At 42.3% G+C, this 127,899-nt stretch overlaps 7 protein-coding genes across 8 annotated transcripts; all 7 read left to right on the forward strand.

Moving 5' to 3' along the window:
- Positions 1 to 623: 623 nt before the first annotated feature.
- LOC104637028 (nucleolar RNA helicase 2) lies at positions 624 to 15,355 on the forward strand. Its single transcript, XM_075758909.1, has 15 exons — positions 624 to 807; positions 1,474 to 1,740; positions 3,034 to 3,109; positions 3,824 to 4,002; positions 5,528 to 5,645; positions 6,474 to 6,659; positions 7,162 to 7,307; positions 8,313 to 8,462; positions 9,967 to 10,128; positions 10,891 to 11,010; positions 11,808 to 11,881; positions 12,093 to 12,252; positions 12,557 to 12,691; positions 13,921 to 13,965; positions 14,796 to 15,355. Exons 1-15 carry the CDS (start codon positions 703 to 705, stop codon positions 15,000 to 15,002), a joined length of 2,130 nt encoding a protein of 709 aa, XP_075615024.1. The 5' UTR covers positions 624 to 702; the 3' UTR covers positions 15,003 to 15,355.
- Positions 15,356 to 15,670: 315 nt separating this feature from the next.
- On the forward strand, positions 15,671 to 29,072 carry LOC104631453 (nucleolar RNA helicase 2). Its single transcript, XM_075758911.1, has 15 exons — positions 15,671 to 16,066; positions 16,281 to 16,532; positions 17,984 to 18,059; positions 19,024 to 19,202; positions 19,985 to 20,102; positions 20,757 to 20,942; positions 22,290 to 22,435; positions 22,690 to 22,839; positions 24,054 to 24,215; positions 24,802 to 24,921; positions 25,427 to 25,500; positions 26,630 to 26,789; positions 27,589 to 27,723; positions 28,431 to 28,475; positions 28,814 to 29,072. The coding sequence occupies exons 1-15, from the start codon at positions 15,686 to 15,688 to the stop codon at positions 29,006 to 29,008; spliced, it is 2,379 nt and encodes a 792-aa protein (XP_075615026.1). The 5' UTR covers positions 15,671 to 15,685; the 3' UTR covers positions 29,009 to 29,072.
- Positions 29,073 to 29,657: 585 nt separating this feature from the next.
- KIFBP (kinesin family binding protein) lies at positions 29,658 to 42,038 on the forward strand. The gene is made up of 7 exons (XM_075758912.1): positions 29,658 to 30,058; positions 32,339 to 32,437; positions 35,802 to 35,881; positions 35,992 to 36,175; positions 37,296 to 37,380; positions 39,782 to 39,891; positions 40,608 to 42,038. Exons 1-7 carry the CDS (start codon positions 29,711 to 29,713, stop codon positions 41,484 to 41,486), a joined length of 1,785 nt encoding a protein of 594 aa, XP_075615027.1. The 5' UTR covers positions 29,658 to 29,710; the 3' UTR covers positions 41,487 to 42,038.
- A 9,743-nt stretch (positions 42,039 to 51,781) lies between these two features.
- SRGN (serglycin) lies at positions 51,782 to 54,289 on the forward strand. The gene is made up of 3 exons (XM_010298127.2): positions 51,782 to 51,938; positions 53,603 to 53,750; positions 53,939 to 54,289. The coding sequence occupies exons 1-3, from the start codon at positions 51,848 to 51,850 to the stop codon at positions 54,150 to 54,152; spliced, it is 453 nt and encodes a 150-aa protein (XP_010296429.1). The 5' UTR covers positions 51,782 to 51,847; the 3' UTR covers positions 54,153 to 54,289.
- A 516-nt stretch (positions 54,290 to 54,805) lies between these two features.
- Positions 54,806 to 67,732, forward strand: VPS26A (VPS26 retromer complex component A). Its single transcript, XM_075758913.1, has 9 exons — positions 54,806 to 54,883; positions 58,091 to 58,240; positions 59,937 to 60,012; positions 62,229 to 62,385; positions 62,847 to 63,011; positions 63,483 to 63,589; positions 64,467 to 64,535; positions 65,100 to 65,242; positions 65,958 to 67,732. The coding sequence occupies exons 1-9, from the start codon at positions 54,881 to 54,883 to the stop codon at positions 66,069 to 66,071; spliced, it is 984 nt and encodes a 327-aa protein (XP_075615028.1). The 5' UTR covers positions 54,806 to 54,880; the 3' UTR covers positions 66,072 to 67,732.
- A 94-nt stretch (positions 67,733 to 67,826) lies between these two features.
- SUPV3L1 (Suv3 like RNA helicase) lies at positions 67,827 to 87,474 on the forward strand. 2 transcript variants are annotated; one of them, XR_012836411.1, is made up of 15 exons: positions 67,827 to 68,130; positions 73,836 to 73,913; positions 74,191 to 74,298; positions 75,918 to 76,032; positions 76,887 to 77,055; positions 78,304 to 78,415; positions 78,701 to 78,778; positions 79,916 to 80,007; positions 80,929 to 81,109; positions 81,524 to 81,617; positions 82,264 to 82,483; positions 82,852 to 82,932; positions 84,441 to 84,617; positions 86,138 to 86,562; positions 86,659 to 87,209. XR_012836411.1 is itself a non-coding variant. In XM_075758914.1 (15 exons), exons 1-15 carry the CDS (start codon positions 67,890 to 67,892, stop codon positions 87,152 to 87,154), a joined length of 2,391 nt encoding a protein of 796 aa, XP_075615029.1. In that variant the 5' UTR covers positions 67,827 to 67,889; the 3' UTR covers positions 87,155 to 87,474. The 2 variants fall into 2 exon arrangements, 1 of the variants encoding a protein (XP_075615029.1); XM_075758914.1 differs by having other exon boundaries at positions 86,138 to 86,286; positions 86,659 to 87,474.
- A 5,622-nt stretch (positions 87,475 to 93,096) lies between these two features.
- On the forward strand, positions 93,097 to 112,353 carry LOC104643053 (hexokinase HKDC1). The gene is made up of 18 exons (XM_010312246.2): positions 93,097 to 93,388; positions 96,878 to 97,040; positions 99,560 to 99,708; positions 99,803 to 99,922; positions 100,721 to 100,816; positions 102,167 to 102,266; positions 102,918 to 103,101; positions 103,666 to 103,821; positions 104,603 to 104,836; positions 105,047 to 105,351; positions 105,651 to 105,799; positions 105,888 to 106,007; positions 107,721 to 107,816; positions 107,908 to 108,007; positions 109,042 to 109,225; positions 109,936 to 110,091; positions 110,835 to 111,068; positions 111,557 to 112,353. The coding sequence occupies exons 1-18, from the start codon at positions 93,326 to 93,328 to the stop codon at positions 111,699 to 111,701; spliced, it is 2,754 nt and encodes a 917-aa protein (XP_010310548.1). The 5' UTR covers positions 93,097 to 93,325; the 3' UTR covers positions 111,702 to 112,353.
- The last annotated feature ends 15,546 nt before the right edge of the window (positions 112,354 to 127,899 follow it).

The raw sequence follows: 127,899 nt of genomic DNA on the forward strand, positions 1-127,899 counted from the left end.
TAGGCTCTTTCACTATTGAAAGTTTGTCTCCAGTAGTTCTGAAGACAGAAGGCTAAAGTTGTAGTGATCAGTTTTTAAAGCTATTGAAGATTTCTTTTAGGGAAAGTCGCTGGCTGTGAATAAGTGGAAGAAACTGCATGTGCTGGCTGGGGCTGAGCAGAGCCCTGCTCTCTCCCGCCCGCCTCAGTCCACGGCCGATTTCAGTCACGCTGCTACCGGGATTTCCCCCTCAGATTTCTAAACCTCTCTGCTCCCAGCGTCTCACGCTGTCACTGCCGCCCGCAGCTTTTCCGCTTCCTTCAAAACCCCTCCCAGAGGCTTACACGCGCAATGGGGGGTATGGCACAACGCAAGCCCTGGCAGAAAGCCGGTGGATGAGGAGCAAGTCGCCATTTCCCCACCAGCCCAGCCCAGCCCAGCCCGCCCCACCCGTTCATCATGGCGGACGCCTCACGGTGAAGGCACGAAACTCGCCACGAGCCCCACCACCTCGCAGCGCGCGGGGCAGGCTAGGCCTTGTAGTTCGGGGGAGGCCCGAGGCATGCTGGGCCTTGTAGTCCGGTGGCGGGGGCGGCAGGCTATTGGCTGCCGGGCGACTGTTGCGCGATACGGCCCCGCCCCGCGTTGCCAGGACAGTGGGTGGGATCTGTTTCTGTCACACAGCGGCCGGCGGCGGCGTGGCGCGGTTGCCGGCGAGCGGAGATGCCTGAAGCCACCCGGTTTAGCGCGAGCAGTGGGGCCGAGTCGGATCCCGAGTGCCCTATGGAGACCGAGTCGGCTCTGGAGACTAGCCGGCGGCGGCGCAAGGTACCGGGGAGGGTACCGGGGGAGGGCTCCGGGTCCATTCGCCACCGGGTACGGCCTGGCCGCGCCACGCCGCCTCGCCTGCACGCTGGGGCTCGTGTCCGGCGGGTCTTGCTTTGGGTCGCTCCTTCCCACACACACGCGGTGGCGTGGACCGGGGCGGATCTGCGCGGCCACGGGGCGTGCCGGGCCGTGCCGTACCGTACCGTGCCTTGCCGGCCGGCCACGTGCGCGGCGGCGGCAGGGCCTGCCGGGAGGGCGGCGGGCTGCACGGCCTGTGGCACCGGGCCACGGCCCCCGCCTGGCGTCGGGGCGGCCCTGCCGGGGGTGGCGGGCCTGCTGTGGGGCAGGCGTCCGGCCGTCCTCGTCGCGTCAGCGGCCCGGGGAGCGCTTTCGGGTGCGCTCTGTGCGGGGAAGAGTCCCGAAAACGAAGGCCCGGTGTCTCGTGGTCAGGGAAGTGCCTCCTGGCGGCACCTGCGCCGCGGCGGGGAGGGATCTGTTGCTTTGCACGGGTGTGTGTGTGTGCCTGTGTGTGTGTGTCCCGCCTCGTCGGTAAGTGGAACGCGGGCTTTTAGTTTTAACTCTTCCGCAACGTCTTGTCTGTTTCGTGTCGCTTGGATCACGTGCGCGTATTTTCATTTACCGCCGTGTTGCTCTCTGCCTTACCAGAAGGAGAAAAAAGAGAAGAAATCTAAACATCGTGACAAATCTCAGAGGAGAAGGACTCAGACGGATGAAAGTGAGCCGTCGGAGGATGATGTTGAGCACCCGAAACTCAAGAAATTAAGGAGTGCAGTTAAACAGAACGGTGATGTGAAAGGAGAAAGCCCGGAGAACACAAGATTATCTTCCTTAAAAATTAAATCCACCCACAACAAACAGCACAGTAATTCTAGTGAAACGTCAAGTGGTGATGGTGACAGCGAGCAAGAGCAGGTAAAACTAATGATTGATTTAGTTGTAGTGATGTGTTAACTTTCAGCTGCTGCATCGTAACAAGGTTAAACTTATGTTATTTTTCCTTTTTTTTTTTTTTTTTTCCAATCAACGGAAAGACTGCTGTAAGTTTTCAGGGTTTAAAGTTACTTGAACTGTTCCTTCTGTCGATTGTTTCTAAAAATTTTAAATTATAAAGGTCCTGAAGTTCTAGATCAGCGCACCACGGTTTCCTCACTTCAGCAGTCCGGTACTGTGGTAGCTGTTGGCAGATGGACAAGCTGCAGTGAGATGGGGCTTTGATATGATTCAGCATCATTAGATATGATTGTAATTGCCACAGATATAGTTTGATTGACTTCTTTTTGGTGTTGTGAGTACGTCTCTAATTACTTGGTTTTAGCTAGTAGAAAAAGTTACATATTAATATGTTCTTGTATCATCTTATTAAATAGTAGTTGTTAATGTGATAAGATAGTCCTTAATCTAATAAAATGTCATGTTGTAACAGTTTTGTAAGTCTTTTTAAGCCTTTCTGTAAGAAAGTTTTTATTTTGTCTAATTCTTTTTGCTTTAGGTTCCTTTAAAATTGCTTTATTTGAGTCACTTTTTTTTTTTTTCAAGGGAAATATATTTTGTTGTACCTAGGATTTGTTTTGGAAAGGCTTTATACCTGTGTGTTCCGCTGTTGCTTGGTTTTGATTCTGGTTCCAATTGATGCTTCACAAAGCATCCGGGGTTTCCATGGTTTCCAGGGTTCGCATTCTTTCCTCACGCTTAGCATTTTAATCACTGTGCTGTTAAATGGTGTATGGAAGTGATGCATTACTAAGTAGGTGTGTTTGATGCTCTATCTTGTAATGCTGTTCTTCTGGGGATCGATTTCTGTATCTGTAAATCACTGGGCTGTATTAGTTGGGAAGTAGGAAACAGGCTAGATATCAAGCTTGATTCTTGCATATTACAACATAATCTGTTAGGGCATTGGTAGTTTTTTAAAATAAAATGTTAAAATTTAATTAAGAGTTTGCAGAGTTAATTTGGGTGTTTTGCATTTATAGGTTATGCCATTAGATATGAAACAGTCTTAACTTAAATTACAGATCACTTTTGTCTAACTTTGAAATATTATAGTAAGTAAAACAAAGAAGGCTCTTTAGCTGCAGCTGTGATACTATTACTGAAAATTTGACCCTTGGGCATGGCATCAGTGCCTGTGTCATTACCTTGAATTTTCTGATGGTCATATGATACGCACATGGAATGTTATCTGATTTATTGTTTACCTAACAGGAGATGACTGAAGAACAGAAAGAGGGAGCGTTCTCCAATTTTTCTATTTCCAAAAGGACTGTTCAACTTCTTCAAGGTAAATTTCTTGGCATGATGCGGCTACGGAAAGTAAATGATCTCTGTCATATGTTTTTATGCTCAGCTTAATCAGTGAGCTTTGACACGTGCTCCACTTGTGCGTATGCAAGCGCAGATGCTATACAGAAGGCATATTAATTGCCTGCTCTGAATACATCTTTGAACATAGACTTTCTGTTTGCAGTATTGCCCGTTTTGGCTTTTACAGTAGAATTTTAAATTACATAAGCAAAAAAAAAAAAGGTAATTCTGTGCAAGAATTTTTCAATTTTAAAAGTTATTTCAGTGTGAGTAAAGGAGAACCAGTTACATATTTAGTATCTTTGACGTTAGTTTGTGCATGACTTAGTATGAATTGAGAGAAGTGCCTTTGACATATGTTTTATTTGAAAGGAAGAGATTTTCATAGATAGGTGGGGACTATTACATAAATAAAGCCACAGTACTTAAAGGCTTTTAATTAAAGGCTAGTAACTTTGTCCCAGCTAGCACTATGTCTGGTGGTATGAAGTGGGACAATAAAATGGACGGTCCCAGGACACTCTTTACAGATGACATCTGTGATGAAATAAATCAGTGGAGGTGATGATATAATCCTGACTGACTTGAGAGTTGATTGAAGGAAGTTCTGTTTGGGATAACTTCCTCTGAAGAGTATGCAAGAACACTTGTAAAACGATCGTATTAAGGAAATCTGTTGAAATTGTCACAGCTCGAGGAGTGACGTACCTGTTCCCCGTGCAAGTGAAGACCTTCAACCCAGTGTATTCTGGCAAAGATGTAATTGCTCAAGCACGAACTGGAACAGGGAAAACATTCTCTTTCGCTATTCCTTTAATTGAAAAGCTTCAGGAAGACTCACAGGAAAGAAGAAGAGGCCGTTCACCAAAGGTAACTCTGCTTAGTTAGAATGCTGAATTTTGCTTTGTCGTAGGTCAGAGCGATTCAGAGTTTTAACCTGCTGGAAAAGTTCTTCAAGTTTGTGCATGGATAAGCTAACCCACATTAAAGATTCTTTGAAAGTTGTGTATGTTGGGCTTCGCCTGCATCCTGTGCTGCCTCATACTCTCTGATCAAGGATAAAGAGCAAAATAGCTCTATCCACTTGCCAATTCCTTTTTCTGCTTCCAGGGAGACTGAAACTGCGGGTGTTCAATGTGTTCCTATTTAACTGTGTTCAGTCACCTTACCTGTTCAGGTCCAGTGTTTACTGAGTGTTTTTCTCCCAAATTAGCAACAGATTAGTGACTTTTTCTGACTGATAAAAGCTGTCTACTTAAACATGTTTGTAGTGGGATGTTTTAAAAATAGACTTGGTGATGGTGGTCTTAGTGAAAACCTATTGAAGTTTCTGCTCCAAAGAAAGCAGATTGATTATGAGCTCTCTGCATCCTGCTAGGGAACACCATGTATGTTTTTTCACCAAATTCTTATGATGCCCTTCAAAACTAGATAGGCTTATCGTATCCACAATAATAGTGGAAATTTTTTTTGTCACTTTATTTCATCTTGTCACTCATCTCATAGACTACTTGAAACTCATTTCGAAACTACTACTAGCTGTTTTATTAGCATCTGCCCGTAACGTTGGCTATCCGATTGACAATGCTGGGTCTAGATTTGGCAGAGTGGAGGAGGGAAAGCTTTCTTTGAAGGAGTTACAAATCTTAAAATAAAAGAGATTTCAGGCTTTGCTCTACCATGCTACACTACTATTTTCTTTTTTATAGTATGTTTCAATGTTGAAAGAAGTAACAGGATAAGGATTTTAAGGTTCCTTTTGTCAAGCCAGTGATGCCAGGTTTGAGAGCAGTACTGCAATCACATGTTAAACTAAATTAGTTCAAACTCCTAGCTAGTAGCTTGTCTATCACCTGCAGTGAAACCTGTGTATTGGAAGAGAGGATGGTTCCTTGGTTGCTTCTGCAGGGATATCAGCACAGGCTCCTGAATCATGGTGAACACCAGCTTTGCAGACTGAACATATGTTTGCCTGAGTCACAGGGAAGCTGACAGACAGTTGATGGCTCTTACACTTTCTCGCAGGACTGTGAAGCAAAACCCTTTTATTATCCAAATCCTTCAGTCTTGTAATCAAACAGCATATCCGCATGTAGAAGTAAACTTGTAGCTGAACTGTTCAAGCTAAAGTTAAATAAGATTTAAGTACCTCCTGTCTGTCTCATTTAAGAAGAAGTTGGCCTGTCCTAAATGAGTATGTGCTGAAGGAGATTAATGATGTTACGAGAGCCTTAAGCAGTCTGTTTCTCTAATCTTTGCTTAGATAACTACTTAAACCAGATTTTTTTTTTTAATTATATAAATGGTCAGACCTGAGCTAATGATTAGAAGTCTAGTGGTTTCTTGGCAGAAGCCACATTGAGAGAACACACCTGTTTGTCTGTCTTCTATCCAGGTACTAGTTCTTTGTCCAACAAGAGAGCTGGCAAACCAGGTTGCCAAAGATTTCAAGGACATCACAAGAAAACTAACAGTAGCTTGTTTTTACGGAGGAACTCCATATAATGGACAAAGTAAGTGACACATCACTAATAATTGAGACGTCAACTGACTGACATATTTGAGAAATTTTAACTCAAGAACTGGAGATTATTCATGGGGAATTCAGTAGCTCAGAATATATTTTCTTATGGTGAGACATAACCGTGTTCTTCGTGTTGTCTACTCGTGTACTTTAAAGTGAAAGAGATACACTGTGTGAATACAGAGTATTTGGGTTTAGGTTCTTGTAAACATTTATATTTTCTTTAAAAAATGTTTGGTCTTAGAGTGGTGAGTGGGTGTAGGGTTTTTTGGTGTGGTAGGGGATATCTAGAGAATTTGTAAAGTGAGGAAGAATTTCTATAGTGTGATGGCAAAATTTACCATCTTGGTGGTTGTAAACAAGGCAGATCAGAGCAGGAATGAGAATAAGGTCTTTCATCGTAATACATCTTGAGACATTAGGGATGAATTTTTTTTCTCTGCGGAACTTCAGGAAGGAGGGGATTTCAGTAATTTGGATTGTCAAATAAAGGTTTGGTGTTTTTTTTTAAACTTTCTAATTAAGGTAGACAATTTTGAGAAGAGCTGTCTATTTCCAAAGTATGTTAAAAGAAGCACTTCACCACTTTATTTAGAGAGGGAAGGGAGATGGGAAATGTTTTTTTCCTTCAGGAAGAATAGTGGAACTTACTAGTGTTTTCTCCTCCTGTTCATCATTTGTTGTCACATTTGTAAGGAGAGTACTTATGGTTTAAGAAGCCATTGTTTCATTATTACTTGGCTACCATGTGTTTCTAATGTAGAGTGCGCTCCCTAGTTCACTGCTAACTCCTCTTCTGCTCTTTCCTGTTTATCAGTTGATCTCATGAGAAGTGGCATTGACATTTTGGTTGGGACACCTGGTCGAATCAAAGACCATCTTCAGAACGGCAAACTGGACCTTACCAAGGTGAAACATGTTGTACTTGATGAAGTCGACCAGATGCTGGACATGGGATTTGCTGAGCAAGTGGAAGACATTTTACGAGTTGCATACAAGAAAGGTAATCTCAATATTTAAAGAAATAGTAGGAAATACTAGTAATAATTTAGTCTGCTAAAATTCAGGTACATTGTTCTGCAAGTTGTGAGGTGGCTTTGTTTAGAAATTACTCACTACTATATATTGTAGGAAACACGCTGTGAACACAGTACGTGAGGAGGTGTTGCTAAAGTGGGAATCATTCTTAGGACCTTTGCAAAGCTTAAAATCCACTACCTAGGGATCTGTAAATAACTTTCTTTGACATCTTTCTATAAGTTGTACTTCTTTCATTGCTTGAAAATAGACTGGATTTTTGTGCATAGTAACTTTTTTCCATAATCTTGAAAATATTTAGACTTTCTAGAGTATTTTTTTTTCAGATGTTGGTAATAAATTTAAAAAGCAGAATTGCCTTCTTTATTTTACATACTGATATTTGACCTCATATTTTTAATAACTCAAATAATCACTTGTATGCTTCTGTAACATGAAATTTGTGAAACATTGTTCTGTGTTTTAAGATTCTGAAGACAATCCCCAGACACTACTGTTTTCTGCAACTTGCCCACACTGGGTATATGATGTGGCTAAGAAATACATGAAGTCTAGATATGAACAGATTGACCTGATTGGGAAAAGAACTCAAAAGGCTGCTACAACAGTAGAAGTGAGTAATCTATCCAATGTGGAATGTTTTCAGGCCTTTTCCCTTTTCCTTTATGCAACAAATGGTCATCTCATCCTAAGGAACGTTATCAGAGTGATGTTGAAAATGGTTTTGAGAATTATTTTTTAAGCATAAGGTACATTACAGCTACTCAGATTGTTTCTAGGTTTAGGATCTGTCTCTCGTCTCATAGCATCCAGTAATCTTAGAGACGTCTCAGGCAGAGTGAGGATTCAGTCATCAGTTTTGTTGGTTTTCTGAGAAAAGTGGTATCTGAATTTATCTGAGTTGGAAGCAAAAGGCACATGTTAATGTTAACCAGGCTCTCTTAAATCACCACAGACATCAGTCAAATTCTGCTATTCTGTTCACAGAAGGTTTTTTCAAACCTCCAGAGTTACCTCGCCTCCCTAGGCCTTTGCTTGCTACGCAGTAAATACCATAGCAAGGAATACAATACAATGCGCATATGCTAGAAGCCTGAATTAATTACCTTTACTTGATAAAATATTGTTTCCGCTTAAGTACCGCTTAGCGGTTACTTTACAGATCAGTTGGACACATAATTGTATCATTGGGATTGAAAAAATGTTAATCTTCTGCTTGAAAAAAGCTTTTAACACACTGTATTTATTTGTTTTACTTTATCTGACATAAAGCTTTAGTTGATAGAACTGTGATAAAATCTTGTGCCCCTGACTGTCCTCCAGAGAAATGGTATAACATCTCCTTTTTTTTTTTTTTTTTATCCTTGCTTTAAAAAAGTGATTTGTAGGCTGTAATCTTTTTTTCTATTTCTGTAATTATTTTGCTTGATGTTAGAATAATCATAGCGGACATAAGAGCCTTATGGATTTTGCGTGTTCCAGGAACATGAGTTAGCATATTTTGCCCACCAGGAAACAGTATTAACTCTTTAGTATTTCTGGACTTTACAGTTTCAAATGTATTAAAAAAGAATCTTGTTTTTTTATGTAAGCTAAACGCTGGCATTCTTTTCCATAGCATTTGGCAATAGAGTGTCACTGGTCTCAGAGAGCTGCGGTTATTGGAGATGTCATTCAGGTCTACAGTGGCAGCCATGGGAGGACCATTGTCTTTTGTGAGACCAAAAAAGAGGCAAATGAACTGGCTATGAATGCTTCAATCAAACAGGTATTTTATCATCTGTATTAAGTAACAAAACCCGTCAGAGATGTTGATACCAGACCTATGCTGAGGAAGTTTTAAAGAGAGAGAGTTTCAAAACTGCCAAAAAGAACCTTAACCCCCCCCCCCCCAACTAGTTGAAAGCTTACAGCATTGTAGTCGTTAGGATTAGGCTGCAGTAGCAGATACTGGGCTACAAAGCATTTTTTTTTCTTAAAAGAAGAGTTTTCATTGACATTAAATAAAACAGTTGTGAATTGTTTTCTTGGTAGAGAAATATGTTATGAAGAGTTCAAAAATGTATACACAGAAAGGATTTAATCTGTCATCTCTTGTGAGCTAGCGTATTCCTGAGATTTGTGGTACAGCACACTCTAGCACTGGTGGAAAATAACTCATTGATGTAGTGGTGCAATATTTATGATGTGTAGCGATACTGGCACTGCATGGTTGGTTTTGGTGGTGGTATCACAGCAATTATTTCTGAATGTGTTTTCATTGAGGAGATGAGTTAAGATCTATCTAGAAAGCAGTATAGCATTATGTTCTTAGGGAAAGGAGAAGCTTTTTCATCTGCCACAACTGTGTTCAGGAGTGTTTCTCCCACACTCCTAGATGGCCTCACTAACAGCTAAACCGGAGTGTGGAGCCTTATCCTGCGTTACTGGTGGTGTTAGTGGTATCAGATCTTGCATAGGCAATGCAGAGCTCTGATCTTGGCAGGTAAGAGAAGGAAATTACTTAGATGTTTCTGTTTTAGCATATTAATATGCGCTAACAGAATATATGCCTTACCAGCTGGCATTAATCCAAAACTGTCTGAAAAAAGAGTTTTTTAATTCTGTGCTCACCCTAGCATTGTCTTAGTATTTTTTCAAATCATTCTGTGTTTACATGTGGAAAACATGGTGGCCATGTACAGGCAAGCTGTGAAATGTGAAGTAGAGGAAAGAACAATTTTTGTATGTTTGGTCTTCATACTTGTTATTGCTGTGATACAGGACTTTCAGAATGTTCTGAATGTAGTTCTTTTTTTTTTTTTTTTTTTTTAGGAGCGCTTATATTTTAATCCTTTAATTGGTAGTGGGAGAAATTAATATATTAAGGGGAACTAAGAAGCAACACTATTTTGGGAATGATGTCTAAATGAATACTAAGAAGGCCTGAGAATAGTGTTGATGATTATCTGGGAAAGCTAAGCCTTGCATAGATGGGGTCAATGGCAAGTTAGGGCATAGTTGTTTCCATAGGTCACAGTAATTAGAGGTTGAGAGAAGATACACGTTGCGATTCTGTTTTCCTACCTTTGTTAAAAGTCTTTGAGGTATATGAATGAGAAGTACTGAGCAAATATTGTAAGACACCTAAAATACAAACTCTGGTAATTCAGTTCTTCTGTATCTTGCAATATGGTATCTATCAAATGCCAAGATATAGTACCCAAAGCTGACCATAAAACGGAGCACTGTCTTGGATTTTGGTACAGTCCTATAATAATACTATTTTTCAGGATTGCCAGTCATTGCATGGTGACATTCCTCAGAAGCAAAGAGAGATCACACTGAAAGGTTTTAGAAATGGTACATTTAAAGTTCTGGTTGCCACCAACGTAGCTGCCCGTGGTTTAGATATCCCTGAAGTTGACCTGGTTGTACAAAGTTCACCACCAAAGGTAGGAGATGGTTATGTTGGGTATCTTGTAACAATTTATAGTTTTGTTTTAAAGTAGTAAATGGTATCAGGTGATGGTATACACTGCATAGAGTGTGTCAGTGTTGCATTTAAGGGTAAGAAATGTCCTGATATATAGAAGTAGTTGCTTAGAGGATTTTTTCAAAGTGTGTCAATCCCTGGTATGTTTAAAGATGGTCTCCTCAAAATGCCTTCTTTTAAGGCTGTTCAAAGTCTCTCCTTTGAAGGCCATGTATGGCGATTGGAAGTCTGGAAACAGTGGGAAGTGAAGACAGACTGATTTTCTTGCAAGGACGATTAACTAAGTAGGGCCACATTTGAGGAGGGGACCCCAACAGTGAGAACACTGGCTGAGTTACGAGGGTTTAAAAGAAACAAGATAATTTGTCAGTGAATTAGCTATTACTATCTCGGTAACCATGCTCAAGTTGATATGCAGAAGGGTAGGTGGGTTTGTTACAGAGGTGAACACACTCAAAATGTTTTCTCATATTCTCTGTGGTGATGCCAAAACAAGACTTAGTTGATCCATGCTCATGGTTCTGGCTTTCAAACCATGGTTTTTGAGGGTTATGGAAAAGCTTATTCGTTTGACTTCAGTGAAACAATGGTTTTTAATTTAATTTTCTGATGCAGTTGTTCTTCAAGCTTAACTGTAATAGCTTCTACTAAGTTATGTGACTGCAATGAATTGATTAAATGACAATAAATCAGATAAGTGATAAGGCTATTTATTTTGAAGGATGTGGAGTCCTATATCCATCGTTCTGGACGCACAGGTCGAGCTGGACGGACTGGGATCTGTATCTGTTTTTATCAGCGAAAGGAAGAACATCAGTTAAGATATGTGGAACAAAAAGCGGTAAAGTATAGTTTTCTTTTAATCACAAGCACTCAAATGTAATGTGTTAGGGTAGCATGTAAAATCTTCAGGTTTTGTTTAATAATTCAATTTCAGAATGTGGCTTAAAGTATCCAGTTGAGGTTCAGTTTCCCTGCAGAGTTTGGGTACACTGTCAATTACGGTAGAGCAGGGAGCATGCTGCAGATTCTTGTGCCCACGTTTTTTCAGCAAATGCCATTAAGATCGTACCTGTGGAAGTGAGAAGAATCTAGCAGGACTGCAGTTTAGTGTTCACTCTGGTTTATCTTCTGATCAGTGATTTGCATATGTGTAGCTTTAGCGAGAACTGTCGCTTCCATTTTTTGCACTTTGCACAGTGTTCTATATGGTAGTTTTCTTGCCAATTAAGTATTCAGTTGGGATGAGATGGTTTAGTCTCGACACATAAAACTCAGATTTACATTTAGAAAGGCTGTGTAACTTGTACTGAAATCTCAAGTAAATGAGACTAAAAATAATAATTTAGAATTTCCCCTCCCCCCGGAATATGCCAAAATAGTCTGTATTTATTTCAGTTTAATGTCACTGGATCATGTAAACTGACCTGGTACATAAAAGGCTTTTAAGTGGTACCGATTTCCCTGTAAGCTTAACCTTGTAGTTTTCACTAGCAAAAGTTGGGAGTTAAAAGATGAAAAAAAGAAGAAAAATTGTAGATTTAAATGCTTCTTTCTTTGGAGTCCAATACTGTTTCTGTAGAACTGAATTATTTATGGTCTGCAACTTTCATCTGTATTTTGCTTTTTAAATTTCAGGGCATTACATTCAAGCGTGTTGGTGTTCCTACTGCAACAGATATCATAAAGGCTTCCAGCAAAGATGCCATCAGGTGTGTTGGGTGACTCAAGCCCCCTTGTATCTTCCTATCTTCCTAGTTCAGAAGGTCTGTTTGAATTGCCTGTTGCTGTCTTGCTGAGCTCTCCGAACTTATTGCTATTAAAGTCTTGGACTGCTGTTTTTCTTCTATTCCAGAGCCTAGTAAATAATAGTGTATACATTTTTGGGTGTTTTGTTTTTTTTTTTTTTCTTTAATTACTTAGGTGTTTGGATTCTGTTCCTCAAACTGCTATTGACTATTTCAAAGATTCTGCTCAGTTGCTAATACAAGAAAAGGGACCAGTTAATGCTCTGGCTGCAGCTCTAGCCCATATTTCAGGTGCTACTTCCATTGAACAGCGCTCCCTGCTGAACTCGGATGTGGTAAGGGTGTATGGCTTAGCATTTGTCTTGACCATGGAAAAAAACCCAAGCAACGCACCTCTGTGGTGTTTAAATAATTATGTCTCCTTTTGATTTTTTTTTTAAATGGGAACTATACTTAAGCCACTAGGAACTACTGATATAGTAAAAAGCAAGAATGTAGTGGCTATAAATATACTTGCTCTCCATAACAGTATCCACTTGAAACACAGTTTATAAACTGTAAAATAGCAGATTTCTTGTGTCTGATAGATGTGGAAGCTTATTCCTCTGAATGGAGCATGCCCCATTTCTTACTCTTTAGGGATTTGTTACAATGATACTACACTGCTCTGAAGAAATTAACAATATGAGCTATGCTTGGCGAAGACTGCGAGAACTGTTGGGTGATGATGTTGGTAGGAAGGTGAACAGAATGTGTTTCCTCAAGGGAAAAATGGTAAGCTTTTTGTTTGGTTGGTTTTTTTGTATCTTTGCTACCCAGTTCTTCAGGTTGTAGCCTTTTCTTGGCTACAAGGAATTGTTGATAAGGACATGACTGGTAGAAGGATGGGCCTCAATCTGTTTTATTAGGGCTTAGGGCTCTGCTCCGCTGACTTGCTGAGGAGGAAGTATGATGCAGTATATAGCATGGCTATAGGGATAGCAGAACAGGTAAAAGGTACGAACTGTGCCTTAATGACAAAACACAGAACAGGGTTGGTAAACTGGAAAGCCTAAAACAAGGGGCAACCTACACTTGAACAACAGTTTAAAGATTTAAAAGAAATATCTTGTCTTTGGTGCTGTGCGTATTCTGGTTTTTGGTATATCTTTGTGTAAAAGTTAACCTGCATGTCTTGCTGTATGAATTTCACACATAGTTCACAAGGTTTCTTGGCCAGACACTTCTCATTTTAAATTTGACTCGAGGACACTTTTTTTATGTCAGTGAACTATTTTTACTATTTCCATCTCTGAAATTTTTTCTTAATGCATCCTTCATTCATGATATTTAATATTGCATTAATGGTAAGATTTGTTTTATTGTCCTTGCCTGTCTCTCTAATCACAGCATTGTTCTGTATTTGATATGCGGAACGCTATCTATGGATGGTTTTCCCTACATCAGATCTGTAATTCTCAATATCCAGATTGCTCATTCGGACAAAGAATAGCATTTTAACGTGCAAATTATGTATTGTACTTAATCATTCCAGTAGCTTAACTTCAGATTTTCAGTCTGAACCTAAATATTCAGTTTACCAGATGTATACATTTCTTAGGATAGATTAAAACTTCTGATTTGAAGGAATTTACAACATGAGTAATGCAGAAGCCAACAGACCATGGTTTAGGATGGAGAGGGTTATAAGCTTATTGTTAAAGAACAACAAAAAGTGAATTGGAAATAGTGGCTGTGCAGAGGAAAGAGAAAATGTATGTATCTTGAGGAAAACATTAAGAAAGTGCAAGCATTGGCATTTTGAGAAATATTGATGTAACCCTCAATGTTCGAAGATTTTGAAGTATCGTAATCTTTTAAATGTAAAACTCTTTGTTCTAGTACATAGATTTGTAGGCTCTATTGGGGTTTTTGTTTGGTTGGTTTTTGTTTTTGTTTTTTTTTTACTTGCAGTCAATTAAAAGGCTAGACTTGTATCCATTAAAATTATTCTCTCTTTTTAGGGCGTGTGCTTTGATGTTCCTGCAGCAGACCAAAAGGAAATAGAGGTACGTTCATTGACATTTCTGGTTACAGCAGATTGTCGATAAAAGTGCCTGGACCGGGTTAGGCAGAAAACATTGTGTAGCCTATATTCTGCCTTTTCTAGTGGCAAAGGGATGGCTTTGAAGGAGTTGAAGAACAGGACAAGCATACACTGTTCCTTTCCTAAAGAATTCCCATCTCTCAAAATCTGTAGCTTGAGACTTTTGCACTGAGAAGGGAGGTAGTTTGAACAACCCACCCTTGTTACTGCTGCTGGATTAATCTTTGTAGGCAACGAGTCTCGTTATGCTATAAAATACCCTTTTTTTCCATTTCCCCCCTTCCTTTTCACCCATAATTCTGTCCACAGTAAAGTGAATTCCAGGTTTTTGCTTGGCAGAATTAGTATTCCCATGCCAAAATTCCCTAGACTTCCAATCTTTCCTTCAGGTATTTCTTCCTTAGTGCATCTCCGTACCCTCATGCCCTGGCATTCATTCACTCCTAAAACAATTTTTGGTTCTGGATTAGAGGGGAATTGAGGGGAGGGTATGGGTTTGTGATCAGCACTAATTATAGTGGTATTCTTAATGAATGAAAGGTGGGGAAAGAGTTTACTGGTGAGGCTGCTCTGTAAAGCTGTAAGGTGGGTTTCAGTTCTGTAATATCTGAGGTGTACTCAGTCAGATGTAGCTCTTTCGCTTAAAATTTTGAAACCAATATTGACCGTGCTTGAAACCCCTATGTTAGCTCACAATTTTTCCTTTTCAATTGAGCAAATGTAGTAATTATGAAATACCCTGTATATGGATTCCTAGAATGTAACTTAATATGTCTGACTTTATTTCAATAGGCAAGATGGGAAGATTCAAAACAATGGCGTTTGTGCGTGGCGACTAAATTACCTGAGTTAGTAGAATCACAACGAGGAGGCAGTGGTGGCGGAGGAAATGGCCGAAGCTTCTCAAGCTCCAGGAATGGGCGGCGCAGTAGCTCTGGTAGAACCAGATTCAGAAGCAGAGGCCAGAAACGAAGCTTTGACAGAGCATTTGACCGTTAACTTCAACAATCTGGAAGTGGAAAAAAATAGGACTGCAGTATTTTATGTTACATAAAAAGAGGCTGTTCCTGTGTGTTTGTACCACTGGGAAAAAACTGTTATTCCGATTTTTTTTCCTCAGTACTGCTTTGGTCATAAACAAGATCCTTTTCACTTAAAAAAAGACAACAAAAAACCACAAGAAAAATAAAACTTGCTCTTTCATTTCTTTCTCGTGTCGCTGTTTCAACTGTAAGACTTAAATCTTTATTTCAACATATGGCTGTCGCATTCAAAACTGTACCCTGGCTCACTCTATAATATATAGACCCTAATTGTTGGTCAAACCTGTACATTTTCCAAAAAAATAAAAATACTATTTTACAAGTTCATATCCTACGTTAGAAGGTTTTAAAAGTGCATGTGTTGGGCAAAGGTGAGTAACATAGTTTGAGTGTACGCAGTTGAAGTATGTTTCTTAAACGCCTCCTGTGTAATATGTCCATTATTACATACGGTAAGGACTGTTTTGCAGGTATAGAAGAGTAGGATGCAGCAACGTGGTTGCTGGCTCTCGAAGCGTGGTGGCGGGAGCTCCGTGAGGGGAGGAGGGCCCGGTGCTCGGGGGAAGCCGGCGGAAGGGACCGGCCGGGCACCGCCGGCGGAAGGGGAGGGCCGCGGCAGGCCGGCGGCGCAGCGGCTGCATGGGCGGCGTGTGGGGCCGCGCAGCGCGGCTCGGCTTCCCCGCGGCCCGGGCAGCGGCGGCGGCGGCCCCGGTCGGCGATCGGCGGCGGCTGGGCTGGCTGTCCGGTGCCGGGGCGGGCCTGCTGCTGGCGGCGACGCTGCCCCGCGGTCCGGTCCGCCCGCAGGCCTCCCTCGGCGCCGCGCCTCACTTCCTGCGCGCCGGGGCGGGGCGCGACGCCTGGGGCCGCCGCTGCGAGACGAGCAGCAGCAGTGTGGCCGCGCATCTCCCGGAGGAGCAGCCGGCAGCCATGCCCGCCGCCGGTCCCGCCGTCAGCCCCGCCGAGCCGCAGGCTCCGGCGAACGGCGAGACCCTCCGCCGCGGCCGTCGTAGGAAGGTCAAGGTGGGAGCGGCCGGGGGCGGCCGTGCGCCACGTGCAGCCGCGGGGGCGGCCATTTTGTGTGGCGCGGCCCGGCCCGGCCCCGCCGCGGGTTGGGGGGGACCAGGGACACACACCGGGCGTTCAGGCGTTTGAAGCGAATAGTGGCGCGTTGTCGGAGCGGGCGGGCGGGCGAGCGAGGCGGTTTCTCCGTGTAACGCTTGCTTTCCCTTGGCAGGAGGAGACCGAGGAGAAGAAGCTGAAGCGGCGGGAGAAGCTGAAGCGGCGCAGTAAGGCCGAGGGGGAGCAGGCTCAGCCCGAGGAGAGCGGGCTGGGCGGTGGTGACCTTGAGCCCCCACTGCCCAAGAAGACAAAAAAAATCAAGAGCAACGGTCCGGCTGCAGAGAGCGACAGCTCCGAGCATACGGTGAAACCATCCGCTGCCGTAAGCAACGGCACGGCCGCTGGAGAGCAGGACAGCGACGCAGAGGTAGTAATGCTGTCCCCGCGGAGCCCTTGTCTTGCTTAATTAAGTCCCGCTTATAGTGAGCAGGCTTAATAACGCATCCTGGGTGCTGCGCGGAGACTTGGCCTGTGAGGGCTGTGGGGCTGTTAGGCTGCTGTCATAGGCAGCGCTCGCCGCTGTTCGCTGTAGATTTGTGGCACCCGGTCCCGTGTGCCTGGCGTCACACTCGTTTCTGCCCAAGTTGCGGGTGGGTGGGTGGGTGAAGCGCAGAGGTACATGCACCAGACATCTCTCCTTGTCACGCTTTTCCCCTCGTGGTAAATGCCAAGCCGTGTGGAGTAGTTTATCCTGCAGTGGAGGGGGCTAGCTAGCAGGGAGCAGTTTCTGTGTGCTAGCTCGTCTTCTTGTAGCAACTCGTTTTGTGTTCTGCAGTGCGAGGGTTTCTCCCGGCTGTGCAGGCAGTCACTGTCCCACAAATGTGTGCTGCTTTGTTGCTGTGACGGCACTTTCTCTCCTGGCAGGCCCTTAGAAGAAGTATTTGGCAACGTGTCCTGTAAGGGAAGGTCACAGTTATCCTCCTTAATTCCCGCTTCTGCAGTTCTCCCTGTTCAGATTTCACTTGCATGTGAGGGGGCCCTGCAGCTGCCCTGCCCCTGTGTAGGGCTTTCTGCGAGTTGTTTCTCTCTTGTGTTTAAGATGGGAGTGTGAGTCAAGAGAGTGCTTTTTTGTACCTTGGGTGTAATGATGTGATCTCATGGATCTTTGAAGTAGAGGCTAAATAGTGAGTTTCAAGTAAGCGTCTGCTGGTGTGCAAAGTTAAGCTGTTTGCATGGTGTACCGAGTAGGTGTGATTTAGAGGAAAATTCCTGCTTCATGCCGTGGATTGTGACACCAAATATGTTTTGTTGTTAAAAATGGTTTTCTAATCGTTTCAGTGGACTCCAGTTAAGATTTTTAACAACTAGTTTCGCTTTTCTGACTTGCCAAGCATATGTTCACGATGTGGTAAGATTACATGGAAGAGGGCAGTTGTTCCCTTTTGTTTGCCAGGGGTCTTAAAAGGTGGTGCAGGTGTATCTGAATTAGGGATGAGATAGCAGTAGCTGTGGTTTTGAACAAGTTATTGAAGGTAACAAGAGCAGGAAGACCTTTGGCAGGAAATTTTTACTTAAGACTGCTGTAAAACCAGAATTTGCTTGTAGGAATTCTGTCTCACTGAGTGGTGCAGCCTGTGTCAGTGCGTCCTGTCTTCTAATACAGGGTGGCTGGATTCAAATTTCCCACTTTACAGTGTGATGGTGTTTTCCTTTGTGGAATACTTGCATCACAAGGATTTTCTTTCTCTTTAAACAGAAGGGATGTAGCTGGTGAAACTGCAGTGATAAAGTAAATGCGCAGTTTTTCATAGGGTATGTTATTTGCTCATCTCTTAAGAGAAATAAGTTGTTTTGGTTTTTTTCCTTTTATCCTGTTAGGAGCTGACAGAAGAAGCAAAAGAAGGCGCCTTCTCCAATTTTCCTCTCTCCCAAAACACCATCAACCTTCTCAAAGGTTAGTTAATGTGGCAAAAGAAATTTCTGTAAATGTTTGTCCAGAATTGCATTCGGTTACCCATGCAAGCAGAGACAGAAGCCAAGGGTAAATTGTCCTAAATTCTTACATTTATTGTGGAGTAAAAATGCGCACGAGTGGTCACTGTAGATTCAAAGAATCTATTGTTAGTAGGAACCGAGTTTCTGTTTTGTTCCATGTCAAGTTCTGGCATTTTAAGGCAAGTTTGTTCTTTCATGGTGCGGTTATTCCTACCTATATGTTTTAGAGACACTGTCTTCTCACCAGCATCATTTTACTTGCTATGTATCTTTATTCTGGTATCTGCTGTCTAGAATATCCATTCTTAAAAAGGTTAATGGTGTTTCCTATATGAGGACTGTTTGGCTCCTGTGAATAGATTGTCTCTGATTATTCTCATATTTTGGGCATTTTCATATCTATTCTAGATTAGTTTTGCTGTGAACATAACCACTGTAGAGTTCTTGTTGTTCTCTGTGTTGGGAAACTGCAATTCTTGTTTTCCAGACAAAATTCTAGTTGCTTTACATTTTCCTTGCTCGGAAGTTTCTCTAGGATGGATTGTTTGATGTCCACTGTGCAAAATCTCTCTAAAGTTTTAGAATATTTTAAACACCCTCACCTCCTCCCCTGCCCTCAAACTCAAGCTACCACAAAATCATCTCCTTTCCCTCTGATTATCTTATGCCAAACATCATAAAGAAGGCTTTATTTCTTGGTGAGTACTCAGCTGCGTGCGTAAGGGGGAATACTTTATGATCTAGAGTAGGAGAGAAAACACAGAGATGTATATTTCTTCTAACTTGCACTTTCTATTGTGTACAGGATTTGACATGATGTGTCCTATGTATTCGGGGTAGTTAGATATGAGGGCTTCTAGTTGTTTGTTCAGCTTGTGGTAGAATCAGCACCTTTTAATAAAACCTCTTTGGATTATTTACAGCTCGAGGTGTAAAATACCTGTTCCCTGTGCAAGTGAAGACTTTTCAGCCCATATATGATGGCAAAGACCTAATTGCTCAAGCTCGAACAGGAACTGGGAAAACCTATTCTTTTGCTGTTCCGCTGACAGAAAAACTTCAGAGTGTCTCGCAAGATGGGAGAAGAGGCCGTTCACCAAAGGTAACTTACTACTTAAGTTAGAATATGGAAGTTTTCAAAAGTGATTTTGTAATTGAAAAGCGATTTTTGTAATTGCTTTGGAGATTTTGGGGACTTCTTTCTCCTTTGTTGATGTTTGTAATACTGAAGACTTTCATCAGATAAGGAGCTACCATGTGACAGGTTTTGCAGCATCACACGTTTCACTTTTAGGGTTCCTTGTGACCTTATTTGGGAGGCTGCTATCCTCAGGAAGTTAGCCTGCGGCTTTGGGGTTGAATCCCCTGCCTCTTCTCAGGTAGTGGTCGAGTCAGCTGGACTTGTCTGCATTCACTGAGGTTGTTTCTCACTATAAATTCCATAGTGATAACTGAAGGCTTTTGGTTTTTTTTTTTAATTTTTCCTTCATGTCTGGAGACTCGACTTAATGGATGCAAGTGGTGTTTACATTTCTACTTAAGCATGAGATGGAATTAGTAACCAGATACCTGTGATCAGATACCATATTCCCATGCAAATGAAGTGCAAATGAAGTGTGTATATTTACCATTAGACTGAAAAACTGTTAACAGTCTGCAGATTTGTTGCCTACTTCATCCTTCTATTTTGTTAACTTTAAAAGTGATGTAAGTTTTAAAATTTTATTGTCTGAAAGATTTCTAGAGAAGAATTCAGCTCTTTGTTTTATTATTCAATTGTTAAAAGAAAATGGGGGGGGAGGGATAGACACTGAAGGAAGGTGGGTAGGTGGAGGAGGATATATGGCTAGAGTATGTATTTTTGTCTCTTTTCACTCCCTCCAGGTGCTGGTTCTTGTTCCAACTAGGGAATTGGCCACTCAGGTAGCCAAAGACTTCAAGAATCTCACCAGGAAACTGTCAGTGGCTTGTTTTTATGGAGGAACTCCATATAAAGAACAGCGTAAGTAAACACTAAGGTGTTATTACTGGATTGGAGTTGACGTTCTCCAAATGCATTCCGTGAATAAAACTGGCTTTTCTCCCCCTCAGTTTCACTGCAGTCAGGATCCATTACATTGTTTTCAAAGGAAACCTGGGTTGAATTATTTTAGTTCCAATAAATCTTTATTTAAAAGAATGGTTGTAGGTGTGAAAGTGACTAGTCCTTTCAGTTTCTTCTTTATTGTGTGTTTGCGTGTGGACATATACTGGGACTAGACAACTGTCCAAGGAAAAAAAGAACTGTGTATGTGCATGTGGCTCTGTCTCTCTTCAGAGGTAGCTGTGAGGAAGAATTTAGCTGGAAAACAAGCGTATTTCTATGATAAAGCTCTGAAGGTTTCTAATGCTGGTTCATTGGTGCTAGGAAGTTGGAGTATCTTGCTGTAACTCTGCTTGTGGTTTAGCTAGTATTCCTGACAGAGCAACTTGGGCTGCTGTTAAACGTACTTGTTTGTTATCTGGACTGGACATAGTGCTTTATTCAGAGATTAGGAGTGAAGGGCAGTAGCTTTTTGGTTCTAAAATTAGAAGTGTTGCTATGTACTGGTAGCTTTTTACCTTGTTGTCTCTTAGCATTCTGACACTGTCCTTGTTTTTCTGTCTTTTCTTCCAGTTGATCTCCTTAAAAGTGGCATTGATATTCTAGTAGGAACTCCTGGACGGATCAAAGACCACATTCAGAATAGCAAGCTGGAACTTTCTGGTGTGAAGCATGTTGTGTTGGACGAAGTTGATCACATGTTAGACATGGGCTTTGCTGAACAAGTGGAAGAAATCTTAGGATTTGCTTATAAAAAAGGTAAATTCTGACATCAGGAGAGGAAGAGGGGACAATGCAGAAAATGCAATTATACTATGAAAACTGCTGGTGCACCCCCAGCTTGAATCCTTTGTGCAATGCTAGTGTTGAACCTCAGAGAAAACAGCAAGGTAGAACTGGAAAAAGTTCAAAGCAAGGTGACAGATGGCTGAAGGGCTGGAATGGCATCTCTGGAAGTGGAGGGGAAGCAAAAAAGCAACAAACCCAACTCCCTGAGCCCTAGTATTCTTCATCCTGAGAGGTGACTGAGCATAGGGTTAGGGTTATGGCATGTTTGTACACGTGTCATCACACAAAGTTGACGACTAGGGAATATTTGCTCTTTTCTGATGTTACGGGCATTCAGCGAAGCCACCAGGTAGCAGGTACAGAGCAGAAGAAGGTTATTTTAATAGTGCGAAATTCCTTGCTGCGTTGTACTAATGCCAGAAGTTTTGCAAAGTGACTTGATGAATTACCGAAAGTAGAAATACCAAGCATTACTGAAAACAAGGGTATCACTTCTGGGTCTGGAACCCACAAAAAGCTGGTTGCTGTCAGAGTTTCTTCATATCTTTGTTAACTGCACGTGACTGCTATTGGAGAGAGTATATGAGCTTCATGGATCTTAGGTTTGACCCAATACAGCCACTGTCATTTTTCCTTGATTGTTGCATTCTCCCCATTTCTGCAGAATTGGTCTTAGCCCTGACAGCCAAAAAGTACAGATAATCTTCTAAAAAAGGAAATCTATATAGGTTTTGAAAGAGTTGTCATAATTACTCAATCTTAAAAATTTTCTTCATAACTGGGAAATAGATTGTAGGGAATATTAGTGTTCTTTTGCAATATGTCTTTGTTTCTGTATGATCCTGTGGAGATCTGGAGGTAGGTTAAACTTTTACAAGATACTGTTTGTTAAACTGTTCTTACCTGGGGCAATCTATCTTGTTTTAGAATTCTTCCCCCCAGTCTGCAGAGTGTCCTTTTCAGCCTGCCTTTTTCCTTTGCATGTAGCCGTACTGTTCACAGCTAGTTAGTATTGGAATACCAGGCAAGGAGGGATTGTGACGAGTTCTTTAAGGTATGTGGGAAGGGCTTTGAGCATGGTCTAAATAATTTTTAGCAAATGATCTAGAAATGTGTCTTGTATTTCTTTTCGGGCAGGATGAAGGATTCGGTTTGGTCCATTAAAAATGTTTTCACTGCTTCTAAGTTTTCTTCTTGTAGCTGACTTATTGCACATGTAAACCTCTCAATTTCAGAGTAACTCTGTTGCTTTTTTATATCAGTTCTCAAGTTTCAGAGTCTGCTGTGATGACTGAAATTGATGGCTTTTCCTTCCAGGTTCTGAGAACAACCCCCAGACACTGCTGTTTTCCGCAACTTGTCCGCGATGGGTATATGATGTGGCAAAAAAATACATGAAAGATGAATATGTACAGATTGACCTGATCGGAAAGAAGACTCAAAGGACTGCCACAACTGTGGAAGTGAGTAATTCTGCTGCAGAGCAGCGGCAGGTCCTGAGAGCATGTGGCCTGGAGGAGATGGGTTCTGCATTGGCTTTACAAATGGGGATGTGGAATGACGTTTCACACAATTGATGCAAGTATTTTAAGCAAAGCTTTCCTATGGGGGCAGTAGTTTGCAAGCTTAAAAAAAAAAAAAAATCTTTTTGCATTCATTTTGTCTGCACGTGGGTTAGATTTAACATAGGTGCTTACCATGTTTCTTTCCCAAACAGCACTTGGCTATACAATGTCGGTCATCTCAGAGAGCAGGAGTTCTTGGGGATATCATTCAGGTCTACAGTGGCAGCCAGGGGCGGACCATTGTCTTTTGTGAGACCAAAAAGGAAGCAAATGAACTGGCTATGAATGCTTCGCTCAAACAGGTACTGAGGTCTGAAGAGTTGTGGGTGTTTAGGGGTTGAATGCATTGAAATAAATATGAGATTGCAACTGTGTGAATGAAGTTGTTTCTGCGGGTGGTTTTAAGGCTTATGAAAGCTGTTTCTAAAAGTAGAGCTTTGCAATTAAAATTGCTGGGATTATGAAATTATTTCTTTGGCTCTAAAATCATACAGGACAGAATTGATGGATTCAGCTTATGCTGAACAACCAGCAGATAGTAATAACGGTAATAAACGGGAGCTAGTCTAGTGCACGTATTCCATCTCATGTCAGTATTCTGGAAAACCTAACTGATATGGTAGAATGGAATGTCCTGTTGCCCTTGGAATGTCATTAAATAGTTTGTTCAGATCTCAGGTGATATATTGAGCGGGTTTTCTATGCTTGCTTGAATTATCAACCTTTTCTTGATGGTGGGGAAAGGTGCTGGATTTTTTCTCAGAGAAAATCTTGTTTGATACTAAATACTAATTTACGGAAAAAAAGCGGAAGTGGGAATACATGATTTTCCCAGTGTTTGATGTGTGTCATATACCATCCATATTAAAACCTTGCAAGAACAATTTTGGTCTGTTGGCCCTGCTGCTTTCACAGTAAATCCAATGAGTTTGTTCTTGTGTCAGTATGTGATGCGTTTTTCTCTTATGCTAGTAAGTTCTGCTTTAGCGTGTTACTCGTTTGAATTCTGAGCTGTGACTCTGCTCTTTCTCCTTGTCAAACACTTGGATCTGTCTTGTCTCATTAAAAGTGGAGGTTGCTGAGATCACCTGTAGGGTTTGCGAATGCCCTGAAAACCTCATTTCACCTTCTGTGTGTTTTGGGATGGTTTCCTGGGGAAGGTAGCAAAGTCTCCTGCTAGCTTTTTACAAGCAGCAAGTACTTCTGTTGCTTCTGTTTGTTCGAGTGGAAGTGAAAGCTGAAGTGGGCCCTTATTGGTGTGGCAGGCTGCAAATTGTACAGTCTGCTGTTGATATGCTATAAATAATAACGTTATGATAAAACTGCTTATGAGTATTATTGTCCCAGAGAAGGATCAAACCACAAAGTAGGATGCTTTATATTCCTTTGGTATCAGCTGTGTAATTATTTTATGTTGCTGTGCACAATATTTTGGGTTTTGTCATTAAATGTCTTTACATGCTGCAGCTTAGACTGCTGTATTAAATAACATGTTAATGGTTTGTTTCACTGACAGGATGCCCAGTCTTTGCATGGTGACATTCCGCAAAAACAGAGAGAAATTACATTAAAAGGCTTTAGAAGTGGTGTGTTTGAAGTTCTGATTGCAACAAACGTAGCTGCCCGTGGTTTGGATATCCCTGAGGTTGACCTTGTCATACAGTGTTCACCACCAAAAGTAAGTCATGAGAGAAAACTAAAATTGTAATTTATCCTTTTGTGACAGAACAGTGGGTTATTCCTTTGTTTCACCAGAATTATTATTCTGATTCACAAATGCAATGGATTTTTTGTAAATACAGGCCTAGAATTTCCTAGTTAAGCTTTTATGTTTTGAGCTTTGATTAAAGTAAAATTGATGGGGTTTGGTTACTCTGGAAAGTTGTAAGATAGCTCTTGATATTGTTTCAGTATTTCTGAATCCCTTCCGAACACTGTTATGTTGAGTTTCATAACAGTTCTAAAATGCCTTTTTCTTCTTTTGAAACTCCAGTGGAGCTTTTTACTTTAAAGAACTTATGTCAATAGTGTTTGCTAAACCCGAGGCAGCATTTGTTAAAACGTGTGTTTAAACCCTTGGGTAAGGTAGTGTACACAAACCCGAGTGGTTTGTGTGTAGTTACAAGTTTGGGTATAGAACCATAATATATCAATTCTTGGGCTTCTGAGTTAGAATTTAGCTTGCATTTTCTCTCTCTTACAATGTATAAATGTCAACGTTTAAATGACATAAGGTTTTCTTATGTTAATCTGAATTTCTGAAGGATGTTGATTCCTACATCCATCGTTCTGGACGTACGGGTCGAGCTGGCCGGACTGGGATCTGCATTTGTTTATTTCAGAGAAGAGAAGAAGATCTTCTGAAGCAGGTTGAGCACAAAGCGGTGAGTTCAACTTCAGACTTCTGCTTCATGAAATCATCCTGCTCCTAAAGGACTCTGGCACTGTTAGACCTTGTGACCCTGGGCTGCTTAGGGCTGTATGAGTCCAGTATGGGCCTGATGTTCCATAGTCCAGTAGGCTAGGCCTAAAATGTTGATAGTTGGTAAATGTTTGTAAATGATTTTGTATTGACCTGTTCTAATGTCTCATGAGTTTCTCCATGTTGGCAGTACTCTGTTGCTGTCAGCAGGCAGACTGTGACAGGAATACATGAAGGAGACTGTGCCTCATGTTACAATCTGCATGTAAATTGGTATAAAGTAGCTCCAGATTAACAAAGATGGGAAATTAAAGAAAAGCTTTATTCTAGCTTTAGAAGTAACTTAATTTGAGTAAAGACTGTTAATATTCTGAACAGTAAGTGACTAGAGGTCTCAGTAGTGTGACTTAGGTAGGGTTGCGTTGTAGAGTGCTGAAAATAACTGTAACTTCTTGTCTTGATTTCAGGGGATTACATTTAAGCGTATAGGTGTTCCTTCTGCTACAGACGTGATTAAAGCTTCAAGTAATGATGCCAAAAAGTAAGTTTATTTGCCTGTTCTTAAAAGATGTCTAGAGTTCTTACCAACAACAACGTTGCTGATGCAAAACTTTAAGGGATCAAACCTGTATGTGAGCATGTCTTTGCCTATGTCATAAGAGTCAGCTGCTTTGCTTGTAGACACTGACTAGTTTTCGTAAGATGGTATCAGTAAACCTCTGTGCGATTGAACATACACCTTTTCACAGAACATAATGTGCTCAAAAGTTCTCGCAAAAAATCACCTTTGGTTATATCATCAGAAATCAATAGCAGAACAGGGAATTACTGTCATGTGGGGAAACTGATTTTGTCTGCTCAGATGATACAGTAGCAGTGTGTAAAGAGCAATACTTAGTATACTGAGGAGATACTCTGCAGTAGTAAGGATGTTGTAGCCACATCTTGTGTTTCTTTGTATCGTTTTATTCTGAAAGATTGTGGGGTTTTTTCTGTGCAGCTCTGTTAACATTTGCTGCCCCATTGGTGGCAATTGCATGACAGAGATGATTATAATTAGCGAGGATTTCAGCATTGTAAAGGAGATCATGGGTGTGGTGTTGGGTTCACTGCTTACTGAAAAATGGGAGTTGCTGGCATACCAAAAATAGCATTAGAGAAGTAGCTGTTCTTGGTTTCACAGCTTGTTCTCACTGTCTCTCCCAGAGATAACCAATTTAATCAGCTTTCACTGAGAGTGACAAGTGCCTTGCCCCAGCCCAGCAGTGGCATTGCTGTGGTTTGCTTCTCTTCCTTGTGAAGTAAAAGCAAGGGATTCTTGGGTTTGCTGGCAGCACTTTATTGTGGATTCTTGGGTATGGCCCTAAGAATGCTGATAATTTTAGAGCCTTCCCTTGATGTTTTTATCAATGCTTTCAAACATGCCTCGTGTACATCCCCAGTTTTGAACACTTCTGTCAAGAGGCTTGGCTTAATGCACAGAGAAGGTGGAATTCACCTGGAAGTGTTGAGTTAAATGAGTGGTAATGAAGAGTGAGCGTTACATCTGAGGCTTTTAGAGATAATTTGTTAACCTTGAAAGCTGTCTGTAATTTGATGTCTTGAATGTGACTGTACTTCACACTGGCCTTTGCTGATGGAACTCTTAAGCTCTTGTTGTCACCTTGTAGGTTGTTGGAGGCCATTCCTCCTTCTGCAGTAGACTACTTCAGAAAATCTGCTCAAGAGCTCATAGACGAAAAAGGGGCGGTTGCTGCCCTGGCTGCAGCGCTGGCCCATATTTCTGGGGCATCCTACATACAGCAGCGCTCCTTACTCAACTCGACTGCGGTAAATAACATTATACCTGTGTTAACAAGAAGGGATAAATGAATTGCTTGTGTCTAGTCCGAGTGTGGCATCTTCTCAGGCTCCTTCTGAATAGCTCTTGTCTTTCTCTTCTGGTTTGCTGCTTGTTCCTTTACTGAAATGAGCTCTTACCAGAGAAACTCAAAATCAGTTGCAAAGTTTTCTTGTAATGAGAGTTAAAAGAATTTCTCCAGAGATCTAAGTGACAGAAGACTTTGATGCTCTGAGAGAGTTTAATAATGACATTTTACAAGCTAATAGATTGGTTTGTGCTGTTGTAGTTTTCCCTTCCCAGGAAGCTTTTACATATCTATAATATTTCAAGTAAGTCTTGAAATGTGATTACCTGATTTCAAAGAGATCTTGACAGAAGAGAAGGACAGTCCTTCCTTTCTGATACATTTAGGGAGAACTTGGCCCAGTTCGTTATGGGGTAACACAGTTTTGGAATTAGCACGTGACTGGACTGTGCTTCTTGTATCAGTTTGGGGGGTTTTTTTACCCCTTTTCTAGCGGTAACTTTATGTATTGAATAAATGTGTCTCTGCTGCTGGCTAAAATACAGAAATGCTATTGACCTTTATATCAATGGACAATCCTAGGTTAGATGGATGCCTTCAGCTTCTTAGAGGCTTTTAATTGCTTCACTTTTGGATAGTTGATTTCTTAGGATTAAATACTACATTACAATAACAAGTTATTGCATAGTTCATTAGTTAGTAAGTTACAGGCTGTCCAGCCAAGTTTAGTCTTGTAAATGTTTTTTCTCTGTTTCCTGAAGGGCTTCGTGACCATGGTGTTGAAGTGTTCAATAGAAATGCGTAGTATGAGCTATGCCTGGCGAGGACTAAAAGAACAGCTTGGTGAGGAGGTAGATGCCAAAATATCCGCAATGCGCTTCCTCAAGGGGAAGATGGTAAGACTCTGTGTGTGTGTGTGTGTGTACATGTATGGCCAGTTTTAGTAGTGATTGAGGCAGGTGTCCTGAAGTACTAGTGTAGAAATGTCGATACCTCACTCTATCCCTGCTCAATCTCATTTATCAGAAAATTGTAACCTATCACGAGAGCCCCTGAAACCGTTTATATGTACACTGTTAAAAAACCCACAACCTTGAAGCTAGTTGAGTGTTTAAAAGATGCTTACTTGAAGGGATGCATTGCTCCTAAATGATAGTACAGGAATTGTCTCCTTAAAAACAAACAAAAAACCCCCATCAGAAATATGTATATACTGGGAGTGGTTGTTGTGACCTCTATTTTTTCATTATAAACTTGTGCTAACACTATATACCATCTCCTGTGCAAGTGTGTTCTCGGAGAGCTTGTCGTGCCAGATGACACCCTTGTCTTTTAAACAGACAAGCTGATTGCAAGCAGTGCTGCTGTCAGCACAGAGCATTTGAATCTACATTTTGTTTTGAGCTTTTGAGTTTTACCTGCTTTTTTCTTCAGCTTATAAAAAGCTTCCCCCAAAAGACCATGCTTTCTGCCATTTCTGGTTTCTACACTTAGCATGTATGAGTGTTTGCGGGTGCTGCCTGTCTGGAGTTGTGTGCCTCCATTCTTGGATATATCTTTGAAAAGCAAATGCCTTTTTTTTTTTTTTCCCCTTCTGTTACAGGGGGTGTGCTTTGATATCCCTGTTGGCGAACTCAGTAACATACAGGTATGTTTTTGTAGCAAAAATTGGCTCTGGAACCTGAAATTTGGTGATTGCTATATGTAGGATTGAATATAGGGTGGTTTGGGAGGATAAGGTTTGTGTTTTAATAAGGATGTTGCATAGACAACAGTCATTAGAAAGAGCACAGCAGTCAGAAAATACCCTGTCATGCCTCTTTCTCATTTCAGTTCTCATTATATTATCTGATTTTATTAAACAAAATCCCGTGTTCTTTGGCTACTACGGAACACCTTTGCATTCTAATGTTGCTTTTAATGCTATAGGGTACCTTGAACACAGCTGCAGGCACATGAAGTCTCGTCACATTGGTTTTGTTTCAGGAACAGTGGAAGGACACCAGGCGCTGGCAACTGTCGGTGGCAAAGGAATTGCCTGAGCTGGAAGAGTACCCCCAGGAGGCGGGACGAGGGTTCTCGAGGTTTGGAAACGGGAGGCAAGGTGACGGTGGCTTCAAGAGAAACAGCTGGTTTAAGAATGGAAACCAGGGACGTGATTTTAACAGGTCACTTGATTAACCCTCCAGTACAGATATGGGACTGAGCTTATTTTTCTCAAAAAGTAAAAGCCTATTAGACATTCCTCTTTGTCTTTATTCCTTGATAAAGCAGCCTTTCTTTGAGGATGGCTAAAAATCATGTTTGCTGAAATGACTGCGTTTTTTGGAAGAATTTTCTTTTTGCCCAGCAAACCAGCTGCTGCCATTTTCTTGCCATTAAATGCCATACACGTCCCTAGGGGTGAGTGTTTCACCTGAAATTCGACGCTGTGGGAGATCAATGCTCTTCTGAACACGTAGTTACTGCACCCTGCCTGTTCAGCAGCCCTCACGTAAAAAGTCGGGTTCTAAAAAAAGTCTTTTTGCAGAAAAATTTGAGATCAAGTCCCTCAGTACCTTTCCTCGAGACTGTCCCACGGGCACGGGGGTTCGCTGTGGGGGTGCTCCCGCTTGCCTGTTGCTGTCTGCTGATTCTGCACACTTGGCACCGTTTGCCCTGAACCTCGTCACAGAGGCTGTGAGGAAAAACGCTCAGAATTTGAAAAAAGCAGGCGAGGGGCGCGTGGGGACCCGCTGTGGCAGCGGGAAGCGGGGGCACCGCTGCGGTCGCCATGACGGCGGGGCGGGAGGAGGAGGAGGCGGGGCTGCCCCCGCCGCGGTGATTGGCCGGCGGCGCGTCAGGTGGCGGCGTGAGTGACGCTGGTCGGCCGGCGGAGGGAAGATGGCGGCGGCGGGCAGCGGTTGGGCCGCGGTGTGCGAGAAGTTCCGCACCGCACGGACGCTCTCGGCGGTGGAGTCTCGCAAGGACCCGGAGACCGAGCCCTACCGCTCCAAGTACAGCGCCCGGGCGCTGCTCCAGGAGGTCAAGCAGCTGTTGAGCGCCGCCGAGGAGGGCGGCGAGGCGCGGCTGCTGGCCGTGCGGCGGGCCGTACTGGAGTACGAGCTGGGTGTCAACCACACCGACACCGAGGAGCTGTCGGCCGGTGAGGAACACCTGCAGCGCTGCACGCAGCTCCTGGAGCCCCACCGCCTCTCCCCCGACTGCGTCTCCCTCTACATACAGGCCCAGGTGGGCTGGGGCTGTGAAGGCCGAGTGGGGTGTCTGGTGTGGGGCTGTGAGGCGGCGCGGGTGGCAGGGGCGGGTTTGGGTGGGGGGTGTGTGTGGGGGTGCTGTGTCTGTGGGCCGTGCTGCGTGGTCTTTGCAACCGGCTGGAAAGGGGGTAACGGGGATTCACGGCACTTCGATCCATGTGGCTTGTTTAATAATAAACATGAGGGCTACTGGTGTTTATTTCATGCTCGAAGAAATAATTCACAGGTGAGGGCTGCGGAGGGACGCTGTTCTCTTTCAAGCTTGCTGCTGATGCCTCTGGGCATGCCAAGCACCTAACAGTGTGTTCTCTTAATAGAAGCTGGGTGTTGACAAAGCAGTGTACTCTTCAGGATAGATTGAGGCAGAACTTGTAAGCAATGAACAAGAATAAATTAGTAGAAGACCTCAGTATGTCCAGAACTGATTTGAGATTCCTTAACTGGCATTTGTTGTCAAAGTTGGGAGGTGTTTTTCTTTGTGCGGTATCCTGAAAAGGTAAATTGTTCTCAAAAGCTGTCACTTGCTTGCTTTTCAGCAATTTATGTTTAGGGCTAGAAGTAATAATATTCACCTCTTTATTCTGAAGACAGTAATACCGTTAACAAAATTAGTTCTTATCATATGAGGATTCACAAAAGGGCCTTTGCTCGACCACTCCATCATGGTTAGCTTGTATATAGTTAGATATCTATCTCTAGACTTTAAATTAAATAGAGCAGTTATTTAGATGTTTCTGTCAAAAATGGCTGCTCTAATTAGAAAAGGTGCAGTACTTAGTACTTCCTTGTCAAACATTGCAAAACTGTCAAGGAATTGTGTGTTCATGTGGAATGGCGCTAGTTAAACAGTGACTTGTCTTACATTGATCGACCAAACCGAGTGCTCTGGAATTCATGAGGTTATATCTGCTTGTTGTCTTTCAGCGTGAGGTTTGGGTACGCCTAATAATCTATTACCCGTTATAAGATTGGAGATTTCTTGAGAAGCCAGTCAAAATAAGGTAACATCTTCCCAGTGTGTGTTGCTGGGGAGTTGTTGCTTTTGTGGCTGAGGACCAGAGATTCCTCTGTGCTTTTGAACTGTTGCATGTCTATGGGACAAATGCTGTCCTTTGCACGGGTTTTCCTCTTTTGGGGCCTTTAGGAAACAGCGGGATAAAGTTTCAGTGTTACGCTTGTGAAGTGCTGTGGCCCAATGGAAGACAGGTCTGCTATCATCCGGCATGCAGCTGAGAGCAATGATAAATGAGCGTACCCTCAGCTTTCTGTCCCAAGGGCTGCAAAAAGACTTGAGTATTTAATAAAAAACCCTCTGATATAAAAGCAGTAATTGTCAACAGCGGTCATACTTCTCTATCAGCACGCTCTAGGCTGTATAGAGTATGTTGTCACGGCACTGACTTCTATTTTGAAGAAAGGAGCATTCCTTTTTCCTGCTGGGCCTGTTTCTGTAGCCCTACTTCTGATTCCTGAGCTTCTGCATAAGGATAAGTATCACAGTTTATGTCTAATCAAATTTGATCCCTTCCACTGCTTGACCATGGGCAAAGTATTTCTGTTCATAAACATCATGCTATATGGTGTTTTCTTTTAAAAATAATAAATAAGGTGGAATTGAAAGGGACCCGGGTCTGGCACACAACTACACATTCTAACTCGTTTTAAGTTTGGGGGTTTTTAGCCCTGTTGGATTTTGTAACAACACTGCCTAGGAATTAAATTAGCACATCAGACACGGATTGTTATTAATGCCTTCATCTTTATTAATAAGGCAATAATCCATAGCTTTTGCATCTTAACAGTTCTTTTAATCTCTTTTCATTGTTGAAAATGTACAAGCATTTATTCCTAGCATGTCTTTTTCCTGTTAAATTTTTCTAGAGAGTCATGATGACAAATTTCTAATTCCTTGGCTCTTTTAATGATATTTGTATGTGGCATAAAAGCTGCCTGAATCAGATGCAGAACATACTGCGTGGAAACAGCTTGTTGTTTGAAAGCACGTGTCCTGTTTTAGAGAGTAAACACAGAAAACTGCAGTTTGTTAGGTGACTTTTGTATGTATTTGTCACTGTGCGAGAACCTTCCTTTTTGAGCAACTCATGAAAAAATGAGTGGGCACAATTTTTGCTTTTTGAAATCCATTGTATTAGAACATATATAAGGATGAAGACTGATAAATTGTTTGGAGAAAATGTGTGATGTAAATGGAACATAATGGGAAAATAACTATTTTGTTTTTCCTTTTTACCTTTAGAACAATCTAGGTATCCTGTGGTCTGAAAGGGATGAAATTAAAACTGCACAGACTTACTTGGAATCTGCAGAAGCCTTGTATAACCAATACATGAAAGAGGTACTGTGTTTATTAATATTGTGGCAGGTCTTACTTTGATGTGCCACTTATAGTTCTAGTAATCTGTGAAAAAACATACGGTGGAATTTGAGTTTCTGAGCTTTATACTGGCTGCCGTGATATTTCGAAAAGCGATATGATTTGTACTGCTAACATAGGAAGAGGCAAACTAGAGGATCACTTGCTAATTTCAAGATGGACTTGTTCAGGAAAGTAATTTTGCTCAAAAATAATGGCCTTTTTTGAAAGCTCTTTGAGTTGATAATCCAGAATTGAAGCCAGATAGAATTTGGCTTTTAATTAAGACTGTTCTTAATCTTATCTTGGAAATGCTGTAAAATGCCAATCCATTGCTTTCAGTAGGAAAAGGAAATAAAACTAATATTTGCATGGTTTGCTCTGTGCACAATATTTCGTAGAGGCAAGTGGTTTAGTTCCATTCTAAGAGGACAATCTTATAAACAGCTAAACCCTTCATGCATATTAAACAACCTTTTGAGTTGTGGATTCTGCTGTGTATCAACAAAGACTCCCTTGTGCTATTTTTAAGCTCTTTGCAAAGCTCTTTCTACACTGACTTGCCTCAGGGACAGTTTTTGAGTGAGCTAAAAACATTTGTGGCCTTAAAGGAGCAGTGTTTCAGGACAGCTATAAAGAACTTAGTTTAATGAAATTGCAGTTCAAGTTTTACCGGAACTTACTTGATAGCATGGATTACTCTTGTGGAAATTTTAGCATGGGTTAGTCTTTATTGGTTGGTTCCTGCTGTATTGTCACCTCTGTAGACGTGCCAGTCTGCAGTGATGGGAGAAGTAGGTAATCCAAAAAAAGCCCCCACTTGTGCTGAAAAGTTTGTTTATTTTTCGCCCTCTGGATCAGTTGGTCTAACTAGAATCAAACATAGCTATGCCTAAAGACTTTTTTTTAAAAGGAGCTACAGCAAAAGACTGTTTTTGTGGTACTTTATTGGACTTATGTTTCCCTGAAAATACTGAACTGTATTTGACATAATCTGCAAAGAATTAACAAAAAAACCCAAAAAACCACAGGGCATGGGTGAGCTTCTCTAACTGCTTTTTGATTTATAAAGAGGACTTGAGTTCCTTGCAGTGGTGTTCGATCTTTAGGATTTATACGACCATGTCAGCATTCATCATTCACAAATTATAAAAATGTGAATATACTTTTCCTAATGTTCTCTATTTGTAGGCTATCAGGAAGCCTTCCTGTTTGGGAATCTTCGTTAAACTGTTGATGATTAAGGCGTTTTCCTGAACTAGTGGATTTAGTTGTTTACTAACTGGGTCTAGTTAACTTACAAATTGGATGGGCAGGTTGTTTTTTTTTCCCTAAAGCCACTACAGCAAAACCAAGGCAAATGCAAGAATAAAATTATTTTGGTAGAGATAAAAGATCCTTTTACTTTCTGCTCCTGAATGCTTTGAGTTTACATATATTTTAGATTTTTCCCCAAGAAAATAATTAGCTATTGTCACAACATTTTGCTAGTGGGAAAGCTGTTTGATTGTTTAATGCATTACACTGAAAATCTGAGGGTGCTAAACTTTATGGGCAGGAGCTTGGGCTAATAAAGTCCACCTGGAAGAGGACAGTTGCAGAGCTCTCCCTGAAGATAATTAAAGCTATAAGGCTTGACATCAGAGGATAAATTGTAGATACAGGAAGGAGGCAACGGTCTCGCTTACCATGTCATTTCAATCGCTTTCTTTGCAGGAATAGCTGTAGTCTTGCCAGAATATACTCCAAATCTTGTCAGAAGGTTTGGGAGCCGTTGTAAACCTTTGTATCTAAAGAAAACAAGATGGAGGGTTATAAATGTGCATCTTAAAAACTAATGAGGTATAAACAGAAAATGCTAAAGATTAAAAGATCATATAAGAAATCAACACCTCTTGGTAGGTTAAGCACACTTTTATTTATTTGTCACTATCTGTTTCATACCCATTTGTTGATCTTTGAAAATGAATAAAACATTTCCATTAAAAGCAAACAGTTCAGGATTTTTCAATGAGAAAAAGTACAAACATAAGAATATATTTTTTTCCCTATAAAGTAAATGTATTCTCTGTCCTTGCTCCTGTTCCTGCCTGAGTCTGTATTATCTTATGAAAAGTATTTCTCTGGACTGCTTTTTATTTGTTGCCTTGCTTGCTTCTGAGCTAAGAAATAAATGGAGTTAGGCAAGAGCTAGGAAAGTTGCACGCTAAACTGGGTTCTGTTGCTAGCAAACGTGCTGAACATCCTTCAGGATGCATTGTGTAATGGAAAAAAAAGTCACCTTTAGAAAGACATCTTTTTAGAATTGGTGTCTGAAGTTATTCACAATTACAAAGGAAATTAGATAAGCACAGACTAATAAAACTTTGCCATAAACAACGTTAATCTGTTGGGCTTGCCAGTTATGCTGACTCTTAACTTTATTGACAGTTGTTTTAAGGCAAGGTTGAACAGAGGGCTGCTGAAAGATGTGTAGTTGTCACCGTTCTGCATTCATCTCAGAAACTAATGTCACAGAATGCATAAAAATAAGTTTTAAATCAGAATTACTTCTATGTGCACAGCAATATCTTACTTTCTGTTCTTGATCAAGGAAAATAAACTATTTTGTATGTGTCGTGAGATCTCTCTCTGTATAAGGATTCTGACAGAACTCATGGTTTAAAAAACAAAAAAGCACTTCTAAATGAAGTAGTTCACATCATTAATAACTTGCATGTAGGTCATGCCTTATATCGAGGTTTAGCAGCTTCATCCTCCAAAGACGTTGCCTGTTGTCTCATTTATATTTTTGAGTAAATGTCTTACCAGCTTGTGAATAAAAGGAGTCATTTCACAGTGGTAAGTCTTTACAGCAGGTCTGCTGAGCACTCTCTGCACATAATGTTCTTTGCAGTACTTCCTGCAGGATGTTTTCTTGTTACTGATTAGTGCAGCTAGGCAAGCGAATATTTCATGCTTGAAGGCATGCTTAGTATTAAATTGATGCTTTAAAACTCATTATGTTATTGTACAAACCAAAACCCCAATTATAGTCCTGTAGAATCCAGGTTATTTCTGGTGCTGCAGAGAGCATGCATCGCTTTATAAAGTATGTAACCAGAAGTCTTCTACAAGCTGAAAACCTTGTAATTCCATGTGGAATTGTGGCTTTCTTCGTCTAAATATTCTTATTTTTGTGGAATTGCTCCAGATATGTGACATTCAGATACGTGTGGATGCATTTAGTGAAATTTTACTGAATTTGGGATTGAAAACTGGTAAATTGCCTGCAGCCAGAAGAGGGAGCACTATGTTACAAAGTAAGAGAAATGTAGTTTACTGAATGTATCCCGTACCCTTGCAGGATGGAAATCCTCCCCTGGATCCCAGTGAGCATTTCATGGCAGAAGAAGAAAAACTCACAGATCAAGAAAGATCCAAAAGGTGAGTGCGTAACAGCATACCTAGATTATTATTACTTTTTTAATTTATGAGGGTGTATTTAAGGAGGGGAAAAAAAAAAAGAAATCTAAAGAGACTGTTGTCTTTTCCAGATTTGAAAAAGCCTATACACATACTCTGTATTATCTGGCACAAGTCTACCAACACCTGGAGATGATTGAGAAGGCTGCTCAGTATTGCCACACTACTCTTAAACGACAGCTTGAGTACTGTGGCTACTACCCAGTAGAATGGGCACTCAATGCTGCTACTTTGTCACAGTACTATCTCTCTAAGGTAATATATCTAATGGTTCTTCTGCTGTAATTATATCATAAATGTAATTTTCAAGTAAGATAGTTGTTTAAACAGCTGTTGGAAACAGGGCTCCATGTTGAATTGAAAATGTGCTTCTAAAAAACCACAAGTTGTCTTCTGACATGACGCATGTGTTATTTTTTTCTGAAGAGGACATAGTGGCTTTCCTGTGGTGGTGTGATGGCAATGGGAAAAATGAGCAGAGGTGTAGACATAAGAAAAGCTCTATAGTTTACGAAGTATCCGCAGTGATGCGACACGATGCTCATAAGTAAAACTTGAGGGTTATAATCACTTAATTTTAAATCGTTTCATATATTGTTCTCTTACAATAGAGAGTTTAAAACCAAAAACATTGGAGGGCCAACGTATTGCACATCATATGTTTCCTCTAAATTATTGTTCTTTGTACCTTAGCACGTGCTTAAGACTTGGACCTATGTGAACATTAAAGTGAATATGTGAGATGGTAGCTGTTTGCTTCCACACATCTGTGTTGAAATGCTTCAGTTTTATTTAGGAATTTTGATATTCCACACTATTCAGATGCTCATTTCTGATGCTTAAAAGACTTCTGCCATACCTAGGCCAGTTAATGCTAATTTCAAAAGTAACTTGTAATTTCCATGTCTCTCTTTGATGGATTGATAGCACTAAACAATGCACTGCTAAATATGAGTAAAGGAATCTAAATCTGACTCATAATGTTGACTTGTATGTCCAGCTCATTCCAACTAACACCCCGTGATATAATCTTTACCATAAGACATCACTTCCTTTACTGCAAGGAAGCGATAGTAGCATAGATCAGAAGAGTGAAAACGTTCACAGTGTACATATATTAAAAGCAAGGCTTGCTATTCTGGCTGTGGTAGAGAGAAAACGGTTGGTTAGAAAACATTGTATTCGGTAGTAGACGTGGAAAAATTGTGTCGTTTCTTCCAGTGTCCAGGGAAATATGCTCCAGAGCCTCTCTGTTCTATCATTTCCGTTGCGTTCGTGTGTCTCTGCTATCTGAGGCGAGGGGTTTAGCCAAGCTGAGAGCAGTGCTTGGGCTGCTTATACCAGTGATAATCGCTGCCATTTCTGTTCCTCTCAGGAATGCTTTATGGAGTCCCGACACTGTTTAGCAGCGGCCAGTGTCATCTTTAGCCAAGCTGGACAGGTGCCATCTGCTGAAGACAGTAAGTTCATATAAAAGTTTTGAATAAAATATTGTAAATTAAGCATCATTGATACATAATGTTAGACCTGAAGTCTAGCAGTATGTACAAAACTTATCTCAGTGTTAGTTTTCTAAAATCTTTCTAATTAACAATAAAGTGGAATGTTTCTGAAGAGCTGCTACTACAGCTTCAGATTGTCTATGAGTGGCTACTCTGTGAGGAAAAACTCAAGTGCTTCTTGGTGGTGTTTCAGAAAGCATACCAGAATAAAAGTGAAATTTAAAACAATATCCATTTCAGTAGTGGCAATGTCTCTGTTCACCCATTTGTCATTGTACATGTGCTTAAAATGCAGCTTACCTTTGCTTCTCTGTGATCGGAGGGAAATGATTCAATGAACCAAACCAGATACTTCCTGGGAATAGTTTTAAAAGAGGAAGGGAAACTGCAGCTCTTAAAAACCCCAAATCCAGGAGTTAACTTGTGTTGTCTTTTGTTGCTGGATGCTGCAGCTTCATTAATGGCTACTTTTGGAGTTGTAGCCCCCCCTCCTTGTTGTTTTGGTATTGATGCAAAGGAACAACTTTGTGGTTCAGTGCAAAGATCAATAAAATAAACTTTTAGAGAACTGACCACAGTTCTAAGGACCTGTGGTTACATGATAGTGTCAGTACTCAAGATAAAGGCTCTGTTTTAGGCTTAGTCTTTGCTTATCAACAGCACAGCCTCTTACATTCTGTGTCTTGGGCAACTGAAAGCTTCAAATCAATAGAGCTTTATCTCGTAGAGAGTGAGCAAGTACTCGGGGTAGCCCCTGTGTGAGTTCATAACTCTGACTTTGAACGGTGAATATATTGATAACTCTTAATGGTTTGAGCTGTTTAGAACACAAGCTCTTTAATCCACTGATATTGTTGTTTCAGATTAAAATATAACCTGAATAGACATGACTGAATTGAATTTCAGTGACAGTACATTAATTGCTTTTAGTATTTCTCTTGGCTCAAAAAATATAGAACTCTGTGCAGTTACCTTTCTTATTTTTTAAATACTTCGAGGATGATGTCCAAAAGCTTTTTAGTTTCAGGGAAACAGGGCTGTCAAGGGTCAGGTTATGCTAATCTGTTAGGCTGTTTGAAAACAGTATATTATTAAATACTCAGTAGGTTTGAATCGGTGTTTATGGGCTTCTGTAGCTACCTGACTGCACAGTTGTCATTAGTATGATACTTAAGCCAAAAAATGAGGTCACATTTTTGGTAGATGTGTAGAAACATACATTCAATTATGGTCTCAAATTCAAGTGCAAGACTGGAAGAAGTAGATAAGAGTCCTATTTTTAATTGTATTTTATAGATTTCTTGTGTGATTTTTTTTCTTTTCTTTGTGAAGTCAACTAACTGCTTCTATCTTGACTTCCTCCTACACCAAATAGGAGTAGTGATATTTGTGTTTGTTTCAGTGGAGTAAACGTTTATCCTATTTTCCTTTCCTTTTCATGGTACAGAGAGCTGGGCTGTGGACTTAAAGATCATTATGCAGGAAGTTCTAATTTACGGAAAGACTTATACACAGTCAGCACTGGCCACTCTCAAGCACTTTCATTTTATCATGTTAATTTAAATATAAACAAACACAGATATTTAGTAAAGCTGCCTTTTCTAGGTTAGCAACCATCCTTATTTCCTTAATAAGAACAACTTGTTTGGTTCTAATGAAAGATAATCAACCCAGTGGATTCGAGTCCGAAGCTGGCTTGTTGTTTGGTGAACAGGAATGCTAGCATCCCCTTGTTGTTCAGCTAACTCCCTGCCGTCTGCCTAGAAACTGGGAAACGAACTCTCTTCGAGATCCATTTGGTTTCTGAAAACGTTATCTTGAGACATCAGCAGTGCTGCCGCTTATGACAGTGGGGACAAAAATACAGAAGTTGTAGAGCTAATAAATTTTATGTTAGTACAAGGTAGATTAACCAAAGGCAGTTTCCTCTACTTTTGTTCCCTTTTTTGGTAGCAAGTCTGGGGCCCATACAAATGCCCTAATCATCCTCAGAAACAACTCCTGGGCAGGCAGCTGAATCTCAGAAAACAAATTACCATAATTTCTTTCTCATGTTACAAAGAGACGTGAAAACCTTTTCCAGTAAAACACTTCCAAGATCAAAGGTCTTTTTAAACATACATTATGGGGTTTTTTTAAGAATTCATACATGACTAATCCATGTTAATCTGTATGGGTTTCTACTGGAATGACAGTTTACAGAATTATTATATAAACTAACACTGAGAACATATTTCTGTCTAAAAACGAGGAAAAATTAAGTAAATACAAGTAACGTATTCTTTGCATGTAACGTGAGGTTCTTGCTGGAATGCTCGAGTTCTTTTAAGGTTTTTATGTGTTTATGTCCATTCAATAGATGAAACGGAGCAAGACCAACAGGACCTTCGACAGAGGAAAGCTGAAATTGCAAGATGCTGGATTAAGTATTGCCTGAATCTTCTGCAAAGTGCTCGGAAATTACTTGAGGTAACCGAATATCTGTTGTAGCTGTCATTTAAAAACAAACACAGTCTATTTTGATGTTCGTGACCGGAATCAATTAGTAGTTGGTAGCAAAAGACATACAGTTGCCCAATGAATAATACAATAGATGCTTGCAATGTAGCAGCTATTTCATAATATGCTTTGACTTTAATGCAGCACTTGGAAATAAGCACAGATAGATCGGCTCTGTAGTGTGATCAGTGTACTGCTTGTACAGCCGCTTCACAAATTTATCTCGTCTCTGCTGCATTTTCTTGCAGCTTGATTTGGCAGATAGCTTATTTAAGTGCTAGTAAGAACGTCATCTTAATATGCAATAGTTTTGTGCGTACTGGTGTTCTCATTCGTTCAAGCCCGTGATTCATTCAAGTGTTCATTTCATTAATTCGAATGTTTAAGACAGCATTTGCGGAAATGCTTTGCAGAGGCAGGGCGTTTGGGCTTTACATTTATTGTTTTGGCTATATTGTCACACAGGGTGGGGAGACTAAATTGTCTTAGTCTTATGTTTTTACAGAATTGAGACTCACTTACATGGTATTTTGTGAATATAAGCTCTAAAAGGCCAACGTGTCTTCTCTTCTGTCTTGTTGCTAACTAGTTTGTATTTCAAAGGTAACTCATAAATTAAATGGTTCAGTGTAAGTCAGTCTTTGTAAGCCAGATGCGTTTTTAATCAGTATACTTTGCCATTTCAGGATAACGTAGGAGAACTGGATCCAGACCGGCAATTGGAACTCAAAGCCCAAAGGAAGAAAGAGGAGGATGAAAAAGAGAAGGGCAGGAAAAAAGCTGTCCTTTTTGGGACAAGTGATATATGTGACTCTGTCTTAGCCATGGAAGAGAAAGTGAGCAGCGTATATCCTTTAGATTTTCAAGAAGCCAGAGAAATCTTTCTAGTTGGTCAGAACTATGTTCAGGAAGCAAAAGAGTTCTTTCAGGTTGATGGTTATGTTACTGACCATATTGAAATTGTGCAGGATCACAGTGCTTTGTTTAAGGTACTTGCTTTCTTTGAAGAAGACTATGAGAGACGTTGCAAAATGCACAAGCGTAGAATAGACATGTTGGAGCCTATATATGCAGACCTGAATCCACAGTACTATCTGTTGATTAGTAGGCAGCTTCAGTTTGAACTAGCCGACACCTATTACGAGATGATGGATTTAAAGGTAGCTATTGGTAACAGGTTAGAGGAGCTAGACTCCCACACAATTAAAAAAATTAATTCTCTGGCTCAGTTAGCGATCAAGTATTATGAACTCTTCTTAGATTCTTTGAGGAACCCGGATAAGGTGTTTCCTGAACAGCTTGAGGAAGATGTTCTTCGCCCTGCAATGGTGGCTAAATTTCATATTGCACGACTATATGGTAAGCTTATCACTTCGGATTGCAAAAAGCAACTGGAAAACATGCAGACATCATTGGAATATTACACATTTCTGGTAGACTATTGTGAGAAGTACCCAGATGCTGTCCGTGCTGTTGAAACTGAACTAGAACTCAGTAGGGAGATGGTGGGTCTTCTTCCAACCAGAATGGAGAGGCTAAGAGCAAAACTGTGTCCATTCATTTAAATACTTGCCTTGAGGGAGATGTGCACTATTAAAATGATATCTGTCAAAACCAGTGATGTCAGACAGCTTCTGTACGGATTGGTAGAACTAAGGTGTCTACAGCTCGGTAGTCCACCTAGAGCCTGCAGTAGTGTAACTTTGTGAGAAACTCAGAGCTCTCCAGTTCGGTAGCTCAACCACACTAATGGTATAAACTTTAAATGTAAAGTGAATGTCCAGCTAATGCTTGGTATTGTTTGTCCTGTATGTAAATATAAACCTTTTCTCCCTTATGGTTTTTTTCCTTTGGCATATGGTTCAATTTCTAAATGTAGTGCTGTATGAAACTTGTTTTTTTTAAGAGGATCTGTTTCTCTAGGAAAATTTTTCTAAGCATATTCTTCCAACTATTTTATCTCTTCTAACCTTTGTCCCCAGAAAACTATATCCGTATGAAGGGAACTTTATGTTATTTTCAATATTTATTTTGTATGTTGCTCAGTGTTTTCTTTTCCCCCCTGTTAATCAAAACCTAGTTGATAGAGGCTCAATAAATGGACTAGCTTGGCTAAATGTTCTTTTCAGATTCCTTAGAATTCTGTTTCCTTGTGTCTTACTAAGATGTGATACACATTACAACTTTGGCCAAAATATAGCTGTGAAAGTATTTTCACAGGGGATGTGGGGAAAGTGAAGTGACAAGGTGATGGGGTGACAAGAGCATGCCACTGTGCACCAGCAGTCTTAATCACTGTCAAGTTCACAGGAAGATGTTTACAGCAATAGAGGGCGTTGAAGGAGAATAGTCAAAACAACTGGATTCTTCTGGAAAACACAAGAAAAGGAGGAGGGGAAAAAATGACGTTAGCTTGGAGGGTGTGAGGGGGAAGCATGCACAAGCAAGAAATCCTGTACATCGCAGACGTGTGGTAAAAATCTCTAGTTTGCAGAATTCTCTGCAGAAGACTTCTAACCACAAACAAATAGGCTAGCACATGGGTCCTGGAAATGAGAAGCAGCAAACCTCAAAACTAGACCAGCTACCTGCATGTGCATAGAATAAGGGAGAGCATGTGTGCACATGTGTGCGTGCGTTGTTTCCATTTTACTAAATACTTGTCTAGTCAGCCTTTAGGAGTTTATATTTGCTCTGGGATCTTTTACTCAGTTTTTCCTGTGCCCTGAAGGTAGGGCAGCCCATAGTTTCTCAGTGAAACAGTTCTCAGCGGGCTGTACTGTGCATTATTTTTCTCTATGATTTCTGTTAAAACTAGTGTGCACTTTTACCACAAACTCATAATTTCAAAGGGTTTTTTTCTACTAATGTTTAGCTTCGTATTTGAGTAGAAGGTGGTGATCCCCCCCACCCCTTCCCATATGCTTTATTATTCCACCTATGAGTGCCTTTGAGTAAATTTTTTAAAGCAAGGATTGGCTCATCAAACTTAGTTTACTTGTAATTTAGGGAAGGATAGATTGTGGGCTAAACCAACATGCAAAATTACTTTTTTCTTTTCAAATAGAATAATCCTGTCATATCCTTCAGATACTGCTCTGAAGTGAGTGTTAAAAGTTACCTGCAAGGTAGGCAAAGCCGAGTGCAGTGTGTGCTGGTGTGTCCCTCTTAACCAGCGGCTGTGGGCAGAAAACACCCTGAATTCACCAAGATCTCAGTGAGGGCTGAGCAGAAATACGGAGTTACAGAAACCAATGATGCCAATTTTTCATCTTCTATAGCAAATGTTCAAGACTACCACCAGCTAAGTATATTTTATTACCAGAGACTATTCCATGCCAGGTGCTCAGCACAACATAGGATGTTGAGGTTCTTTTAAGGCATGTCTTTTTAAGGAAAGCTTTGGGATAATTCCTGTTTGCTCAATGATTTGAGAGAATGAACTTAAGTAAGATTGTGTATTCAGTTTTAAAAAAAAAAAAGAGGCGGTGAGCTTGGATTAGGCAGCAAAGCTCCCTTCAGGAATGCTAAGTTTTAACTGTAAAGTATGTGCGAGGTCAGACATTTGTTTCAAAGATTAATTAAAGATTAGGTTCCTGTGAACTCCATTTAACCTGCATTTCTATTTCTTTTTGTATGGCAAAAAAATATCTTACAACTGAAACCCTTTCTGCTGTTCTACTAGTTTTTTCTCCGAAGCTAGCATAAGGCAGCAAGAAGCCCATGTTTGTGCAGAATTCATATCGAGTGTGAGATCTGAACTTGGTGGCTATAACCTTAGCGTACTTCTTCAAATAGTGCCAATTTGGTTTGATTAAAAACACAGTTTTGTTTCAATTGAAATGCTCTTTAATTCTCATGTTGGCTAGAGACATGGTACGTGTTATGAGTCAATGGGGAAGGTTGTGCTGTGCTTAAACGTTTCAGGAGCGCAAGACACCAGTGCCTTGTTCTCTGTCTCTCCCTCCAAGCCCATCAAAGGAGGCTCTTTTTTTTTTTTCCTTTGAGGGGACCGGATGGCAGGAGAGTGGCAGGAGGTGACAACTGTGTCCTTTGCTGTTCTCCCCTCTTAAGCCAGCTGAAATACCGGGGGAAGTGGGCAGAAGCGAGCCCTCACTTCCCCTTTGCAGCAGGAAAGCGGGTTCCCCGTGTTGCAAGGGGAGAAGCCAGCAGCGGTTGCTACCTCAGCGTGCTAAAAGCAAAAGGTCCTGGGCTGGTTTGCTCTATTCACCTGCCCAAAAGCTCCTTCTCTTGGGAGTTTTGGTCCTGGCGAGGCAGGTGGTTTCCTTCTCTGTCTGCAAAATGGAGATGTCTCAATGTATCAGTGCCGTGCTCGCACTTGGTGTGATTGCTGCTGCACTTCCACATCCGGAAATATTGCAGGAGCCTGATTAAGCTCTGCTTCAGACAATGAGAAAAAAGATTGATCTTGCTAATGCATGGCTTAACACGTTTCAGTTTTGTTTGGAGTTTTCCTTTTGTTCAGCACTGGGACCGCAAAGACGAGCTTTACACGTTTCTTTTTTAAAAGACTGAGATAGTCATTGTTACCTAGGTGTTTTCCGTAGAACTTTTCATTATAAGATGGCCAGAAATAGTCCTGCAAAGGAGGACTTATCTAGACTCGCAGCTCAGAAGGCCAACCATTCTGTAGTCTTGAAGTTACAGAACTAAAGACTGTTATGTTAAAATCAAGTGCGTAAATTTGTGGTGAGAAGCATTTGTCAACTTTCTTTCCTTCAATTGCAACATCTCTGGCTACTTTACAGCTTGCCACAAATGATTAATGCAGACTTCAAATTTGGTTTGAAAACTGCTTTTATGTACTTCCCAGGAACTCTGTCCAAAGCGCCTGCTAGTACTTTTTAGTTTTGCAGTTTGGCTGGTGGTTTCTAGCTCTCCTAGTCACGGGTAGGCGTACAAACAGTCAGTGGTTTCCTGACGAGGGCTATTTGTCTGGCTGCCTTTTTTCCAAAACCATTGTATGATTGTGTCTTTACAGCTGAAGATCTGGACGATGTGCCAGAGAGGCTGTTGAGCAGAGAAGATACTAAACACAGTGGGTTTGCAAAGATATTACTTGCCTTCAGAACGGAAAATATCTGCGGTATTGAGCACTTAGAAGTGACTGATAACAATGTGGTCCCTTAACACCGAAGACCTTAATTTGGGTGGTTTTAGCCATGTTTTAAATGTTTAGTGCTTGAGTTTTTGGCATTTGGTACACACAAAATACAAAGTCTTTTTACGTGCTCATCATCACGGTAAAAGAAACTGGTTGGCGTCAGACAAGGATGCAAGGATTTCACTGTTCAAGGTTTGTAATGCAATTTTCTCCTGAAACAAAGAGGAATTGGATGAGTGATTGAGTGAAAGATCATGATGGGCATGTGATGGAGTGAGCTGGTGTTAGTCACTGAACACTGTAAGAGGAGTACAAGTGCTTGCGTCAGCTACTCTGAGATCCATGGGTGAAATGCGTAGGGCAAAAAAGAGAAGGAATTAATAAGATAATTTCCTGTACGCTAACTGTCTTGGAGGGGAGCAAGAGCAAGCGATTCCCAGGCAGGGTCTCGAACCACTCAGTGTTGGCCATGAAATTCCTCTTGCTCTCCTGGAGCCCATCTCTGGGTAGCCAGTGGGTGCAGCCATCACCAGAGATGTTTGCCAGCAGCCCATGAGAAGATGCAATCAGGTGAGCCCAGAGCCTCCTTCTGCCAGAAAGCCAGGACTTTTTAAGTAACAGGGGTAGTGACATCCTAGAACGAAAGACATACTTCACGTTCTGCACCATGAAGGCACGAGGTATTGCAGGTGCAAGGGTCTTGTGAGTCTTGGCTCCCTGGCTGGCCCGTCCCGGTGTCCCTGCTGCGCTCTTTGCTGGAAACGTTAGATGAGACGAATCCTTCGACTTTCCCTGCTGGCTGACCCCTATCTGAGTCCTCTTCTGCACCAGAAGAGATGAAAATACAGAGCTATTATAGAGCCCCTTTGAAGTAGGAAAAGGCGAAAAATGCTTTTTTCCCCTAATTAATGCAAATTGTGATTTCTAAAGGGATGTGCTCATCTTGAAATCCTCTGTGCTGCCAAGGGCAGAGCAGCTTCATCGGCACTGTGAGCTGTTTCTAAAGGCGAGGGAGAGCTGTTTGGAGCATGCTGCTCTGTGCTGCAGCTGTGTCCACCCCGAGAGTGCGGAGCAGATCGGTGGGCTGAGGTGTGCCAGTCTCGCCGGGGAGAGGCTCCTGTGGCAGGCCTGCTTCTCACACCTTGCCTAGATTTTCTCTTCTGCATGTGTCATTTCAAAACAAAAGGATATTTCTACTAAAACAAACACTTAAAACTACCTAAAAAATGCCCAGCTCCTTTGGTCGATAGGAAATAGGGCAAAACTGTTTTCTTCTACTCTAAATGTAATTTCCCCTCTTTCCCCAACAACTCAGTGAAGGTCACAAAATTCCAGCAGTAGGTAAAGGGTTGGCTAATTGGGGACTGAAGATCTGGTTTACACATGGGATGGGAGCAGTGGATCTGGTTCATGGGGAGATCTCCCCAGGAGTGTCCATGCTTCCCATTCCTTTTCATCTTCCCAAATTCACTGATGCCCTTTCTCCCCATGCACAGCGTGAAGTTTTTATGTGACATTGGCAGTGCTTGTGCTCAGAAACAGGTTTGCACTCTCACAGGGAGCAGGAGCAAGGTGAGCTGCTCAGAGTGACTCTGTGGGGAAGAGCCCAGGGCTGATAAAAAGCATCTTAAAGCTGCTGAGCAGCTCACTCGTGCGAGGTTGTCCTGTGCTGGAGAAACCATCTTAGGTAAAAAAATAGCTGTATCTAATACCCAGGTAACCAAGCTCAAACCAGCTACGTATGCAGCAATGCCAACTGGTCTGCAATGAAAAGATACTCCTAGAGAAGCAATGGAAGAACAGGGCATCAGGCTTTGCTTTTAAAACATCTTTGTCCCACCATCCTTTTCTCCCTAGTTAATTCCTGGTGTTTTTAGTGGTCTTTTCCCAATGAGTAGCTGTGTGAAGGCGACTCCCTTCTCCCTTGCTCTGTGTGCAGGTCCTGCGGGGCTGGTGCTACTCTGGGATGAGGTTTTAAAGAAGGAAGGAGGGCTACTGAAATTGCCTCCCTAATCAGAAACCAGAGCTCGACTGCTGTATCATGTCTTAAAAAGTTGTTACTTTTAAACTATAGTCCTGAATTTGCCAGCCAAAATCTCCTGCTTGGAGGGCTTGGAAGCGGAAAGTATCACACCTCTCAGCACAAAGGAAAGCTGCTTTTTTCCTCCTGAAGGACAGGCTGGTTGCTTGGTTAACGTTTTTGGTAGAGGCAAGATCGCTGATGGGGAAAGGCCGTTAGTAACTTCCCGTCAGTCAGCGACTGCATTTGATCTTGACACAGCTGTGGCTTTCAGGGAAGATCTCTCCCCAGGCGCTTGTTGACCTTCATCATGGGAAAAAAACAAGGAGTTGCTCTTCTGTCCGATCTAGATGGCAGCAAATGTCAGATTTCTACATGATGCATGTGAGCGTTAATGATTTCTTGCAAGATCTGAATCTTATCTCCACGGGCCAGGTCCTGATACTGCCTTTGGAGGCAAGAGGCGGCAGCATGAGAGATCGAGGGATGCCACGTACTGCCCTGCTGCGCATGCCATGATGCTCTGGGCCTGAAGCTCAGATGCAACCCAGATTAAGAATTCATCTTTGCTCGGGGCTGGATTTAGAAATCTCCTCAATTTGACTCAAACCTCCCTCTCTGGGTTGCCAGCTCTTTGCTATTTTGAGGCAGGATATATTTCTGCTTTCAGTCCCCAAAGGTTGGTTGGTTGAGCATGAGCTGGTGGCAGAAAGCACCCTTAAATCTAGCTGGGCTGCCTGCCTGGAGGGGAGCTCGCTGCTGAGGGGGGTTCAGAGTGATGGTGGGGGATTTAATAGGGCAGCTCGCGGGTACTCTCTAAGATGGGTCAACGTGCTCAGAAGAAACCTGTTCTGCTTTCCCAGAAGACAAGATAGGCAAAAAACATGCTCCTCATGTTCAGCCCAGCTGCCATTCAGCTACTCTCCTCTTTGCTCAGTCTGATCTGTATTTTTTTTTTTTTTTTTTTGGTAACAGACGTAGCCCTTTCTGTACTGGCTGCTCCCCAGAGCAGTCACCTGTACAAAATACGTATTTCCACTTTCCCAGCAGGGCAGATAAAGAGCTGAGCATCGCAGGCAGGGCCCAGTGCTTTGGAACCCCCACCTGCTCCAGCTGGCTGCCAGCTTTGCTGCTCTGCTGGGGAGATGCATGGATCAGCCTGGATCCCCCCTCCCCAAAGCCAGGACCAAGCTCCTGCCAGCTGGGGCAGGAGAAAGCCCTGACCCCTGAGAGCAGAGTGATCCCGCAGCAGTTAGGGTTTATCAGATTTCTGAGCAGTTATGAGTGAGAAACTTCCTTATTGGGACCCCCTGTCTGGATGGATATCGCTTTGCCTGCGTGCCTCACTGATAAACGCCGGGACCGTGGGTGCCCGTGCACCCATGGGAGCCCGTCCACCCTGTCAACTGCTTGTCGGAAATACAGACTGCAAAGCGAATCTTCGTTTCCTGGTGAGGAAAAGCAGCAGAACCATCTGATGTGGCTGTGTCAGACTGCTCCTCTGGAGTGCTCCTCCGGACTGAGCTGCCGTGGCAGCATTTCTCTGGGCTAGAGCAGGGCAGGGGTTGGTGTCCACCACAGCACTGGCCGAAACACCCCTGTGATGCCCATCCGGGTTACTGAAATGGGTCCGCTGGGAATTTTTTTTGCCCTATATCCCCTGCCCTTGACAGCAGGAAGGAAGTCCTCATACCAGGCACTCCTGTGGTGTGGTCCCCATGTAGTGATGTTACTAAATTACTTGTTTACTCCTGAAGCCCATTAGGAGACAAAAGAGCCCCAAGAGTTACAAGCAGCTCATCATTAGATTTTGAAGTGTTTACTACTGCTTAGGGGCTATTCCCAGATTTTTCAGGCATGTAACAAAGAGTCCCAGGTGTCCAGTTGAGGGGCTGGGAGCGTGATGCTGACCAGTTCCCTCCCTCCACCTGCTCCCTGCTCCCCAAATTAATGCTTTAGAAAAACGCAAAGCTCTTAATCTGTTTTGCTTGTGATTTGAAAATAATGGCAGTGCTTCAGTGTGGTACTTGTAAGAAATGCTCCAGGAGAGTGAGTGGTGGTGGGAAACATTTATGCAAAAACACAGCCAGGAGGTGAGCACGGATGGTGACATTTCCATTGTGTTGGTACTGTATCTGAAATCCTCTCTCTGACTTCAAGGTGTGAGCTGCGTTCTTAAATATCTGCTCCTTATTTATTTTCTTCTTTTTATAGGCTTATTCTCTTGGGGCATTTAATCTTCCAATCTATACACAGCATCTATGCAAGAGGAATATTATCCCATGAGCCTTCCTTGAAGTTTAAGGGAGGTAGATTTGAGGTAGCTGACCTAGGTACACTGACTGTCCTCTCTGTGGGTTTAAAATATTTGCCTTAAAAAACACCCTCCTTCTCTTAAACTCTGATAGTCACGCAATGGCACGTTTCCAGGTTAGCGTTCCAATATAGTATAGCTCATGTGGTGTTCTCTGTTTAAAAAAAGGAAAAGCACGCTAACTTTCTGCAACTCTACCTCAAGATGGCATTTTTTATTTCTGCTGATTATTTGCATTTTATGTCCTGAGTGGCTTATAGGGAGGTAAATAACTGCAGTATTCCTTGGTCATCCCCTGACACTCCCCAGCGGGCATGCCTTTCTCATAAGGCTTGCACATCCCAGATTGCTTCAGATCCAGATCTCCAGTATCACTTCCCCATTCGTAGGAAGGTGGAAAGCTCTTCGCTTGCAAAGTGTGGGCACTGTCAGAGCGCAGCAGGATGGGAGGAGATGGGCACGGGTTGAAGCTCCCCACTGGTTTCTGACCTCCGTTACACAGGTGTATGTGAGACAGGAGAGTGGAAAATTTGCTTTGGTCTTCCCATTGTAAAGCAATCTCATTTCCTGAGGCATGACACTGACACAGAAGAAAATAACAAAACCATGTGGCAAAACTGCCATCGGCTGATGGTACGAGACAGATAACTCAGCTCTGTGAGATTCCCCTCCAGATACAGGGGTTTTGCAGCTCCCACCTCATCCCCTGGCAGCTCCCCTCGCTTCCAGAGGATCCCTGGGCCCCCATGACCATGTCCGCTGGTGGGCACTGCTCTGGCTGCAACCCGTGGGGCTTCCAATGCCAGGGTGGAAAAAGCCCCGGGCTGATGGGAAGGGCAGAAATAGTCGTCAGAGGGCTGCTTTCCCACATGGGGGGTTGTTTGTGCACGCTGGAGGGGGGCGGAAGGGGTAGACACCTGCCTGTGACCAGTGGAAAATTAGAGTTGTTATTGCAGGAACAGCTTCTGCAGCCTTCAGTGGGTGGAGGCTGATCGCCTCCCTGCATGCATTCGCCCGGCTTCCTATTGATGTTGAGCGCCACCTTAAAAAAATAGAAAATAGAGTTGATGCTAAAAATACAAAGTAGAAAAGAGGCTGGTAGGAATAACTACTGCACACGAGTCCTTCCGCACCTGCTTGGTTCGAGTCTCCTACTTTTCCCTTGCCGGAAAAACCCCCACGTGTGATGGTTCATAACAAATTGTATCAATGCCAAAAGCACAGCTTGACCCCTCAGTCCAGCAGTAAATCCCAGCCCAGAAAGGGGAGCTGCTGGAGGGGTCTCCTCCACCGCTCGTGGGGTTTTGGTGGAGCACTGTGCCCAGGGGAAAGTCACCGTTCAGCCCAGGTCCTCACCAGGGGCCTCCATGGACTTTCCATTGTGTAAAAATAGATTTACCACAGACAACTTACATAATCACCCGCAGCATTATTGAAAGGTGCTGGCAGCACGTTAGGCCCACACATCTGTGCCCCCATTAATCCAGCAGCTCATGGTATGACTAAGAAAACCCCCCACCACTTAGATAACTTTTTTGTATGTAATTTATTCTGAAGTGAACTCAAGCCTGGTTTAATCACAACTAAAAGGTAAGCAAAAGGTATGAGCTAACTGAAAGGCAGCTTCCACGTATCCATAGAAGGGCTTTTGTGGCTTTCCCACCTGGGCTCCTCGTGGAGCCACGTGCTGCCCAAACCCTTTACATGCTCCCCAGGATGCTCACACCACACAGTGATGAGCTGGCTGCCCTGGATCAGCAGTGGGGGCCAAGCAAATCTGTTGTGACCTTTCATGTTTCTACCAGGATCTACTCTACACTTTTTCCATTTTTTTTTTTTCACTTTTACTGTAAACATCTAAGATCCTGCTTTCAAAAGGGGAAAAAAAAAAAAGGTGTGAGATTCCTGAGGTAATTTACTTTTGTGGACAAAGATTACTTCGTAGTTGGTGAAACCTGCACTGACTGCGAGCAGCTGGTTCCCAGCTCTCCTGGGGGACTGACAGCTTGAGGCGGGGAAAATCGCTCCCGGTGCCAACGCCAAAACACAGCTGGCTGAAAGTTGGGGGACACGAAGCATTGCTCTTTCTCTCCAGATGAAACGGCAAACGCCCCGGAGCCCTCTGAGCAGTGGGCAGGTGCTGGGCAGGATGCACGCCTGGACCACAAGCTGCCAGCAGTGCACGCCTTCAGTCGCGCGGGCTGGTCCTGGGTTTGCTTTTCTCCTCGGGCAAAACTGGAGACGAAAGTGGTGGGGATAATTTTTTTTTTTTTTTGGAGTGATGAAGGCCGGGAGGGCAGAGCGCTGAGCTTTTCTGTAGATGTCTCACCCCCGTGAATCAGGAAGCAGTGACGCAGGTTATGGGTTGGGTTTGAGGTTTTGGAAACCTTTGCTAAAAGTCGATCTCCTTGCCCCGTTGTAGTTCTGAAGTGTGAAGCTGTGGTGAAGGCTGGTGGCGAGCAGGGGGATGCCGGCCAAAATGCAGCTCCTTATCAGATGTAACGGGAGGATTTTCCTGGCTATTTGTTTAATCCTCTTTGTGGGATACACAGCACAAGGTAAAATGGGGCGGTTGTTCTCTCGGTAATCCTCTTTCTGGGCTCTGCAGTGTAGGCCAAGTAGGCAGCCTCTGAATTTTTCAAACTGACCTTCTTCTAGGGGTAGAGAGATCTACTCAGAAAACCTGTTTTGCTAATATTTCGTTTTCTGGAGGGGGAATGGTAAGAAAAGGCGCTTTTTGCTAGTGGAGCATTTCTGTGTCCCTTTCCCAGCCCTGATGAGAAAAAGACTTCATAAAATAAGTTGCTGTATGTGGGTATATTTTCAATCCATGTATTTCAGTATAGATTTTTTTTAACTCACCCTTTCATAGTGGTCTGGTTACATACTGTTATTCAGCTGTGTAGTTACAGACAGGCTATGTAACAGTTCCCATGTCATAACTACTACGGTCTGCTTTCTTGGGGCGGCAGGAAAGTAGTTGTAAGTATGAGGAAATTAAACGGTTTATTCGGTACAATATTGCAACATGCAGCTCTAAAACAACTCAAAGGAAATGTTGATTCATGATGACATGTATCCTGTGGATTTGTTTCTCACGCGACAGAAGTGCTTTTCAAGCATGTACCGAATAATTTGTCCCCAAACCAAGGCTGCGATAGTGATAGGCTTTCATTATGTATCTACCACTTGGAGGCTATCTTTGAGAGATTACGGCCTGCTTTTTGTACGTTGTCTATTTGCAAATTATTCAGATGCAGTTGTTTATTTCGTTGCCACTGTTGTTATTAAAAACTTTCTTCATAATACGCTAAGAGACAAAAATAAGTATGAAAAAGGAATGTGGTGTAAAAGAAGCAGGAAATGATAGCTGCAAGATCTTTTTTTCTCTTACAGAAGAGCGCAGGAGGTAGCTGAAAGTCATCTACTACTTTATGGAAATATATAGGGCAATAGAAAAGTGTAATTACAGGAAGATATTCCCAAGAAAAATGAGAAAAAATAGATAAAGTACCAAGAGGGGGAGAAGGCACCAGGAGGCTTCAGAACAAATTAATTACATGAGACCAAAAGGAAGGACAAAATGCCGCTGTTTTTGTTTTTACTTTGCGATCGTTATTTTCTCCCTTTGGTATTTTTTGAAGGCCCATTTTTCAGTAACAGCCCCGATCAGGCACCCAGGGTGGCACAAGAACTGAAACCATGGCTTTTCGTAACCCTGAGCCATGTCCAGGAGACGCGTGAACTGTCTCTCCTCTGGCAACATGCTCCGAGAGCCTACGTAATCCCCAAATCTGCTCTCTGCTGGGGTGGTTTGTCCCCCAGAGATCATGAGATACCTCCACCAGCTTCGGGGAGAGCTGCAGGCGGCTGAGCCCGCAGACGCCCTCTGTGCCCCAAGCCAGGGGTAAGCCCTGCTGCGACGTCAGCACGAGGCGGTGGCTTCCCATGGGGCTTCCATTTCTAATTCCTGTGGACTTCCTGGCACTGTGTGTGAGAAGCCCCTGACGTCTCTGATAGCAGGGATATTGCTTAGGAATACCAGTAGCCATTTCAAAAAACATCTACAGGGTTAATTTACTTTTTTGGCAGTTGAGCAATCAGGGCCACACAAATTACTTTCTTCTGCTCCTTTAAGCTTTACTAGGTGCTCGCTAAAGTTAATAGGTCCTTGTGAATAACATCCTGGTCCCCGTGAATAATGCATGGCTGATTCGATTAGGTGCTCCGCTGCAGAAGGCAAGGTACAAGAGAGTGAGATGCCGACCCGACGCCTGGTCCGCTAACTGCATCAAAGAGAAGGGGCCCTGGTTCTACATACCCACCGGTGGAGCCAACAGGATTCTTCCTCCCATGGCAGACCCGTCCCTGTAAGTTCATGTGCTGCCCATTCATCATTAATGCTGGCACCCAAAAATGTCCAGTATTCTTGTCTCGATGGTCCTGTCACAGTGTGGCTTACCCATGGGAATGTGAAGCTTCAGTGTGTTCACTTAAGAGATAATAAACAAAGTAAGTAATACATTTGGAATAAACTAGCTGCCACTCTGCATTTCAGGATGAAGAGATACCAGGAGCTGAGCGACATATTCCCACTCTCGGATGAGGAATCCGGCTCCGGGTCTGACGCCACAGTGGAAGCAGAGCCAGCCTCCGGGTCGGGGCTTGGTGACGGTGATGGCTTCTCTGAGGCGAAGCTGCCCATCTTCCTAGCGGGCCTGCGAGGCGGCGAGCTGAAGCAAAAGCTAACGGAGGAGGATTTGCTCCTGTAGGGCTGGAGACATCGGCCTCGTGATGGCGGCGGTGACCTCCCTTGCCTCCTGCACCCTTTCCCTGCTGCCTCACCCGACGCAACGGTCACGAAGCGGTTTTAAACCGACTCCAAATCAATAAAAACTTTGCCTTAAAATCTTTATTGCTTTCACTCACTAAAAAAAAAAATCACCTTTGTTCTGTCTGAACTTGCTTTTTGCTTTTTTGCGGGTGGGGCAGCCATCCCAATCGGTGGAAAAACAGGTTTTGGGGCCCTGCCTGATCTGTGTGGATGTTGTCGTACTCCAGGGGTAATAAATTAAAAACCTTTATGTAGTGGGAGTCGCCTGTAGTGTTACAAAACTCAGCTGATCACGTAAAACCCGCCCGGGCGGCTGCCTCGCACTTCCTTGCTCGTGTTTCCCTGAAAACCAGAAAATCTTGTTGAACCTCTCAGGACCGTTATTTCCTGTCAGCGACCAACACCCCTCCACACGCCCGCGCGCGCGCACACACGCACACGCGCGCTGCCGCCTACCGGCCGCTAGGCGGCGCCCACTCACTTTGCCGCGCATGCGCTGCCACAGCCTCGACCCGGGCCGGCCCTCGGCGGGTACGGAGCGGGCGGCGGGAAGGCGGGGGGGCAGTCACGTGCGGCGGGGGCGTGGCGAGGGGGCGTGGCGTGGCGGGCTGTAAGGTCACATGACAGGGGCGCGGGCCGGGAGACGGCTGCGGAGGGGTACGCACCATGGTGAGTGCGGGAGGGGCGGCTGTTACCGCGCCGTTACGCGGTCCGTTACCCGCCAACCGCCGCTCCGCGCACGCCCGCCGCCTGAGGCGCCGGCCTGGGCTGTGCCTGAGCCGGGCGGTGCCTCCCTCTCTTCCTCCCCACCTGTGGCTCCGGGCTGTGCGTGAGGAGAGCCGCCCCGCCGGGCGCGGTTTGCCCTCCTGCGCCGCCGGTTGTCCCTCCCCTGTCCTCCGGTCCGGCCGCGGAGCGCCCGGTGACTTCCGCCGCCGGCCTGGCCGCCCCCTCCCCGGCCTGCGTCACGCGGCCCCGCTGCTCCCCGCCTCGCCCCGAGCTGCGCCCGGGCCTGGCGGCGGCCGCCCCGCACCGGGTGGAGTTTCCCCGGGGAGGGAACCGCCGCTGTGCGGGGCGGGCTCGGGGGAGAGCTGGCAAAACAGCACCGCTGGGGCGAGATGGCGAAAAACAAAGGTTTGGGGTGTTTTTAATGTAATTTATGGATTAAGGTTTGGCGTGTTGCCCTGCCGGACCTCTGTGCGCACGTTGCCCTCGGGGTTTAGTCGTGAAACTCGGCTTCCGTTTTTCCTGCACAGCTGGGGTCGGAGAGGCTTTGGGAAAAGTGTATGGGATAGTCCCGGCAGCAGCAGTAAATCTTCCAGCAGTCCCGTAAGGCAGCGCTTAAACTGACAGCAGTCGGTAGTGACCCTCCAGGGCTGGTGAAATAGCGGCCACTTTGTGCTTAGCAGGTTTGGCCTAGGCAAAGCGCTTAGTGTGCTCTGATGTATAGATTTTAAAAAATAGATATTTTAAAGAATCAGCTAGATCAATGCACTTTGGGTTTCTGAAGCATGTGGATTCCTTAATGTGTGTCTATCTCTGTTGGATGTGCAAAAGCTTTCTAGGGCTCGCTGTGAAGCTGAGGCTGGGATTTCTGCACTGTTTGTCAGCTGCTGGGAGTCCTACAAGTCCTTTAGTACAGCTATAACACATAAGGACTGAATGCAGATTGATTTCAGTCCTTATGTAGCAAAATATTCAGCATTTGTCTTTTGCATTAAATCAAGAACATAGCTGAGCGTTTGGCCAGCTTCTTAAAAGCTTAGTTCTCTGTCTTAATTTTCTTAGGCTGTAACATAATAAGCCATATGATGGCTTCTTAAAATACTTCTTGTTTTGCATAGTTTCCCCGCAGCAGTATCTTCAATAGCAACTGGAGGAGATACCAGCTGTTGATTTCTTTATTCCATATGTTCTTGTCCTCTCTGGATGAAACCATGGCTAATCTCTAAGGGGTACAGTTGAAATACTCGTATGCAATGTCTTGAAGTGATGTGTTACCAATGTTAGGTCTGACTGACTGCTTTAAATGATGCTACAGCTTCAGATTTTGGAAGGTACTGTGAGAGCATCTTGTGTAATGTTTACTTAAAGGTAATGTGCAGCTTTGCCTGGAGGGGAAAAAAGCATAAGGCTAATCTGGAGAACGAATGCAGAATTTCTAAGCGGAAAGATATGGGCATGCCCAAAAGTAACTTCTGTAACAGTTTAAAATAGTCTAAAGACTTGGAATTCTTGTTGAAGTGTTCTTCTTTCTCTCTCCCTCTTCCGTAGGAGCCAAAAATCAAGAATGGTTCTAGTGTGCAGTCATTTAAAAAAAGTTTTATTTCTTGTTTCAGCAATTAATGCGAATATGTGCCTGGCAGAGACTTGGAGGCCCATTTGATCTTAACGTTTCACCACCTTCTTGGTCATCTGCTTCTGCTTTCCTCTGAGAATGCAAGTAGATACAACTAGGTTTCAGTTAGTTCTGTACATCTTTGCGGATTGAACTAGGGCCGCTTGCTATCTGAACAAATACAAAATCAGTTTAGTCTTGTGTGAATTGCTTTTTTTTTTTTAATAGCTCAAAATTGCACCATGTTTTTGCTTGACTTGTATGGGTAAGCAAAAAGTTACTCAGTGTTCTTGCTGCTAGGCAGCAGCATTCGGATCAAACTTCCTTCTAGACTTTTTGTTGTTAATGCTACATCTCAAACTTTAGGTCCCCAGAGTGTCTTGAAATGTGTTCTTACTCAGTTTTTGCGATTAAATTGGTTAAGTCAGAAAAACTGCTTCACCTAGCTGAAGTGGATGCTCTCGTTGAGAACATAGTGTAATTCCTCCCCCCCCCCAAGTTGCACTGAATTAGTGAAGTGTTGTCTGCTTCAGTACATCAAAGCAGATTAGTGCCTAATTCTTAGGAGAAAATGTGTGCTTTTGTACTAATCTTGTAGAGTTTCCCATAGAGCCACTACCGTGTTTTGCAGTTTTTTGTAAGAAATGTTTGTGCAAGGTCAAAGGATGGTCTTTCCTAATTTCTTGTGCTTGGTGCTGGTCAAAAGTTCGTGCCTAGGAAATGCTGTTGTAAGGTGAGGACAAACATTTAATGCTCATAATGAATTGGTGCCTGAAGCAGTATTACAGATAGGATGGATGTTACAGGTTTATCTGACAGCAGAGTTGTGTAGCTAGTGGAGACTGTATGAAGAACTGCTGTCTCTTGAACCTGCTAGTGCGCTCCTCACTTGCTGAGAGAACTGTGGGGTGTAGGAAAAAATGGCAAATAAATTCCCTTCGCCAAGCCAGGGGATGCTTTAGGCCTTGTATTAATATACTTTATTGTTTCTTTTCACCCTACTTTGCTCTGTTATTCCTCCTACTTCTGAGCATCCTTGTTACTGCTGTTTATGCAGTAAGTTATGGTAGGTATAAAGCAATATGTAGTTTTTGGTGTAATATCTCAAATCTTAAACCAGATGGAATAAATTTGTTAAAAATATTTTTTGAAGTGTGGTTTAAAAACGATTTTAAGTGAAATCATGATTGGAAACTTTGCAGTGACAGAAACCGAAGTTGTATTTGAAACAGTAATGTTTTAAATACTTGTTAGTATTTTAGTGTAGTAGTAATAATGGTAATTATGCTGTGTACTTTTTTATAAAGATTATATTTTGTAAGAGCTGTCACTACTTGTTACTGACTTGATTTCAGTATTTGCTAGATGAACAACTGTCTTTTGTCATCGCTATTTCTTGGGTCTCTAATACGTACTGGCTTTGTAACTTCATGGGAGCACAAATGTTTTTCCTCAATGTATAGTGTACAGCTGCAAGTAAATACCACATTTAAAATGGAGTGTCCACTGTGTAGTAACTTATCTAATTCTTGTTATTCCAGAGTTTTCTTGGAGGCTTTTTTGGTCCTGTTTGCGAGATTGATGTTGTTCTTAATGATGCTGAAACTCGAAAAACAGCAGAAATCAAAACAGAAGATGGTAAAGTAGAAAAGCATTTTCTCTTCTATGATGGAGAATCTGTTTCAGGAAAGGTAATTTTTTTTTTAAAAAAGTGACTGTTAATTACTGTACTGATTCTGGCATGCAAACACACCTAGGAAGGTAAATGAACACCTGATATAAGAGCGAGCTGCGATTTCAGCTTATGATGTTATTCAAAGAGAAAACAGTGTTTTCTTATGTTCCCTTTTTTACTATAGTCATTCAGGCAACTGTTAAAAGTGAACGTTTTGAATAGTAGCTCTTTATTTGTTTGCGATCATCTTGTACTTACAAATAAGCTTTTTGTGCAACCAAGTGCAATCCTGTCATTGCTTCTGACAAGAAAACCATTCCAAACTGGATCTCTGTTCTTCCCTTTCCCCTTGAATTCCAAAATCCGCAACCCAACACATGTAACAGTAATTTTTGCCTGTGCAGCTGACCTGCTTTGCACACCCTGAAGCTAAGCCTTAACGTTTCATGTCCTGAAGTGGTTTCTGGAATTGCATCAGAGGAGCCACATATGAAGTTCAGCTGGCTGCTGAGTTGAGAAGAGTTTTTCTTGGTTGGGGGAGGGGGAGGGGGGCAGGGAAGTTGAGATTGCCAGAGGGATTCCTCTGCTTTCAGTATTGCACCTAGGAACTCTTTGCTGTCACTCTGGTTTTACTGGAGCCATTCTCATTCTCGGAATGTTTCTGTTATGAATCACTTTTCCTCCAAGAAACTTGAGCCAGATACTAGGTTCTGAGATTGACTTCTAAGTACCTGCTTCAGTCTTGACTGACTGGTTGTTACTGGGCAGCTTCCTGCTCTTAAGATATCTCTCCACGTTAAGAGCTTGGTTCTCTAGAAAGGTCCTTTCAGGGATGTGAAACTCTTACAAGATGAGCCTCAAACTCAGGACACTAGCTTTCATATGTTCACTGGCCTGAGAACAACTTGCTGGTATCAGCAACTCCTGAGAAGTGCCGGATGAGTTTTGAATAATGCAAGCACAAGTGGGACCAGTAATTTACTGGACATCTTTCATCTGCCCCTCTCCTTTTCACCACAAAGATAGATTGTTCAAGCTCTTCACTTTCTACTCAGATGTTGATGATGCACTGGATTTTAAGGTACAGGAATCTCCTCATAAGGAAACGTTATAAATATTTACATCTTTCCATAGAAAGTAACCTTATGGAATCTTTTCTTGTGAGGAGAGCTCTGTTTGTGAGAATTAAATTCACAAATGAGGAACTTGATAGTAGGTTTCATTATCTGCTATTTTTCATTGACTTCTCTAACACAAATACTGAGCTATCTGCTGAGGAGGGGACTTCAGTTCACTTGACTTGAAAGGAATGCATCTCATGGCAGTTCTTTTTTGGACTTCCAGATGAGACTCAGAAAATGCTTTGAAGCTCTCTGCCTTCAAAGATGGCAAGAGGGTCATGACTGGCTTATGCAAACTCCACTGAAGCTCTGGCTTGGATTCTTAATTTTGGAACTCGAAAGTTTCAAGCTTACTTATTAAATTCAGTCTTGTGGATGATTAGATTTTTCTTAAATGCTTTAGTGGCGCCTTGGTAATGCTTAATTTCATAATCAGCTGTTCGATTTGGTTGCTTTCAAACTGAAGTAGCTTTGCGAAGAAGTCTCAGGATTTTTAGGCATGTAGTAATGCGTTTTTCTTTTTACTGAGATCATGTGTTAGAGTGAAAGTGTTGAAAAAAAACTTAACTGTTTCTTTTTTTGCCTTGATAGGTGAACATCTCCTTTAAGCAGTACGGGAAGAGACTAGAGCACCAAGGAATTAGAATTGAATTTGTAGGACAAATTGGTGAGTTTAAGCTATAAAGGGGGTGTTAGGTGCATGTGGTTTATGGAACTTGGCATTTGTGACTGTAAGCAGTCTGGCTCAAATATTGCAACCTGATCGTCTTAGTGGATGACAAGTGCCAAAGAAAGATTATATTCTCATTTCAATGCAAGCGATGTACTAATTTGTGCTAGTCAGAAAGTCATTGGGAGGGAAGATACATACATGTGAGGGAGAACTGGGATGGTGAGTATTCAGTCTGTCTAAGACTGGTTAAAAGTCTGATTAAGAACCGCTAGAGATTTCTGAAAACTAAATTTGAGGTCTTTAATTCTGGCTCTGAAAAAGAAGATGCATAGAAAAGAAATGATGGTGCAGCCTATAGCAAAATGCTTTGGTGGTTGGTTTTCTAAAACCTAGTTTTATACCGTTAACATAAACGAGTATTGACATTTTTGAGAGTCTCTGTGCTTTTTAGTAAGATAATGTGGTACTGACATTAAAAATGTAATTTTCTTATAACTTGTATCTAAGTCTGCTTAGATTTGAACTATGAAGAATCTTGATCATGTCTAACTTCTTACCAGTTGGGGTAATCTCTCTCTCTATACCCTTAGGCTGACGCTACGATTCCTCCCCTCTCTGTTAGAGGGCTGTTTGCATTATTGTCCCCCTTGGAAGTAATCCTTCAAGTTCCAGCCTCATACAATTGACTTGGATTGGAATTTCAAGTCAGTAGGCTCCAGTATCCTGTGTCTGAACTGTTACGTAGTAGATATGACTGAGTTCTGACACCTGCTGCTTTACGCTGTGACATTTTGATCAATAGGGCTGTAAAAGCAAACTTTCAGAATAAAGCCGCAGTGTGATGGGAATGAGGCATTTAGAGGTAGGGGAAAAAATAGAGCTCACATGTCAGCTTCATTTAGTCTGTTGTCTTCTAATAGCTATACAGGCTCTTCATCTACACTGATGCATAAATTTTATTCTCTGAATGACTTTAATTTGATGTAGCATTTCTTGAATTTTATGTGTTTCTGGGACTTCCTGTTGTGCTACAGTTTAGAAGTCATCAGTTATGCAGAAGTGGTTTAAGCTACTGCTTTTTCTACTTCTCCATGTTTTCCTGCATCCTTTCAAGTTTTAATATAGTAATACACAAAGCAACCCAGTAGCGTGATCTGTCTCTGCACTACTTGGAGGCTAGCTCCAGCTGCGTGTCAAAGACATTTTAAACCAACTCTTCAGAGTACAACTTCTCTGACTGGCACAAAAAGTACTGGATATGCAATAGTAAATAAACTTTGTATTACATGAATGCTTGTCATAGCAAACAAAGTACACCTTAGGTAATTTGTATTAATACTAGAGAATAAACAGTTACTAGTTCGCATCGGGTTCTATCAAATTGTCAATGATAAACTGCAGAGTTGGCGTGTTTAGTTCATGTATTCTCTTCTGGAAAGCTTCAGTAAAACCAACAACTGCTAATGTTCTTAGCTGATATTTTCAGTTGTGAATTGTAGAGAAACTTGATTTTTATATACTAAAGTGTTTGGATTTTTTTATGGCAATGTGAAAACTTAGAAAGGTAGAAAAATTTATCTCGGTGAGAACTGCATGATATAGATCTAGAGATGAATAATAATGACAGTGGTCTGGCCTGGGGACAGAAGATGCCATTGCTGTGAAACTGGTGTGTCTATACTTATGTGTTAAGAACTTGTTTCTAAATGACTGACTTGGACCAGTGGTCATAATAAGCCATTTGATTGTAGACCAGTAGTAATAATAAGCCATTTGATAGGTGGTGTTGATCTGCAGGATACCAGTTGGAATAACTGGCCTGTCCTAAATGAGCAGGTCTTGATGTTGCACAGATTTTTGTCCCTTCAGCTGTAAATGCTGAAAGCCAAAATCAGGCACTGCTAATTACAGAGAATGCAAGGCAAGAAGTAGTTATTAAAGTTAGCTAAACTGTCATTTAAAAAAAGATGCTGTGCTAGTGAACCTTCAAATATGTGTTCTGTTCATTGCAGTTAGCTCCTGAGGAATGCTTACTGTAGATAGCTGAAACTGAAGATAACTTTGGAAAACTGGATAACACATTTAGTCAAATATGTGTAACTTTATTGCTTCTGTTGTCCTCTCCCACCTGCTCCTGCTAAATTAGAAACAGTTTTGTGTGCTAAAAACAAACACTGAGTCACGTTTTCCTTTAACTTCCTCAACTTTAGAGCTCTTCAATGACAAAAGCAATACTCATGAATTTGTAAACTTAGTGAAAGAACTGGCCTTACCTGGAGAACTGACCCAAAGCAGAAGCTATGACTTTGAATTCATGCAGGTTGAGAAGCCATACGAATCCTACATTGGTGCCAATGTCAGACTGAGGTTTGTAACTGTTAAGCCTTCTCTCCCCTCCACCCCTACAGCAAACTCATAATTTGGCAATTAATTGTCCCCTTCCCCCGTTCCTCCTTTTGGATTTCAAATCAGACATGTAACAGCCAGTAGCTAGTGCGCCTTGATTGGAGTTGTTGAGATTGTGTTATAATATTGTCTTTTCTACTTTATTTGGAATTGCTCAGTGTTGTTTGTGTAGATAAATTCTTTCAGTTTAATCAAGTGGAAACAGTCCATGTGTCTCATTTAAAAAACCCAAATACAACCAATCAATGCCCCCTCCACATTTCCACATATAAATGTTTTGTCTTGTATTTTGGCGTTGTATTCTTTTCTGCTTAGTCTTAACGTACTCTTGTCTTTCAAAGAATGCCTGTACTTCAGAACATAAGGGCTTCTACTTATGCAATTCTGACTAATTATGGTTAACTTAGTGGCTTTCTTCCTAGGTATTTTCTAAAAGTGACAATAGTCAGACGGCTGTCAGACTTGGTGAAAGAATCTGATCTGATTGTTCACCAGCTTGCTACGTACCCAGATGTAAACAACTCCATTAAAATGGAAGTAGGCATTGAAGACTGTCTTCATATAGAGTTTGAATACAATAAGTCAAAGTAAGTGTAACTTGGAGTGAAACGCAGTCAAGTAAATATCTCGGGATAAAAATGTAGAGTACGTAATATTTGACGAACAACCTGGTGTCTGGGGACTTAAAATGTAAAGCAACATTTTCAACAATTAATGTATTGAGCTGTTTGGTTACTAACTACACAGTGGCCTTTTTTGAGGAATACTTGTCTGTTCTGTCTTCAGTACCAATAGGAAGTTCATTAGCAAATACTGAAGGCTTGATTTCTGCATCTAAGCTTTTTGAATATAACTAGAGTACTTCCTTTAATGGAAGTGTGCCAGTGATGGAAAGGTGCTAATTGCACTGGTCTGGCTGAGATGCTTAGCTCAGTGGGGGAGCAAGCTCTGAGTAATTAACAGTCCAGATAAGGTAACTGCCTGTATGACTTGTTTTCAAGAAGGTGTAAAAGTTTTCTTTATTTTTTAATGAAAACACCCATTCTGTTCTTTTAAAGGTATCACTTAAAGGATGTGATTGTTGGAAAAATTTATTTCCTCTTAGTGAGAATAAAAATTCAGCACATGGAGTTGCAGCTGATCAAAAAGGAGATTACTGGAATTGGTAAGAGAAATAAAGTCCAAGAGAAATGGCAGCTTGTATGCCAATTGAGCCTTACACAGACCAGGAGAGTGAAGTTAATAGTTGCAGCTTTGGCCAAACTGGTGCTCCATGTGCTTCTTTCTCACTGGTGTTTGACTGCCATTGGCATTTTGTGCTTTGGTAATTGTACTTTGTCAACATTACCTAAGGTGTGTGGCGTTGTTCTGAGATTGTGAATGTTGGGCTAGCTTCACAAATGTGAACCATTGTTAATGGAACTCAGGCATAAATATGCAGCAGCTTAAGCAGCCTTGATAGATAATGAACAAGGGAAAAGGTGTAAAATGCATCCTGAAGACCCCCTCGCCTCTGCAGATATTAGCTGGTAAAGCGGGCTTGGTAAGTGTTAGCGTGAATCTCTCATGTTCTAGAAATGTGATTTTTTTTTTTTTTTTTCAGTCAGACTAAAGCTGGTATGATGGAAATATCAAGAGGCTTTGAAGCAGAAACAGTTGATTATTGCAGATCAAGCTTGCACACCCTTGAACTAGGAAGGCAGTAGGAGCTTGTGGCTCATGAATTCATTCCCCAGTGGCTGGGGCTCTAGTGAGCTGCTTGTGCAGAGAATGAGAAGGCCCCATAGCAATAGAGGAAGGGCAGAAAGCACTGGTTACTGCCTCTTCTGTCTCAGTGTGGAGAGGAGAGAGTAAGAAGTAGATGCTCTGCCTAGGAGAGGGTTTTGCTTGCTTTAGTTGTGTGTAACTTCTATGCAAGACAAAGGCAAAAAAATGCAGTGTTGTGTAATTTAAGTGCTGCAGAGTAGAAATTGCTGTGATAAAGCTTTGTAAATGTTTAAAACTGGAGCGTGTGTTCTCACAGTGAAAACTTGTTTCACCAGGACCTAGTACCACAACAGAGACTGAAACCATTGCAAAGTATGAAATAATGGATGGTGCACCAGTTAAAGGTAAATAACTGTGCCTGTTTTAAAGGGTAAGCATTTTGAGTTAAAACTGAATTTAAAAAATAATCTGGAGGAGAAGAGATTACTTGTATAAATTTTTCTTGGAGAAACCACACAACCACACTTCTCCTCAGGTTGCTGAAATGATAGTGGATTTTCTTACCCAGAATAGACATTTTTATTGACTTAGGGCATTTCACTTGGGATCCTAGTAATTCTTACCTTTATTTACCATTGGAAATTCTATAACTGATCCTTTTATCGCTTTGGTTCAAACCTGACTCAATGGTATAGACCAGCTTTAGAGAGTTCAAGATACCTGATCCTTTTGTCTTGCCTGGCTACTATGCTTCTACTGAGAAAGTGTTCCCACTTCTGGTTTCACAATTGCCTCTGTGCTGAGTGTTATGTTTGGTTTTTGATGGTTTGTGTTTTTTGTTTGTTGTTTTTTTAATTTAACCAAGGAGCACAGACAGTGCTTAGGAAACTGCCTTTATCTGGCATGTTTTCTGAAACTGCATTAATGACATCCAGTTTTAAGGAACTAATTGAAACTTTTTTTTTTAGGTGAATCAATTCCTATAAGATTGTTCTTAGCAGGCTATGACCCAACTCCAACAATGAGGGATGTGAACAAAAAATTTTCAGTGAGGTACTTCTTAAATCTAGTGCTTGTGGATGAAGAAGACAGACGTTACTTCAAACAGCAGGTATGGTCTGTAGGAATATTGTTGCAGGTGCTCAGCGTCATAGAAATACCTTGCATTCTGAATATCTGGACAAAACACTTTGTGGGTAAAATGAGCTATAGGTACACTTGTTTGCTTGTGTTTATTAAACTACTGCAGATAGATTTCCAATCCCACCATTAGCCCAGGTGCAAAATTGCAAAATTATAATAAAGGCTAAGACACTTGACTGAAAACGTAACAAAAGTTGAGGTGATGCTGAGGATAGGAATAGTGAAAAGGGTCACTGGAATGAAGCAATGTGGATTGGATCAGAATCTTCCTTTTAAAGAATAGAGAAGGCTATATTATTAAACATGGAAAACAAAAGGTAACTGGAGCATGCGGTGGCTATAATTTGGTTTTAGATTTTGAAAAAAGAGGAAGAAAAACTTCTTGAACCCTTTAATATTATCAAAGTTGGGAGTAGGATTGTTAAGGAAGAGCTGACTGCTCAATATTGATAAAGGTATGTGTTCAGGCAGTAACTAAAGATCTAAACTTAATTGTGTCATCTTTCTGTTACTTCCCATATGTACTGTGCTGTTCTGTAAGTAATGGGGATGCAGAGTTTTTTGTGGTGTGGGTTTTTTTCCTTTTTTCCTCCCAAGTCTTTGCCTATCAGGAACTTAAGATACTTGATGCTGCTGGCTTAATGGTAAACGGTGGTTTCAAAAGTATTTGCTTCCTCAAATAGGAAATAATTTTATGGAGAAGAGCTCCTGAGAAGCTGAGAAAACAACGAACAAACTTTCACCAGCGATTTGAATGTCCAGAATCACAAGCATCTGCTGAGCAACCTGAAATGTGAACTAGTCTAAGGTGAAGAACTTTGCGATGCTTCAGCAGGTTAAAGATGGCAGCAGCCTGTGGGAAAAGAAGGCCAGAATTCCCTTTACAACTGTCTTCCTTCATCTTGCAGTGCTGCATTTACCGTACTACTAAAGCGTTCTTCAGTTAAACATTCGAGTATGTATATACATTTAAAATAAAGTGCTTTCTCAAACACTGGAACTTTCTTAAGCTACTATTTTATACTGCACATTTACTTTTATTTGATAATGTTATATGCACTTGGATATGCATAAGCTTAAATCTAGTTATTTCCATGCATGGTAGGCTGGTATATTTGATTTTTGCTGATCACTTATACAGTGTAGACTAAAGCATTTTCCTTCTCATGTTGTTTATTGCATGTTTCTTTCCAATGTTGCTTATTTGCATTTGTTTTGTTTTGAAACTACAGTAAGACACAATTGACTAAATCACACTAAAGATGGAGGTTTACGGTGAATTTGTCCTGAGAATTCTAATTACTATTTTAGACAGGGTTTAACTGAAACTGTGTATATATGCACTATGACTATGATAACTGTGGAGCCTTCAGACACCTTACCAAGGTTTCTAAGAAGCTTTGAATCTGTCAGTAGCAAAGAATGTTAGGAAGCATCTTTGCCCTCCCTCCCTCAATTCTTTCCCTACCGTACTTCTCTAAGCCTTTCACATGGGAGTCATTCCTGACTTTTGGGGGTTCATTGCCCAGTATCTAGTGACTGTAGAGATCTTGTCATGATTTCACCTTCAAGGGGTGAGGGGGGTAAAGTATTTGAACGTGATTATCTCTTGTCAATGAAATAAATGCTGGTCACGTTGATTATTTTACAAATAGATGATACTATGTGATTCTTCCTGGCTTCATGCTTCCACTGTCCTCGCTGTCTGTCCCCTCATTGTCCTGACAGGAGAGGCAAAACTCCTCAGAGGACATCCTGCCCTTTGCTGCCTAGTCCACCTGGGCCTGTTACGAGGGCAAACGAGCTCTTTGTGGTCTTCTGGAAAGGTATTTTGAAGCCAGGCGAGCCTTAAAACTGTTAGAAGCTTGTCTGGCACAGCAGATCATTTGTCTTAATCATCTCATGTGCGTTTAGTGTTTGAAGAAATAGCTTAAAGGAGTTAGCCTTCATCTGTTCACAACTGAGCATGTAGTCTGTTATCAGACGCGTGGCTTGGGCGTAAAACGAAGCCTGCTGTGTGGAAGGCTACTTGCGCTTGTAGTTCACTTGGCCTTTAAACCAAGACTTCTCAACTCCAGTGCAAGTGTCATTGGTAACCTTACTTTATGAGTAAGTAAATAATCAAATTACATTTCTGTAAGAACTGTTTTATTACTGTGGCACTTTGATAAAGCAGACAAAGACTCTGTGTACTTTATGCTAGCATACTTCTAATGTGGATACCTTTGAATTGAGAGCAAATTTAACTCCCTCATGTAAGTGCCTGTTCAGAAATTTGAAGAATAAAGTAAAAAAGCCAAATACTTTCATGGTCACTTGCATGTTGTAATCTGGAAATGATTCCGAGAGATGTTGGAAACTTGATTGTATGTAACCAGCCTCAGATTGTGCAACCATCTGTAACAACCAGGAAGCGTACTGAGCTGCTATTTGAATTATTAAAACAGCTGTATTCTAATACCTGCCTCCTCCTCGTTGGTGTCTCTGCGCCCGGTTCCGGCTCTGCGGGCTGCCGCTATCAGCGCTGCGCATGCGCAGCGGAGGGCGGTCGCGCGGTTGACGCGCGATGACGCGCGAGCCCCGCGCCGTGCCGCCGCCGCTGCCCTTCGCTGCCGATGAGGCGGTGCGCGTGGCCGCTGCTGCGGCTCCCGGCGCGCGTGGGGCTCGTCCTCCGCCATGGGGGAGCCGCCGCCGCCCGGCTGCCCGCCGCCGCGTCCTCCTCTTCCTCCTCAGTCGGCGGGGACGGCGGCTCCCGGGCCCCCGACACCTCTCTCTTCGTGCCTGTGCCGCTGAAGCCCGTCGACGACGCCGCCGAGGAAGATGTGGGCGCCGAGCTCACGCGGCCCCTCGACAAGGGTGAGCGCGGGCGGCTGTGAGGCGGAGGCGACTGTTGGGTAGGGACCGTGAGGCGGCGGCGGGAAGGGGCAGCGCGGGCCTTGTCCGTCCTCTTCCCGCCGGGAACGGAGGGGCTGGGTCCTCGTGAGGGCTGAGAGGAATTGGCGCCGGGCGGCCCATCCTGTGGGCGGGCGTCGTCTGTCCTTCCCCGCGGGGCCCGCCGCTCCGTTCCGGTTGTTTCTTGGGGGTTTATCTGTTGAGAGCAGGGGGGCTTTCCTTGCGGCTTAGCTGACCGGTGTGGCCTGCGAAGGTGAAAGTGGGATAAAAGCTGTCAGGTGAGGTAATATGACCCATCGTGAGGTTTTTACCAAGGCCCATTAGGTGTGCCCAGTGTGGAGGAAAAAAAATCTGTTGACCTAGTTCTTCCACTCCCTATTTTGGCGCAGTCAGGGTGAAGGTTCTTGATGTGAGGGTGGTCCCATGGCTAACCTGAAAGCATTATGAAACCATAACTGCATCTGAACTTGAAAGTAATAATTTTGTCAAAACCTGATATATTTCTCAAAACCCGCCTGCTATGTGAGGAAAGGCTGAGAGAATTGAGTTTGTTCAGCCTTGGGAAAAGAAGGCTTAGAGGAGACCTCATCACCATGTTCCATTGCTTGAAGGGTGGCTACAAAGAAGATGGAGACTCTCTTTTTACAGAGAGTCATACGGAAAAGAGGAGGGGTAAAGGGTGCAAGTTACTTCTGGGGGTATTCCAGTTGGATGCAAGAGGAAAACTTTTCACAATGAGAATGACCAGCCATTGGAATACTCTCCAGTGGTGGCTTCCCCAACATTGGACACTTTGAAGATTCAGTTGGACGAGGTGCTGGGCCATCTTGTCTAGACTGTGCTTTTGTCTAGAAGGAGCTTTTGCCAAGAAAGGTTGGACCAGATGATCCTTGAGGTCCCTTCCAACCTGGTATTCTGTGATTCAAATATTGGTGTTACAAACAGAGGAGCATCGTTGGTGTGTGAATGTGCCTGGATCAAAATTGGGCAAAACATTCAGTATTTCTAGTTATGGGCCACCAGTGTTAGAAACTTAAGTATAATTTTCAGTTAGAACAATGCAAGTCTGTTTGTGTATTCTTGGATTTGCACATCTTAAAGTATGAGCAAGTAAACATTAAGTATAGGTTTCTGTTTATCAGCTGGGAAAGCTGTGTCAAGAACTATCTGCTTCAGTGCCCTCTGTGTCATGAGAGCTGCTGAGTATGTCAGAAGCAAAATAGGAGTTTGAACTTCAGTCTTGAAGTAAAGTAACATCTTTCTCAAAGTTTTATGTTTCTCTTTTATGTACCTGCTAGGTATATATCCTGTCAATTTACTTGACACATTAATTTTTGACACTTAAGTGGAAGCAGAAGAAATTCTGTTGTTGACCTTTAGATGCTCTATACTTCTGTTCTTTGATGTCTTTATATACAATTATATCTCAAGAACCATTGAGTGAGTTGTAACTGCTTTTTCAGTGTTTGCTTTAATTATAAACCATACATCCTGTTCATTATTCATCTGTGTTCAGTCTTCTGCTCAGGAATGGTCTTATTTTATCTAGCTGTGCCAGAACACTATATTTAAAGACTCGATAAATAAAAAACAAGTTCTTGCTCCTTTTGATGTTTGGTGATCTCAAAGCAAGTGAATGGAAACTTTTTTTCTTTATATGTTCTCCTAAGTAAGTGTTCTGATGGCATATTATTTGTATTAACCCCAGGTACAGGAAACATGGGAAAATGATCTTAACTTGTTCAGAGCCCTTGAGAAAAAAAATACCTGGCCCTGACAGCTAAAAGGTCTAGCTAGGAGAAAACAGCTGAACAGCTGTAATGCAAAAAATCTCTGTTGTTTTCAGACTTGTTTTTGAGTGTCGTCTTAAATTAGTACTGCATTCCTCAGATGCCAATAAATATGAACAGCGGCATCTTACTTGTATGTTACTCATCTCGTTTATTAAATAAGTGGTTATGTTGGATTGCTTCAAAGTTACAACTAAAATTCTCTGGGAAAATAAAGTTTGATCTCTGCTAACTTGTCGAGAGAGAACAGATTGGCTAAAATTATTTAGGTTCCCACAGGTGAAAATCAATTACTTCAAACTGCCTGAAGTTCTTTCATGTGAGACTTACGAGGAATACCAGCCAGGTGACCAGTATGGTGCTTGTCTGGCTTGTTGGCCTGTAGTGCTCTCTCTCTGTTGCCGTCAGTAATTTTGTATTTTGAAACTCATCAATAACGTTATAGAGCAAACTGAATGAGGCCTTCCTTAGCAAATATAATCCATTCTCTTTTATGAAATAGTCTTCCTTAGCTTCCCCCTTCAGATTCTGACCACGCACAGTGTCATACATCTGTGTTTTTTGATATTTTGAACGAAGATACTCTGTCAGATTCTACTGTCAAATACTGAACTAGATTCAGTAAAGAAAATTGTATTTACAGGTTTTATGATTACAGCTTGTGAAGAAGCTTTGTTACTTATAGTGCGCATAATTCCAGTGTGAATCACCTTGTTAGCTTGCTAGTTGCTGAAGTGAGACAATGATCATAGTTTTCATGCTAGTCAAAGACTGTCAGTATAACAGAAGCCTTTTTAGAAGCTTACTTTTGCAAAGCCAGTTTTGCAAAACCTTTCTAACAAACCTGCCGCTTAACAGCGTGTAGTGGAATTCATTCACAGCTGCATCTGTTTTCTGCACCTTCATGGGAAGTGCATCCTTATGATTGGTGATGTATGCTTTCAATTATTGTGCATCAAATAGGTTACAGTTAGAAGGAGCTTTGCTATTGAGCTTCTTTTACAGAGATTATGGCAGAATCTGTCTTTTTGTAGCCTTTCATTGCTTTTACATTAGTAATGTTTCTGATATATTTGTGTGATGATAGTACGCTTGTGAAAAGCCCAAATGCAGTGTTATGGGTAACAACAGAACAATATGAAATACTGTATGATGGAATGATTTAAGATCTAAGTAGGTGTTTGCTAAACCCCTTGTATGATTGCCTCGTCGAACAAGCTGATTGTTGAGTGAGTAGGTAATACATGAGCACATTATAGTGAAATATCTAAGGACCAGTTATGTAAAAAAAATAATACAGAAAAAATAAACCATGATGTTAAAATTAGATAGGAGGGTGAAAGGGACAAGAGGTCTGCTAATGCATGTGCTATCAAAAGAAAGGAGTGTAGAGAGCAATGAGAGAAGGTGTCGTAAAGGTAAGTGATCTGCTATCAGTAGAGGTTGAAGTACCTGGCTTCATGATCTTCAGTACCAGGCCTGAATGCTGCCAAGTCAGTGGGCAGCACAAATTAGGTTTGGTTTGAATATGGGCCTCCTGATGTGCAGATGATCCATTACCCATTATATAAATAAATGTAAACAGAAAAATCTACTGTCTGAAAAATCAGCCCTTTGTGCCATGTGGCTTCAGAGAAACCTTGATATGTTGTTGATTTAGAGCCCTAATGCTCAGTTGTCATATCAAATGTCAATTCTGTGGCGTCAATTGTCAGACCATGGGGCTGTGCTTACTAGTCAGAAACATATGCTAGGGAAGACGAGGTTGTTGTCAGCAATTCATGCATCAGAAACAGGAGGCGCCTGAACAAGTGGATTAGCTAGATGCACAAGGTCACTTGGGCTGGACAATAGAAGTCTAATAGTTCTGGAGGAATTTTAAAATAAAACACTTAACTGCCTCAGTGGTAGCACACAGGCTTACTGAAATGGACTGTTGTCATCTCAGATGCAGGAAAATGACTGAAAAGTCTTCCTGCATATAGAGCTGAAATATCTAAATGAATCTGATATATTGGAGGCTAACGGCATCATTTCTGAACTTAACTGCAGAGTCAGGCTGTCTTTTTACACAGAACCTTAAAAATACTGCTGAGATGTCAAAGTAATTGAGGAGTAAGAGCTAAAATAATGTTCTAGAATGAGAAAACAGAAAGGGAAATTTTAAAACAGAATTGAATAGTAAAAAGGGTAATGGTAGAGGCAGGACACAGGTCTCCTGAGTATGTACCCTGACTGTTAGCTGTTGCTGTAGAAGTAGTACTACGTGCAGTTCAATTAAGCTGATGTGGGCATGTCTAGTTGGAGTGCAATACCAGCTTTGTTTTGTTTTGATGCACCTTATTGTTAAGAGAAATACTTATTTGTGCTTAGGAAGGATCGTGACCTTGGATGTTGAGGGCTGCCACGGTCCCAATGTCATGTTGCCTTGGATAGTAACAAGTGTTCTGGCATTGACCTTTTCCTCTTGTAATAAGGCCAGTATGTGGTGAATTTAGATACATGGCTGAAGATGTGTTACTGTTATAACTTCTTATGGAAGCTCTGAAGAGAATTTAGCCCTGTGCTTTCTTTTAGTGCAGTGTTTTCCAATCTGTCTTTGATTTCTGGACCCTTAAACATTTTCTGATGAGAGTATGGATGCCTGTGTAGTAAATGTAAGCCTGCTGGCAATCTTGCTGAGTTACCTTTGTGAATGTTTCAGACTGTTAGTTAATCCATTAATAGATTACTGTAACCACACACAGGGTATGGGATTAGCCACTGCTCTTGTGCTTCTGGCTTTGCCTGCAGTTGAACTTTGCTGTATTCTTGTCACTTGATGATTTTCATTATGCAAAGTGGGTTATCTCTGTTCTAGAGTATAGTTCCTTGAAAAGAGAGGCGAGGTCGATCTCATGGGAAGCTTTCCGTTTCGTGGCAGATACTTCAAAGAGTTAGTTATGGAGTTAATTGCAGAGAGTAGAGCTTGGCAGTGTTGTGTTCAGTGACTTGTTCTGACAGACCAGTGGTGTGCTGCAGTATGTATCGGTTCTAGCATTTTATAATATAGGATTTGTAGACTTGAATTTTGAGAATAATGTAAGTTTATGGATATATATCATGATATTTGCTAGGTTGGTGTGAATTTCTGATCTGCTGTTGGTGGGCAGGGGACACGATTTTGCCATTGTGATTTAACTAACCTTTAATAAACTAAATTCAGAGTGTATGTTAGTAAATACAATTTTATTGCAACTGTGAACTTGCCTTTCAGGGGACAGAAAGCATTTATTAATAAATTTACAATAAGACATGTTTACAAACAAACCTGAGTAATTTGTGATGCATATGAAGAAAGTCTGTTAAGTTTTCTTCTCTCCTCCTTTATTTAACATGTGCATCTGTCTTGCCTGATCTTTCTGGAGAGTGTATCTTGGAAGCAATGTGGAGGGAAGAAGGTCTCTCAGGATATTTTAGTAAAAGCTGTTACCAAGTGGTTTAAGCAGATTTACTTTTACGTTAAAACCTGCTGTTTCCCGATAGGTGCTGCTAAAAAGCAAACAAAACCACCCCAAAACCTTAATTAGTTTGTTCCGTAATATGTTTGCTGTAGGTTCGCACCTTTATGCTTTCCTATCAAGTACCAGGGAGAGTGTCTCTCAGATACTGACCTCATCTTCGTGGCAGTTCTTACTCTGCTGCAGTTTAAGATTGTTCTTTTCTACAATAGGTTCAATCATTGATTGTGTTTCATTTAGGGAGGGAGACATTTGAGTCTGTTCAACTTGGCAAATACTTGCTCTCTCCAAAATAAAGAGACTATGGGCCATGATCTTTGGGTCAGCAGAATTAATTTAATTTTTATCAGACTAAAAAAACATTACTCTTTTTCTGCAGGTGAAGTTCTAAAAAACTTAAATAAATTCTACAAAAGAAAAGAAATCCAAAGACTGGGAGCAGAAAATGGATTAGATGGTAAGAAAATGTTGTAAGATTTTTATTAACTTTTTTTAAATGTGAAATCTGTTTTTATTTGGTAATGGTATTAGGTAGATCTGATCTTTTATGTGTCTCATGACACTGCTTGTTTAGGTTCTCTCTGTCACTCAGTTCAAATAACCTTCATCTTTACTTGTAGTATCTCATGTTAAGGTAGAGGTTTTTAATGGGGCTGCTTCAGTGTTTTGTTGAGTGTTTACAAATATGGGTTTGTGATCTCGGTCACGTTCACTTTGTTCCTTTTTTTTGGCAGCTCGCCTGTTTCACCAAGCGTTTATAAGCTTTAGGAAGTATATCATGGAATCCAGTTCTGTGAGTGCTGATTTGCATATTATTCTCAATGATATATGCTGTGGTGCAGGCAAGTATCTGGAGTGCTTGTAAAATAAAATACATGGTTTTTGTCTTGTTTTTGACCTGTATGCTTACCTACATACCTGTGGACCCCCCTGCTATGCTGTAAAAGAGGTTAAAAATCACTGCTTCCTCTTCAGAAACATTTGTGCCATCCTATGGAGTCCTTAAATCTTCTGAAGTGGAAACAAAAGAGGTGGAGGTCTTGGCAAGAAGCAGCCTGTTGTTTTATAGCATCCGTTCACTGCTGAAATGAAAACAGTACTGTTCAGTTTATTCCTCTCTTAAAAATTCAGTAGTCACTAGGGGGCACTTTGAGAGTTTTCTCCTGGCCAGGTGGCTTTACATACTTGGGAATACAGCTCTGTGACTGCTCTGCGTCACTGTGGCACTAATAGGAGTGTTGTTTCCTTGCTTACTGCATCGTGTGTTGTAATTAAGGGCACTTAACCAAGAGGTGATGTGAGCTGGTAACAGCAGAAACAGCCTTCTGCAGAGTCTGAGCTTCAGATCTTTGGCGTAGTTATCTGTGTCTTTAATTATGGTAATTTAAAGGTTAGAGTGGACATAAGTTTTGCCTTAAAATGTAAGTGTGTAGATTTTAAATGTTTATCTTCTTAGGAAATTTAAAGTGTCTTTTTATTATAGTTGTGCATAAAATCTTCCACAATTCCCTCATTTCCACTCCTTATTTACTTGTATGTGAGCATTGTTTATGTTGCCTTAAAACTCACACATATAGGAGTGTAAAGGGTTGTTTATTGCGGCAGTTTTGAAGTTTTTTAGTTGAGCTTTGCTTGTCCAAAGATGATAATTGAAAATACTACACTTTTTAAGTTTTTTAAATTCTTAACAATAATTTTGATTCATTGAATACTAATTCTCAATTTTTAAAAAACCCCTCAAACCAAAAAACACTACTTTTTTTTTTGTATGAGTGTGTTTGATAATAAAAGTTTTTTAGATCCAGATAGTTCTTTGAAATTCTATGAGAGTTGGACAATTGGAGTGTGACCTGAAATGACACCTTTAAGGCCACACATCTGTTCTGCAAACATTCAAAAGAATGAAATTGGGTGTCTCTTCTGAGTTGATTTTTTCCATTTTTGTTTTCTCACCTAGGAACTGGAGACTCAGGATTTTGAACCGGCATCCCAAGTTTTAGTAGCTTAGAGAAGCTATAAACTATTCTATTTTTCTGTGTTCATTCATCAAAGAATTTTAGAAGCTTTTATTTTATTTTATTCCAATGCAGCACATGAATTTAAGAAGAAAAGGCTAAAATCTTCTTAGGACAGAAAAGCTGTTTCTCATCCAACTTTTCTGTAGCTTCTCATTTTATTTAGAAGTTCTCTAGACGTGTGGGCTAGCCAGAGTGAATATACTGAAATGAGATTTTTTTTTTCCGTGCTATTATGTTTACATTACATTGCTTAATGAGTCATGTTGGTTTACCTTTCTGCCATTGAGATAATTATTGAACTTTGTAGAGAGTCAGAAGTTGAAAGAATTATGTAAGTGTGTGGTGGAAGAAGTAGATTTTTTTTTTTTTTTTTTAAAGTTTATTATGAAGATGCACACCTTCAGACAAGCAAGCAAACTTTCCTAAAAGGGTTTGTCTTCTAGGTCACGTGGATGATCTCTTTCCATTTTTCCTGAGACATGCAAAGCAGATCTTTCCGATGCTGGACTGTATGGATGATCTGCGCAAGATCAGTGATTTAAGATTGCCTCCCAACTGGTCAGTGTGTTTAAGTAGTGTCATAGAATTTCATAGTCTGTGGACTTAAGCTTTATGATGTATAATTGCATTATATTTTCAGTTCCATTTTTCTGTTTTTACAACAATTTGTGTCAGGAATGGGACAGACTTTTTAGTAGGGCCTGTAGCGGTAGGACAAGAGGTAATGGTTTTAAACTGAAAGTGGGTAGATTCAGACTAGATATAAGGAAGAAATGTTTTATCATGAGGATGCTGAGACACTGGCACAGGTTGCCCAGAGAGGAGGTAGATGCCCCATCCCTGGAAACATTCAAAGTCAGGTTGGACGGGGCTCTGAGCAACCTGATCTAGTTGAAGGTGTTCCTGCTCATTGCGAGGGGGCTGGACTAGATGGCCTTTAAAGGTATCTTCCAACCCAAACCATACTATGATTCTATGATCTTTGTTACAAGATATGTTGCAAGCAATTATAAAGAAAATAAGATTACATCAGCTATGAAAGTTGCTGAGTTGGTATTGCCTTTCCAAAAAGCTGCCTTCTGGCTGTATCTGTTTGGGAGGTAGCGCACCAGAACCTTAAAATGCTAATATACCCAAGGAGAGAGACCATGATAATGAGAATTATTTTGAACACGATGTGTGAATTCCACTCTAAATCTTTGAAAGCGTTGTATGCTGTAGAAGATGAATGTATAAGACATAGTAACCTCTTTATACTGTCTCTATTTAAGAATTTGATCTTTCTGCTTTCAACACACGTTAATAAGTCCATTAATAAGTGAATGTTTAAGCTAATTTGCAATTTCCCCTCAGTCAGTATCCAGAACACCAGATAAATCTGCAACAGATCTGCTTTTTTGTGATTGTTTTAGGTATCCTGACGCCAGGGCTATTCAGAGAAAAATAATATTTCATGCTGGTCCTACAAACAGTGGAAAAACTTACCATGCTATCCAGAGATTTTTGTCAGCAAAATCTGGAATATACTGCGGTCCACTAAAACTTCTGGCTCATGAGATCTTCCAAAAGAGTAATGATGCTGTCAGTATGTTATATTACTTACCTACATCCTTAGTACTGGAACAGTCTCATGAATGTATGTTTGTAAAGCGCTGTAGTTGCTTAAGGTAGTCCATGAAGCAGTGTGCTTGAACCTTTATGCCTTTGCTTTGCAGTAGTGTCAGCTCATGTGAATACCATTTGTGGATTTCTGCTTTAGGCGTGCAGAATGGAACATTGTTTCCCCAAATGGAACATCACTTTCCCCAAAGCACATGCCGTGCAATCATCCCTGTAACCTGCCTCCATTTTCATGTAATTTTTCCCTCCCTGGGTTTAGCTAGGTTCTACCAGTAGCTTTTTCAGTGTGAAAACCGTGTCTTCTTTTACCCATGACCTTTATTTTAGCTTGTTCACAAGAAATTACCCTTGCTTAAGTCCCCTCAGCCTTCTGTTTCAATGTTTAAATATATTTCATTCAACCGTCTAACAAAAAGTTCTGCAGCTTCAGATGTGTTGAGAGCAGTGCTGTGTATCAGGTCCCTAGAGGAAGCTTTCTTTAGTACTTCTTTTTTTATTGCTTCCAGCATCTTTTTGAAGGCTCCTCACTCACCAGTGTGTATGTACAGTAGTGTTTACCAAATGATCTTGTGTTTTCGCTTTTTTTAATAAGTCTATGATTTAGAATTTGTAATTTCCTATTATTGGTTTATCAAAGCATCACATAAGAAAGATTGGCTTTTCCTAGGAGATACCTGTAACATTTTTACTGTGTAGCGAACGTGGATAGCATGTAGTGGTGTTCCTTGTTAGTAGAGTTACTGCACACAAGGTGGTGGCCCCTGCTGTCTCTCACAGCTAGTCCTCATGAACTCTTGCTGCATGAGTATGAGACAGCAGGGCAATCACTAAATGAACTGGAGGAGGCTGGAGCTTGCAAGGCTCCTTTGCTGCTGACCTTGCTTTATGAGCCCCTTGTACTACAGCTCTTCGACAGATCTTTTGTTGCAGATGTGACAACTCTGAAATGCTCAGAGGAAGATATAATCTCCTGCAGGAGCAGGGGAGGGCATCTAATTACAGATACTACCTCTTCATTATACTCTTCAGTCTGATAGGACTTAAATATAGGGCACAAATCTCAAAAGGCTGAGTAGTTATTTTCTGGATAGCTTCCATTATACTGTCTTTAAAAGTACTTTTAAGAAACTGATTTATTTTTTTTCCCCTTTGGAAAGGATATTCTGTTATAGTCGAGAAATTTAACATGAGTTTTCTGCTTTCCTTTAGAATGTGCCATGCGACTTGGTGACAGGGGAAGAGCGCGTGTATGCCAATGAAGATGCCAGACAAGCTCCTCATGTTGCTTGTACCATTGAAATGTGCAGCACTAATACACCTTGTATGTATACAAAACTATTGCAGTCATATCTGTGGTACCTTTATGTTTATTATTGCTTGGACTCTGAAGTAGCCAAGCTATTCTGAATGACTCTTACTTGAACAATTTCTGAACTGTGTTAGAACAGTTAATAAAACCTGGATCATCTCAGAATAGCTTTTTGGTGGCAGAGGATTAGCTTGATTTGAGCAAATTTTTTAGAAAGCCTTCAAGTTCCTTCCTGTGTTGTATTGCTGTTCTAGATGCTCTTCCTTGGTGCATCATATTTTTCTTCTTTGTTTTAAGATGAAGTTGCTGTGATTGATGAAATCCAGATGATCAGAGATCCTGCCAGAGGATGGGCTTGGACACGAGCCCTTCTAGGTAAGCTTGTTAGTGTTGACAGTGAACTAGTTTAATGTGACTAAAATGGCACATTAAATTTAAGCTTAGCGGTCAGTATATTTATAAGTGGTTACCATGTGTGATGCAAAATAAAAGCGAGTATTGTTTCTTCATGTATCTTCTCACAGCAAGTTAGAGAGATACTCTGCCTCAAAGGATTTGTCTGTATGGCAGTGAGCTCTCATGTTTAACTTAATGAATGTTTTTTTAAAAAAATTATTCTCTAAGTTATACAGATGCCTTTTTTAGTTTTGCTTCCTTGGATAATACAGAGTCTTTGTGTTGTTACGCTGTGCTGTCCTTTAACATTGATTATTTTCTAGAAGTATGGGGTTTTTTGTTCAATTAAAGCAACACAATTTTTCAGAGATTTCATTATGAAGACATACTGTTAAATGTATGGCAACATGGTGAAGATTAAATATTTTGTAGTGTTAATTTCAAATGGCTCATTTATAGGGCTTCATTGGTCTGTTAATTTCTTTTAAAAATGCTTCTTTTGATAATTGTAGAATTTTTCAAGAGGAATTTTTGAAACTAATTTTTCCTCAAATTTGGAACAGAAGTTTAGAATCTGATTCTCCCTGTGCTCTTCCCTTCACTGCTTTTGATGCTAAGTTTTAACAGGATGATTTGTCACACTTCCCCTACCTGCCACTTTTTCCCCTTTTTCTATTCTGACTGCATTAGAGACGTATTCATAATTTTAGGTGGTCATGCAGAAAACAAAGCTCTTCAGTTCTGCTGTGGTTTGGGAGTTAGTAAAACATTAGTAGTAAATAAAACACGCTCAAAGCTTTGCTCCATTTGTTCAGTGGTTAGGGTATTTTGTTTTGGCTGAGAGGATGCAACAAGGTGTTAGCTGCTGCTGATCATACTAATGGATTTCAAAGTCTTGCTAATACAAGATCAAGAGCAGCTGGAGCTCTTCTAGGAAGTAGTGTATTGTGTGAGAGGCTCTAGGTACTGGTTTGGGATGTGGAAGGAGGTGAAATGTCCTCATTGATGTGTTAAGCAAGCAAAATGTAATTTTGGGGTAACTTAAAAGTCAGCTAAAGCTACTGTTGTCTATAAATATGTAACATTTTGCATTTTATTTCATTGGATCTTGTTCAGGACTCTGTGCAGAAGAAATCCACGTTTGTGGAGAAGCTGCTGCTATTGACTTGGTGACAGAGCTCATGTACACTACAGGGGAGGAAGTTGAAGTAAGTTCTTTAATTCCGTAAAGTTACAGACAGAACATCAGTTTTTCCTTGCTGAAAACAGAATTTGGAGTCTTTTGGGGATATCACTGATCAAAGTTATTCTTGCAGGAGTTATTGTTAAAATGTTTCTCAATTCCTGTAAGCAAGAGGAGATGTTGCAGATTTTTTTTATTTTTTTTTTAATAGTGGTATTGTTTTGCTTAAAGAAGGTGAATGCTTTCCTAACTTCCCCTCAGGGAATGCTACAGCTGTTTAGGGCCTTTCTTTACAGTTCTGTTCTTCCTGGAGGAGTACACAGTGCCCTCAAGTTTGCTTAGGTTACTGGATTTGTTGATAGTTATTCTCCATATGATGAGGAGAGGTGTAAAAGAGCTAATGCTTCTGGAAGAAACTCGTTGAAAGATCTCTGAAACCCAGCTTTACTGCCACAATTTTTTTGTTGTTGGGAAGATTCCTTTGTGAGGAATATTTAAAAGCATAAAATGTGGTCCTAAGAAAGTCCAGCCTGCATGATTTCCTTGTGAATTAGCTGTAGCTGTATATATCTGTGTGTGGTGGGACATCTAATTCTGAAAGGGGACCAGTTACAGCATTCAGGTGACTGACTGAAAACAGACTCATTTCTTGATAGAATGGCTATTGCTACATAACCTGTATACTTCTTTTTGTGAATCTAGTTTACGTGTAAAAATATACAGTTCTTGTGTTTCTTGAAAAGGCTGTATAGTTCTCAGCTTGGCAAGTTCTGCAAGTATGCAAGTGCATAAGGTGTATGTCACCTTCTCCCAGTAGTTATCCTTTCAGGACTGTGAGAGGTCCCTCAGTGTTACAATCAATTGAGATAATAGCCATGCTGGCTGATATTCCACAGGAATTTTTCATTTTAGAACATACTATCTCTGACAACTCCTTTAATTCTAGGTGCGGAACTACAAGAGACTCACTCCTCTTACTGTGCTGGATTATGCCTTAGAATCTTTAGATAATCTCCGGCCTGGGGACTGCATTGTCTGTTTCAGTAAGAATGACATTTACTCAGTCAGTCGACAGATTGAAGCCAGAGGATTAGAATGTGCCGTCATATATGGCAGTCTGCCACCAGGTAAAGCACTCTTCCTTTTATTTTTAAGAGAATGTTCTGCTTCTTGCTGCTTTCTTAGAAATTTTATTTAAAATGAAGCATTACAAGTTTTCCTAGTTTTTCATCTCTCTCTTTCATAGTCAAAGTTATCAACTTTTCTTGACTGGTGTTTTAATCTTGGGATTAGACTTTTATTATGTACTTAATATTGATCTCCAGATAGATGTAAGTAAAGGAAGTCTACCCACAGCTCTGGAAATGATTTAAATCCCTCCTGCCCCCTTCCCCCCAACCACAGCCAAATACCAATCAAATACCTTTTTTTTTTTTTTTTTTTTTCCCCTCAGCCTATTATAAAGGCATCAGGCTTAGTGATACATTGTCTTTGTTTTGTAAGAAGAGTTTGCTATGTGAACTGTTTTGTCATTCATTTAGGAACAAAACTTGAACAGGCAAAGAAATTCAATGATCCTGATGATCCATGCAAAATTTTAGTTGCTACAGATGCAATTGGAATGGGACTCAATTTGTAAGTACTCGGAACAGGTTACAGTATGATTTTTTTTTTGGGTTATGTAATATGCATTAGTTTCCTCGCTTGCTTTCCCCCAGTTTGACTAATTTGGCTGGATATCTGCCATGTCTAGGTAACAGAGTACATACATTTTAATTCTGAAGTAGTGATCAATTTGATTGGGTAGAGCTAAGCTTTAATTCTAAAACCGATTCTAAGAATTAAATGGCTAATTTGGCCTAATTCTGTGTGATTGTAGACACTGTTAAGATCCTTTTGATTCACTGGGGTCGGATGTGCTAGGTTGTCAAGAGTATCAGTCCAGTTTCAGATATATTATGTTGCTGAAGGCAATGCAGCCACATTGTTATAAACTACTGAGGCAGATGACAATGAATGGATTGGCACATATTAGGATTGTTGTGTGTAGGGATGATGATTCTCCTGCAACTAACCAGTAGTCCTGCCCTGCCCTTTTGAATATGCTATGTCTGTAAGTAGCATTTGTGGCCGCTTAATTTATGGAGGGAAAAAAGTCCCCAAAACAGAAAAAAAAAAAAAGAAAAGAAAAAAGGCTTTAATTCTTCTGTAGTAGGTTATTTATTGGAAATAATTTGCAAAAAAAGGATTTCTCTTTGTTTTTTCCCCCGAACTATTTCAGGTGTATAAAAAGAATAATTTTTAACTCTATAGTAAAGCCAACTATCAATGAGAAGGGAGAAAAGGAAATAGATTCCATTACAACTTCTCAGGCTCTACAAATCGCAGGCAGAGCTGGGCGTTATGGCTCATCCTTCAAACAAGGAGAAGTCACTACAATGCATCGTGATGACCTTATGCAGCTGAAGGAAATTTTGAGTGAGCCTGTGCGCCCTGTGAAGGTGAGCGGCTTAGTACCCAGTTTGTACAGATGTGCTCTGGAGCTGTTTTGCTATGTTCTGATACCAAATTATTTTTTCTTGTGTGTCTACAATTTAGTAACAAAAATGGATTGTATCATGACAGAGTGACTATATGGCCCATTTGGAGGCTTGCAATATTTTAATATATATATTGAAACTGGTCTTTTAAGAATTAAAAGCTCAAACACAAAAGTTCTTAAGTTCCAGGTAAGTGTGCTAAACAAACTGGGCTCTGTAGGGTGCTTTGGTGTCTTGCATTTTTGTCTTTCTAGTGTTGGTTTCTGATGCACTAACTTAAGAACAATATTGAGAATTGATGGAAAATGTTTTCTTTCTTTTCCCTTTAGGCAGCTGGCCTGCATCCTACTCCTGAGCAGATAGAAATGTTTGCTTATCATCTCCCTGATGCCACTCTATCCAATCTAATTGTAAGAATGATCAAAATATTAACTTCTGCTTTAGAAACTAAGCATTGCTTATAGTCACTGCTTTTGTACGAACATGCACTTCGGGAGCCTAACAGCCAGCCTTGTGTGTATCTTTTATCAGTTGGATTCTTCTCTTGACCACAGCAGTGACTGCAAATACATTTAGAATGCTTAACTTTTCAGTGTTATAATAAATTTGAAAGCTGTTGAAGTGTTTAAATAAGTTTACGTGTGTTGAAGATTGTGCAACAACCTTTTTGTTTCACCTTTCCTGTATTTTAAATGTAGACATTTTGGTCATAGGCTGAAAATATTAGAGATTGAAATTTTGATAAATTTATGTGAAAATTCCTGAGCAACTGGGCTGATCATGTCAGATTTCTGAGCACTATATATTTCTGACATCTGAGCACTACCTGATTCTGTGGACCTTATGGTAAAACAGTGTCTGCTTAATTTGGAGGAAACAGATTTTTGTGGGATCTACTTGGTCTTACCATTAGCTGGATAGTAGAATTTTTAGAAGTGCCTAAACCTTTTAAAGCAGACATCAAGCTTCCAATGCTGTATCTAAAAAAAATAGTACACTGAGAAATTCTTAGTAGCTTTCATGGATTTAAATGCATATTATTGTTCTCTGCTCATGTACTGTTATGTAGCAAAGTGTACGATTTCTAACCTTGAGGTAGAAGATTATTCTTGGAGACCTCCTGGAAGACTTAGGCTGGTAGAGTAACAACACACTTTTAAAATTTTACTATTGAGAATTTCTGGGCTAGCATGGAAGTATTAAGATAAACAAAGCATGTTATTACTGATCCCTTAAGTATTCAGTCACATATTTAATTAAGCAACTCAGTGTTTCTTTAAAGATCTTTTTAAAAATCTTTCAAAGATTTACACTAGATAAATAATTGTGGGGGCCCATAAAAATTCCCCCTGCAGTGTGCAGTGGCATCTCTTCTTTCTTCAAACCTTGGATATGTTTCAGGTATTCTTTGAACTCTATTGCAATACCATATTTATCTTTTGATTTCTTTCTTCCTAAAATAGATCTGTTTCTGACATTGGGCTAAAAATACCTCAATTATTGATTTTTATGCTGTAAAGTTAGCTTTTTGGGTCACGCTAAGTGACAAACCTGGAACGAATTCTAAACATCGTAATAACTGGTTCCTGTGATTGTGTTCATTGTAACTAAAATGTATGCTTCCAGAACTTTGTATTGGATACTTAGGTGGCTAATTGAAAATGCTTAAATAAAGCATAGTGCTTTATATCTTTTCCTCTGATCCTCTGTTAGAGAATTTAATGAAAATCCTGTTAAAAGAGTAGAGAGAACTCCCCTGCCCCCTTTTTTATTACTGTGAGTCAAATTTGATATTTTTAACTGTTCTTTCAGTATAACTAGCCTTTGAAAAAACTAAATCATTGTTTGGTTTGGTAATATAAACTTTAACAACCCTCTCCTGTAATAACATCCTCTTTGTTTGGTTATGTTTTCACAGGATATTTTTGTGAGTCTCTCACAAGTCGATGGGCTTTACTTTGTCTGCAATATTGATGACTTTAAATTTCTAGCAGATATGATTCAGCACATTCCACTAAATTTGCGATCACGATACGTCTTCTGCACTGCACCCTTGAACAGAAAAGAGCCTTTTGTGTGTACCACATTGTTGAAGGTCAGTTATTTTTTTTTTCTTCCCAAAAATGTCGTGTTTATATTGGAGCAAGTGGGTCTTGGTGCATTGAGACTGTAGCTGCTCTATTTGTTGTGGGTTTTGTAATTGGATCATTTGAGAGCATTCTAAAAGTGCTCACAAGTTGTGATATAAAAGAGCTGGAGATATATATATTAAAAAAGTGGTTTTTAAAAATTGCATTCTTCACTGGTTTTGTTGGCCAAAGCTTTTAACTTCTGAGAACTGATTCTTATTTTGTGATGTAAATTAAAATTTGGATAGCTTTTATGCTGTTTGCCTCAGAGAATCCCACTGCTTGCCCTGCAGGTGATCTTTGAATGGGGAGAGATCAAAATTGTATTAGGTAGTCAGTTGTGCACTAAGCTTTGCAAGACAGTGTGTCTAAAAGTAGTCCTTAAAAACCAAGATACTGCTGCTTCAAGGTGTTAGCTTGTCAACAAAAAAACCCAATGTGGGCTTAAGTGTGATTGCTGATGTTGTAATACAGTTGCATAGAATTAAAACCCCAGAAAATACAGTGCTGTAAGTTGCTCTCAGTATTACATCATTTCACTTTTCAGGCCTCGATGAACTGTTTTCCACTCTGCCCTCAGAGTGATTATTTTGAGGAATTTGTAGGAATTTTAGAGACGGTGTTAAACAATTTTAATAAAAAAGTGTAAAAAGGAAACCGATGTGATGCACTCACATCCCAGATATTAGACGTGTGCTTTCAAAACCAGCTAATAATGCTGATTGATTTAAAGAGTTGGGAAAAAAAATACTAAGTGCCTCATTAAGAAAATGCTGAGCATTCAGATCCCAAGTAATGAAGGTACGGAGGGGCATAATACGATGTCAGAGGGAGGTAGGCTGTTGTGAATGCCTGCATGAATTTAAGCCCTGTTCATTGGCAAAACAAAACAAAACAACTTCTGGTATCAGCCAGTTAGGAAGCAGTTATTCCACTAGTTATTCCACGTCATCAGTGCTCCTGAAAATGTTAAATTTAAATCTTATTTGGCATGTTTATCTGTTAGTAAAAGAGCTGAGATGTCTAGATTTCAGAAGGGCTGATTTCTAGTGCAGATTAATCTGTTTGGGTTGTGAATAGTGTGTTTCCTAAGTAAAGGGAACACATTTAACATTTTCTCAACCCTGGAAATTCTGAGACAAGTTAATTAACAGAATAGGAGCAGGAGAAGACAGACAGACAAAGCCCATCTGTTTTGCTGTATGAAATCATATGCCTTCAGTGTTATGCTTTTCTGGATAGCTCTATACTTTTGTTGCTTAACTCTGTGCACAGCCCATGGACAAATTGTTTTAATGAGGCCTGGGAAAGGAGAGGTGACTCCTGTGTTGAGTAATTAAGTAAAAGAATGTTTGGCATTTGGGCTGTGTAAAACAAAGCAGGTATTTTCTGGAGTATTCTATGTATATGGACTCAAGGGCATTTAAGTCATTTGGGTTTTCTTCTTTCCTAACTGAGGACTTCACTGAATTTGCTTTTTTTTCAGTTTGCAAGACAGTTCAGTAGAAATGAACCTCTGACGTTTGACTGGCTTTGCCGGCACACCAAATGGCCGTTAGCTGCTCCGAAGAACATCAAAGAACTTGTACACCTTGAAGCTGTCCATGATGTTTTTGACCTCTATCTGTGGTTAAGGTATTGGTTTTGTGCCTGGAAATTATTTGTATTTTTTCCTAATTTTTATGACTTACAGTCCTAGAAAAGCAGTGTCTTCGAGCCTGTGTGGGCTCCTTTGATGGCCCTTTAGAGGATCTTGACAAATGCACGTGTAGCTATGTTGTGGGAGCAAGTCGTGGGTTCTGCAGAGAACAGTTTGTGACTGACAGAGAGACAGAAAGTTAGAAACAAGGTGATCCTGGATTGGAGCAGCTGAAATGCCACTTAAAATACAGTGGCCGTCCCATGCAACACGTAATTTTTTTTTTTTTTACTTTACATAGTATTTTGTCCCAGTCAGCAGTCCTTTAGTAAAAAGGTTTAATTGTGTGTTGTTTTGCCTCTCTTCAGTTACCGCTTCATGGATATGTTCCCTGATGCTGTCCTTGTAAGGGATATTCAGAAACAACTAGACGACATTATACAAGTTGGTGTCTGCAACATCACGAAGTTGATCCGAGCTTCGCAATCTGCTTCTGCTCCTGGCACAGCAGAAGTTGTGTCAGAAGACTTTCCTTTTTCAAGGACTAAGAGGGATACTAGGGTGGTTTCACACCATCATGGTGCAAAATCCACAGAGGCACTCTCTATTGCGGTGGAGGTTCCAACAGAAAGAAGAACAAGGAACTTGAAAGCCTATCGGTCTGCTACAAGGCAGGAGGATCTGAAGAGCCATGGACGTGGATCTCTTGCCAACAGATTGCTGCGTGAAGGACTTCTAACACAAGAAATGCTGAGACAGCTGGAGAGTGAGTGGCAGGATCAGCACAGGAATGGTAGAGAGGGCCTTGGTTCAAAAAGAGATGATCAGAATAATCCAAAGGAAACAGGGAAAAAGAAAAAATAGAATCCATGTCCTAATTCTGTTTAGTTTTTATTCATAAAATAAAATACTATTTTAATAACTTCTTTGGCATTTCATGTTTACACTGCTCCAGCTCATTGATGTTTTTCCTTCTCCTGTGACCGGTTACGTGAAGCACTCAGAGAAATGGACTCTTAAAAGCTCAGAGACCATAAGTTTGCTTTTACCAGTCAGCTGTACACTTCTTCAGTCGTGGTGTTCAGCCTGAGTGTATGATCTACTGCTATGTGAAAATCTGAACTTCATGTCTTCTTGCAAGATATCCTCACACCATTAATAAACGTCAGATATTTCACTAGTAATGAATTAGCTACTCATTCCGTCCCTTCCCAAAGGGCAGAGTTTAACAGATAACAAACAAGTAATGAACAACCTGGCAGGAACTTGGATCAGAATGGTGATAGGAGACATGCCCCTCTGACCTTTGTGTCCTGTGAAAATGCAGGAGGAGGTGAAAAGTGTTTGTGTTAATGCATTGGGGAACGATTAAATTCTGCCCACAGGAATTTTTGAGTAAATTCCAATTCTGTCATCTGAGGGGTAATTACTGAAACAAAGCAAAATCTGTCGTTGCTCTTTAAATTGTATTCTTTCTCCTAGGAAAAGCTCATCACACTGATTCAGGCAAAGTTTGGGCGGAGAAAAAGAAAAAAAGTTTGGATTATGATTTTTGGAGGAAGGAGGAGATGATAGAGGCATAGGTATAATTTACTTTTGAGAAATTCAGATGTCTGTTTCTCCTTGACTTTTCTAGTTCAGTTTCATACAAATTATTTTGTTCCTTTGCACTTCATAAATGCCTTTTTGCTTCATGTGCCAGTTTGTGATATCTGAATTCTGTGAGGAGACATAAAATGTTTTACTTAAGCTCACATAACAGCTTATAGTCTGGTGGGTTGATATTTGTGCCAATAGTAATTCCACATACCTATTTTATCGTGGCTGTCATAAACTGGAAAAGTTAGGTGCTTACCACATGGAGGAAGGTTTAATTTGTTGGAACTAAGTTCTCGGGAAAAGCACTTCCCCCCCACGATCTAGTGTCACTGAATAATGTTTAAGGCAGCACACCACCAGGTTATGCCTCTGTCATACACACGCAGACGCTCTGCCATTTGTTTTTAGTGTAAGCAGCTTTAAGGTATGCTTCTGAGCTCCTGCTAGGGATACTGGAGAGTGAAAAGAACCACATGCTGAAACTGCTGTGTGTATTCACAGAAATGGGTTTCAGCACTAGAACGTGTTGCTGGGGCTGCCTGAGGAGGACAATGTTGCAGCAACCATATTTTTGGGATTGGCTATTTACAAGTCTGCAGATCCTGCTTGTGTTAATCTTGGGATACTTGTAAAAGCCAGGTTGAATTTCACTGGATCAAATACCTGACTTTCTAAAATGATCAACCACATATCTCTGCTGTTTGAAAGTTTGCTCTGAATCCCCTTTGCTTCATCCTAGTATCAATCCTTTAAGCTGTTGTTCAGAAACAAGTCTGCAGCAGTTTGAAAACAGCTGTTAAAAACTTTGTTCAATGTATTTCATGTACTCTTCCCCATTATTTACTAAAAAGCAAGCAGTGCACAAATGTTTCTAGTGCACATGATCTCCTGCTGATGTCAGTGTCAGACTGGTGGGGAGGGAAGGTTTTGGGTCCTTCCTCTGCAAAGCCCCATCTTTCTTTCCTTCCCCAAGAAAAACCAAGCAGCTAGGTATGTGTGGCAGTGGCCATGTGAATGTCTTGAATTTTCTGCTTTGGGGATGAATAATCCTGCTTTGCTTTCCCAGAGTCCAGACAGCCTCTGCTTAACAGCAACATGACTGGCACAGAATGTGAGCTTGCAATTAACTCTTTCAAATGTATTTCATTTGACAGTGTTCACATAGCTTTTGTGATCTGGTTCACATGATCGAGTGGTATCAATTGTCTCCTTGTGTCCTTTGCATTTAACAGACTTGATGGGAAGTAGGAATTGCTCAAGCCTGCAGATGGGTTTTGACAGCATGCATTTGTCCACTCAGCTCTGGGGCTGCAGACTCCTTGATGGATCTGCAAACCACTGTTTAAAACCACACTTGTGCAAGGATGATTCTTCTGTTTTCTGCCCCCCAGTGCACGTGGGGCTGGGTTGCAGGAGACCGGCGCTGCTACTGTACTTTGCTTCTAGTCTGTTTTGATAAATTTATCCTTTAATTGTATGCTAAGCTGCTTACTAGTGTATATTTTTGAGCAAGGAAAGAGTGGCTGGGACTTCGAGGTATAAGCCAGCCTTGTGTTTGAGCAGCAAGCCTTGCAACAAGGAAGCTAAATGACTATAAGCATTCTTTTTTGTATTTTGCTGAGATTAGCACTTGGCTTAACTGTTGCTTGTTTCCATAGTGACTCCATAGTAACTGTTTTAAGAGCTCTGAAGTTTATTCAGGCGTTTCCAGACTGACTTTTTATGAAAGTTTTCTTTTCTTCTGAGCTAATAGCGTGGCTGTCATTGACTCCCATTGGAATGGTTGCCAAATTGGTCCCATGTGGTACAATCTGGACTGGTGTGGTGCAAGCTATGCCAGCTGCACATTTTTAACGTGCCCTGGGCAAGCAACCCCCTGAGGGAGGATTGAGCGGCCTCTTGCTCTTCTTCATGGGGCTGTGCCGAAACTTTTTCTTTTTAAACATCAACAACATTGTTCGCTTGATCTGGGAATCACATTTCCAAAACTGTTTATTTCAGGTGTTCAGATTTCCAGATTAACTTCTAGGCATTCAACCTACAGATGTTTGGAAGTTTATTGATTTCACAACTTAATTTTTTTGCATTTATTTGTTATGCTTCAAACAAAATGCTGATTATAATAGCACTCCGTGGTAGGAGTCGTCTTTCTCTTAAGCCAATGTGCTCTTTTCTGTCTGCTGTCTCCATCTCTTCTCAATAGTGTCTATCCTTGGAGTGGATTTTCCAGTCAATCCCCTCAGGTGTTCTGCCTTATTTTGCACCCTGATGTTGCCTGTGCCCTAAGAGGGCCATATGCAGGATGAATGCAGGAGAAAGCTGTTCTGAGTTTTGGTGAACTTGTGGGAATATAATGCGGAAGCAAAGCTGCTGCTGTTGAGAGGGGAAACGTTCTAAGGGTTGGTCTTGGAAGTGTAAGGTATAACAAAGAAGTATTTCTTCTGATGTGGATTACAGGATCACCCGTAGCCTGGTCCACTGTCTCCTTGTTAACCTCAGTGCCAAGCTCAGCAAACAGTGTTGCCGCTACCTCTAATACCTCAACAAAGATAGATGTGTGTCTCCAGCATCAAAATGCTCATTAATGGGATACCTCTTTCTGGAGGTAACTGGTGCGTGTTTAGCTTAGGTACTCATAGATGTTTATCTGAATTTCCCCATTGTAGCTGTGAGCTCCTTTTCTCTGCAGGCCTTTAACTGCAAGACTGTGGGAAGTGGATGGGATACATGAGCACCAGCCTCTTCAGGATTCTCCATTTGCCTTGAGACAGGGTCTGGAGGGAGAGCTGCAGGAGAAGGAAGTAGGGAGAGGGGTATGATAGCTTTGAAGTCTTGTTGGCCCTTGCAAAGGGGAAAGGGAGGGTTTGTGACTAACTTTTTTGGGTCCAGCTCTAACAAAGGGAAAAAAACCAATATTGCCTCAAGTCTCCAGGCTGCAGGCGGTTGGAACTGCTCCGTTCACTTGGTCATGGATTGTTTCCCCTGTGCTGGCCAGAATACCTTCAAAATGGCTGTAACATATTTGGGTATTGGGCCCTTAGTGCATTCAACTGCTGTCTGAATGGAAATGAGATAATGACTTTTCTTTCCTTGCACAACAGCCAGCCTGAAGCTAGGATGCACCAGGGTTGACCGAACAAGTTACGCAGTGATTCTGACATGTCAAGTATTTAACAGAGCTTGCTGCCAGTTTAGTAACGTTTAGATCTTTTGAGACCCTTTTCCAGTGGCATCCGTTAGAGAAAGAAAGAAAAGAGAGAATGAAAAATAAATCTACTGTATTACAGACACAATGAGCTCTGGATCAAAGTGGGATGGAGCTTGAAAGGTGATGTTTTCAATTTTGCTGGCCAGAGGGGTTGTGACTCGGATGGCATGGGTAAACAATGAGGAAAGAGACAGTCCCTCTGGGAGTCAGTGTCTGACTTAATGAGCCAGCAGTTATTAAAAGATGAATACAGGAGAAGTGAACCATGCGTTCTGGCTGGAAGCGTGGCTTTTTTCTTCTTTCTTTTCTCCCTTTCTCTTGAAGATCAAAGGCCTAATTTTAGCACAAGCCTTATTTATGGACTGTTCAGCCACTCTGTCTGCTTTGCTCTTGTTCTAGAATAGTGGAAAATAAATAGAGCTGGCGGGATCTCCCAGCATCCAGAGCTCATCCCTGATGCAAGGCAAGAGGAAAAAAAAACCTCAACCTTTCCCAGCAGAGTTTCTGTATAATTTGTCTCTGCAGAGTCAGTTCCCGTCCCTTCCCTCAGCTCTTTCAGCCTTTCCTCGTGATCAGAGACTGAAAACACGTAACCTGTGACCGCTCCTGATGCTCAGAAAAGAGCTATCTCCTCCTGATGCATGCCTTCTTGGCGTGCTGTGGCTGCCAGGACTGGGCAGAGTCCTCTTCCTGAGACTGGTGCCCGGTACAGAATCGAGTGTTGTTTTGTGTGTCTGTGGCTTATGCTCTTGTTCATACAGCCCAGCATGACGATCGATCATACTTTTCTTACAATAGCACGAGATCCTTGGGTCCACTTTAGGTTATGAGATCCCTTTCTGCTAGTTGGCTGCTTGTGCCCCGCTCTGTTTCAGTGTAGGTAATTTTCTACTTCTGCTAAGTAGTTGTTTCCTCCCTTTATTTGGCACTGCCCCTCCAATTTTCATCTCCCTCTTCTCCCCCAGCCCTGAGGCTGCTTTTCTGATTTATCAAAATAATTTCTCATTGTAATCTTGTTCTGCAAAATGTCAGGTGGCAATTGTCTGCCAATGCAGTAAGTGCTCAGTTCCAGACGAAATACTGAACAGTATCTGGGGGGAAATGCACCAAATGTAGGTGTAGTTTGAGGACAAGCCTCTGATTACCCCATGGGAATGCACTTTTGTTTTTCCTCCAGCTTTTTGTTTTTCCTGCTCCCCCCCTCCCCCGTATGAACATTTCACCCAGCTTGCTTTGGGTGATGTTTCCATAGTCCATATCACTTGATACAATGACAAAATCCTGGGAACACTTGTTTTTTTCAGAATGAACTTTTGGAGTAATGGTTAAAAGCTGTGTCAAATTCAGCTCTGATGGCGTAAGGAAGCTCCTCTTGCTCTGTGCACTTTTGTGCTGCCAGTTAAAGGCATTTATCAAGTGAGGCATTCTGATGTCGACACTGGCTGCCAGGTAAGCCTGTCCCCTCCCCAGGTTTTGCAACACGGAAGATCTGCATTGATCTGAAACTTTGTCTTCAGAATGGGTGAAGGGGGAGTAATCTGTACAAAACCTCTCTGCTGGAAGTTGTGCAAGAGGTATTTCAGCTGGGGGCAGGGGTCTCTGTGTCTCTTTGCTCCTTTACACGGCTGAAGCTTAATTGGAAAAAACCCGCAGATAAGGGTGCACTGTGTGGAACTAGAGCAGAGTTAATTCATGCAGAAGAGCTTGTCTCGCAAGTGGGAGCACTGAGCAGAGGGAAGAAACCTCCTAAAATCCTCTCTAACTTTCCAGATTCCCTGCAGCACTTTGTTGCACGCCGTGCTGGTGGGACCTTGTCAGCCCCCCTCCCGGGAATGAAGTGGGGCGAAGCAGGGCAGGCTGCGTAGCAACTGCATTGCGAAGTGGTAACAATTCCCAAGTGGGGCAGTAACAAAATCGAATTTTCTCCCCTTCAGCTTGGCAGCTCTCCAGGTGCCTGCTCTGGCACAATGAAGTGTGTAGCTGGGGAGGGAGGGACTTTGGGTTGATGGGAGGGGGTGATACAAAGAGACAGAAGTTTAATCATTGAACCGATCACACTGGATGGATTTATTTCTGGACTCAATTTCCCAGGAACTCCACTATCTCGCCCTGGGGGAAATGCCTCAGCTGAAGTTTCTCTAGCTCCAGCTTCGTGAATAAAGATCTGTCGCTTTGGAGTTACTCACAGCAGCTCTGTCACTACTGGCTCATCCATCTGCTTCAAGAAAATGTTTGCCGTCCACTTGCTAGCTTTCCATTTCACAAAGCTTAAAGAGGATCAAATAAAAAAGGTATGTAAGATGCAGCGTTAGCTGATTCCTATTTTGAGAACTGCATTACTCAGATACTGTGGCATCTGCAGTATGTAATGCAGACTAGATAATGGCATTAAGAAGTATTTGGACTCTAAACCATCTGATGAGTGTGAAAATAGGTCTGGTTAGTGCTTTTCCCTGCACAGTTGTAAGTTCTCTTCCAGTAACGGAGCAAATTATGTTCAGTAAGGAAAAGTGGTGCTTAAACTTTATCTGGCATAGTGTGGTGTAGTCCAGAGGGCAGAAAGGAACCTCTTGCTGAATCACTTTGCGAGTGGTGTGAAGGATGGGATTTCTAAAGCTGATTAGGAATTTCACTCACACTGTAGCAGGGGCAGGGAAAACTCCTGGGGTCTTTGGGCCAGGTCTTCTGGGACTCACAGTTCCAGCTAGTGTTGGTGTGGGAGAAGTGCCTGTGCCCCCTCTCTGGTTGTCCAACCCTGGCCAATGACTCTGATGCTTATAGATGAGAGCTTTAATTACAGTTGGAAAAGCTCAAGATGGCCCAGATCTGAAGCCGTCAGTACTGGGAGTGAGCTGTCTAATGGTTGCTCTTCCCTAATCTACTTTCATGGCCATGCTGCAATGGGTTTTTGGCTCTCCACCATAAGACCACGTGGGATCTGGAGGCTTCTTGGGTCAGAGATCCTCTAGTTTCTAGACATGTCCCCTGCGGGTCCTCTGTTCTCCTGGCGTCTCCATTGAGGGCTTTGTGATGGCCACTGCTGCCAGGCTCTGTCCTCTTTGATTTCCAGCCAGCTGGAGGCAGGGCTGTCTGCAGATGCGTGGCAGTGCGGGAGATCCAAGGTCCCAGTGGGTAGATCTGCCTGCGTCACTGAGCTCATCAGTAAAACGAGCAACACTGACTTGTCTTCTCTGTGCCCTTGCTCAAACATGGAGTGGTTTGTTCTTATCGGGGCTTCTTCCACTAATTCTACCTTGAAGAGAAGTGGTCCAAGAGGTTCTGGTATCTCAACAGTCAGATGTCTCTGGCTGTCACTCATTTATCGCCCTTTTATCCCCAGGGTTTAACATGATCAGAAGGGGGCCCCAATGTCTTTTCCTTGTGTGAGGATCTGATCTAAGATTTCTCATCTAGACAGTGCTATTCCTTCCTACTTTTTACTAAGAAAGAGAGAGACCTTGTGGAGCAGTGCTTGGGTGGAGTGGGCTCTTCAGACAAACTTCCAGAGTGTAGTTGAGGGAGGACTTCCCTGAAGTGAGGACAGTGGATAGGAGGGGGCGGAGGGATTCTGGCAAAGCCATTAAAAAATTAAATCTGCTAGGGGCAAACTAGCCCTGCCTGAAGGCAAGAAAACACGTGCTCTTTAGAGATGTCTTTTAAGAAGCCGAGGGTAGGCTGTATGGAGCAGAGTTGATTTCTCCCTAATTAAAAGAAGGGACTGCTTTCCCATCTCTCCCTTGCAAGGCTTGTTTGCTCTCTGGTGGCAAGAACAAGAGCCTCTCTGCTGTGAAAACAGTGCTGTTTCCATTATTGAGGCAAGACACTTAAAAACAAGGACTGTCCTTGTGTGGTGGGTGAGATGCAGCAAGACAGTTTGGTGTTGCATGGCCTCGCCATTCCTGTGTTTACAAGGAAATGGTCTGCGAGCAGGCCCTTGCTCTGGTTGTAAATCAGGCTAGGGAGTAGGCGAGCTTGCCTGAGCTCTGCCTTGTCTAGTCCCTCAGAGAGGACTGTCCTCTCCTATGATTGTAGGTAAACAGGGTGGGGAACGCAGTTTCTATGGGGAACAGGGAGCTAGTGTGTGTCCTCTGCAAACAGAGATGTGGTCGTTTTTATTACTGTCTAGGTTGTTTTCCACAGGGACTTCTGTCACAAGGTTGTTTGGGTCTGTGTGGGATTGCATGCGTGCTGTATGTCTCCAGTCATTGTATTTTCTTTTTTTGTTGTTGTTTCTTGGGTTTTTTTGTTTGTTTTGGTTTGTGCATGTTCTCCCAACCCTCCAGAACTCGCTGTGTAAATGGGACTGATGAAACCCTCTGAACAAATAAAGCAGCATCATAATGTAGCCCATAGAGCAAGAGCTGAGTGTCTGTACTAGCAAAGTGTTGGAAGCTGTTCCACCTCCCCCCTGCCCATTGCCTCTGGCCCTGACCCTCACGTCATGGGGAGTAGGATGTTAACATGGATTACCTTGCAGGGGACATCCAGCTGTTTGGAGAACAGAAATATTATGCCTGCATCATGTTTGTTCATACAGCACCAAAGTCGGGCCAGTGGAAAACCATTTGGATGCTGACAGATTCTTATTTTGCTGTGTTAATCCTTCGTTGCATCCAGCTATGTAGTTTCTAGGCCACCTTACAGCCATGTGTTCAGCCCTGCAGGTAAATGTCAGTCCAAGCAGAGTGTGGTCCTGAAGAAAAAAAAAAACTTAAGTTTTGCCCTGATGAAGCTGTACAGAAACACTGGTTGGCTTCTCTACCAGTTTATCTGAATGAGTGTCTGCTACTTCATAGATGCTTTTGATTCCCTTTAAATTTGACTGGCTTTTATTTCGATTGTATGCTGCAAGTTATAGACCCTTAAGAAAGGATATTGATTGCACCCAAAAATGTGGTTCAGATGTAATCCTAGAATCACAAGAGAATGGAGGGCAGAGCTGGGGTGAGAAACAGGCTTTGAGCTCCAGCCTGGCATGCCAACAAAGTTAATTGTCTGTGGAGTGAAGCAGTAGCTGAATAGATGTTTTTAGGTTGTGGTTGATATGCTTGGGTACTGATGGCATTTTCTGGACCTGACTCAGAGAGGTCAAAGTCTCACCAGATCAAGATACTTTGCAGTTCTAGTTCATTACATGTATAGGATGGTGTAAAAACAGCTTGTCAGGGTCTAAGCAAGTCTTATGGGCTCATGTATGTTGGCAAGTTACAGAGCCATCAGAAAAGATGGCTAACTTTTTGACAGTAATTAACCAAAGGTGCATTAAGCATTTTCAAAACAAAGGTTTTATAAGAGTAAATGTTCTGATGATGTTCTGGAGCTTGCTTGCATTGATGATCATGGGAATTTAGGTGCTGAGGTAAAAAATGAAATGAACTTGTAGAATCAGACGTAGGGTTTGCATAGGTGATATGCTCGCCTTCAGTTTGTTACATATGTGAAAGGAGTTCTTTTGTCCTTAGGATCTGTTTAGCCTCATGTCCATCAGGTGAGCAGGAATGAGCATAGTAATCCTTGTCCAGCATAATGTGGGGGTGCTACTGGACTTAGAGTTCAGGATTTTCAGATCCTTCATGCCAAACTGCACCCCTCATGGTTAGAGAGAACTAGTGCAAATGGCTAGGAAGGTTCTGCATTTTCTCTGCTCGCAGAGATGAAGGAAGCCTCCCCAGTACACACAGGAGAATCCTTCTGTAGTGTGAAAACAGTGCTCATCCCAGCCAGCTGCTGAGCACTGAGGAGGCTGCATGCTTCCTGAGTAACACCTTTCATCTTTCCAGGTTGACAGGTACCTGTATCACATGCGTCTCTCCGATGATGTCTTGCTGGATGTGATGACTCGATTCCAGGCCGAGATGGTGAAGGGCCTGGGAAAAGACACGAACCCCACAGCAACAGTAAAAATGCTGCCGACGTTTGTGCGCTCACTTCCCGATGGCTCAGGTGAGTTCCCCCTTCTCTATCACAGCAGTGCTTGTTTAGGAAGACGATGGGTTGCTGCCAGCACTAAAGAACAGCACAACAAAGACACAGGGTAGCCAGTGGCTTTGGGTTACTGCCTGTCTCATGTTGAGAGAGCAAGTGTGTATGAGGGGACAACAACTTGGGGGAGTGCTGGCAGAGGGGTTTTTTACCTGCACCAGGTGGATTTTGACCTAGTGCTGCTTGTTTGAGGAAAGGACCGAGTAAGTGCTCAGAAAACAACCTCTTTCATCTGCAAATGTGGCTGTACCTAGTGCAGGCCTTGCTGCAGGAGCTGTGGCTGGACACGGCAAGGGCAACCTCTACAGCCCAGACCTTGCAGTGCAGTGTACTGCAAGTGTGGGGATGTGGGCAGTGCTGTGGCCCCGGAAGGACTGGTGTTCGTGGAGCTGCGGGGAAGGCAGGATGTCACAGTGAAATTGCAAAGTGACCTCAAATTGCAAAGTGGTAGCAACGTTGTGTTCTCAGAGCGGTGATCTCCTCTTGGCTTCTGACAGCAAACTCTGTGCTGCTTTCTTTATTGCCTCAAAAAGTGACCCTCTCCTGCCCTTCCTTGCCTTCAGCATTGGGAAAATCTGCTTCTGGATGGGGTCTACCAGGAAACAGCCTGCTCTGCTACTGCAGCTGGATCCTTGTTTCCAGTTGTCCCTGAGACTTAAACAGAGAGGGAGAGAGTGCAGTGGTGTCCTCTAAGAGGATGTGAGGTGAGGTAGGAAGGATCTAAAAGTCTATCTAGTTTGGAGAAGTATGCACATCCAAAATAACTCTCCTGGCTTAGCTGGTTCTCAGCAGTACAGGCTGACAGGAAATGACGTTTTTCCCAGGTTTAACCAAGTCTCTGAATGTGTACAGGACTCTCTGTCTGGCCTAGGTCAGGACTCAGTGTGTAACAGCTGTTGATGCAGAAAACTTTAGAGAAATGTTTGCTTTGTACCTCATTTCCACAGGACTGTATTCCCTCTGAAGGTAATTTTGCTACAATTAAATGAGAAGTTATGGCTTTAATGGTATAAAGGGAACATTTGGAGGCTATTCCCTTGAAATGAGGGATGTCTGAGAGAAATTATATGCAACCCCCTCAAACTGCCGGGCTAGAACTGGGCACTCTGCTGCTACCTTCATCAAATAAAAAGAAATATTAGCTTAGCCCATGCTATCTCTGTGACCATCACTGGTTCTGAGGTCTTACATGACACTGACCCTGGACACTGACCCTGTCCTGAAATAGCAGGGAGCCCCTGAGGTCAGGAGACTTGGAAAATTGCATGTAATGTCATCACTGTCCGAGTCTGGACAATGCTCTCCTGGCCTGCATGACCTTTCCGCTGTGTCAAGGACATGCTGCAGAGTGAAGTTGGGCTATGTCTTATTGACACACTGCCTATTTTAAGTGTCACATTGATTTTTCTATTTTTGCTCTCTTGCAAAATCCTTGTTGGTTATTTTGTTTCCAGGCAAAACTTCCAGTAGGTTTAAACACCTCAAACTTCACTGGATTTTCCCATTTGTGGTAGCAATGAACTTTCAGATTTTCAACGCCCTCAGTGTTGCTACCTGAAATGACCCATGTGGAGCATCATCAGTTTTAATCATTTAGGGATTAGTAGTCTAATATCATGGTTTACTGAGTAACCCAATTTGCCTCCTCACCTTTGTGATATCTGCCTGGTATTACAGGTAGAATTTCCTGCTTCCTTCCCTTTCAGGGCCAGATTTGATAAAATTTAGTCACGGTCTTTGGACTGTGGAACAAAGATCATGCAAGGCTACGCACATGCCACTGCATTTTCCTCTGGGGAAGGGCCTTCTCCTGTGCGTGGGACGAATAGATAATTGCATTATTGTAGCAGTGAGGCCACACTGTCCTTCCATCTGAGGTCTCTTGCTAGAGAAGAATGTGTTGGAGCTAAGAGTGCTGCCAGCTGAAAAACAGAATGGTACTTTTACAGAAACACCTAAAGGCATTTGGAAATGCTTGTGTTGGTTGACTTTGAGTGGCAAATTAGTCTTGCCCCACTTGGAAGATGGCTTCTGCAGTAGGGCCAAGTCTTAACATGGGGCTGCAAGTCTGCATGGCTTACTGGATGTAGGTAATGCTCTCAAACTCCCATTTCCCCATGTTACAGGTGTGTGGTTTTGCAGCCCCTGTGTGCTCTGGTTGGCTTCACAGTTGCTTTGTGTCTCTCTTGCTGAAAAGCTTGAAAACATGCTATCGTGGAAGGAGCAGGGTGGGCAAAACCAGACTGCTAAATAAAAATGAAATTAACTGCCGCATAGCAAGCTAACAGGAGACACCTGACACCCTTGCTTAGGGTTGCCAGCTCTCGGCCTCCCTGGTGATGCTCCCAGGCCCATAGGATAAGGTCCTGCTGTGATGAGGCAGGAGAGCCTGGGGCCACGGTGAAGCTGTGGCCTTCAGCATGGCATCTAAGCCATGCTTCTCGGCCATTACTGGTGATGGTTGCCCACTTGTGTTGCAGAGAAGGGTGACTTCCTTGCTGTTGACCTGGGTGGCTCCCAGTTTCGTGCCCACCAGGTGAAGGTGTTTGATGACGGGAAGCAGAGCAGCCAGCTGGAGAGCAAGTTTTACCCCACACCCAAGGAGGTCATACAGGGGAACGGAGCTGAGGTAGGGCATGCAGGGTCTTCTGTGGTGGTGGTGGTGTGCTTCAGCGTGTGCCTGCTGGACACACCCTAACTCTGTCCTCTCCTTTCTTGTGCAGCTCTTTGATTACGTTGCTGACTGTCTGTTAGACTTCATGGAGACAAAAAACCTCAAGAATAAGAAGTTACCTCTTGGCTTTACATTTTCTTTTCCATGCAAACAGACCAAATTGGAAGAGGTAAGATGCAAAAAGAAATATCATTGGCAAGCTTAGCTCCTTGCAGAACCTGGAGAAGCTATTGCATGGGAGTGTTAGCCTGTGGCCTTTTTGTGGTGTATGTTTATATAGCTCTCTGAAGATGGCGTGGATGACCATTAGCATTTCACTGGGCTTGACTACCATTCAAATGCTCATTTCTGATCTCAAGGCAATATGACCTTTAAGCTAAAGCTATTCTTTTACTTAATCAATACCCAATTCCATAGAAACCGTGTATCCTTTTATGAAGGCTGTTAGACTGTAAAACACATACTTTTGTGTCCTGAAGCATGTTTCTTTTTTAATCACTCTCATTCAATTTCTTTTTTACAGTTGATTCTAAACAGGAAAAAACCTGTAGCTGAGCTGTTTGAGAGGCGACATGGGGAAATGAAGGGCTGGTTGCAATTATTTTGTGGCCTCTTATTCTAGCTTCCCTTTTATTTCTAGGGATCCGTGCTTTGGGTCCCAGTCCTGTGAATGCTTTTTGCTTAATGCTATTAGTTTGTGATGAGCATCAGTAAAGCCACACGTGCTTTAAACAAAGCACAGGGAGATGCATTTGCAGGATTGGGACTTAATACTGTACCTGTTCAGTTGTGTTTGTATTGACAGGCACTCCAACTTGAGATGTTCTGCTGTGACTAATTTTGGCCTGCATTTTAATGTGCAGAGAGACATAGTGGGCTTCTCCACAGACTTTGGTCTTGGCTGTCTTTGTGACAGGTTTGTATGCTAAAGTTGGAGCTTTTGGGTCACTGGATTGTTACTTTGTAGGGGGTTCTTCTCGCCTGGACAAAACACTTCAAAGTCCGAGGAGTTCAGGACACAGACGTGGTCAACTCTCTGCGCAAAGCTCTCCAGAAGCATAAGGCAAGTTTTGCACCTGCAAGAGGTGAACCTGTGTGGCTTCAGATTGTCCTCCTGGGAGATCTGTTCTTGGTGTGTGGGTTGTTCTGGGAGTTGTCAGACATCCTTCAAGGACAGCCAGTAACAAATGTCCAACATGGCTGTATATCTAGTAGATCTGTCTCTCCCTTGGAAGCTGTGGAAGGGGACATGCGGCTGCAACTTAGGTTGCCCCCCGTCAGTCTAACAGTGATGGCAACTGCACACTGATAAACCAGGCTAGCCGTGTCCAGTATGGCCCCACTGTCTTTCTGAGCTAAAGGGAGTCTGTTGTGAACCTATTTGCTACGATGAGGATACACGCTGTGTTTCGTAGGCTGGCTTGTGGGATGAAGGTTGGGAGGGGGAAGCTATCATCTCAAATTGGCACACCTAACTCTACAAGGGCTTGCCCGTCCACTTCAATCGGTGGGATGGAGTAATTGATGGTAATTAAGGTCAGCAGTTAGACATGATTAAATCTGCCCTTGAACTAGTGTATATCTTTGAATAACATTATGTTTTAATATTTTGGAAAGCCTTGTTTTTCATGTTTGCTGCTATTGGTAACATCATCTAAGAAATACAAAGCATCTTTCCATATCTTGACATCTGTGTAGTAAAGAGGAAATTCCTCTGTTTTCTCACATGGTAAAAATCCAACCTTGATTTTGGTTCATTTCTTTCTCTGTGTCAGTCTTGCTGTAGTTAGCAGGAACAAAGGACCTGAGACTTCCTGGGTGAAGTCTGACCCTCTGCTAGTGTTGGCATTTGAGTTATAATCAAAGTTATCAAAGGATTCTTGTACTTTATCAAGTTGTCTAAGTGTGAAAGAAAAACTTCACAGCTCCGATGGAAAGGCTTCTTACTTGGGTGTGATACTGGTGCATGGCCTGGTGTTGAATAGTTGCATTTACGTATGTATGTTTTCTGTCCCGTTTGGTGGGATCCGCTCAGGGGGTAGGACATTGTCCTAGGATGAGCAAGCTACCAGAATGCAGTGCATAAGGACAGATACATGGGTGCTAGCATGTCACAAAATTCATACCGATAAGACATTGCTTTTCTGGCAAACGAGGTTGGATGGGGGAAAAACAAATCAAGCAACCAAAGATCCCTGGCTGGCCAAGCACTTGAGAATTCAGAGATGTTTGTTACTTTACAGGATTGTGAGGATAACACTATAAAAGGAAGTAGTGTGTCTTTCAAATGAAGAGCTTTCCTGAACCAGACCTTCAAAGTACGACACTGGAGTATGTCTGCATGCTGTTGCTTTAACACACAGGAGGCTTTCTAAGCTTTTTTTCTGCTAAACACCCATCTTTATGCTATTAGGACATAGATGTCGATGTTTTGGCACTGGTCAATGACACTGTGGGAACCATGATGACTTGTGGATATGATGACCAGCGCTGTGAAGTTGGAGTCATAATTGGTAATTTTTTCTGTTTGCTAAGTAGGTTTTTCTCCCCCCCCCCCCCCCCCCCCATTTGTTTAATCTTAACAAATCTGGACTAGAAGGGAGTGTCCCAGTACAGGAAAGAGCAGGAAGAAAATGGAAAAAACAACAGTCAGATTTTCAAGCCTGGATGCCTTCTGTAAAGCAGCTGTTTTTATGCTGATCACATTGCCATCAAATACCACAGTCCCCATTTTGTCTGGGTTCAGTTGTGACCAGCATACTAAACTTTTCTGCTGACTCCATAGAAAATTTCTGTCTGTCTGTCCAGAGAAAGCTGAATTCCTCTCACGTCTGGTAGTTGGGATCAGCTACGCTTTCCAGAATGTCTCCACTTTGTGCACTGTGGTGGCTTTTTTAAGGCATATAGAAGTATATTTGAAAAAGAAAAAATGTTTTTAAACAAGTCAAGCCTTAGTTTAATTTCTAATACTTTCACTCAGTGTGAAATGATGATTTAACAAGTGCAAGTGGCTTGATATTAGCATCCTGTACCACAGGGTTATGTATTTATATTTTTTTCCAAAGACAATATATTGACTTACTCCCAAACATGTGGACTTAAACCAAACAAAAAGCAAAACTAGGACAAACAGGTAATTTATTCACACTGACTGCAACGTGCAGGTACTGGCACCAACGCATGCTACATGGAGGAAATGAGGCACATCGATCTGGTGGAAGGTGACGAAGGGAGGATGTGCATTAACACGGAGTGGGGTGCCTTTGGAGATGACGGTGCTTTGGACGACCTCCGCACAGAATTTGATCGGGAACTCGATCTGGGATCTCTCAATCCTGGAAAACAATTGTAAGTGATACCGTGCCTGATTTGCCTTGGCAATCTGAGTTCTGTGAGTGCATTTCCCGTGTATGCCAGGAGTCCCTTTGGAATAGGAATTGGGTTGAGTGAAACTGCGTCGACTTGATCCTGGTCCTGTCCTACCCAGACCTTTCCCTTCTGGGAAGGGTGGGTACCTTTCACACCTCCCTGCCTCACAGGCCAAGGGATTGCTGCTGCAGTTGCTAATGTGTTGTTAAAATTAGGTGCTTGCTCTGGTATGATGCTGTGGAAGGGTAAAGGAAGGAGGAAGGTGGTAAAAAAAGGGCACATATGAAGCCTGGTTCATCAAAACTGCTTCTATTGGCTGAGCTGCTCACAAGTCTTTTGAAAATTCTCTTTAATCACTCACTTATGTTGAGGGACTGTTGCTGGGTCCCAGGACCTCAGGATAGCATCCTATCTGCAACATAGCTCCCCAACCCCATGCTTAAATGTGATCAACCTGCATAAGAACAGGATGCTCATACTTGAACTTTGCATAGCTCGGGCTAGCTGGTGAACACCTCTAATCCTTCCTGTGCCCCGTTCCAGGTTTGAGAAGATGATCAGCAGCCTGTATTTGGGGGAACTTGTAAGACTCATTCTCCTAAAAATGACAAAGGAAGGTCTACTCTTCAATGGGAAAGTGTCAACAGCTCTGCTTACTAAGGGCAAGATCGAAATGAAACACGTGTCTGCAATGGAAAAGTAAGAACCTGCAATATGCTATTTGAGAGTGGCTGCTAGTCTTTCACAAGCACAACAATGATAATTAATGTGTAATTATAATCTGTGAGTACTGGGAACAATCCTGAACTGTTCAACTTGATTTTGCTTTTGCCTAGGGGAAAAGTTGATTTTTCTGTAAGTAGGAATTGGTGGAAGATAAAGTTTTAGCAAAGTACCACAGTAACAAATGTTTTGTTAACCATCACAGATTCAGGTTGTTTAAATAACCCCTTTGAAGACCTGAGCACGTGGGATGATTGTTGCAGTTTTCAGCTTTTGTGATGTGGAAATACTGGGGTTGTAGAGATGTAGTACAGACTCTGGATCAGCTAATGGATGACTACATGCAAAACTGACAGATTCTAGTGTTTTGAAGAGGAATCCTGGTCCTCATTCTTACTCCAGGAATAATTTTCTTAATTGTATTGAGTGAAGCTATTCCTGTGCTCTCCTTCCATGGACTAAATATTTTATCCTGTTCTCTTCTTGGCTAGCTAATTGGTATGCCTCACCAAAAACTGAACCCCAGGAAGCCGCCTCTTAAAAGTCTGGTCTTTCCCCCTGGGTATCACTGTCCCCAGGTAGTTTTGGGAATAGTGCAGGAAATACATTACTCATTTATGGGAACCAATTATGATGCTGCCTGATACCTTGTGCCCTGCTCTTCGGTCATTTCTTTTTGAGCCAACATGAAGATACTGATTTATGTGCTGCCTTACTGTCCTTGCATTAGATGATACATTCCTTTGTTTTGGGGTAGATATAAGGAAGGTCTGAGCAACACAAAAGAGATCCTTACAGAGCTGAACCTGTTTCCCTCCGAAGAGGACTGCATCGCTGTTCAGCATGTCTGCACCATTGTTTCCTTCCGCTCGGCCAACCTCTGTGCTGCCGCCTTAGCAGCCATACTGACCCGACTGAGAGAGAACAAAAAACTGTTAAGGATGCGAACCACTGTTGGGATTGATGGGGGACTCTATAAAACCCACCCCCAGTAAGTAGCTAAAGAGGATTTGGTAATTGCTGGCCATGTGTTGATGTTGCAAAGAGTCTCCATCTGCATATATGTGTGGCTTTTCAGAGAACTGCTGATTTTGCTGTAGGGTTGGGGTGAGATCTGGTGGAGTCCAGAGGATCAATGTATGTGAAGTAAACCATGCATGAAATGCCTGTGAGAGTCTAAAGAACCTCTTTGTTCCTATAGATATGCCAAACGTCTGCACAAGGTGGTGAGAAGGCTGGTCCCAAACTGCGACGTTCGGTTCCTCCTCTCTGTGAGCGGCAGTGGGAAGGGGGCTGCTATGGTCACAGCGGTGGCATACAGGCTGGCCGCTCAGCGCAAGCAAATCGATGCTGCTCTCGCACCATTTCTGCTGTCCCTGGAGACTCTCAGAGAAGTTAAGAACAAAATGAGGACCGAGCTGGAATATGGGCTGAAGCGAGAGACGCAAGCCAGTGCCACAGTGAAGATGTTACCCACCTATGTCTGTGGGACACCAGATGGAACAGGTGAAGTCATTTCCTGGTCACCTGGGGGTGGTGTAGGAAGTTGCTTGTCTGGTTTCGGCGGGGGGAATATGTCAATTATTCTGGCAAATATCAGGGTGATTTCTGTTGGCAAACTGATGCTTCCTGCGATGTTATCTGGCTGGCCCTTCAGCTCCGTGCTAGCACACTGATGGGATAAATGCCATAGGGAGCAGTGTGCTATCATTGGCATAGATGAAGGTTCTTGGGGATGGGTGGCATTCTGACTGGCAAACATGCTATGAGAAGCACCAAAGTGAAATACCTTTCTTCTCTTACAGAGAAAGGAAAGTTCCTTGCCCTTGATCTTGGTGGGACAAATTTCAGGGTTCTGCTGGTCAAAATCAGAAGTGGGAGAAGAAGATCAGTGCAAATGTATAACAAAATTTTTGCCATTCCTTTGGAGATCATGCAAGGGACAGGGGAAGAGGTAACCTCTAATGAATGGTTAACTGATCCAGCCAAGGCCCATTGCAGGGGATTACTATGAGACTTATGCGCTTTTTCTGCCCTTCCAGCTCTTTGACCATATTGTCCAGTGTATAGCAGACTTTCTGGAGTATATGGGGATTAAAGGTGCTCGACTGCCTCTGGGCTTCACCTTCTCCTTCCCGTGCAGGCAAGCCAGCATCGACAAGGTAAGAATTGCAACACAGAATGGGTGAATGCAGCTGTGCATTTGCTTGGTAAGTTACATCATTTTGGGGGAGGGCAACTTGTTGGTTTGGAGATTGCAAGCAAAAAGCTATTCTTCTAAATGTTTTCTTCCAAGTAGGACTTTGCAAGGTTGACAAGATATATATGCGTGCGCGCACATGTGCAAATTAGTCTTTGGAGAGAATATTTCACCTGTTTTATGGGGATTTTATTACTCTACTTTGCAAATTAATTGTCTTTCATGAGAAAATTATCATCCTATATGCATGTGGGAGGTAGAACTTTCACCTCTTATATCTGATAAGAGTTGTATATTACTTACTTTTATTCTCTAAAGATTAAGCCCTTGTGACAGTGAAATGACTACATATGTTTGATAGCCCAGGAATCTCTTATGCTGCCTTACGTCTTCCATGGCAAAAGATAACAGATGCTTCCTTCTGCTTACTCAGCTACAATCCCAGGGTATTTTCCTAACTGTGCTGCACAGCTGTGACTTCTGCACTACATTAGTTTCTTTTTGTTGAGTGTCAGTGGGCAGAAGTGGGCTTGCTTGTTCAGCTTGGAAGGGTTGGACCTCTCAGATTTGTTAATTTGACACATATGGCTTATTGACAGATAGCATATCTTCATCTTTCCAGATCTTACATAAGAAGAAAAATTGGAATAAAAAAATCAAATTCAGGAAGAAATAATTTTCAATTATTTTTATGCATTTCCAAAGAGGGATGGGGGAGGTTGTGCTGTTTAATTCTAGTCAAATATGTAGCGTACTGGGGAAATGGGAGACTGCTATTTTATTGAATGTTTTTATGTCCTGGTGGTTTTCATAATAGCTTCTAAGTCTAGAAGCCAGTCTGTCTCAATTTTTCAGATCACAATTGAGGGTATAGCAATAGGACCTGGCTATTTGTGAGGACACTGCTCAATATGCCTTCCAAACCCACAGCATATTATTTAGATCTTGACAAACGATGAGGAAACAAATTCCCCCAGCAGTGATGGTAAACTGAGGGCGACACATCTGTGTCAGGGTTCCATAGTATGTGACCCAGTGCATTTGATCTCTTACTGTTGCTAGAACTTGAGATTTTTGTAAGAGCAGCTTTTTTTTTTTTTTTTTCCCAGTTGCCCTCTTTTTTTACTTATTTGGACAGTCCAGAGCCAGTTACCAAGTGGAAGGCTAATTCATGTAAGCTGAAAAACTACTTCTGTCAGGCCAGGTTGCTGTCCAAACCCAAACAAATTAGTGTTGCCTTGAGTAGTAGGATCATACCAAGTGTTCTTCAGTAAACGAGTCAAAAATTAACAGCAGATGTTCATTAATGTTTAATTATTTACAGCAAAAGCATATTTTATAGTCTTTCCCACCCAGATAATGCAATGGCTGTGTGCACAGAAGAAGGTGACATGGGAAGATATTCCAAATGAGAAAAGAGCATCAGAGGGCACTGAGTTGATAGTGTCTTGATAAATAGCTGAGTAAATCTGGAGTCATTACCATCAGCAGCTGAGTAATGAAGATACACGCACACACACTCTGTACTAGACACTCACAGTAACCTGTGCAGGGAAATACATTATTTAAAAAAAACCAAGGGAGTGGAGAAGGGTGGAGACAAGAAAAGGCTGATGCTTGGAACTTCCAGTCTTCTCTCTATCTTCACTCACAGTTTCTTCCTCTTCTGTTTCAGGGAACACTTGTGGGATGGACAAAAGGTTTCAAGGCAACAGACTGTGAGGGGGAAGATGTCGTTGATATGCTGAGAGAGGCCATAAGGAGAAGAAATGTGAGCTGTTCTTTTCTGCTCTTTTTGGTGTGTTTAATGCACGCTCTGTCTTCCTCCAGGACCCCCCTACTGACTGTGACTTGTGTTTTAGGAGTTTGACTTGGACATTGTAGCAGTGGTGAATGACACTGTTGGGACAATGATGACATGTGGATATGAGGATCCAAACTGTGAGATTGGCCTTATCGCAGGTACAGTGATATTGAAGTGACCACTATAAGAAGCACGTATGCAGGTGCTAGGCTTTGCACCTTATTTTGGAATTTGTAAAACAATGTCTTCTATTTGAGCTTGATATATGGCATTACTAGGTGCTTGGGGTTCTTGGCAGATTTGTGTGGTGTTCAAGAGAGAATGTAATAGCACCTGTAGCAGATAGGATCCTGAATCTGTTGGAATTTTGATCGTATCTCTGATGGTGCCTAACAAACGTGTAAATGGTAAAAGAATGTGGGAACAGTAGATAGAGCATGAATCCTTGTTTTGACAAGTGTATTGATATTTACTGTGTAGCCACATCACAGGCCTTTGAACAAGAAAATATTTTTTAAAATTTGAATGAATTCTTTTTGGGCTTTCCAGATGACTCCCCCAGTAGGTCCCTCAAAGTTTTCAGCCAGGAATGTACATGTACAAGGCACATGTATAATACAATGTACTAAGCACGTACAATCTGCAGCCTCAGTTGGAAAACAGAGTGTTCTGGCTGGCTAAGTGCACCAGCTATCTCATTTTGTTTGGAGAACTGGTTCTTATACTACTTAATGTAACCCATGATGTAAGTGATGAGGCCCTGTTAACCAAATCATTTCAGACTTGGTAGCTGCTTGACTGGCTGCTGGGCTCTTGGCAGGGCTTGCTTTTGGGAGCATGCTCTCATGCAAGATGATTTGTGGTCTGTTACAACCAGACTGGCAGCAATGACTGATCAGTGCTTGCCAACAGCTGCCAGAGCCATTTCTGACCTCTAACAGTGAGTTTTCATTCCTCTACACTGGGAATTTTCTGCCCAGGACCCATTTTACTTGGTAACATTCTGTTGTGGTAAATTACAGCACTCAGCATTACTGGCTAGTACTTGCTTCTGTAAGATATGGAGAGAGCTTTGAAATTTGGGATATGGAGAAGAGAGCTTTTAAGATGATCGCTGCATTCATCATCTTCCATGTGTTTCAGCTGCTACTTCACTTTTCTGGCTGGAGTCTTGTCATTTCTTTCCTCCTAGGAACGGGCAGCAATGTGTGCTACATGGAGGACATGAAAAACATAGAAATAGTGGAAGGGAATGAGGGAAAAATGTGCATTAATACAGAATGGGGAGGATTTGGTGACAATGGCTGCATTGACAACATCAGAACAAAGTATGATAAAGAAGTAGATGAAGGCTCACTAAACCCAGGGAAACAGAGGTAAATGTGATGGTCCTGATGCTAAGAGCCTGATGATGTCAGTCTTTGAGACACATATTGGCTGCTTTTTAAAACGTGCTTCATGAATGAATAATCAGAAAGGAAATTTTAATACTATATTTAATTTGTTGCATGGTAAATAATGCAGATATCCAGAAAAAAAGCAAAGATGTACATTGTTTCTGTTACCATGGCACTGTTTTCACCTTAGGGCAGTTACCAAACAGTGCAAGTCTTAAAATTTCCCTGCAAAGCGTAGACCTTGCTGTGTTCCTCCTCTTGTAGTGTTTTTTCAAAGGTAAAATACAATTTGTGCAAGAGTATAAACCGAACTGACTGTTCTTTGTTTGGTAAAGATGGTATTGGTTATATATGACTCACTGGGGAATGTGTGGGGGGAACAAGGAAATGTTTTGCTTTAGTGTGGACTCTGGCTTTAACACTATCTTCTGTTTAATAGTGCAAGGTTTTTTTCTCTAGTTCTGTTACCTTTTAACATAGGAAAATATGTTGTAATAATGTTTGCACTTGAAGTCACTGCAACAGATCTTTGATGGATGAAAGATGGAGTTCGATAGCTATTGGTCTGCAAGCTTTTACTGCTTTTTCGAGAGTTGGTAGGGCATGTACATACCACTCGTGTTAAACAGAGCTAACTTGCCATCTCCTTAAAAGCGCTTTTTTTTTTTTTTTCTTTTAAAACATAACAGGTATGAAAAAATGACCAGTGGAATGTACCTAGGTGAAATAGTACGGCAAATTTTGATTGACTTAACCAAACAAGGACTGCTGTTCAGAGGACAGATTTCAGAATCACTCAGGAAAAGAGGCATATTTGAAACAAAATTCCTATCTCAAATTGAGAGGTAAAGTTGTTAGATTTACATGGTTTAAATCCTCAAGGTCTTCTGGGACCTCTAGAAAAAATCTTCTGCAAATGTATGGAGCCCTTTTCTTCAAGAAGTCAATTATAGTTTCCTTCTTTGCGCACTGCCGCCCCCTGAGCCCCAGAAAAAAAGCCAAAACCAAGGAACTGGGGGAGTTCCAGAATTATTCTGTAATTATGTGAATTATCATTTCCTGTCCACACAGCTGTGTTATCTTGAATGCCTTAACCATCAAGCATGACTGTACTTGTAGTGTTTCTTGTAGGACTTAAGATAGTACTTAGGTAAAAACAAAAAGTCAGCGACAAATTAATATGCCATGAATATGTGCTTACCTACATATCTGTGCATGATTGCAATGGTCTTCCAGGCTATTTGAAACCATTTCTACTTTTGAAAACCTTGGCAGGTAGTGTCTCAGCCTTGAGATCAAAAATAACAGTCAGGTGGCTGATCTGGCTCGGCTCCCTCATGGGAGTTAGGTGAATAACTACTGTTTGTGCCTTCTGGAAATACAGTCTAACATAGTAGCGGGTATGCCAGGAGTAAATTTTCAATCCGAATTCAGACTGGAATCTGCCTTAAAGCAATTGGAGAGTGTCAGAGTTGGAGAAGTGGTCCCATTTCCTTTGCATCATGGCAGAGTCTCAGCTGTAAGACTTGCATGCCTGCTGAAGCTTCCCCCTAATGCCTTGCTGCTGCGTGTGTTTCCCTCTGTGCAGCGACCGGCTCGCCCTCCTCCAGGTCCGGCGAATTCTGCAGCAGCTTGGCCTGGACAGCACGTGCGAAGACAGCATCATTGTGAAAGAGGTGTGTGGAGCTGTTTCGAAGAGAGCCGCCCAGCTCTGTGGGGCAGGACTGGCGGCTATTGTAGAGAAGAAGAGAGAAAACCGAGGTGTGGAGCACTTGCAAATCACCGTTGGAGTAGATGGGACTTTGTACAAGCTCCATCCACAGTGAGTACCTTGGTACCACTTCCCTTTGCTGTTTGCTCGTTGTTACCACTGGGAGGCTCTTTTCTCTGGGGTGTTGAGCAAACTTTCTCTTCTAATATTTATTTTCTAATGTTTTGGGGGATTTCTGCAATATCTGGGCGTCCCAGATGGAAAGCCGGGTTGAGTTTTTGAAGTTGGGTCATTATTTTGTGAGCAAGGCCTGGAAGTAGATGCATTAGCTTTTGAGTTGGGAGAGCCTCCTCCGTGGTCTTTGAAGGCAAGAGGGGTGTCTGGCATCATGCTGAACAAAATAAAAGTGGAGAAATAGAAATTAAAATCTGATTGTGTACAGAAACTTGTCTCTTTCCTGAATAGGAGGAAAAACAATCAGAAAGGGATGCTGTGAAGAACCAGTGGAGAATGTTGGCTGAGGTTACAGTTCCTTGCTAATATATAAAGATCTCAGACCAGTAAGTGTCTGCTAAAATGTTCTGGTTTCTCTCTTTCAGTTTTTCTAGGGTCCTGCGGGAAACAGTGAAGGAACTGGCACCTCAGTGTGATGTGACTTTCATGCTCTCTGAAGATGGAAGTGGGAAGGGAGCTGCCCTCATTACTGCAGTAGCAAAAAGATTGCATAATGTTGGACAGAAGTAAAAATGAGAGGTCAAGTCATTTCAGCACTGCCAGGCGTGTGCACTAGAGATTTGCTGAGCGGTGATCCAGGGTAGCTTTGCCAGACACCAGTACACAGGTACCTGTTTCCAGGGAGCAGCTGGTTTTTGACCAACCAGGACTGTGGATTTTTGTCCTTTGATAACTTGGATCAGGTGTTTCTGCTCCCCACCGGCATTATGTCTCAGCATACCGCAGTCTGCTACTCAGTTCTGTACTTTCTGCAATGCATCTATAACGCACATGGGAGAGTGAAAACAAAACAAACAAACAAACCCCAAATGTGTCTTTTTACAATGGCTTAATTAAGCTACTGCACCACAACTGAATTTATCACCAGTTTCTTAGGATTTTTTGCTGGTTTAGTTTTGACTTGGCCTGGCTCAAGGAATATTGAGATCCTGGCATTGCACGTATCTAGCGGACACATTTGTTCAATGCTTCACAGGTTTTACAATAAATCTGCAAGTAAAATAATTCATGAGCTTTGCTCAGTGATGTTCCCCCCCGCCCCGCTACATTGATTGCAAGTGTGTTGTATTGTAAAACTTCCCTGAGGACAGGAGGCGTGTTTGATAGATGAATGTAAAGGAAAAAAAAATATGATTCCACAAAATATCCGTTTGTATCAAAATATATTAGTATATTTGAGTGCACATAAACCTAAACCAATGCTGGATGGATTCTGACTGTGACTGATTCTTTTGATACTGGGGGAAGGAGAGGATGTAGAAGCAGCTACAGTATCTGCTACATCTATGTCCGAGCTACCTAGAGACTATCAAAGCTCTTAATCTTTAGGCCACCCAAATAGCTGTGTAGAGAGGAAACAAAAATCACCTGAATTTCTGGAATTCTCCTCTTTGTTTTCCCTCAGTTATCTCCTTGCCTCTTCATGGGAGGATAGTTTCCATGTTGTGGGAGTTTATCCTTGTTTTTCATTTTCTGTTGCCTGCTGCTCTGCCTGTCTGTAGTCTGTTGTAAATAAATCTGTGGTGCTGTGAGCCTTTGCTTCTCTGTCTAGTGCCTCTTCTGACTTGTGGGAAGAACATGCAGGCAAGTGGGAGCTTTCTTTAAACCCATCTATAACGGTACTTGGCAGCACTGCAGTTATGATGAAGGTGCCTTGTGGATAGGGCCTGTCAAATTGCAGCCAAATTTACCTGTTTCTCAACACTGTTAAAGCAATATTTTATTTGGCAGTAGCATGCCCAAAGGCATACAAACACCAGGAAAATAACCTGTGCCCTTCTGTGATCAAATGTTCCTCACCTGATTTACTCATCTCAGAATAAACTGAAAAAATACTATGGTACAGAGGTACAGAGGAGCAGCAAATCTGTGGCCTGCTATTCTCTGTTCCCAAGTATTCCTGTATCATCTCCTTTAATCCTTTCTTCTTGGGTATTTGCTTCCTTTCAGGCTGACAGCAGAAAGTGGGGCCAAGAAATGTGCCGTAAGCCTAGTTAAGTCAAAAGTAACTATCGTGCAGGAGGATAAGCAGTTGGGTTTATGTAATAATCTGTAACAATGCTGATGGGTTTAAATTTAGCAATGGCAAATTCAAAATTTGAAGCTACAAACCTTTCCTGTTTTGTAGTTTTTAAAACAAAAATGTCAACAGCTCTGTGTCTGTCAGAGCCGCTGGATGGGACAAAAATAGTACTTGGAAATAATTTTCACTTCTGAAGGGATTCCTCATGGTGCTGAACTCACTATGCTGAGCAATTGGGAAGAGACAAGTTGTGAACTCATATTACCTTTAATGTTTTCCTCTGTTTGTCAAGAAACTTAATATTTTACTTTTTCTTTATGTTTCAGAATCCCCAGAGCTACAGAAACCAAAGCTTGCTATTTAGTGGGGGGCAGAGTTACTTGGGACAAATTTTTTTTTCCTTGTGATGAACAGCCAAATTTGGAGGGGCTGGATATAGAAAAAAATAATCGTCAGGGCTTGAAGTGATGTGAGGCCTAGAAATAGCCTAGACTAGCTCTTCTACATTGGCCGTTTCTCCCCTCGGCACTCTGAAATCTTGTACTATCTGTGTACTTTTGGGTCTTTTTGGGGAGCAGCTTGTGCTAATCTGCAAAAGTGCATCTGTGGATGAAGTAAGCCCCTGTGTAGTTGGAATGAGGTGGCGTGGACTTGCCCCAGGATGGCCACGTGAGTATGGTGCAGAGTATCTTTTGCACTTTTATTCTGAAGTCTGTTCTGCACAATTGGAATGCGAATCAGTAACAAAACAACGTAAACCCCTTCTGTGGATCCTTGCTTTAAATTAGGAAGAAATCCTATATTGCTTTGGGTTTTTTTTTAAATCTTTTTTTGAAATTATTTGCACAGAGTCATTGTACACCTCAGCTGCAGTTATTCCTTTTCTGCAGTAGATTAGGCCCACACAATAATATTTTTTTGCATCTGCAGTTTTTTTCCAGTGAGTCTGTGGGTGTTGTGGAATTCCGATCACATGAACCTGAAACTGCTCACAAAGTGCTGGGCAACCTACGGCTCTTGTCAAGGTCCCTAAGGCCCAGGACACGCATGCTCTTGCATTTTCTGCAGGCTGCTGGCTTGCTCTGAAGCCAGGCAGCTCCCACGCGGATCTGATACGCATCTGCTGGGGAGGGAGATGGCATCCAAGCTGGGAAAGCTGCTGCTTTCTGAAAGGGAATGAGCAGAGATTCACTGGGCAGCCCTGGAGAAGGGAAGGATTGGCTGCTGCAGGATTTTACCGTGGGTACAAACTTCTCTTGTTTCCCAGGGATCCTATAAACACACTGATGCTTTTGGCTGACTCTAAAACAGAATGTTCTCCATCTGGGTAACGATGCAGCATCATGTTCCTGGTTATGTTGACACATAGAAACTGAAGGACTGTTGCAAACTTGCAGTCTTCCTTGTATAGGTCTTAAGCTGCTGAACCAAAACCCTTCTCTGCACGTCGTGTGTTGTGATTCAGTTTAAAGCCCTAGGTTAAAATAAAAGTAGAGGCCTTCCATTAAATGTAACACAACATACCGTATGCGGAAAAATAGGTAGTACAAGTGATCACATGAAGTTAGTAGTCAAAATAAAATGAGATTCTTCCAGTTTCACATCTTAGATGTTCTTTTCTACTACATTTTGGATAGCTTTGTGATGCTTCATTTCTGTGTGTTTTGTGGGTCTTCCCTCCAGTCAATATGTTTAGTACTTCTTGAATTTACTGATTTTGTTTTGATGCTTCTTGAAGACAAGAACATCCATTTTTCAGATCTAGGTCATACATTTGATTTGGAAAGTTGAAAGATCTTTCAATCACAGATGTGATAGAAGTATTTCTGGGTATTACTAGGTTTTGTGCTCTACAGAAACTCCCAGGAGATTATTGCAGTCACCCTTTCATCTGCAGGGAAAAGGTGATCCTAAATATGTTGGTTTGCCTGCTAGAGAGACATTTTGGTGGCTATAGATTTGGACAGCGCTGGTGCTTCACTCGTAATCCAGAGAAAATGCAGTAGCAGCTCAGTGGTGACACATTCCCTTTGTCACTCTGACAAAGTTCAAAAGTAAGTATAGGATCATGTGTAAATCCTTTGGAAATCCTGATTAGCATAATCTCCCTTCTTGGGAAGTCAATATTATATAGGATTAGCAGATTAACTTAAAGGAGTTTGAGTCTGAAATGTAGGTAATACTAAAATGAAAGTATTGTGATTTGTTTGTGTTTGGTGCAATGAGCTGGCTTTTGTTTGGGAGTCTCAGATACAATATCAGTGTAGCAGTAGGTGCAGAGGGTGGGAGGCAGGGAGAGGGGGAGACTCAGTGAATGTTGTCCAGCTATAGGTGAACTTATAGTTTCTCCAGAAAGGACCTCCACTGCCTTGGGCTGTCATTGAGGGCTGTCCAGAGCATTTCTTATACTTGTCAAGTGGGTAGCTTGTCAAGTGATTGATCTATCTATATGAATTACATACATATATATATTTAAAAAAAAAAACAAAACAAAACAAAAGACCTTTTCCTGTACGTGACAATTGGATTGCCTATTGGGGTGAGAGTAGGAAGAGAAATGAGGTGTCTGCTTTGTCCCAGCACTGCATCCACTCTGTAAAGCTGATGTAAAGCAAGATATAAAACCACCAGAAGTTTAATTATGTTTTCTCCTCTCTCACTGATATTATCACATTGCAGGTGCACATTGAAGGTGCTGTAAACATGATGGGTCATGTTTATCTGAGAGGAGAATGCCAAAATAATTTTGATCTTCTTGTGTGCTTTTTAACATCCTCCAGATGCAGCCCCTCCCTCACCTGCACTCTGTATCCGAGGGCCTCGCACAGCCCAGGCACCTCTAGACATAGTAAAAGCTGCGTGCTGTGAAGAGAGAACAGATTTGGTAAGAAACCTGGTAAACACTGGTTCCTCCAGAAAACCCTTGCCAATGGGACGAGGAATTGGCTACAGGAAAATGGACAAAGGGCTCCAGCCTGGAGGTCTCCTGTGCAGGAGTTGAAGAACCATGTGCTAGGGAACCTCAGCAAGCAGGAGCTTGCTGGAAGGAGTGAAAGAAGGTCCTTTCACCATTGATCTTTCCTGACTGGTTATTTAAAAAAAAAAAAAATTCATAACACCAAACCCCCCAAAACCCCCTAAACCCAAAATTCTTATTTTTATTTAGAAAATCATAAGTTAAAACCAAACAAAAAACCAAACCAAAGCTATATTTAAAAAGAAATAAAGAGATAGGGGAAGACCGAGACCATTTCACTGCCACTATATTTTCTTTTCTTGTTTTGTTGGGAAGGATAAAGGCTGTTTGGAGAAGAGGGGAGAGATGTGTGAAGAGTATGGCACATCAACAATCAAAGCTTCCCCACAGATTTGTTATTGCATATCAGAACAACTTTAAAGTCATAATAGTGGGGAAAAGGGATGACAGCAATGCAAGGCAGGGTATATTAAAAGCCGTAAATTACGAGGACTATTCAAGGATGTGACTGAGTGAACTGGTTCATTTTTTTTATTGTTCTGTGGGCAGGATGACAGGGGAGGGAGGCAATGGGGTTGCTACCTTACCAGCATCCATTTTCTTTGGACTTGGACGTGAGATGTAGCTCCCAGCCTCAGGCTTTTCAGAAATACCTGGGTTCGGTTCTCAAAACCACCAATGTTGTTGATTCAATTTACTTTTCTGGAGGGCTGTTTTTGTTGTTCTTCATTTGCTGCTTGTTATTTGGATGTTCAGCTTGCCGAAAGGTTGCTGTGCACCTGAGAAGTCCCCGTTCCTATAGGGCTGGCTTGGCCAGTGCCAAATCATACGGTGATGCTGGGCCATCTGTTTAGCTGTGGGACTGGGACCACTGCCTGTGAGGCCATTGTAGAGGACTGTCCTCATCATTTCAGGCTGCATTTTCCTCCTGGGAGCAACAAAAGGCTGTCCTCTGCTGCCAGAGAGAGTTGGAGAGCAGGGAGATGTGGAGGGGATGAGACTCACGGGGCTGAGGGGAAAGGCGGGAGGAAAGGCACCTTATGGGGTGTGCTGAGATCCTGGGGCAGCAGCCGTCTCTGGCTGCGGCTGCGTGAAAGCATAAATAAAGCACGGTTAGGGTGAGCGGTTATTGGAATGTAAGCGGTTAATGGAGCAGATTAGCTGGTGATGGACAACTTCGTCGTAGAGGGGAGCTCTTTGCAGGAGGAGAAAATGGATGGTGGAAGGGCACGGAGGAAAAGTCTGTGAGGGTCTGAGCAGGTAAACAAGGAAGGTGCTTTCACAACAGGCGTGTCCTGAAAACTTCAAAGTGGAAAGTTACGGATGCTGATTTGGGAGCTGCAGCTGATTCTGGAAACAAATGGGATAAATACTGGCATGAGGAAAAAAAAAAAAAAAGGTTGAAATGCCTGAAGGGCACATCTGCTGTGGCCAGCGATTCTGCAGGAAATGCACTGAAACCAGAGAGAGACGAGGAAGCCGGACATAAACAAAGTTCCCAGTGAAGCCAAATGAAGGCCATGGGCCTGAGAAGCGCCTGCGATAGCGTGCCGAGGATTTGGCTTTCTTTCCTTGGCTCTCCAATGAAGTAGCTGTGGTTAACGTGGGCCAGAGTCCGGCTGTGCTGAATGAATTGTAAAGGTGTTTTGCGTTCTGAGCTCGGAACTTCTGCTCTAGAGACTTTTCTGTTGCTTTCAAGTGTGTGTTTTCAGAGCAAGGGAGCAGCACTGTAGGTCTAAAGCCCAGTCTGTTAGTCTGAAATCTGAATAATTGCATGGTCATTAAATTTTGCACAAAAAGGAATTGACTCTAAAAGCAGCTGATATGTTATCACGATTAGAGCAATAGCAATGCCTTCTTTCATCACAATGAACTTACATTGTTAGAGAGCATAATTGACATTTTTTTATTGAAAGATTAAGAAGAATTTGTTTACAGCTTGCAAACAAAGAGGTTTTAATTCAACAAACTGCGGCAGGAATAAGCAGTAAGTGGCATTTTCATCTGCTGGCTGGCTAGCGCTTTAGCTGCAGAATGCTGTGGATAGAGAAGTATGAAGGAATTTGCAGCTCGATATCTGCCCAGTAAAGCGTGCACCACGCTGGCAAATGCCAGAAAGCTGACAGGGAGAAACCTTGAGTGCAAAGAAACAAAGGGCTATAGTTAATATTAGCACCTTTTGAGAAGACGCTACGTTTTTGGAGATCAGCTTCATGCCGCCTATTGTGCAAAGGTCAAGGTATGGCGTTTCTGAGGATGCTTTTGCCACGGAGCCCTCGGGATAACACCTGTCAACTCAACTGGGTGCTAAAGTAGGTATCCGGGTTATTTTTGTTTCTCTGGGTTTATTGCTTCATGGTCTAATAGACTCAGGAGCTAAGTGGTACTGGCATTTCAAAGTGGCATGTTGTGATTGGAAGGGGGTGCTGTGTAAGTGTTTGGAAAGCAGATCCAAATGAAGCAACATCGTCACCCGACTGCAGAGAGGCTCTTTTGCTCTTTAAATATATTTGGGATCCTGTTTGTGCTGGTGGTTGTGTCTTACTGTCCAGACTGCTCTCCAGATAAAGCCAAGGGTACGTGAAAAGTTCAGTTTTATTTTTAAGCAAATTCCTCTTTTGCAGTTGGAAATCGTTTGGATTTACTGTCAAAGTTTAGGGAGTCCAAGTAAAACTCTCTTGTTCTGAATATGCAGTGCTGCAGAGACAGGCAAAAATCCACTTAGGATACTTGGGGTGCTGTCAAAGCCCTGCAAGGAAGGTGCTCGTCCCACCACCCGGGAGAGCATCTATTAAACCACGTGCAATGACAGTGCTGTGCAGGGGAAGGAAGGGATTGAGCAGGCTGGTACTGAAAAGCACAAGATCTCCTCAGCTGCACCATACCCGCATCCCTGCAGCTTCATTTGATATTATTGCATTGATATTAAGGGCAGGTGGTAAAATAGCTGAGGGTATTTTCTGAGTCTCAGATGTTGACTGATAGCCACAGACTGTTGTTGCCATTATCTGTTTAAAACATGGTTATAGATAAAAGTTGTGATTAAAACATTTGTTTGTGTCGATGTCAAATGTCAGAGCAGAAATATCTGTAACTCTGCTGGGAGTTTCATCTATGCTGAGATGCCCTGAATGAGTCCACAGGTCTTGCGGATGCTGGGTCGGGTCCCAGATGGGACTGGTGAACTCATGGCAGCTGTCAAAGGAGCTAGCAGGGGACAAGTTGTAGCGGCTTTTGTGAGGATGCTTTTGCTTTGCCAAAAATTACATCTTCCTCAGGGAAGGGTGGGCGAGAGAAGCAGGATGGGGTTATGTGTTGCTGCAGCGAGTGCTGGGGACTGCTGCTGAAATCTGGGGCCAGAGCTGTCAATCAGGAAGCCCATAGAGCTGGGTCGCCCATTTAAAGCACTGAGATGATGAGAAAAAATTCTTGGTTTAGATTTTTAAAAAAGTGATTCTCTGTCACCTATCTCTTGTAGCTATGCTGTGAAGCCAGACTCTCAGGTTTACTACCAGGAATGGGTCAGAAGAATGGAGAAACCTATTTAATTAAAATAAGAACTTTATTTCTGACACATACGTGAATTTTTGAAAATTGTTTTTTTCCACCCTCTTCTTTTTGTATGTGTGTGAAAATCTGAGAATGAAAATAGGGATCCAGAATCTCTTCTAGGTTTGTATTTGACCTGTTGTGGCAGGCTGACTGTGTCTGGCTGCCTGACGCCCACCCAGCCCACTTTCAGTCTCCTCCTCAGCAGGATGGGGGAGAAAATAGGAGGAAGAAGCTCATGGGTGAACATGAGGATGGGAGATGGCTGACTGATCGCCATCATGGGCAAAACTGACTCCACTTGGTGAAAATGAATTGAAATAGATTTGAATGGTGAGAAACAAAGACAAAATTAAAACAACACCTTCCTCAGTGTAGAAGGGTGTGCACCAGTATCCACCAGTATGGATACTGGCCCTGCCACAGTCTCCCCATGGGCTGCAGGAAGTCCAGCTTGGGGCAGCTCCCACCTCTCCTTGCGGAGACCCCTCAGTCCCACTGCTACCCCCTGGGCACAGGCACCCAGAAAGACCCAAGAGAGCCAGAGTGGCTTGGGGGAACAAATATTGGGATGGGGAGAGAGGAGGATGCTGAACAGGCCATGTAGACACCCTGGGACCTGGCTGGAGCTGGCCTCATTGGGTTTCTGATCCTACCCTAAGATGTTTTGTGATGACAGCCTGTAAAATTGCAGAAGCCAAAATTTTGCTCAGAGGTGCCATTTGCATCTGCCTCCAGTCTCTGTTGAGACAGATTTGGACTTTGGCCAAAAAAAGGTATCACCAAATTGTCACAGAGCAGCTCAAAATCTGTGGTTGCTCCTGGACGATGCTCAGCTGCAAGTCCAGCATCTGTGACCGTCTTCCTGTACTGATTTTTAATATGAATATTTTGTATTTTCAAGGCTTGGTGGGTTATTTAAATTAGGATAACAAACTGTTAACAGGACTCAGGTGTTTTATCGCACAACATTTGCTTGCTAAGCCCTCCTTCCCTGTGTGCGGCAGGAATATCTTGGAGCCATGCAAGGGCCAGTGCTTTGCCAACACATTCCCCATTTCCACCATTATTCTGGGTCACACTTGTGGTCCACAGCCTATACACCCCCAATTTCTCCTCTCTTGGGGTGATACTGCCAGTGGGTCTATCCCAGTCATTGGATGTTTTTTTAAGAGGGCACCTGTCCGTGGGGCTTGTGGTTTTTCAAAAGATTCCTGAGGTTGTGGGGGGAGATGTGAAAACCTACAATTCTTCCTCCTTTCTTGTTGGCAGCCCCCTGTGATGACAATGTGACATGGCAAGAGGTGCTCCTGCTATGGCCACATGGAAGGAGCCGAATGCCCTGGATGTGCCTGGCTGCTGCTGCTCCCCATTGTGCAAAGTAAGTACCTGCTTTGCACCTCTTTCTGGGCTCAGGGAAGGGGTGGGGGTCGTTAACTTACTCTTGGGGAGAGCTCTGTATCCTGAGGGTATTAACCTGGCCTGGGAGGAGAGTCTCTTACACTGGGTCTTGCTGGAAAAGGAGCACGAACCTAAAGCCTCTGTAATTAATGTCTGCACCCCTGTGGATTTGGGACTTGCGATGCACACTGATTTTCGCTAGCATCGAATGCTGGATCAAGGAGAAAAGTGTATACTTAGTGGAAACTGGCCTCCTAGCCTGGGTTGAGAGGTATTGCCTTGTTTTGAACTGGTTATTAGTGGATAGCCAAAAGGGAGGAGCAGGTCCTGTTCTCTGCGCTGAAAGTAAAAGCTCTTCATTACTGAATTTCTGCTTGTATAGAAAAGATGCACCGTAGTTAAAAGGCACCGATTTGGGCTGTGCCATTAAAACCTTCTTGGGATAGTGCACACTAGTGCACAGAAACCAGCTGTTTGCAGGAGGTTAACTGCCTTTGTGCAAGGATGAAGGATTTGCTTTGTTTTTGTAAGTCTTCCCACACAGTGGGTGCTTTTCAGCTAAACTTTGACGAATGAATTCTATGATCTGTGAGGAGCTGAAAGCAGATTTAGGAAAGCTGTCTCTATATAGTACAATAAATTAGCTTATATTTTCCTTCATTTAAGTAATTGTAACTGCCTCATCACTTAAGTGAATTGCTGGTTATGCAGACATCCTTTAACTAGTATTGAGCTGCCTCTTCTCAAGATAAAAGACTTGAATCGAGCAACTGCAAATATTTTAAACTTATCCCTTGACTTCTGAAATTTCAAACCAGTTTCCACTCTATATTTTGCACTTTTTTCAGTGTGATTTCTTTTCACATTTTTTACTACCATTGGAGTTTTAGTAGAGTATCAGAAATTTGCTTTTGTGCTCGTTTCAGTTTGCTGGAGTCAAGAGCTGGTTTATGAAATGAAATAAATGCTTTACCTCCTGGTCAGGAAAGGCAACTAATTGACATTGGGTTTATCACTATAACACCACTGCCCTTGTATTGCCTTATAAACTGAGTTTGTTGATAAGCTTCTGTGTGCATATAAATATATGTGCGTGTGTGTACAGTCTGCTTTATATGTACATGATCTGCAATAATGACTTACTACCAATGCACTAGAAAAAGTGGTTGCTTGATGCAGCAGTTCTCACCTCGATGGAAAAACTGTTAAACTAATGCAGGGCCCCAAAGTTGAGTCAGAAAACTGGGCTGGTTATCACTTTCCTTTACAGGTAAAGGAAAGTGTAAATGAGTTGTAATTCTGGCACTGGGAAGAGAGGAGTTGCTGTGGTTGAATAACCAGGACAGGAGGGGAAAGAAGAAAGAGAGTTTGGATGGATTACACTTATATTTCATTTTTAGGGAAGAGCAAAGTGAGTGGACTTGCACGCAAAGTGCCCAGGGATGTGAGCAGGCTGGATCCATGTTGGGAAAACACAGTGCGTTGGAAAACCTGTTGATTTAATTCATTGTAACTCACACTAATACATGCCCCAGCACCTTGCATGGACAGGAATGCATTGTGTTCTGTGTTGGCTGCTTACTTTTAACCTGACATTGCTTTAACCACACACTTCCTCGGCTGGGATTGATGAGTAACAGCAGCATGGCTGTTGGCAATGTGGGTGGACAGGGGCTTACGCCTGCACTCTCTGGAGCTATCACTGAACCAGACATCTTTTCATGGCTGGGGACTCGTGTTGGAGATGCCTGTAATCATCCACAAAACATTTTATCACAACAGTGACTTCACTTTCTTTGCTGGGGAATGAAAGCTTTTGGGGAAGCAGTTCCCTGGTTTATCCATCAGCCCCACAGCAAAAGGGGCTGTATCTTCCAGTTGGTCCCTACGCTGCTTTTGGGGATGCCTGCGGCACAAGGGAGACGTTGCTGTGAGAAAGATGCCTCTTTGCATCAACCTGCTGCATGTTGGAGCTGTTGGGTACACTGCTGTGGGGAGAAATCCATCATAAGACAGTTTTTTGGAGTTTCAAGTTGCTTTTAAACATTATAAAATACCAGAGGATAGGCTCCTTTCCATACAGTGGGGAAACACCTCTCCTTGTTCCACCTCACCTCCAGCCAGCAGGGGAGGCTTGGATGCAAATAACCCTCCCCTTCCTCCCTGCCAGTCATGATTCTTCAGCTGTGCTGCCTTTAATGCCCACACACGTGTGTTAGATCTTTTTCTCTCTCTTGAAACACTGCACAAGAAACCACTAAAGAACTTAGAATTTTTAGCAACTTCCTCAGCTGCCCGGAGTAGCTCTGCTGTGCAAACGCAGGAGCTAGAGGTTAAGTTTTGGGATGGTGTGACTCCTGGGAGCACTTTCCTCTTTTCCTCAGGTATGTAAGGCTTTGGATAGAGTTCTTCTTCACAGTGTAGCTCATGCAGCCCACAGCTTTTGGAAATATCAGTTAACTAAAGATGGAGTAATCGGTTTTGCCCCCAATTTAATGAAGATTGCCATCACTAAGATGTTTAAAAAAAAATAGTCATCCACGCCTCCCAAATAGTGGGTCTTTATTGCAAGCCATGTGTTTTGGGCTTGTGCTTGTCTGCTTTCTGGTTTGCATCTCTTGGTTTTGTGGGGGTCATGTTCTCTGCATCCCTCTGATGCTGAAGAACAGCAACTGCTTTAAAGAAATAAAAGCAAACACAGCTACCTGATGCTCAGACGTGGGGACCTGAGACATGGAGCATTTCCCTCTGCCCCAGGAGTCTCTGTTCCCGTGTGAACTAGTAGACAATGTTCCTCCTTTGCTGGATTTGCTTCCTTCTCCACTTTCCTCTCGTCACGGCCATGGTCTAGACATGGTTGTTTGTGGTCCTTAGTTGTGTGGTATGCAGCTCACAGGAACACTGCCTTGCCTTTGGAGGTCACTGGGATTTAAGTCTTGAAAGCCATAGCCCTGCGTAGTGTTGTTTGGCTCACAAGTGCTCAGCTCAATGAACGGTGCTAAACTCCTTCCAAAGGGACTTTATTAAAATGTAGCTTGCCCTCTCCCTAGAGCAACTCCAACACAATAGGGCAGAATCCCTTGTTAGCCTTTGTGCCTATACCACAGCTTGGTATTGTGGCAACCCTCTTGAGAGGCAGAGGACGAAATATGTGAGATGATTTCTCACGTTATTATCCCCAACATTGTGTGGACTCTGCGGCCTGTCGCTTTCCTGGGGGACCTGATGAAGACAGCATCGGGGCTGGGCACAGACTTGTCTGTGCTGTGCTCCTGCAGCGGTGATGCTGCCCAACAGTCCCTATGCATGGCCAGGCATGGAAAATGGTGCTAGCTTTTTCATTAAATTATTTTAATTATAAATTATAATTTTGTTAATATATACAATCTATTTATTTGCATATCACACGTATAAAATAAATATAAAACTAAGTTATAAATTAAAAAAGAAAAAAACAGCTGTTAGCCAGTCATTAGCACTGGCAGTCCTCAGCCTTCATTGCCAGAGGGCTGGAGATGGAGGTCTTGCTTTCTTGGGACCAGAGGTGTTCATCCTCTCTCTGACCACTCTTGCTGGAGCAGAGCCCGGCAGTCTCACACAGTCCCTGGCTTCAAGCCCTGCCAGTGTTTGGACACAGGCAAAACTTTCTTGGCTGTGGTGGTTAGCTCGGTGAGACACACCGAGCATGTTGCGGTGCTTTGTTATCCAATGCCTGGCTTCATGTTTTCCAGGGAAAGTGCTCATCTTTTGCAAACCTACTCCTGGTATACCAGGAGCATAAAAACCACTTTATAAGCACATACTGCTCTGTCTGCATGTGACACAGCCTTTTCTGTGCATGGAACAAGCTCCCCTTGAGGCATTCCTAGCTAATCTTGTTTCTTAATAGGGGAAACATGAGATAAAGCCTGGTGGCTGGCTATGTGGTAGTGCCTGCTTGCTGTGCCTCCTGGCAAGGTGAAATTGCATAATGCGTTTAACCTCGTTCGGCTGAATTGCTTATCAAATCAATATCTCTGCTGCTTTTAGATTTTCTTAGTAGCTTCTGCACTAATTTCAGCACAAATGAATGATCGCTTCTTTTGTGCAAACACGTAGTTTCCTACCCTGGAATCAGAGCTTCAAAGGCTACTTAAAAATTCCCTTGTTGGTCAGAGGTGCTGTCACAAACTGGGGACTTACTGTTTCTTGGAGATGATGCTTTCTTTCGCTTTACTTCAAGTGTTGTGAAAAGGAAATGCAATGTGGGGAAAAGCGGATCGATCAATTTCCAGACACTTAAAAAAAGAACAACAAACACAACTACAGCTTCATTGTTTACTTACAAAAGTAGAAAGCATCTAGCAACTGTGTACATCAAACCTATGTGATGGGTGGAGGATTATCAACAAAATCCCCTCATTGCTTAAGAGGTAAATCTGAACGCAAACTTACATAGAGCAGTAAACGTTGAATGAAGAAATAGGCAAAGCAGAAAAAACCCCACACACAGCCAGGAGATCTGATGCACTGAATTACTTCAGTCAGTTGAAACACTGTAGTACAGTTAAACCTGGAGAATAAGATTAGAGCAGAATCAAAATAGCTGCAAGTCATCGGGTGTCACGTTCAGCCTCCAGTAATTTGTCTTAAAGGACGGTGGCTTTCAAAATAGCCTGCTGGATGCCTGGCAGCGTACATTAGGTGCTGGTAATTAATTGGCTGCTGAATTGATCTCTTCCAGTAAAGCAGAAGGGGAAAACCCAGGGCTAGATGGTAAGGAGGTACGAGAAACTCGCAGAGGTGGAGGTGAAGAGCTGGTTGGTTGTGCCGGGCAGCCTGTGCACAGCTCCTCCTGGGCCCCCCGAAATAATGCCTGTGTGCTCGCTGCTGGCCTGGCAATGCACAGAGGGCTTGCAAATGGTTTTGGGGTCCACAGGGATGTTTAGATGCCCTTCCAGCTCTCTGGTGGGAGGAAAGCTCAGTCATCCCGGTGCTGGTTACAGCATCAAAGCTGGTCATGCGCTCTTACTTATCCTTGCAAGGAGCAGTTTAAAGCTACTAAATGTTTAAATACTGCAGCTGTGTTGCCTTGGATGGAGTGTTACTGGCTTTTAGGTTGTAGAGTTCATTTTTTCCTGAATGCCATGCTCGGCAACTGAAAACAAACCAAATTATTTGCAATACTTGTTTAACCATCCCTTAATTGCTTTTGACTTTGTCACATGAACCACCTCCTGCTTAAGTGTATACTTTATGCTTTGTCACATGAACCACCTCCTGCCGAAGTGTATACTTTATTTATTTGGGGGGTTGTAATGTGTGTGGGTTTTATTTTCATTGCACAGAACCAAGAAGGCTTCAGAGTAGCGACGTTTTGAACTTCTTGTTTTTTGTAGTTTAAAGGAAACCTGAGGCAGTTGTTTCTGGTGAGTTTTGAAATATGCTGAAATTTGAATGGTCAGTGGAGCCAAAAGCCACCTTAATGATGTGTGACATTTTCAATTCACTTCTAAGTCACAGTTTTGGCAGATGAAGAAAACAAACTTGTCCTCCTCTTGCACCTTCTTAAGACAGGTGTCATGTTAAAGAGAAGACCATTCTTATTCATAAGCACTTTGAATATTTTGGACTTCCCAGACTTTTAGCTGACTGATTCAAATTCCTTGAGAGCCAGAGGCAATGGCTTGAATTGCTTTCATTTGGTCAAAGATTAGTTGAAAACAACTGGAGGTCATGTCCAAGTGTTCTAATTGAGTGAGTAAGTACGCCTGCAGCAAGGTAACTGGGGGGAATATCATGTATTTAGGTGGTGTTTTGGTGTCTGAGCTGGAGGGGATAGAGAGCAGGGCTTGTAATCCTCGTGTAGAGGCAGCTCTGTGAACACAGAGCCTGTGGGAATTGAGCAGTGCCAGGCAGTGTTCATACAGCGACAAAAGGTAAATGTAAATGCACACGTGCAGAAAGTGACTTTTTGCTTCTAAATTTTGACCTGGGCTGCTGCAGAGCAGCTTTTCGGTGAGGATATCTCTGGCAGCCGGGATGCCATTGGCCACGCTGGGGAAGCAGGAACAGGGATGGTTTTTGGTGTGGGGTGAAAGGTCTGTTGTCTCCTGGGAGTGGTGGCTGATGGCATGGGTGGATCTTGGTGTCCTGGTTAAGCTCAGGAGCCTCAGGGTTTGTGCTTGTTAATGGGAAGGGGTTTGGTCTCATATTTCCAGTAGGAGAACCGTGAATGTCAGAGCAGGGGTTTTGGCTTTCTCTAGAATAACTTACCCTTCAGCCTTCAGCTGCCGTGTTTGATAGAGATGAGTTCAGGTTGGACCGAGTGTGGAAAAAGGCTACTAAACCAACCTGGACTTTCCAGGGAAAGGAGACCAAAACAGAGCTAGGTCTGTCTTCCCTATAGTGAAGTAAAAGCTGAGGACATATATGGTTACTTTCCTCTGTATTTACAGAAAGCAAACACCCGAGAGCCAGAGGAGCAATTTCAGCTGAAAGACAAGGTTTAGCAGATGACAGATGGATCAAAAACAGGAGCGAGCCTGGGCAGAAGAGGAGGAGCGTGGCAAAACCGTGAATTACATCTGAGGGAGAACTCTGTCAGCCTGCGTAAGGGATTGGGTGACGTTGCCAGACGCTGTCGGGATGATGCCGCTCAGCCCCATGTTTCTGTGCTGCCTGTGATCTCCAGCTACGTCTGGTCGCAGGGCGATGCTGCTGCGCCTGCAGCGAGGCAGCCCGCCTGTGCTGGGGAGCGCAGGCATGTTTGCTCATTA

This window comes from Balearica regulorum, chromosome 7 (genome assembly GCF_011004875.1).
Source record: "Balearica regulorum gibbericeps isolate bBalReg1 chromosome 7, bBalReg1.pri, whole genome shotgun sequence".
In the NCBI taxonomy this organism is placed as follows: Eukaryota; Metazoa; Chordata; class Aves; order Gruiformes; family Gruidae; genus Balearica; species Balearica regulorum.

What these genes read in the sequence shown, in the direction of transcription:
- LOC104637028 (XM_075758909.1), top strand. Translation starts at nt 703, where the DNA reads ATGCCTGAAGCCACCCGGTTTAGCGCGAGCAGTGGGGCCGAGTCGGAT. An exon ending in AACTCCATATAATGGACAAA is followed by an intron (nt 5,646 to 6,473) that starts GTAAGTGACACA and finishes CCTGTTTATCAG; the next exon opens with TTGATCTCATGAGAAGTGGC. An exon ending in TACAAAGTTCACCACCAAAG is followed by an intron (nt 10,129 to 10,890) that starts GTAGGAGATGGT and finishes TTTATTTTGAAG; the next exon opens with GATGTGGAGTCCTATATCCA.
- LOC104631453 (XM_075758911.1), top strand. Translation starts at nt 15,686, where the DNA reads ATGGGCGGCGTGTGGGGCCGCGCAGCGCGGCTCGGCTTCCCCGCGGCC. An exon ending in TGAATGCTTCGCTCAAACAG is followed by an intron (nt 22,840 to 24,053) that starts GTACTGAGGTCT and finishes TTTCACTGACAG; the next exon opens with GATGCCCAGTCTTTGCATGG. An exon ending in TCAAGTAATGATGCCAAAAA is followed by an intron (nt 25,501 to 26,629) that starts GTAAGTTTATTT and finishes GTCACCTTGTAG; the next exon opens with GTTGTTGGAGGCCATTCCTC.
- KIFBP (XM_075758912.1), top strand. Translation starts at nt 29,711, where the DNA reads ATGGCGGCGGCGGGCAGCGGTTGGGCCGCGGTGTGCGAGAAGTTCCGC. An exon ending in CCCTCTACATACAGGCCCAG is followed by an intron (nt 30,059 to 32,338) that starts GTGGGCTGGGGC and finishes TTTTACCTTTAG; the next exon opens with AACAATCTAGGTATCCTGTG. An exon ending in GATCAAGAAAGATCCAAAAG is followed by an intron (nt 35,882 to 35,991) that starts GTGAGTGCGTAA and finishes TGTCTTTTCCAG; the next exon opens with ATTTGAAAAAGCCTATACAC.
- SRGN (XM_010298127.2), top strand. Translation starts at nt 51,848, where the DNA reads ATGCCGGCCAAAATGCAGCTCCTTATCAGATGTAACGGGAGGATTTTC. An exon ending in TGTGGGATACACAGCACAAG is followed by an intron (nt 51,939 to 53,602) that starts GTAAAATGGGGC and finishes TGATTCGATTAG; the next exon opens with GTGCTCCGCTGCAGAAGGCA. An exon ending in CCCATGGCAGACCCGTCCCT is followed by an intron (nt 53,751 to 53,938) that starts GTAAGTTCATGT and finishes TCTGCATTTCAG; the next exon opens with GATGAAGAGATACCAGGAGC.
- VPS26A (XM_075758913.1), top strand. An exon ending in TGAATTTGTAGGACAAATTG is followed by an intron (nt 60,013 to 62,228) that starts GTGAGTTTAAGC and finishes CCTCAACTTTAG; the next exon opens with AGCTCTTCAATGACAAAAGC. An exon ending in GGTGCCAATGTCAGACTGAG is followed by an intron (nt 62,386 to 62,846) that starts GTTTGTAACTGT and finishes CTTTCTTCCTAG; the next exon opens with GTATTTTCTAAAAGTGACAA.
- SUPV3L1 (XM_075758914.1), top strand. Translation starts at nt 67,890, where the DNA reads ATGAGGCGGTGCGCGTGGCCGCTGCTGCGGCTCCCGGCGCGCGTGGGG. An exon ending in AGCAGAAAATGGATTAGATG is followed by an intron (nt 73,914 to 74,190) that starts GTAAGAAAATGT and finishes TTTTTTTGGCAG; the next exon opens with CTCGCCTGTTTCACCAAGCG. An exon ending in TTGGACACGAGCCCTTCTAG is followed by an intron (nt 78,779 to 79,915) that starts GTAAGCTTGTTA and finishes GATCTTGTTCAG; the next exon opens with GACTCTGTGCAGAAGAAATC.
- LOC104643053 (XM_010312246.2), top strand. Translation starts at nt 93,326, where the DNA reads ATGTTTGCCGTCCACTTGCTAGCTTTCCATTTCACAAAGCTTAAAGAG. An exon ending in CTAAACCCAGGGAAACAGAG is followed by an intron (nt 109,226 to 109,935) that starts GTAAATGTGATG and finishes AAAACATAACAG; the next exon opens with GTATGAAAAAATGACCAGTG. An exon ending in TTGTACAAGCTCCATCCACA is followed by an intron (nt 111,069 to 111,556) that starts GTGAGTACCTTG and finishes TCTCTCTTTCAG; the next exon opens with TTTTTCTAGGGTCCTGCGGG.